The 109,275-nt window shown below is 57.4% G+C and overlaps 6 protein-coding genes, 1 long non-coding RNA gene and 2 other non-coding genes across 14 annotated transcripts; 6 read left to right on the forward strand and 3 right to left on the reverse strand.

Moving 5' to 3' along the window:
- Nucleotides 1-5,476: 5,476 nt before the first annotated feature.
- Nucleotides 5,477-15,309, forward strand: PPP1R26 (protein phosphatase 1 regulatory subunit 26). The gene is made up of 3 exons (XM_065695440.1): nucleotides 5,477-5,585; nucleotides 7,508-11,598; nucleotides 14,546-15,309. The coding sequence occupies exon 2, from the start codon at nucleotides 7,568-7,570 to the stop codon at nucleotides 11,582-11,584; it is 4,017 nt and encodes a 1,338-aa protein (XP_065551512.1). The 5' UTR covers nucleotides 5,477-5,585; nucleotides 7,508-7,567; the 3' UTR covers nucleotides 11,585-11,598; nucleotides 14,546-15,309.
- A 147-nt stretch (nucleotides 15,310-15,456) lies between these two features.
- Nucleotides 15,457-16,835, reverse strand: PIERCE1 (piercer of microtubule wall 1). Its single transcript, XM_065696006.1, has 4 exons — nucleotides 16,827-16,835; nucleotides 16,479-16,795; nucleotides 16,327-16,405; nucleotides 15,457-16,169 (listed from the first exon to the last, which is right to left on the reverse strand). Exons 1-4 carry the CDS (start codon nucleotides 16,833-16,835, stop codon nucleotides 15,984-15,986), a joined length of 591 nt encoding a protein of 196 aa, XP_065552078.1. The 3' UTR covers nucleotides 15,457-15,983.
- MRPS2 (mitochondrial ribosomal protein S2) lies at nucleotides 16,782-18,359 on the forward strand. Its single transcript, XM_065695441.1, has 3 exons — nucleotides 16,782-16,975; nucleotides 17,109-17,238; nucleotides 17,532-18,359. Exons 1-3 carry the CDS (start codon nucleotides 16,834-16,836, stop codon nucleotides 18,073-18,075), a joined length of 816 nt encoding a protein of 271 aa, XP_065551513.1. The 5' UTR covers nucleotides 16,782-16,833; the 3' UTR covers nucleotides 18,076-18,359.
- Nucleotides 18,360-18,809: 450 nt separating this feature from the next.
- LOC136022367 (uncharacterized) lies at nucleotides 18,810-23,531 on the forward strand. Its single transcript, XR_010616143.1, has 5 exons — nucleotides 18,810-18,949; nucleotides 19,399-19,455; nucleotides 20,036-20,178; nucleotides 21,236-21,285; nucleotides 23,126-23,531. It is a non-coding gene; the product is annotated as an uncharacterized LOC136022367 (long non-coding RNA).
- On the forward strand, nucleotides 19,621-19,756 carry LOC136022615 (small nucleolar RNA SNORA17). Its single transcript, XR_010616229.1, has one exon. It is a non-coding gene; the product is annotated as a small nucleolar RNA SNORA17 (small nucleolar RNA).
- LOC136022609 (small nucleolar RNA SNORA17) lies at nucleotides 20,219-20,352 on the forward strand. Its single transcript, XR_010616223.1, has one exon. It is a non-coding gene; the product is annotated as a small nucleolar RNA SNORA17 (small nucleolar RNA).
- A 1,798-nt stretch (nucleotides 23,532-25,329) lies between the features above and the next one.
- On the reverse strand, nucleotides 25,330-31,197 carry DIPK1B (divergent protein kinase domain 1B). The gene is made up of 5 exons (XM_065695541.1): nucleotides 31,063-31,197; nucleotides 28,813-28,947; nucleotides 27,619-27,726; nucleotides 27,270-27,446; nucleotides 25,330-26,569 (listed from the first exon to the last, which is right to left on the reverse strand). The coding sequence occupies exons 1-5, from the start codon at nucleotides 31,123-31,125 to the stop codon at nucleotides 25,757-25,759; spliced, it is 1,296 nt and encodes a 431-aa protein (XP_065551613.1). The 5' UTR covers nucleotides 31,126-31,197; the 3' UTR covers nucleotides 25,330-25,756.
- Nucleotides 31,198-40,747: 9,550 nt separating this feature from the next.
- AGPAT2 (1-acylglycerol-3-phosphate O-acyltransferase 2) lies at nucleotides 40,748-49,616 on the forward strand. Its single transcript, XM_065695987.1, has 7 exons — nucleotides 40,748-41,013; nucleotides 44,679-44,812; nucleotides 45,331-45,506; nucleotides 45,686-45,781; nucleotides 47,344-47,416; nucleotides 47,691-47,825; nucleotides 47,936-49,616. Exons 1-7 carry the CDS (start codon nucleotides 40,826-40,828, stop codon nucleotides 47,992-47,994), a joined length of 861 nt encoding a protein of 286 aa, XP_065552059.1. The 5' UTR covers nucleotides 40,748-40,825; the 3' UTR covers nucleotides 47,995-49,616.
- A 1,088-nt stretch (nucleotides 49,617-50,704) lies between these two features.
- EGFL7 (EGF like domain multiple 7) lies at nucleotides 50,705-66,713 on the reverse strand. 6 transcript variants are annotated; one of them, XM_065695984.1, is made up of 10 exons: nucleotides 66,551-66,569; nucleotides 62,360-62,428; nucleotides 57,369-57,552; nucleotides 55,800-55,919; nucleotides 55,545-55,657; nucleotides 54,613-54,708; nucleotides 53,600-53,764; nucleotides 52,751-52,815; nucleotides 52,321-52,483; nucleotides 50,705-50,991 (listed from the first exon to the last, which is right to left on the reverse strand). In XM_065695984.1, exons 3-10 carry the CDS (start codon nucleotides 57,446-57,448, stop codon nucleotides 50,969-50,971), a joined length of 825 nt encoding a protein of 274 aa, XP_065552056.1. In that variant the 5' UTR covers nucleotides 57,449-57,552; nucleotides 62,360-62,428; nucleotides 66,551-66,569; the 3' UTR covers nucleotides 50,705-50,968. The 6 variants fall into 6 exon arrangements, with proteins under 6 accessions (XP_065552056.1, XP_065552057.1, XP_065552055.1 ...); XM_065695985.1 differs by lacking the exon at nucleotides 66,551-66,569 and adding an exon at nucleotides 65,221-65,328; XM_065695983.1 differs by lacking the exon at nucleotides 57,369-57,552 and having other exon boundaries at nucleotides 66,551-66,713.
- Between the last annotated feature and the right edge of the window lie 42,562 nt (nucleotides 66,714-109,275).

The following is a 109,275-nucleotide window of genomic DNA, read 5'->3' on the forward strand; positions in this document are numbered from 1 at the left end:
CACAGGGAGAGTGGGATGAGGATGAGGGTAAGTAAATGCTCCAGGTAACAACCACCATGTTCGCCAAATGCCGCTTCAACCAGCCTGGAACCACCCCTGGCAGGTCCCTGTACCCAGGGAGGCTTTTGCTCTCGGTGGCTGCCCTGCTGACGGCGATCTGCTGGAGAACCCAAGTCAAAGGGCTGCACAGAGGCTCCGGCCCAGCACGTCCTTTCAGCCTGATGAAATTCAGAACAGTGTTGATCTTTGGTTTGATCCAAAACTCATTTCAGGAAGCATTTTGGCCACGGAACCAAACTGCGGTCGTTGCAGATCCTTAATCTGAGCCTGTCTGTGCAAAGTGCATCCTGCCATTGCAAAGGCACCGATGGCTGAGCCTCGCTGTGCGCTCCGGTCCCTGCCCTCCCCATTGCCCACCAGGGTGGCCGGGCAGGCAGTGTCCTGGGGTGGCAATGGGGACTCAACCCTCTGCCACGCTCCAGTCAGACTCTGAGCATCGCCAGCGGCCCCGCTGTGAGCTCCCCACAGAGGTTTCACTTGTTTGCAGCCAAGAGACTCCACAGGATGCTAAAAATAGAGAACTCCACGAAGGTGATCTGGAAAGCCCTCCTCCATCTGAAGATGCCTTTTGAAACACGGGCTTACAGCTAACAGGGGCTGGGACAGTGCTTGGGATGGGCCTGCTGGGAGTCAGGAATTGCTCCATGGAAGTTGCCCAGCGGTCCCCTGCCTCATGGGCAACTGCAGGGATGCTCCCGAGCAAGGAGCCGGTCAGCAAAGGTTCTCTGCAAATGCGAGATGTGATGGCTGCACACGGACAAGTCCATGGCTGTGCTGGGACTGCTCAGCAGAGGAGCTGGGGGAGCAGCAATGAAGGGAGCCTGTGAGTGCTGCAGCCCCAGGACCAGCTGGTAATGTCTCTTCAGGATCCACAGCTGGAAAAGCCTGGCCAAGGCCACCAGAAAGTCCTCATTTGGTGGCCCAGTGAACACCACATCACCCAGTCTGCCCTTCCTGGGTAGTCATAGCCCGCTCATAGGTGAGCATCCTTGACAAGCCACACCAGCTCCTCCTGCCTTCTCACACTCCTGGCTTCTCGCTTCTCCTCGAAGCCCCAGACACTGGAGACTGTGCCGATAACAGCCTGACACCTAATGGGCACAAGCAGAATTGTGACAAGAACAGAATCCAGCTGGAAATGTCCTGGTGGGAATTGCCTCGGAGCAGAGCCTATGGAGATGGACGGGAAGGGAGAGTTTCTTAAAGGAAACCCTTTAAGACAGCACATGAAAACATGAAAAAAAAAAAAATCTAATTTAGCACAGATAGAAATGAGCTGTATGGAACGACTGAAGTTTTCATACAATTTATGCACTTTTTAATAAGGTTCTAGGTACAGAATATGGGAGAGGTGCCATCATTTCCTTGGGAATTTTGGAGGTCTCTGCCATATGTAGCAAGGAAAGGTCAGGGCTGCAATCAAACCTGCTGGCTCTAAATTGTATTTCTCCAGTTGTATTCTTATGCCAGATACACTGGGATTTCCTACTGAAAAGGGGCATCCAAAAGTCATCTGTTGTGCCCCACAGAGACCTTCAGTTTTGCTTAATGGTCAGTAAGGAATGGGAAGTGCATCAGATTTGAGTCAAAGCGGTTAAACGTGTTCTGTACCCATGCTCTGTGCTATACTTTCCACTTGATGTGCTTCATGGAGCCAGTGGGTCTCTTTTCTTAAGCAAATCCAGCTTCCAAAGGTGATTTACAACAGAGTCTTCTAAGGCAAGACACAGCAGAGCTTCCCAGCACCGAGCTCCACGAAGAGCTGCCCTTGGACCTCCCTGCCCCAGATGCTGCTTCCCCAGGGAGCATCCATCCACTGCAGGGAAGCTCACACCACCTCTGCTCCATGTGGAGGGTAAACAGAACCATCCAATGCCCAGCCCTGTTTGCTGGCAGCTTTCACAGCCATCTCTCTTCCTAGTTTTCTAAATTAGATTTTTCTATTACAACTTCGAGGCCTCATGAGTCTCCTTGGCATTTATTAAATAACAACTAAGCTCTTCAATTTGCCACGTTACTACACGATCCACTTGTACTCCATCTAACACGCTGCCTGCGATCAGGCTGGAGGAGCAGAAGGGGTAGGAGGACGTGGAGCGGGGCCACCACTGTGACCTGCAGCTCACAGAGCCCTGCTGCAGCTCATAGCATGAGCAAGAGGGAAATAAGTGCTCAAGCCCCCCCTGAGCCCTGTTCTGAACCAGAGCTAAGAAACGCACTTGATTTCTTTCAAAGCCAATGCTGACACCACTTCTTTATACAGGCCCCAAATACTGACTGAGCTCAAGGCTCAGACTGGATTCCATCCACCTCTTTCCACCCGCCTCCTTTCCCCACTGCTTCTTCCTCCAAAATCTCAATGGTCACAGCAGGATTTCACTTCCGTGGACCGGTTTTGCCCCAAAACCCAAAGATGTGCTTGGGGAATGCAGAACTGCCACCAGCAGAGGAAAGGGCTTGCAGGACCTGGGGCTATCGACTTCCCTTGTGTCCTAGACCCATCCGCGCACTCACCCAGCGCCGGGTATGATTCACATTCCCAATGGAATGGCAGCGCAGCAGAAATGCCTGGTGCTTTAACACAGCTCCACGTAGGAACTGTAATTGGTCACGAAGCCGCAGGTTACCTGACAACAAGATCTGAGAGGTGAGCCTTTTTATTCTTACTATTTGGTTTTAATCTTGTCCAATAAAAGAGCCATCACCTGAGCTCAGCTTCCAGCCTCTGATAACCCAGAGCAGCTTCTGCCTCTGATGTACCCAGAGCCACCTATAATGAGCGCCTGTTCCTACCCCCTGCAATAAGCTGCAAATGGGATGAGCAGATCCCGAGGTCGAGGAAGATGTTTCATCCCGAGCACATGAATGTCTCCCTGCCATTCCGGTCATCCTAACAAGGGGTCCAATTAGTGCTGCTGAGTGTCATCCATCCAGCGGGGACACAGGGACCACTGCTCTCATTTCCACGAAAATCATGGATCAGAAAGACAAATCCTCCCTAATGGGACCTCAGGGAGAGGCTCTGCTGTTCTTTCAAGCTAAAGGGTGCACAGGGAGGTAACTCGCCCTGCAGAGCCGGAACATGCCACCTCCATGGGCAAGCACAGAGCAACCCAGCAGCAGGCAGCCCCCCCCCAAGCAATTCCATGTGCACAAAAACACTTATCAGGCTTCTGGCCACAGCTTTGACTTTAATTTGATTTTACAAGCACTTTCCTGTGTAAATTGACTTGGCCCAAGAGGATACACGAACACAGGAGCCCTTTCTTTCCTCTGGCGTGGCATTAGGAGCAATATGGTGAAAGGAGCAAAGTTGCCTCACCTCAGGGCTGCAGCTCTGCAGATAAGGAAACGCAAGCTCGTTGTTTCCTCCTGCACACTGATGCTGGCTGTGCTGTTTTCAGTAGGTTGTCCAAGCGAGCCACTTCATAACATAAAAGCCTATTACATATCCCAGGCACAAGAACACACAGGCCAGTGTTTTCTCGGCTCCGTTTTATCTATTGTAAGAGCAGGAGATAAACTGAGTCTATAACTGTGTCTGGTGGTTTGAGACATGGTCCTGTCCCATTCCCAGGGCCAGACCTGGTTTGGTAGGGGAAGGACTCCTGAGGGGAAAAATACTTTAGAACATGAGGTTGGAAACCGGGAAAGGGCACAAAAGGCATGAAAATACAGGTGCTCCCCAAAACAAGCATCTCTGGGGTAAAAGCAAGTGGAAATCTGTTCCGCAGCACCCAGCGTATGTCAGCCCCACATCGTGCGACGTGTTGCCACAGCGTGAGCACAAAAACTCAGCCCTTGGCAGCCGGCATCAACAGCAGGGACAGGGCAGGTTCAGCCCAGCTGCGTTGCCAGCTCCAGCAGCACCTTCCCTTTGCGTAAGGACAGAACAGATTCACCCCAGAGCCTGGCTAAATTCTCACCAGTGTCCAACACTGCCCCAGGAAACTGCCCTCAGAGTGCCGAGCTAACCTCAGCGCCTGTGGTGCTGGGATGCGCTGCCAAAGCTGCAGCGGAACCAGCAGCATCGGTCAAGTGTCTGGAGCTGTGGATGAAAAGTGACACCAAGAATGAGTAGTTGGATGTGATAACGGCTAGTAAAGCAAATGGGCCTGATTCTGACATCCACAGCATTCTGGTGCACGGTCCCATGTCTGCACTGCCACGAGCCGTCACCCTGTTTTCAGCCTGGAACCCATTAAACCCACTGTTCCCAACTGCTGTTCTCGTGGTATCTCCTCGCCCGAGCATTTCCCCTGTGATTTTGGAAACAAACGGCCAAAAGATGCGGTTTCCTCTGCAGCATCACGGGTGTTTAAGCACAATGGGGGAAAAAAATGCACTGGGAAAGGGAAAAGAGGCAGCACTTTGGGTTCTTGTTTGCTGGACATTGGTGTAATAGAATCAGCCAGGTTGGGAAAGCCCCTTAAGCTCACCCAGTCCAACCGTGCCCAGCACTGCCAAGGCCACCCCTGCCCCATGGCACTGAGGCCTCGTCCCCACAATGTGTGAACCCTTGCAGGGCCGGTGCCTGCAGCCCTGCCCTGGGCAGCCTGTTCCAATGCCTGAGCACCCTCTGGGGCAGGAATTGTTCCTCAGCTCCATCTAAACCTGCCCTGGGGCAGCTTGAGGCCGGTTCCTCTTGTCCCATCGCTTGTCCCTCGGGAGATGCCCCCTCGCTCAGGGCTGGCCATGCTGGTGAAGATTTACAACGCGGGAGCGGGGCTCGCTCTGTTTCCAGTGAACAAGCAGCTTGAAACGGGTGTCCTGGGAGGGCTCCGGCCCTCGGCTCAGCTCTGCGAGCACCGGACACGGCGGGCACTGCATCCCTGGGGAAAGCCTGCTCGCCAGCAGCGCGGGTTAGAAACAGAGCACTAAACCCTTGCTGCTTGCGCACGCCGAAGCTCGAACAGCGCTAGCTCCGGCAGCCAAAGCACCAACAGGGAGGCCGCGGCACCCTCAACCCCAGCTCCAGTTTTGCGTCCCCACCCAGGCTCGGAGCAGCCTGCGCTGCGCCCCGCGGACGCTTCCCTCCCTGCCCTCCAAGGGAGCGCGGAGAAGCGCGCTCCCCCCGCCTGCCCCCGGAGCGAACGGTGCGAGCGCCCGGCCCCGCCGCTGCGCCCCAGCCCCGCGGGCCCTGCCGCTGCCCACGGCCGAGCGGGCCCCGGGCTCCCCCCGCTCCGCGCCGGCTGCGGCGCCGCGGCCGCGCCCGCCTTTGTGCCCCGGCGGCGGGACCGCCCGGCCCGCCCCGGCCCGGCCCGCCCCGCCGCGCCCGCGGCAGAGCCGGCGGCCGCCGAGGCCCGGGCGCTCGCTCCCGCCTGGCCGGCGGGGCCGTGCGGCGCATGCCCCCCTCCGCCCGGGGGCCGGCAAGGAAGCGCCGCCCGCCCCTGCACCAGAGCGGCGGGCAGCGGCCGCGCCGGAGCTCGGCGGAGCGGGGAGCCCGGCCCGGGCACCGCCACCGCCACCGCCACGATCCGGCCCCGGGCCTCCCCCCGCGGCCGCAGCGGCCCCGGCCCCGGCAGGTGAGCGCCGGGGGGCGGGCGGGGCCGCGGCGAGGCCGAGGCCCAGGGCCGGGCCCGGCGAGGCCGGGGGAAGGCGGGAAGGGGCAGCCATGGCGGCGCGGGCAGGGCCTGGCTGGCGGCGGGCGGGGGGGCCCCGGAGCGCCGGGAGCGGGAGCCCCCGCGGACACCCCCGGGCGGCCCCGGTGCGCGGCCCCGCACCCCCGCTGCGGGTGCCCGCATGGCCCCCACACAGCCCCTGCGGGTCCCCCCCATGGCCCCCACACAGCCCCTGCGGGTCCCCCCCATGGCCCCCACACAGCCCCTGCGGGTCCCCCCCCATGGCCCCACACAGCCCCTGCGGGTCCCCCCCATGGCCCCCACACAGCCCCTGCGGGTCCCCCCCCCATGGCCCCCACACAGCCCCTGCGGGTCCCCCCCATGGCCCCCACACAGCCCCTGCGGGTCCCCCCCCCGTGACTGTTCCTGCCTGCCCCCGCGGGTGGTGCCCCTCGCCCCTGGGCTGAAGCGGTGCCGCGGGGGGAATCGCATCCCTGCTCCATGTAATCCTTCCCGGGCAGCCGCGGTCCATGTGTAGGGCAGCGAGGGCGCCTGCCCCTTCTCTGGGAGCTGTGGAAATAGGTCAACGGGAGCAGGGATCTTTAGGTGTTCAGTGGAGCTCAAGGGGGATAATGGCACGGGTCTGAGGTCACCAGGATTCTGATTCCTGCCTTTTTGATCCTCAGGTGCTTATTACAAGGAAAAACGTTCCCAATTTATGCGTGCCCGAGTGGCTGTGTTGGAGGGGCCTTTGGGCACAGGGTGCATTTGTGAAGGTCTGACCCACGCTGTGTCCGGAGGTGCCTCCCGGTTCACCCAGGGGTGGATACCCAGGGGCACTGTGCTGGATCCTAGGGCGGAAGTTGGTCTGAGCTACCTTCAGCTGCCTAAAAGGGAAGTTAGGGGAGTGCTGTGTTGCTGCAGGTACCCGCCAGTGGGGAGGGATGCTCTTGATCATGATACTTCCAAGTGTTCAATAACTCTCATCCTGCTCTTAAAAGCTCCTAAAGCTTTGTGTTTACCAAAAGCTTCCATCCGGCGCTGAGGCCGGGGTGGGTGATGGCTTGGAGTCATTGCTGTGTAGCGGGTTTCAGGAGGAAACAGGCTCCCTTCTCTTTGTGCAGCCCCAAGTCCCTGAGCTGTGTGTGTTTGATGCCAGAACTGGTAAAAGCTGTCTGGGGCTTGTGCGTGAGCCCAGGTGTGATGCAGATGTGGTTGCCCTGCTCTTTGAGTGGGAGCTGGTTTGTGTCCCACCACCTTGGATCACGAGCGAGCTCACCTCATACCCACCTGTTGAACCATATGGGCAGCGTTGCTTTCGCTGTAGAGCTGAAGCACTGCTCTGCACAGAGGGAGTGCTTTGGGAAGGGCAGTTTTGCCAAAGGAAACAGGAGCGGAATGTGTTGCAGGGTTCTCCGCTCCCACCAATCCCACTTTCAACGGGAAGAGCCCCTTAAATTTATGCTTTCTTGCACGAAATTCGCTGCAGGAATACTCAGACACCCATGAGTGAAGGAGGGGATCACACTGAGGTGCCATCAGAGCAGTTCTGTGTGGGGCTTGGCAACACGTGGTTGTTTAGGAACGTACAGAAAAGAGAGCACAACCTTCCATGGAAAGTGCAGGGAGACTTTTGGAGCTGAAGATATTCACCTGCTTGTGCCAGAAAATAATGGGAACCACAAAGGATGGGGGCTCTGTCTTAGCTTCAATGGCAGTAGTGACTGATTTACCCATTGAAGTGATGCTGAGGAGTAACTCCCGTGATTACCTGGCACAATAAGCCCCAGTGTTAATAATTGGCCATTTATGTTACCAGTATTATGACATGGAACTTTTAGAAGGTAAATGTGTAATAAAAACCCTTTTCCTCTTTTTTCTTGTAGGATGGAAGAGAGATCACTCTGAAAAACTGTTCCATCGTGGACCTGCTGTTGTCTGCTAGAATGTTCCTGATGAATGCTTCTCCTTTGGTAGCTCTTCAGACAAAGTGGGAGTCCTTTGGACCAGCGAGGAATTGTAGATACCCTGTTTGCTACCCTGAACCTGAAGAAGACATCAGTAGAACCTCTGTAAGTGCAAAAGTTCAGATGGTCATAAACAACCTGCAAAGTCAAGAGTCTCCCCTGGGTATGAACAATGAGTATGGTTGTATTATGCAGAAGAAACAACAGGGAGAAAAGGGCAGCAGTAACAGAGTCACATCTAGCACTGCGTTGCTGCAGAAGCATCCGCAGTACACCCAGTGTGGGAGCCCTGCTGACTCGGATGACACCGAGGAGGAAGAGGGTGTGGGGTTTCGGAGACTCCTGCTCGATTCTGATAGCGACGACTCAGTGGACCGAGGTATAGAGGAAGCCATTCAGGAGTACTTGAAAGCAAAGAGCCAGAGTGACCAGTCCTTGCAGAGGGGTGCAGAGTGTTCTGAAAACGTAAGCGGAGACAAAAGCTTGAAGAGAGAATTCTCACAGAACAAAGTGGCAAGTAACCTTCTCCCTGTGAAATTCAAAGCTGAGATGCTCTCTGAAGAGTACCTGTCTGACCACCTGGGCATCGGGAAAAGGCTGCAGCCTGCTTCCCCTCAGAGCGTCAGTAGCGACGACTCATTTGAACAGAGCATACACGCTGAAATAGTGCAGTTCTTGAATGAGAAGAAGCAGCAAGAAATTGGTAAATGTGTAACTGGGGAGGAGAAGAAAGATTCCCATGTGAGATCTGCCCTGAAATGCAGCAAAGAAGCGACAAACAAACCGAACTGTGGTGCTATGAAGCAAGGTTGTAGCACGCTGCTCTTGAGACACTGTGCCAAGCTGCGGAAACCCAGCACGCAGGCCAAGGGTTTGCAGTCTAAAACCCAACCAGAGCCCAGTGACTTCAGCCGGATGAACCCAGCCTATCTGGAAATGGCCACTGCCAGCCAGCCCTGGGGAGTGGAGCAAGATGAAGAGAGTGGAGCTAATTACTGGGAGACCAGGGGAGCACTTGTCAGTGAGAGTGTGCACACATCTGACTCGAGCAGCGATGATGGCATCGAAGAAGCCATTCAGCTTTATCAGCTGGAGAAAATCAGGAGAGAGGCAGGTCACGCAACAGACTGTGTCCCTTTGCAGAGGGAGGAACTTCCTACAAAGGGTCTGGCAGACATTTCTGCAAGCCTAACAATTAGCTCAACAACAAGTGCCTCACCAGAAATCCATAAAAGCCCTATAAGCAACAAGAGAAAAGAAACTGATTCCAGGTCAACAGAACTCGAAAACACCAGCAATGACTTTAACAAGCTGTTTAAACCACTGAAAAAAGCCAGACATTTTGCACTCCCAGAAAACAAGATTGCTGCTTGTGAGCTCACGCTGCAGGCCTCTTGCAGAGCGGACACATCTGCGGAGCTCATGTGTGCGGAAGCTATCCTTGATATTTCCAAAACAATCATGCCATCCCAAATGGGAAGTGACAGCAAATCGCTCGCTGCAGACTCCTTCTTCTCTCCCCAGCTCCTCTCATCCTCCCGCTGTGACAGCGACAGCAGCCTGGTGGACAGTGATGATAGCATCGAGCAAGAGATCAGGGCTTTTTTGGCTCTGAAAGCACAGTCAGAAAACCTTGGAACAAAGCCTCCCAGCCTGTCACACTCACTCCAGATGCCTTTGCCTTCGGATCAGAACAGCCTTGCCAGTACCCTAGAGCCTCCTCTTCCCAAATCACTGAAGCTATCACTGAATCGTAAAAAGAGACTCAAAAGGGAAGGCAGAATAGCAAAACAAGGTGCATCAAAACCACCTGAGCAGGTGGAGACAGGACTTTTCCAGCCAGGTAACTATCCAAAACTTGCTGTGCTGCAAGAGGAGCGTGCCCCGAGCAGCCTCACAGAGCTCTGTGATGCTCAAAGGCTTGGCAGCAAAGAGCCGAGGCAGCAGCAGCTGCTGGCTTCCAAACTGTCTGGATCAGATGGCAAATGTGTGGCCTTGGACTCCGTAAACCCTCTTATGCAGGTTCAGAGCAGCACAAGAAAGCCTGTGAAAAACTCCATCCAGACTCCAGAGAGGGATGGTTCGGATGATGAGAGCAGTTCTCTGGATAGTGATGAGGACCTGGATAGTGCCATCAAGGACCTTCTGCGGTCTAAAAGGAAGTTAAAGAAGAAGTCCAAGGAGCAGAAATCTCATTGCAAGAAGAGGGTGAGGTTCAGTGAGACAGAAGCTCAGCTGCTGGATGGATTTAGCAGCCTCCAGCAAGGCAGAAATCCTGTGCTGCTGAAGAGCTGCCTCTCCAAACCCAGAAAAGCCGCGAAAGAGAACGCGGCCCGACTTCCTCCTGACAACACAAATGTCAGACCTCCCAGTGAAAAACCAGAGACCGTGAAGAACTCAGACTTTAACCTGCAGCTTAGAAAAGGTTCCAAACCCAGACCAGTCACAAGCCAGAATAACCTGCAGGCAGCTAAAAATAGGCAGTGTACTTTCACAGCGCCGTCGGGCGCTGACGACAGCAGTTCAGTGGACAGCGATGACAGCATTGAGCAAGAAATTAGGAAGTTTTTGGCAGAAAAAGCTAAAGACTCTGCAAGCAACTCGGAGCTACAGAAAGATGATGGAGCTCTGGACCTATTGAGAGTGACCAGGCAAACTGCTACTAAAGGAAAAGCGAAGCCACAGCTGGCTGAAAGTGAGCTTGACCTTGTGCTGGGTCGGAGTGACAAGCCTGAGGTGTCTCAGCAGACTGAGGAGTTGAAGAAGTCTCTTGGGACAGAAGGGAAAGGTGCAATGTTACATGGCAGTGGGAAATGTGCTTCCTCAGCGGAGAATGTTCATACTACTGGTCGGTCAAAAGCTAAGCAAGGACTGGTGGGGGTTAAAGGTGCTGCTGCTGGTGAGGTATCTGGAAGCACAGCAGGTAAAAAGGCTGTCCCTAATCCGGAGCCCGTGCAGAAAACGCTTCCACCTAAAAGCAGCAAAACCAGAGGTGGTAAAGTACGAAAAGTAGTTGCTGCAAAGTCCAGGTCCAAGAGAAAGAATACCTTTCACCTCAAAATCTCAAGTAAATTTATTGCGGGTCTAAAGTGTGCTCGGGACAGGAAGAAATCCATGCTTCTGAGCAAAAGGCAGAAAGCAGAGAGCTTGCTCGCCCAGAGCAGTGCGTTAGGAACAGAGGCAGCTTCCCAGGATGCAGATGTGCTTAACCAGGGAAGAGGAGCCCCCTCGCCCAAAGATGAGTTTAGCGGGGAGAGCCCCACAGCAATAAAAGAATCCAGTTCTCAGAAGCTCACTGGGGAAGGGTCAAGTCCCCATGTAGCAGAAACCTGTGGAAGACTGGACGCTGCTCCTCTGCCTGTCAGGGAGGAAGCAGGGGGCTGTGAGCGGGCTGGTGCTGCAGCAGAGCAGTCAGGTTCACCTTCCAGTCTCCCTTTGCAGGAGCAGAGCGTGGCAGCAGTGAAGGTAGATAAGGTTTGCAGAGGAACATCCAAAGCTGAGAGCGCACAGATGTGGATCGAGGCAGGAGATATCCACAAAGACAGCTGGGCTGATCCAAATGTAGATGCTCCACGCCCTGCGCACAGCGTGGCAGTGCTACAAGCAGATAAAGTCAGCAGAGATGCAACTCAGCAGGGTATACCTGTGTGCAGCAAGGGAGGGAATAACCAGCAGGACAAGAGCCCAGCTCCAAGTTTAGCTTGCCCACCACAGGAGCTAAATGTGACAGTGGTAGCAGTGGATAAAACCGGTGGAGGAGCATGTACAGATAACAGCACGCAGATGTGCAATGAGAAGGGAAAAGCTGTCTGCCAGGACAGTGACAGGCAGGAAGGAATGCAGGTATCCAGCTCCAGTTTGGAAGGAAAAATACCTGTCCTGGAGAGCAGGGAAACCAGTTGCGAAGTGGACCAAGGGCAGGAAGTTGTAGACAAACCCTGTGCAAGAGTTCCTGAGCTCCCTGCAGGGATCTGCCCCGATTCCCTCTCTAAATGAAAGGTTTCACATCTGTAAGTACGCTTCTTTTTCCAGCAACAGTCTTTCTAGAGAACAAATGTAATTACCTTGCTCAAACTTGAGACCTGGGTGACAGTGGGGGAGGCTGATAACCTGTGTATCACAGACACCTGTATCACTGTATATCCTACACACACTAATGTGAAAGTGCTTCTGTTGAACAGGGATCTCATGGACAGACATCCATCGTTTTTGTAGAATTTTGTAAATTATTTAAAGTGCTCTAAGGAAATATTTTTTATAAGGATTTTTAGGGCTGCCGTTGCTGCAGGATGCTGTAGTCACTGTAGATAAGATACTGGCTCATCACGCTTTAAATGATGAGGCCTCTAATGGTATGTATAAATAGGAAACCTGTTTGTGCACGGAATACATTTGGCAATCTGCTCGGAGGAGGAGGACACGGCGTTTGATCGCGGTGCTCTGCCTCTGAAGCCCATTGTCTGACACCATTCCCGTTCGAGCTGCCTTAGGACAACCCCATGCCACGGGCCTATGCCAGGGTCCCGGTTCTCCCCCACCCGGGGGCTGTTGGGTGAGTTCCCTCAGCACAACTCCAGCAAAGCCGGTGCAGATGCAGGTGTGGGGCTCCAGCCTTGAAGATCCAAACGCGAATTCAGGTAAATCACGTGGATGGGTCTGTCTGCACGTCCTGGGTGGAGGCAGGAACCTTCTGAACCCCCCCAGCCGCCCGCCGGCGGGTGATGGTTCCATGCAGTCTGAGGAGCGTGTCTGTGCTGACACCAGGACCTCTGTGGATTGCTCTGGATTGATGCGCTGTCGGGCCTGTGAGGCTGAAACAATTCCTCGCTGTTCTCAAGTCTCACTTTGCTGCCCAGCAGTTACCCAGAGATGGATTTTGGTTTCCTGTGTGAACTTTGGAATCGAGTGCCCTTACTTGCCTTGTTCAAAGGGGCTTCTGAACTCTTACATCTCCGTGGACTCTGATTTTCACTTACAGTTTTTGTGCAATAGAACAAAGCTGGGTTTGCTCTAGGACATCCCTGATGTAAGCGCCAAGGATATTTCCAGCACTGTTCCTTCATACCAGTAGCTCTTTCTCTGCCTCCGTTTCCAGCAGCAGGAATAAAGCAATTTTTCACTACTCTCTTATTTGTACTGACTTGATACGGGACTGAAGTAGCACGTTCATATCACCAAACAAAAGTGCCCCCACTCTGCCTTCACTGGAAGATCCCAGAAGTGGGAATCTGAGCCTTTGGCTGGCTCTTCTCATTTGCGTGTCATGAAGTCCTTTGAGTTGTTTGTTCTCACGTCTTGTCCCTGTGGACTGATCCGATGCTCTCTTTATCCGGTCTTCTCTCAGCCAAACTTACTGTCCCTTGATGTCTGTGTCTTCCTGGAGGCTGGCCTTGATGTTGGAAAATGGAGCGAAAGCAGCCAGGAAGGGGTCCGGAGCCGCCCAGGATCCCCCCTGATGTGGTCACGTTTGTACAACAGTGGCAAACTAAAGCGTAGCATAGAGTAGAACAAGTAACCGTGGCATGTAGAGAAGTGAACAACAGCCTTGGTGTGTTTATCCTCTTGTGCAGTTACGTTTCAAACCTGTTTCTAGTGGTCGCTTGGCATTTCGTACTGTCCGGCCACCCTTTTGTAGCCCTCGGCTTGGTGGCCGGTTTGGTTAAAGCATCAATATCTCCTTTTGTGGTAGGATACCTTGGAAAAGCGGTTTCTTCCTTGGCTCCCGTGCCTGCAGCCCTGCTGCACAGGCGTGTTTTGGCTGCCTTGGTGCAGTCGCAGGATTTGAGCCTTTTGTTCGGCATAGGTAAATAGGCTGGTATTTTAAAAGAGAAGTTTTCGGAGTACCTGGCTTTCAAAGGATTAAACTGCATTAACAGGGGGGTGGACCCTTTCTGTACTCTCTGTGTAAATTAAGCTGGATGGGCCTCCTCAGAGTTGTCAGTAAATGGATGCTGAGCCTCACAAGGTGGTGTCTGGTGCCCCGTCGATGTGTCTGTGTTCTTGGTACTCCTCACGACCACATCCGGTTAAGAAGCAGTTCCCATGAGCCTGTGCTTTAAATAAAACCTGATTTCAAGCAGCACTTTTTTAAATTGAGAAACTTGATTTGTATATAGGAAATGGTGTACATGGATACGTTTATAATGGTTAATAAATGGGGTTCTGACCGTGGACCGTGAAACCAGAGTGCTCCTATGGTTTGTGTCATCGTCTCCAGTGAGCAGTGGGTCTCCCACACCGCCTGCAGTCCAGAGATGTGATTGCCTGGTGCCCGGAGCTGCAGTTTGCCTTGGTTTGCTGGTAAAGCCTCACCTGATTTTATCACCCATGACGATTTTGCTTTCAAAATGCAGAGTAGAAAGAGACTGAGGTCGATTCTCTGCAGTGAAATGCGTCATCTTGAGGGTGACAATTTGGATTGGTGCAGGTATTCCTTACAACAGAAGTGTTTAACAGCTGAACAAACAGGTCACTGTGTCTGAAGCCACTAAAACAGGGGAATGGAGGAAAGTGAACATAAGGAAACCAGTGTTTGACACACGGTAAGTGAAGCCTGGAGCAAACTGATGGGTACAGGCACATCTCTCAGGGCTGGCTGCACCTTGCGTGTTGCTCCCTTCCCAGCAAACCGCAGTGGAAGAGAGCTGGGTAACCGTAACACAGCGTATCCCTGGGAACGGTTAAGGTGAGGTGAGGTGAGCTGCACCCGCATCTCTTCAAAGGAGCTGGCTTCGCTTCCAGAATAAAACAGAGTTGAGATGAGGGAGGAGGTGGGGGTTCTGGATGGGGTATGAAGACTAGGGGGGAAATGGGTGACAAAAGCCACTGCATCTGTTTGCAAGAGGCCGTCTGATCCCTAAACTGTTCCACCTGCAGAAAAATCTGTGGCTAAAGATACATGTAAAGTGTCACAGCCGTGTGTGTTAATTCAGCACTTTGTGTTGATTTTCATTTCAGGAGAAGAAAGGGAAGCCCAAGGTATTGCCGACTCTGATAGGAGAGCAGTGAATGGCTGAGGGCTGCTTGTTCGTTTCCAGAAGTTAAAGGTTTTAAGAAGTTCAGTACTTTAAGAAGCGTTTCTGCTCAGTCCTTGTGCTGGTTCCGATGTGTTGGTGTGTTCTCAGCAGAGGTTCTTTAGCCAGCCCTTCTGTTTGAGGTAACCATATGCACTGCAGTGAAAACTGGAATCGTCTGGGAGGTGGCATTGAAACCTCGCTGGTGGGAATATGGCCCCACACTGGGGTTTCAGTGGTTGAAAAGGGACAAGTAAGGGCCTGGTGCTCTCTTCAGTTTTGGACCTCAGATTTGTGCTTAGTGCCAAGAACTAAAGAGGATTCCTCTGCCTTCCAAGGATGCTTAAATGCATCCTGCACCATCTGCAAGGCTATATAAAAATAACCCAAACAGGGAATATCCCTCACATGAAGAGTATCATTCGCAGTGGTGCTTGGACACACTAGTACACTCCTTGTTCCCTTTTTAGTTCTTCAGCAAACAGCTAGACCAGCGTTCTGCTCATGTTTGATGTCTGCTGTTCCCCCCGTGAGGCGGGACCGTTCCTCATCAGACACAGGCTGCACACTTTCTGTTCAAGACCGGTTTATGAGCCACACGTTCCAGGTTGTTCGTTCCAGTGCAGTTCCTGTGCAGGTGATGCAGTTCCACTCGCTGTGTAACCACCGTTGTTACAATAAACCTTGGGAAAGACGTTTTCTCTTGGATTAGGTGTCATTTGAGTTGGTTCTGCAATCCCTGTCGCTTTGAGAGGCGAGGAAGGTGAAGGAGCTTTCTACAAGAGACCCAAAGGCTTAACGGATACCTCTGGAAAACCTGCCCTTTGGTTATTCATTAAATAGCGCAGAAACAGGTTTAAGGTTTTAAATTTTAATGATGAGCCAAGAGCTTAAGGGATCATTGGTAGCAGAGAAAAGGTTAGGGGAATATAGGTATGTAATGTACATTGTTCTAGTATTTATGCTGCCCATAAACTAAGTAAATGGTTCATAGGCGCTATTTAGCATTTAATAACCGTAAATCTTCAATTGTTGTTCCTAATAACACTCGTTCTGTAGTGATTTCCCTCTGGTACCACAGAGGCTCATGTGTTTCTCCCAGCAAATTCCTGGGCTCGGTTGTAATAGCACTTTTAAACTGGTTTTCCCCAAAGCTTAGGCAGGCCTTAACCAGCCCTGGCTGAGGTGGTCACCGATGGGAAGCCTGCGGGTTAACCTGCTGCGAGTCGGGAGCACCGGAATTACTTTGCAGCGCAGCGCTGCTTGTCCGGCTTTCAAAGAGGCTTAGCAGGAGGTTGAGGGGCAGGTCAGTGCTGTTTGCTCGGGGGGCTCTGGGGCGGGGGTATTTAGCCGGCAGTGACCCTGTTGCTCCCACTGCAGCTCTAACAGTGGGACGGGCCATTGGGGTTGTAGCTGGGGTGGAAGTCGAGGTGGTCATGGGCGGTGATGAAGTTGTCGGGGCCCGTGACGTGGCTCTTCTCCAGGGCCGTGTTGAGCCCGCTGTTCCTGTACGGGCCGCCCATGCCTTGGATCCTGGTGAAGCCGTGTGGGGTGACGTGGAAGGAGGTCTGGAGAGCGAGCAGAGGGGAGAGGTTCTCAACGCCACCATCAGCAGAGCCTGGGCTCGGGTCCTGCTGACCCCCGAGTCCTCCCCCTCGGGGCTGCGCTCCCCCAGCATCCCTTTGTGCTCGGGGCTGCCCCAACGGCCGGCGGGCCCCAACCTACCGGCACCTCGTGCAGCGTGGGGGCCCTGCTGCCGTACGTCTGGTTCGTGGTGCGGTACCGCGGGTGAGGCTCCTGCTTCCTGCGGGGACAGAGCGGGGCTGCAGCGGGGCCGGGCGGGCCGGGGCCGAGCGGGGCCGGGCGCGGGGGCTCACCCGTGGCCGCAGAAGGGGTCTGGCTGCCGCTGGTGCGGGGCCCGGCGCCCGCCGGCCCGGACATGGCGCAGGGACGGGACCGGGACGCGACGCCGAGCGTTGCCCGGAGACGGGGCGCTGTGGGCGGGGCCGAGATCGCTCCGCGCCCCGCCCCGGGGGTCGCCCCGCCCCGGCCCGGGGATCGCCCCGCCCCGCCCCGGGGATCGCCCCGCCCCGCCCCGGGAAGCGGAAGGTGCCGCTTGACCTTCCTCCTCCTCCTCCTCCTCCTCCTCCTCCTCCTCCTCCTCCTCCTCCTCCTCCTCCTCCTCCTCCTCCTCCTCCTCCTCCTCCTCCGCCGTTGCTGCCGGCTCCGAGCATGGCGTTGCCGCGGCTCCTGCGGGCAGGTGAGCGGCTGCCGCCCGCCCGCCTCACCCCGCGTTCTGTCCCCGCAGCAGCCCCGCGGCTCTGCAGCAGCAGCGCGGCCCCGGCCCCGGCCCCGGCCCCGGCCCAGCCCCGCGGTGAGTGAGGCCGCGCCCCCGCGGGACCCTCGCTGGTGTCGCCAGGCCCCGGCGCCGTGCGCGCATCAGCGCCCCTCGCAGCCCTGCGAGCACAGCGCGGGCCGCGCCGCCACCGCGCTCTCCTGTCCCGCAGCCGCGGAGGAGGAGCTGCTCGCAGAGCCCCTGGCGCGCCCCGACTTCTTCAGCGTGAAGGAGCTCTTCTCCCTGAAAGACCTCTTCGATGCGCGGGTGCACCTGGGGCACAAAAAGGGATGTCGGCATCGGTGAGTGAAGCAGGCGGGCTCCCCGGGCGGCGGCCGCGCTGGGTGGGTCTGGAGCTGCCCGTGGGGACCTCATGTCCGCGTGGGCACGAACAGGGACCCTGCCCAGTGTGAGCCCTGCAGCCGCCGAGCCCTGCCGGGACGCGCAGTGCCCAGCTCCGCAGGGAGCTCCCCTGCTGGCACTGGGGTTGCAGGGTGGGAAGGGTTCGGCGGTGAGGCCGCCCCACAGCCAGGCTCCTCGGTGCCTGCATCACCCCGTCCCCGCACCCCCTTGCGTTGTCCTTGTGCCCCCGCAGGTTCATGGAGCCCTACATCTTCGGCTGCCGCCTGGACCAGGACATCATCGACCTGGACCAGACGATGGAGCACCTGCAGCTCGCCCTCAACTTCACCGCGCACATCGCCTACCGCAAGGGCATCATCCTCTTCGTCAGCCGCAAGCGCCAGTTCTGCCACTTGGTGGAGAGCACGGCGCGGGGCTGCGGGGAGTACGCGCACACGCGGTACTGGCAGGGCGGGCTGCTCACCAACGCGCACATCCAGTTCGGCGCCGGCGTGCGCCTGCCCGACCTCATCATCTTCCTCAGCAGCCTCAACAACGTCTTCGAGCCGCACGTGGCCATCCGGGACGCGGCCAAGATGAACATCCCCACGGTGGGGGTGGTGGACACGAACTGCAACCCCTGTTTGATCACGTACCCCATCCCGGGCAATGACGACAGCCCCAGCGCCATGGAGCTGTACTGCAAGCTCTTCAGGATGACCATCATCCGCGCCAAGGACAAGAGGCGGCACAGCGAGGCCGTGCATGAGCTGCGGCGCAAAGCGGGGGGCAATTAGAGCCTGGGGGGTGGTGCCCAGCGGGGCGGTGATGGGCGTCCTGCACACGCAGCACTGGCTTTTGGCAGGGCTCTGGTGCTGTGCAGAGACCCCGCGGTGGTCCCGGCTCAAAGAGGAGTGGTCCAGAGCGATGTGAGGGGATGGGAGCCGGACCAGAGCCAGCTCCTGTCCCTGTGTGTGTCCCCACTGCGCGGGGGCACCTCTGTGCTGTGGCCTCCCCATCCCTGCGCTTGTGATCCCTTGGATTTCTGGCTCCGTCCTGATGAATAAAGGGCTCCACGATCTTTCTTCTGTCTTCTTGTGAAACGGGCGCTCTGGCCAGTGCCTGTGGCCAGGGAAGGGGGGCGAAGGTTGCTCCCCCCCCGGTGCTCACAGCGGGGCGCAGGGGCAGCTGGCACACCCCGGGGCTGGAGGGTCCCTGCTTTATCCTGGGGCATCCCGGGGTCCAGCCACGGGGAGCGGGGCGGCTCCAGAGCGCGGCCGGGAAAGGGAGCTCCAGCCCTGACACCGGCGGGAGGCCCGCGGGTCCCGGGTCCCCGTCGCAGCCCGGGCCCCCCGCTCCGGTCCCGTTGTCTTCATCCGGGGCCTCGAACCTCCGCTGCCTGCTCCGAGTCATCCTGCCCAGCAGAGGGCGCTCACCGGAGCCCGCTGGCTGGGCGGGTCGTTTCCGCGGCCCTTCCGCCCTCGCCCTATATAAGCGGAAGGCGGGGGCGCTGCGGCCTTTCCGTCGGGTGCCCGCGATGGCGGCGGGGGCTGCGCTCCCCCGGGCCGGGCCGGGCCGGGCCCCTCCGGGCCCGAGGCGCTCCCCGCCGGCGGGCAGCGGGAGGCTGCGGCGCAGGGGATGGGGATGAGGAGGAGGAGGAGGATGGTGGTGGTGAGGATGATGGGATGGGGATGATGATGATGGTGATGATGGTGGTGATGGTGGTGAGGAAGGCGCGCCGGGGGCACCGGGGCGGTTCCTGCGCGCATCCGCGGCCCCGTGCGAGGCGCTGCCCGCTGAGACCCGGGGAGCTCGGCCCCTGCGCGCCCGCCCCGTTCCGGGGCGCGGAGCGGGCGAAACGTGCCCGGCCACGTGCGCGGGGAGAGCCGCGACGGGGCGGGTCCGAGCCGCGGGGCTGCCCCCGTTACCGGCCCTCCGGGAGGGGAAACTCAGGGACCCCCGGAACCGGTGCTGTTGTGGCTGCCGTTCAGTCTCGTGTTGCGTTAAGGGGTGCAGCTCACGGGGTTGTTACCCACTCAGCTGGGCTGTCAGCTGCTAAGCCATGATGAGCTGGTATTAACTAAGCCATTACTAACTTCCCCTTTCTTGTCCTTTTTCAGCCCGGCAGAAGGCAAAGGGTGAAGTGAGAAAGATTTGCGTGTCCTGAAAAGCCAAAGGTAAATGGTGCTTAACGCAAGACCTGCACCCATCTATTAACGCTCTGATCTGTTGCATCCGGTACCTCCACGTGCACCGGATCCCGCTGTAGCGCTCCCTCGTAGGTGATGCTGTTGGGACAAACCCGTGTATTTATCCCCTTTCAGTCCCTGTGGCTTTCCCGACCTGCCGCCAGAGGCGTTGCGAAGGTGGCTGCTGTGGCTCCTTTGTGTCATGAGGTGGCAGAGAGCGACAGGCTGTGTTCTACGCTCGTTTGCTCCCAGACCCGTGAGCATTCAGAGTGATTGATGGCCTGACATGGTTTATAAACGGGTTTTAATTACCTGAAATGCGAGAAGTTCCCTTAAAAGCGAGAGCTGGGTGTAGCAGGGTAGAAAACTGCTCTGTGTGGCCGGTAGTGGGTCTGCAGCAGAAGACGCACTGCGTGTGGCTTCTATTCAGCCTGTGTGGCTTCTATTTAGCCTTAAAATGGGTAGAATCCTGTTGCGTTATGAAATAACGAGTTGATGTGATGTGCCTAAACCCTGCCTGTGCTGTGCATTGGTTTCTTTAGCTTCCCTTTCCTGCTGTACCTTTCAGGCTTGTGTGATCAGTGAAACAGGGCCCATCTGACCAGGCTGTGCGGTGTGTCTGGGTACACCAAGTGAGCAGTGTGTGCATTCCCCTTCCCAGAGGAAGCTGCAGGACCTGGCACACGGAGGAGGTCTCCGGCCGGACCCGAGGTGAGCAGCACTGGGTGCCGTTAACGCGGTGGAGCAGCCGCATGCCCCAGCTCGTGTTGCAGACGTGGCTGTAGTGCCTTGTCTGTGTCATTAGGTGGCAGAGAGGAAAAGGCTGTGTCTGTGCTGGTGCTCTGCAACCTGTGAGCGCTGGGGAATGATGAGCAGCCTGACACTTGCTTCCTGGTGTTCCTGTGGTTTTTCCTTGAATGTTAAGTTTAAATGGTGAATAATGGACAGCTCTGGAGGGGCAGGGTGCAGAAGCTTTGCCTTCCACTGTGACAGTAATTCTCTTCGTGACTTAATGTCACATAATCTTATGTGACACATAAGGGTACCTTTTATGCTGTCATATTCTATGCTTTAGAAGTAAACCTGTTTTACTAACCTGCTGTGTTAAAATCTAATTCGGGTTTGTTGTGTATCATTTATTGTTACAGAGGAATAGCAGACTCCAGTGTTCTCTATTCTAATAGCCCTGAGTCCTTGGAGATTTGCTTTCCTGACATGTTGGTATCATTAGGAGTCAGAGATGAAGAGCTTTCCTGTGCCAGAAGCTTGTAACTACTCAGAGCTCAGTAGCTTGACATTGCTGCTGCATTTACCTCTTTCTCCAGAGAGCCAGCAGAATATGGAGCAAAATTCCTTAGAAAAGCAGTTAAAATGATGCCAATTTTAACTGCATCAGGGGAAGGTCCTTTTAGGTTTTGCGAGGACAAGCAGAAGTGACAGCTCTTGTCTTGAATTCTGGTTTTGCCTTCAGCAACCCCTTACGGCCTGCAAGACGCCCTTGCTTGCTGTCTGTTCTGATGGTGAAAAGACACCTGGAGTTCTGCAGGGTTTGGGGTTAACGTAGATACCAAGAATCACACCTGGGTGTGGAGGGAATGGGGGAAATGAGCTTTTGAGTTTGTTGTTTTCGAAGTATTGAGGTAGATGGAGAACCAGTTTGGTGTGGGTTTAGCAGGTGGTGGAAACCGTGCCCTGCTCCTAAGGCTGACTTACCAGCTCCTCGCTCCTTCCCCAAAACCCTAACTAAAGATGTTTTTCCTCCTCACAGTTATGGCCGAGAGCAGGGCTGAGTTCTGGAACTTGCTTCAACTGCTGCAGGTAGGTGTGGCATCCCTTGGAAATACACTGGGCCTCAGTGCGTGTCTGGTAGGATCCTTGGGTTGGTACATCCTGTACAGGGACAAATGAAACCAAGTTAAATAACGCTACCAGGGTGGACTTGGAGAAAGAGCTTAAACTCAGTAGTGTTGCATCTTTTTCTGTTGGAAAACCTCTGCTTTATGTGGAGCGCACTCAGGTTCCTCTGCTTTGCTGACGCAGCAATTTTTGTAAGCAATCTTTAACACTCCTCACGTTTCCATTTCACATAAACTGCCTTCCTCAGCTCCCCAAGAGCATCCCTTTAAAGGCAACTGTCAGTAGAACAAGACACTTCTGTTAAAAGCTTCCAGTTTTGTGTGTGTTGAAGTGCCTGAGATGATGAAGAGATGGGCTCTGGTGCTATTGTAGTCTGACACGAAACACTGCCGAAAACATGCTCATGTCTCATATGCAAGATAATGAGAGATTGTGTCTTAGGCACAATGAAAGAAAGAAAAAGCTTGATTTTAGTAATAAAGCAACAAATTGATGCTAAAACCTGAAGTCGTGTAAGTGGTGAGAACAGCTCTGGCCACGTGCGGTGCTGTAAAACTAAGAGGCTTTGCAGTGACTAATGGCTTGACAAAACCTGGCAGTGCTGGATGGTGGAAAATGTCCTCATTAAATGGGCATTAGAGGGCCAGAGGTGCCATTAACCAAGTGGGCTGCTGCTGGCAGCAGAATGAGCCATTTAATTGGGAAAAGTCAGGTGCCTACCAGCAGTGGCTTTGGGAAGAATGCTAATAAGGTGGTTGGGGATACGCTCTGCAAAGAGCCATGCCCCAAGATGGGATTCTGCTATTTAAATACCCTGACTTCTAACCCCGAAACACACATTTGGGTTATTTTTGCTCAGGCTTTGCTTGCATCAAGGGTCCTGTAGCAGTAGTGAGTGCCTAATGAGAGTCTCTCCAGAGCTTTACTGTGCGAGGCATAGGAGAGCTATTAAAATGCTCCTAACAGCATTTGCTGTGAGCCGTCTTCTCCAGCCGGAGCAGCAATCCCAGGCTATGAATATTGCTTTACTGAAAGAGCTGCCTGGCTCTCAGCTGTGGAAAAGGTGAGTATTTTGTATTAAAGAGGCATTGAGAGGAATGAAAAGGCTTTGCGCACATTAACTTAGCCCTGCATCATTAGAACTGGTTTACGCCCTGGCTTTGAAGGCTGGAATAAGCCCAGCTTTTCTCTCTCTGCACTATGAATGTTGCCTCTACAGCGAGATTGGCAAACTCCCCTCTGATTTTAGGGAGCCCAGGAGGGAAGGTAACCATGAGCAGGCTCTGGCTGTGCTGTTAAATTCCCCCTTCCTGGACTCGCCAGAGTGCGCTGCCAAGCCAGGAGATGCTTTTCAAAGCCTTTCTGTTCTAGTGGCAAAGAACTTGTCCTGCATGAGCCCCATTCGTTATCATCTGCCTCCTGTCACTGCTTCAGGTCCTGATCCACTCAGGTTTGCAGGCACTTGGCTTCCACCAACTGCAGTGTTAGGGTGTTCGGTGATGCTGGAGTAAGTTGCTTGCTGAAGCTTCCCTGTGAATCATGATAACCCAGCCCAGCTGTTGACTGCCCTCAGACTTGGTTTCATTTCATGAAGCTTTTATTGTTTCCTCTGGGATGTGAAAGTCTTTAGGTAGTGTCAAGACAAACCTGATGTAATGCTTCAATCAGCTGAATTAAAGCAATTCTGTGTCCTGAGGAGCTGCAGTGACCAGCAGGAGCCTGGATGCATTAATTAGCTGCTTGCTGTTAACTTTGCTGCAGTTGGAGTTGTCTCACACTCTGCGCCTTCTCTTGTTTGCAGATCATGCCTTGAGGTCGAACTCCAGCAGGACCCGGCTGCAGGAGAAACGGGCCATGGTGTCTGCAGCGAGGCTCTGTAGGGTGCTGAAACTTCATCTTTTCAACATGGGTTCAAGCTCACAGCAGCCAAAGTGTGTGGTGGTGCTGCTGGTTCCAAGTGCTTCCTGCAACCTGCGTGCTCGGATGGTGAAGAGAAATGAGTGTTCTGTTCCCAGTGTCCTTTCTGCCTTTGCTGTGCTGCTGTTGAATAGCTCCCGGAGCTGTAACCTTGCCCTTCTCCCACTCATCTCTCTCCTGAGCTGTTTTCACATCCTGAAGCACTCTGCTTTCAGTCTGTGTTTTCCCTGCATGGTAAGAAGGGTTATAAAAAACCCCGAACAACTAAATAAAGATGCCACCTCCAGTGAGCCTGGAATGTGTTTGTGTTTGTAGCACCTCAAGTAATACCTTCTTTTTAACCATTCTAGGAGAGAAGACTTGTTTGTGGCTGTGAGAACTGGGATGGCTTCTTTAAACAGTGACAGATAGAAGCCTTGCCGCTGACCTCCAGCCCCTTGTGGCTCAAATCTAAGCTCTAAAGCAGCTGAGATGGGATTGTCACGCTTCCAGTGTTCTGCTTTTCCTCTTTTTCCAGCTAATGTGGGAAAGCTGGAGCAGGCCCGAGTGTGAAATAGCTTTGCCTTTAGTCATTTCTCACCCGTATTGTGGTGTAGCTTGTAAACGATGAGCACATGTGTGAAAACACTCGTGCTTTGTATTAGTGATGAACTAAACCCTCTGTTCTTGGGGTGTGTGTTACGAGGGATTCCTGGGAGGGTGTCCACTGCTGTATGGATTAATCGCACAGGAATGTGGCAGCTCCCATTGGAGGTGTCTGAGTAAGCTGCCTTGGTGAGTTCTCCAAGCACAGGGGCTGTCTTTCTCCTCGAACTTCATACTTTTAAGAGATTCTGGAATCTAGGGTCGTGTAGGTAAAGGAGAACCATGGTGGTTTTCCTCTGCTTTTCTAGGTGCTCATGGGTTTTATCTACCCGTGCTTTTGGGGCAGGGAGAGATAAAGTGCAAACGGAGCAGGGGTGGTGAATTGCTTTCCCAAACACCTGAGGAGAGGTTTTGGAGTGGGTGTTGGGCTCCTTTTTGTAATAGAAGGAAATGATTTCTCTGGAGCTGGGAGTGCAGGACCAGAGATGAGGAGCTGGGGTGGCTATGGAGCCACATCACCCAATTCCAGTCCCCTCCTTCACCTTCCACCCAGTGCTCCTGCTCCACACAGGTGACACTGGGTGCCCTAGTGCCTGGAGGTGGGGCCTTGGTCACGTTTGTGTCCCTCCTGAGCTAACTGAGGAGTGAGGAACCCGCCACCCTTCAAACAAACCCAAGAGCTCATCCTGACCACAGCTGAGTGCTGCTGCCCAGCCGGCCCCTCTGGGAAGCCGCACCAGCACTGAGTGTGGCTGACACTGAAACGTTCCCTGCATAAATAACAGTGAGAGGGAAGGACGATCCTATGGAACGAACAGAAGGGAAAACTGGTGTATCTCCTCCAAAGGGCCCATAAATCTGCAGCTGTGATACCAGCACTTGCCTGCACAGGGGAGGTGCTGTCAGATGTACTTCCTTTGTGACTGTACTTCAGATAGATGCCCCACTTCACTAAGCAGTTGGTGAGAGCACTGCCATGTGGTATATGGCATATTCCTGTCAGCAGGAATATGATTGAGTGAGCTTGGGGTAGGTCGCACAAATTCCCCCTCTCTGCACCGAGGTTGCTATAATTCAGTGTTTAAAGGAAACACTATAGAGCCCTGGTAGCATCTACACAGGCAACCAAGTGTCTGGGAGCCTGCTGCAACCTCGCCTGCAGATTCATTTTAATGCTTTAAGCTATTGGCTTTAGATGCTTCCAAAGCCGGAACGTGTGAGAGGGAATGGCCCGTGCTGCCAATTCAGGCTGTGGGCAGGAGCTGGTGGGAGCCTGGCACAAGCCACCACATCCCTGTCTGGGGTCAGGCACTTCAGAGGGAATGATGGCACTGCCAGGCCTCTCTGCTGATCTGCTCCCTAAGCCACAGCTGGATCTGGAGGCAGATGACTCAGACACGCTAGGAGATGCTTTTGGATGGGGAAATCTATCTTTCCCTCCTTTCCAGCTCGTGGGCAGGCTGGTGCTGAGGCTGCTGCGTCGCTACTGATGTGCTGGTGCGATTCACGTAAAAGCCATTTATTTACATCAGAGACGTTCATCAAAAGATGATGTGACAAGAACAGCACGAATGATTCACTCTCATCTCGGCGCTGCTTTCCTGTTAATCAAGGAACAGTCTGATGCCTCCAGCTGGGCTCCGCTTCCTCCTCGCTTTCTGTCTCATCTTCTTCCCCCAAGCTCAGCCCGGCCCTGCTGTCCCGGCTCCGCAGCACGCTCCTGCTGGCTCGATGGATGATCCCGATGATCCTGCTGGCGGTGGAAGTCATGATGCTTGGTTTTGCGTGAGGGAGAAGGGGCTGCAGCTATGCTGAACTCCCTGCGCAGGGGGTATTTGCCTGTGGGAGAGAGGATGGAGAAACAGGCCTTCAGCCCTTGCACTCTACTCCGAGATCGCAGATTCTAAACTCCAGGGCCGTGCTCCCCCCGTTAGGAGTATTTGGTGTTGGAAATCTTCTTCCAGAGCAAGGTCTTGAGGTTGTTGAGCACAAGGGAGTGGTGCACCTCCATCTGGCTGGCCAGGCCACTGAGGGTCATGCACGTTCGGAGCTGCTTCTGCAGCTCCTCCTTCAGCTCCAGCGGTGCCCCGTACAGCAAATAGTCCTGCAGCAGCCCGCACACCTTGGCCAGGTTGGGCTGCACCACGTCGCTCTTGCACTGCTTCATGAGCTTGTCGCACGTGGCCGTGCAGTCCTTCCCGTAGGTGCAGTCCACGTTCTGCTCGCAGTGCCGGCCCTTGAGGAAGCCTCGGATCGTCATCTCCGTCGCCACCTTCCGCAGGTTGACCATCTTGAAGTCGTACTTGTCGTTGTAGCCCACGTTCCTCACGCTGGCCTCGCAGATGTAGAAGTTCCCGTAGGTGCCGTGGAAGATCTCCTCCACGAACTCCAGGAGGCCGATGGAGATCTTCGCCCGCCGGGGCCACGCTGGTGCGAACCACTGGTGGATGATCTGGTGCACGACCGAAGGCAGCAGCGGCTGGAGGAAGGGGGGAACGTCCACCCCATAGAGGGAGGTGTGGGGGATCTTCTCGGTGACATAGAGGTCCCCGCAGTGCCCCAGCAGTTTGGAAGTGTGCTCTTTCTCATGCAAGGAGAACATGAGAAGGAACTCATTGAGCTGAAGGAGAGCCCAGATGGATTTGGCCTCTGCTAAAGACACTTTCCCGTCCCGGTTCACATCCGCCATGCCGATGATCCGGCTCACCAGGGCTGCAAGAGAAGGCTGATCTCCCAGCTTGGACTGTGAACAGAACCAGACCAGAACAAGTGGCATCAGACCCCTGCAGCTCTCCATGTTCATGCTTCACATCACTAAATTGTTCTGAGGAGGCAAAGAACTGAGCTTGGGAGAGGAGGGAACAGCCACCCTGCTCATACAGCCTCGGTACCCCACCACTGGGTAGGGTTGGACCAATTCACCTCCAGCAGAATTTCACCAGCGTCAGGGCTGCACCAGACCCAGATGGGAAGAAGCTTCCAGGCTGAGAGAGCTGGGCTGGTTCTGCCTGGAGAAGAGAAGGCTCCTTAAGGGGAGACCTTAGAGCAGCTCCACTGCCTAAAGGAGCTACAAGAAATGTGGAGAGCGGCTTTGGACACGAGTTTGTAGGGAGAGGCCAAGGGGAATGGCTTGAACCTGCCCGAGGGGAGACTGAGATGAGCTCTTAGGCAGAAGCTCTTCCCTGTGAGGGTGCTTAGGTGCCGGCATAGGGTGCCCAGAGAAGCTCTGAATCAGACCCACTGTCTGTCGCTGTTCCCCCCACTGCCTACACTGGGGCCAGCCCATTCCTCAGGGAGCCCCATAGCTGCAGGACATGAAGAGGAGCCCTGCCTGGCCCCCAGCACCAGTGGGGAAGCATGGGCCTGAGGAGACCTCATTCAATGGGTACAAAAGACACTATGAGTCTTTCCAAATGGCATCCCAGACGGACTCGGGCACTGACCTTTAGGAAGTTGAGCAGCATTTCTTTGAACTCATCCATTGACGTCCCTCGTGTCGGCTTGTCAAAGAGGACCATGTCCCTCCTGGGCACAGAGTCCGGGTGCCCGTCTGCCTTCAAGGCTTCCTCGATGCCGCATTTGATGATCACCTCCGTCTCCCTCCAGAGCCCGCTGTAAACCTGCAGCAATGGCAAAGGGACACACTGTGATGGGAGAAAACAGTGAGCACAGAGAACTTGGTTCTGGTCCAGTCTGGGACCAGTACAGGGACTGGGTGAGGACATTCCCCAGCCTGAAGCTTGCTCCCATCCCCAGCCCTGTGGTGGGTTTCTTGGTGGGGCAGGCACCTACCTGCTGGGTGGGAGAGGAGGAGAGGCAGTGCTGGAAGAGGAGGCTGCGCTCCTCACACAGGTCCTTGCACGTGGAGCCAGAAATGATTCCTTTCTTGTACTGGTCACACTGGGGAGAGGAAGAGAGGAAGGCAAAGAAAGGAGCTCAGCAGGGGCAGATCCCTGTTCACCTGATGGGTCCAGGCCCATCCGCACAGCTTGTGATGCGCAGCACCCCAAGCACATGAACTGGGAGCGCATGAACCCCCCCCACCCTGTCACCAGCCCCGTGCCCATTGCCTGCCGTGCCCAAACCCCTCAGTGGCTCTGATCCGGTTGCTGGAGCTGCTGGAGGCAGCCCTGGGCAGGAGAGGCTGCAGCTCTGCAGCTTTCCAACAGCCTCGGGGCTGGAAGCGGGAGCTGCAGTAATTCACTGCATCTTCTCCTTTCACGTACCCCTGACATGACAGGAATTAACCCTTGGACCTGCTCACAGGGGACTCGGTGTCTGCAACCCGGAGCTCAGAGCAGGAATTAGAGCCCGAGACCCCGTGGTCAGAGTCAGGCAGGAAATCAAATCAAACGATCGTGGCTGTTGTTATGGTAATTCCTGCCTCCCTTCCCTGCGGAAGGACGGATGAGCCAGGCATTTTCACACAGAGCCATGGGCCTGGCTGGCTGTGTGACCTGCTCCCTGCCATGGGGCACACTCAGCACCCCGCTCCTGCACCCCACTGCAAAGCCCAGGCAGGGGCAAAATGCACCAAGCCAAGCTCCCTGCTCTTTGTGCAGCTCCTGCTTTCCTTAGGGCGCAACAGCAGTGCCAGGGGTACCCACAGACTGCCTGCTCCCCTTTCCTCCTGGCTCTGCTCCGAGGTCCAGCACGATGCTCTCCCTGCCTGGGGATCTACTCGCTGCCCTCACGTTGCAGCTTCCTCTCCACAGACATTAATCTGCCCATGGCTGCTTGGCCGACTTCCCTCCGACAGCTCATTAGATGCTTTCCCCATCGCCCTGGCAGGATAAGGTCACCTCTCCCCCTCTGAGCTCCGTGGGATGCCAGGGAAGCAGCTGCCAGGAGCACTCCTTGGCACAGCATTCCTGATGGATGCTGCAAGGCACCACATGGGGCTCGGAGGAGGCTGGATACAGGCTCCCGCAGCACCGCACAGCCCGCACCGGCCCCGGTACCCACGGGCACTGCCCCATCACTCACGATGATCACGCGGCAGACATGCCCACGGCACAGCTCCGAGTAGGACGCGTAGTGCATGTAGGCCACCCAGCTGCCCACGAAGATGCCCAGCCACACCACCAGCAGGTACTTCACCTTGATGCCCGGGAGGCGGCTCTGCAAGGAAAGGAAACGCTGGTGAAGGCCGGGTCGTTGTCAGCCAGACGAGGACAACAACTTCTGCACAACCCGACCTGAGCTCCGGTGAAACCTTCAGCCTATTTTGTACAGATGCACCAGGCTCTTATGCAACTCCTGCTGCAAGTAGGTCATTTAAAACTCCCTAAAAGCAGGGAGATTACAGTGGTGGGCTGCGGGGAGCTGGATGCTGTGCATCCCTATGGCAGGGAGCTGTGGCCGTGTGCTCCTGCTCCACTGCTGGTGTGAAAGCAGAGCCTGCTGCCTCTGCATCCTCGGGTGTGAGGGGCTCTGCTCCTTCTGCGGACCCTTCCCAGCAGATCCCCCTTTCCATGGGCACGGGAGGCAGCCACCAGCAGTGTGGGAGCAATGGGTGAGGAACCTCCAGCGCCTGGTGCTGCTTTGTGCAATGTGAGGCTCCCAGCGGGGTTCGGGTGCTGCCGTCTGCCCTCCTGCAGCATAGGGTGTTTACCTGACCTGTGTAGCATGGCACAGAGCCCTGGCAGTTCCTAAAGGCAGGGAATGAATCCTTGCATCAAGCACCCCATTCCCTCTGGTTTCCATGGCTAATTCCTGCTTCAAGAGAGCCCTTGGCCAGTGGCCATCTCCAAATCTCCTCTCTTCTTGCACCACATCAGCGGTGAGACCATGACCTGCTGCTGGGATAGGGCTGGATCCAACACTGTTGCAACCTGCCAGGGATCCCTCCTTGGTCTTGGAGCCCAAAACTGCTCCCACCTCCAAAATACCTCATCCCTGCCTCTTGCCAAGTGCTGCGAGGGCTCTGCTGCAGCAGTGCCCGGTGGTGGTGGAGCCTCCTGCTCTCCTGCCACACCAGCTGGGGGTGAAAGCAGGCAGATCTGCCCGTGATGGTGACATTATGCATGTTAATTGCAAGTGCATCTTAACTGGAAAGTGCGAAGCAGGCCACGATGCTCAGTTTGCCATTGAGCCGTGGCACTGGTAACAAAGGCCTGGTAAAGAGAACATCACCATGGCAAGGACTTGGCAAAGGATGGGTGGCTGCTCCTGTGAGCTGAAAACCAGCTCATGCGGTTTTCCAGAAGTCCTTGAAGTCGGACATAGAGCACTGCGGCCCACGAGACCGCCCCAGCACAGCAGCCCCCCTAAACCTGCCCAGTGGTGGGTACGTGACCCCCGGCTCTGGGAACAGGGGGCTGCTTCATGGTGGGTCCCACCAGTGGGGACCATGGTGGGGCTGCCACCCCCTGCCATGGGGACCCACACGGGTGACCTCTGCACAAGGGATGTCCCCAGGTCCCACCACCCTCACTCTGCACCCAGCTCTGCCCTTCCAGCCACATCCAAACCCAGCCCCTGCCCATCAATGTGGCCCCACACAACTAGTCCACAGCCCTTTTGGCTGGGAAGAGCAGAGCATGCAGGGGTGGCTCAGCACCCCAGGGCCCTGGGAGCAGAGCTGCAGCACTCATCCAGCAATCTGCTGTGCTGGGGACCCACAGAGCCTCCTCTAAACACTGCCTTCCCCATGCAGCCCTCTCTGCCCCTGGTGAGCCCAGGGCTCTGCCCCATCTCCTACCAGCTACCTGCTATCCCACCCCTGCTTTTCCCCACCACCGGGATAACCTCCCATCCACCGGGAAAACAGCTCTGGTCCAGGGCACTCGCCAGAGCCAGGATTTCTCATCCCATGGCTGCAGGGGAAAACGCCCAAGACAACATCCCGGCCCTGCATCCCCATCCCCGCATCCCCAGCCCCACGTCCCATCCCCGCATCCCCGGCGGCGCTGAGCCGGGTCCCACCCCCCGGCAGCTCGGGGATGGGAAGAAGGAGAGGGCAGGAGTGGCGGCTGCACCGGGTTCTCCCTCCGCCGCTGCGGGCTGGCGGATGGATGGGCTGGCCGGTGCTTCACGGCCGGTGCGGCTCCCCCAGCACGGCGGGGCTTGCGGCTGGCCCGGGCTATGCAACGCCCGCGGCCCCCGGTGCCGATGCCCGTCCCCGTACCCCTTGCACCAGACCGCGGCGGAGCATCCCTTTGTGCGCGGCCGCTGCCAGGATGCGCAGATGGGCACCGCATCCCCCGCCCCGGCCCTGCGCACCCCCCCCGGTACCTGCAGGCCCTTGGAGCTGGGGCAGAACAGCACCAGATGCACCAGCCGCCGGATCCTCCGCATGCTGCGGGCGCGCCGCGGCCGCGGGCCTCAGGCTCCGGGGGGCATGGCCGGGGCGGCCGCGGCCCCCGCCTCGCCGCCGGGGAGCCGGGGGGGCTCGCACCGACCGCCGCAGCCCGGCCCGGCGCGGCTCCGCCCGGCTCGGCGCGGCGAGGGGCGGTGCACGCAGCGCGGGGAGGCGGGGGGGGCTGCCGCGGGGCTCGGCCCGGCGCGGATCGGCTCGGATCGGCTCGGCCCGGCAAGGCTCGGCTCGGCTGAACTGGGCTCGGCTGAACTGGGCTGGGCTCGGCTCGGCTCGGCTCGGCCCGGCTCGGCTCGGCTCGGCTCGGCCCGGCTCGGCCCGGCTCGGCCCGGCCCGGCTCGGCTCGGCTCGGCTCGGCTCGGCTCGGCTCGGCCCGGCTCGGCTCGGCCCGGCCCGGCTCGGCTCGGCTCGGCTCGGCTCGGCCCGGCTCGGCCCGGCTCGGCTCGGCTCGGCTCGGCCCGGCTCGGCTCGGCCCGGCCCGGCTCGGCTCGGCTCGGCTCGGCCCGGCCCGGCTCTGCTCGGCACGGCTGAACTGGGCTGGGCTGAGCTCGGCTGAACTGGGCTGGGCTGGGCTGGGCTCGGCTGAACTGGGCTGGTTCGGCTTGGCTCGGCTTGGCTCGGCTCGGCTCTGCTCGGCTCCTCTCGGGCTCCCATGCCAGACTCACGCCACCAGCCGGGTCTCAGCCGGGCTCCGCAAGGCCGGTTGATGACCCTGGAGATGCTGAGCCAGCCCCAGCACCTCTGCAATGGGGAAGCCCCAGGGCGGAGCCGGGCATCACCCCCTCCTTCGCCTCCTCGCTGTCCCCTTCGCAGCGTTAAAGCCCAGCAGCAGCAGCACCAGCCCGAGCCTTCCTCCCTGCTTGCGCTGCGGCTGGGCAGGGAAACCTCAAGGCAAGGCAGCGGCTGCTTTGTGTCGGGCAGGCCAGGAGAAGCCTCATCCCAGGGGAGTGCAGCATACAGGGAAGGGAGAGAAAGGTGGAAAAGAGACAAAAATGTGCCATTTGGGGTGCCCTCTCTGTGCCCGTGGCCCTGGGGCTCAGCAGCACCCCAGGCTCCCCAGCTCACCCTCCTGCACCTGGAACCCTGATTTTTGAGGCTGAGCACAGAGCACAGAAGGAAACCCTCGCTGGAGATGGGAAACGCGACCCGTGGGCCCAAGCAGAGAGAGGCTGGAAGTGCCACGGAGCTGTCTGCAGGGCTCTGCCACATTCCGGGGTAGATTGTCCAGGGAATCTAATTAGGAGTGAGCAGGCCTTCCCCAGCTGTAATATGCCAAGTAATGAAGTGATCAGTATTGATCGCTGGAATGCCTAATGAGCACTTATCACTGAATGATTAATTAATCCAATCAAACGGTAATACAGATTCTGCAGGTGGGATTATCTCTCGCATCCCATGCGCGGGGGCAAGGAGACCTCTCCCCACGGAGTTCATCTCCGCTTTGTATTCCAGACACGTGGGGGACCTGGAACCAGAGATGCTGGTGTTACCACCCCACAGCCTGGGCTGTGACAGGGGTCTCTCCCCTCCCCAAAATCCCTGCAATGCATGATGGCATCCCAGTAGCAGGCAGCATCCTGAGCACCTCCAGGTTGCATGGAGGTGGGGAATGCGGTCCCGCAGGAGCTCTCACCATCCAGAAGATGCCGGAAGCAGGCAATGCTGATCTCCAAGCTGGGAATCTTTACCTGGATTAAGTCACTTCAGTTTCTCCTGAGTCACTCAGCCCACGAGAGCCCCACACTGGTCTCCACTGGCACACTCTCCTCTGATCACATCCCAGCTGTGCCAAGAGTACTGTGCCCTGAGGACACGGGACCTCATGGGTCACCCACTGCCCTGAAACAGTCATTTGCTGACCTCTAATATTTACCCAGTTATATTATAATGTTATTCAATACTGAATAATTTATCTTGCCAGCTCTAGTGCTAACAGCAAAGTACAGAGCAGTGCTGAGCACCGAGCAAGGACCTCCACTGTCCCCTCATCCCCACCGGAGCACCCTTGGCCTTCCCCTGGGTGGGATGTCGGTGGTGGGTGACACCAGCCCGATGCCATCACCCACAGTGCCCACTGCTGTTGCCTGGCTGGGGGTGCAGGACCCACAACCAAAAGAGCCACTCTGCTTACTCCTGCTTGTGCTCTCCCTTTCCAAGTGATGCCATCAGGATCAGCCCCATGGCCAGGAACCAGCGGGATTTCTGCCCCAGGGGCTGTGATGGCACCCGGTGTTCCAACAGGAGCTGATGGATCCAGGCTCCAATGCTCTTTCCTGTGCATCCTTTAAGGATTTGAGGCTGACGGCCTGCGCTTCCTGCACAGCACCACAGCTGGCTCTGCCCGCCAGGCCCGGATGGGGCTGAGCGCTGCAGTTATAATTAGAAATGCTAATCAGCTCTTGTGCTTCTGGCTTGACAGCACAGCCACCCCCAGCACCAGCTTCCCTCCAATCTGGCCTGTGCTCACCCCCTCCGCTTCCTCTCCAAAGCCCTGCTCCTTGTAATTAAGCACTATGGAATTCGGGGGGATCTGCTGAGGCTCCTTGTGTGCTTCAGGCCAGGGATACAGCTCTGCAGAGCTTGCGGGGGATGCTTTGGGGGTCTCACCCTCTGTTCGCCACCATTCCCCTGGGCTGGGAACACCCCAGGGATGTCCTTGCCCCTTGCTAAGAGCCCAGCACCAGACCATAGGGTAGAAGAGGGGCAGCACCAGGGGTAAAGGCAGAACATGGTGGCCGTGGCCAGGAGCCCTGGAAGGGGAACCACACTCCTTAGGATTTCTGTCATGTGCCAGCTATGGGCTCTTCCCAGCTGAGGGAGAAAAGGAATTTGCAAAGGAGCATGGACAAGGAGGCTGAGCAAGCAGACCCTGCACTGGCTTAGCTGGTTATGGAGTTATTCATCCCCAGGGCTTGCATTACGAGCTGCAACCCAGGGGATTCCTCCCTCGGGGGTGCCCCCAAACAGCCCTTGCAGCCTCCAGCCCCTACACAGGACCCACTCCTGTTGCTCCAAGAGCCAGGACATGATTTTCTCCATCAGGATATCACAGAAAGGGAGCCGGGAGGGACTGGGCTTGGTGGTTCCAGTGGTGATGGACTCCCAAAAGGCCCCAGCAGCACAGGGAGCTGACTGGGAAAGCCTGGGGACAAGCAGGATTGCATTTGTCATGAGGAACTGACTCCTTCCAACGCCCCGTGCAGGCTCCACAACCACATGAGCGGGGTCCTGAGCACCCAGGAATTAATGAGGGTCTGACCCTGTCTGCGCAGCCACTTGAGCTTTCCCAATGCAGACAGCTGGCTTAGGACGCCCCTTTATTCTTTACATCCCAGATCAATCGGGATAGTTGTAATCAAGTCCTTGTGAAAGCTCAGAGCGGGCTTTGCTGCCCAGCGAGCTCGGGGGTGTCGTGAAAGGCCAATCCTCCACACGGGGGGAGAGCAAGCAAGAGGGAGAGGTCATGCTGAGCTATTGATCGAGCAGCAGCGGCGCTGCTCCCAGGGCTGGCTGTGCACGGAGCTCCCTGGGACAGTTTGCCTCCGTATCTCTTGCTAATGCTGCTCCATTGATCTCCTGTGACAGGCAGCAACTACAAGAGGGTTTTTTAGCTGGAGTCATTTAGAGGCATTAATCAATAACAGGGGAAACAGAGAGAGAAACTGTTTCATGGAGACATATTCCTGTTGTGGATGTTCGCCAGTGTGGTTTGCTTCCAGCAGCCAAGGAGGCCTGCCAAGAAAGAATCCACCTCGTGCTGGACTCTGGCACCTCGAGTAGATCCTGAGCCAGCAACAAGCTGGCAATGAGAAGGGATCACCCAGGGAGCTCGTGGCATCTGATTCCAGGTATCCCAGCACCCCAAACCACCCCGAACCCTCTGTTCTTACACAAGGACCCCAGGAAGAGCCAATATGCCCGAAGTGTGCTCGGTACTGGTTTCATGCCATGCCTCTGCTATACACAGTTGCTGCCTGGCAGCAGTGCAATGGGTGCCAGCAGCTCCCTCAGGGATCCAGCCCTGTCCCAAGGCTCAGCCCGCAGTGCTGCTGCCATCGGCAAGACCGGGAGCTCATTCCTGTGGCAAGACTGGAGTTGTTTGCAAGAGAAACCGTCCTTGTGCTGGGAGCACCCGAGGCTGCCCCGCTCCCTCCCGCCCTGCCCAGCGGTGTCAGTACATTTCCATCGCTCCACGGCAGCAACACCCAGGTCATTTCCCCAAGCAGCTCCTGCGCTGAGCCCCAGGGAGTGTCTGCGAGGAGCTGGAGCCCATTTCCCCTGGGGAGCTGGAGCAGGCGGCTGGAGACGTGCTCAGGAGCAGGAGGATGGGATCGCCTTCAAAGGTGACTGCAAAGGGAGGCGATGGGACAGTGTGAGCCCCATGTGCTGCCGCAGGCAGTGGGACCATAGAGGTGCTGCGGGATCCCACCGGATGAGCTCAGCTTGAGGAACAGACCCAGGACACAGGATCTGAGCTGATGTTTAGTTGCACTTGCAGACTTAGCCCAAAGACCCTCTAGCTCTGCTGGTAAATCAGGAACATCACACTGCTGTGTGCTGGAGGGAGCGTGGGGAGAGCTAACAGGGCCTGCACCCAGCAGGTACCAAGCGATGCTTGAGAGTAAGGAAATGCCTGTTTGGAGGCAGCGACAGGGATCCCAGCGGATCTGAGCTTCCCTTTCCTCCGTGGGGCACATCACGATCAACTCCCAAGCTCCCGCTGCTCTCATGGGCCAGTGCGCTGTGGTAATTACAGCAGCTCCTGGGGGGAAACAGGATCTTCCTCTTCGCTGTAATTACAGCTACGCATCAGCAGCAAAGGGATGTGTGGCAGCAGGAGAGGAGCGATGGGGGCACTGCCATCGCAGCACATCCAGATGTCATGTCCAAGGCTGTGTCCTGTGCTGGGCTCACTCCCATTTCACCCCGAGCCTTCCCTGTGCGGGTGGTGCGATGCCTCGCACAGAGCGCTGGTGCAGGGGGATTTCCAGCCTGGGCGTGGGAATGGGAAGCAGCAGTGAGATCTGCTGCCGTGTGTTTTTGCTGCCTCCCGGTTTTGGCAGCGTCTGCCAGGAGAATAAAGTTAAACCCGGTGCTGGGGGTGTAGGGATCTGAGCAGAATCCGCGCCTGATGGTGCAAACGCATCTCCAGCCTCCCTGACAGCCAGCTTGTGTGGGGTTCCTCATGCAACCACACATGCTGCCAGATCAGCCTCATGTCTTCCATGGATTTAAATTGTTAGTTTTGCTTAAGGCAGAGAAAAGACAAGCTCAGAAGTAAGACACAGCATGGGTTTTGTGGGGCCTGAGAGCCACCAAGTGCTCCAGTCCCTGGCAATGGGACCATAAACCCCAGCTGAATGGAGCAAACAAAGCCGTTTCCTCCTCAAAAGAGCTCTCTGTAGGTGAGCAAAGGTTACAGGAAGGAAGGCTCTGACTATCTAATATACTTTTGCAATATAGCTTTTGCAATTCTCTCTTAATGGTGTGTTTCCAGAGTCAGACTCCCTCAGGCTCCTTCTCTTTCCAGTGACCACTGGAGGCTGTGTCTGCAGAACCACAGCACCAGAGAATCCCAGCCTGGTTTGGAAGGGACCTTAAAGCTCCTCCAGCTCCAACCCCTGCCTCGGGCAGGGACCCCTTCCACTGGAGCAGCTTGCTCCAAGCCCCTGTGTCCAACCTGGCCTTGAGCACTGCCAGGGATGGGGCAGCCACAGCTTCTCTGGGCACCCTGTGCCAGCGCCTCAGCACCCTCACAGGGAAGAGCTTCTGCCTAAGAGCTCAGCTCAGTCTCCCCTCAGGCAGGTTCAAGCCATTCCCCTTGGCCTGTCCCTACAGGCCCTTGTCCCAAGCCCCTCTCCAGGTTCCCTGCAGCCCCTTTAGGCACTGGAGCTGCTCTCAGGTCTCCCCTTCAGGAGCCTTCTCTTCTCCAGGCTGAGCCAGCCCAGCTCTCTCAGCCTGGCTCCAGAGCAGGGATGCTCCAGCCCTTGCAGCAGCCTCACCAGAGCAGTTTAGCAATCTCATGCTTCTGTTTTTTGCAGAGCCCTGTTGCTACACAGTCCTGTGGGTAACTGCAGCCCTCACTTCAGACCACACTGAGTCAAGAGCCCAGTTCCTCCCCAAGTGTTTACTCTGCTGTCACAAGAGCACTGACGTGTTGTTACTGACAAGCGCAGCCACGAAAGGAAGTGTGACCATGGGCACCCGGAGCCAACACAGCAGCTGGGGTCAGGCTGGAGCTCTGCCTGTGTGTGTGATGGCTCAGCCCTGGGTTTCCACACCACCAACACGAGGAGCAGTAGCAGGACTTCACCTCCATGCACTGGTGCCCTTTTAGGCTGAAACAAGTGAGAGGGAAATGGGATTCACCCACAGCCTTTACCCAAACTGCTCTCAGCCACCATCCTTGCCTTGCCAAGCAGCCTGCAGCTGTGGATACAGCACAGCCCAGCTCACTGTGTTTGCAGGGCAACACTTCCAGGAGATTCCAGTGATGCCATCCTAGTGGTGCCAGCCCTTAGGACAGCCTTGCTTACTGATGCAAAGATGGCCCAGGTTACCAGTAAGCCAATCTGGAGCAAGCTGTAGCAGCATAACTGCATCTGTGTCATGATGCTGGGCTGTCGTATGTACCCCGAGCTACGCAGAGGCGAGACTCAGTGACTCCAGGCTCCGAGATGTCTCTCAAAGCCAGCTGCTGGTGGAGACAGGTAAAGAGGGAAGAGGATGGACGGACAGATGGATGGATGGATGGATGGATGGATGGATGGATGGATGGATGGATGGATGGATGGATGGACTGACAGATCTGGAATAAGTTAGGTGTGTAGATCTTCCTAGTGTCCACAAGTCCCTGACATAGAGGCTGCTTTGCAGCACCCAGCAGCAGGGGTTGCTGCCTAGGAGCTTGAGCAAGCCATGGCTTTGTGCTGCCCTCCCTGGGAGGGCTCACAGCTACTCACATGCCTTGACATGGCCAAGAGCGAGGGGGCTTGGCTGGTGTTCCCTCCTTCCCCGGCTTTTAATGTCACCAAAGCCAGCTGCTGCTTTCAACACATGTCCCTTGGCAGGAGGTGAAGGGAAGCAGGCTGCTGGGTAGAGATGCCAAAGACACTGCGGGACGTCAAGGGCAGAGGCACGGGGAGGCAGTGGGGAGCAAGACACCGCTCTGCAGACAGAGGCTGAGCACCTCAGCCCCAAGCCTCCAACTGCTTCACAGCCCTGTGAGGTGATGCCAGGTGATGGGCACATCCCTCCTTCCGTCCCACCCCGCTGAGTGCTTTCCCTTCCCCACACACCTCCCTGCGTGGGAGATGTTCTCCCTGGCTCCCTTTCTGTTCCAGTCAGAAGCTAGCGACCCAAAGGGAGGTCACATGGTGTTTCCAAGGGAAGCAATACATTAAGACAAATAAAGATAAACCCCAGAGATGGATTATTATAAGACACCATAAAACTAGGGCCAAGGGTGGTAAAGCTCTTGGCTTTATTGACTTTTCACGGGCCCAGCCTCAGCAATCCCACCATCAGCAATGCCGCAGGGACCCTCCAGCTCTCCATGCTTTGCTGTTAATGCTCATGCCTGGTGTAGCTTCCTGAGGTCTCTGCTGAGGGTGCTGGGGGGCCCTGGGTGCCACAAACACCCTCAACAGGCAGTGCCTGACATGGAGAATTGACCGCTCAGCTCCTGCCTGTGTCTCTGGACCCCGCTCACACAGACTGCCTTGCACCGCATCTAAATTCAGTCACTGGTGTAAATATGCAAACCACACCTGCAACCTGGTGAGGTGGGGGGGTTAAAGGAATCTGGAACTGCTTCATTCCGGCTGCTGGAGCTTAGGAGGGCAGGAGGGGGTTGCCTTTGCCTCGGCCCAAACCCAGCCCCATTTCAGGGGGTGCCACGGTCCCTGTTGTGTTACACAGCCCGCAGAGGCTCACGGCCCGCTCCCATCAGGCTATTTGTTATGGTCATGTTGATGCACATTGATGGCTGCCATCATCTGGCAGCAGAACCGCTTTGCCTTACGAAACCACTCAGCGTGACAGCTCTGCTGCAAGCAGGCAGGCCCATGTCTGCCTTCTAATCTGGCATCAGAAATCCCTCCCTTTCCTTGAGCCGCAGACTGATATTAAACGTTTCATTTGCATCACTCCAGATAAGCTGCTGGGGAGAAGGGAACTGCAGCCAAGCTCCTTTCGGAGCCCATGTGCGGAGCCCTATCTGCCGCTGTCTGCCACGGGCGCCGCGGCCGCGCTGCCATTCCCATTTCAGGTTCCCAGCGCCAGCTGGGCAGACGGGCAGCGGTGACACAGCACCCTTTCTTCTCCTGTCAACAGGGGGGAAAGTCACGAGGATCACGCAGGATCGCTCCGGGCCCAGCATGTGCGCAGCCGGAAAGGTCTGGGTGACTTCCCAGGCATACGGTGGCTGGCGCGGGCGCTCGGAGCAGCCTGCAGCACGCAGGCCGGAGGATTAACCTAATGCTGCGTGGAGATGCTAATACAATCAGGGCTCTTTGTGGCATTAGCAGGAATCATGAGGCCAGCGCTGAGATGTCATTGCCTGGCAGCTGCGGGGAGCACAGCTCAGGGAAGGAGCTTGTCCTCTGCTTCAAGCGTTCAAGCTGCTGGGGAGCAGGGAAACGCAGTGAGGTCCCCTCTGCGTTGGTGACAGCTCGCCTGGGAGCAGCCCGCTGCCTCTGTCTAAGGAAAGCCGAGGGAACAAGTGTCCTTTGGAACAGGACAACCCCTTTGCCTTGAGTTTTCCGGGTGCTGGGGGTGCTGAGCGGGTGCTGGGGCTGCAGCCTCACCCCGGTGGGGTCCCCGCCGCCGATGGGACCGGGGTTTGGCTCCAAGCAGTGTTGCAAACCCTGTGTGAGTGCCAGCACGCGTGCTTCCATCTGCCCTGCCAGCCGGGCGCCCACAGAGCTGCTGGGCCTGATCCTGCCCTAACCCCAGCGCCAGCGGGGCGGCCCCGGCCCACTCAGCGTTGTTTGTGCCAGCATCGGGCGCCATGGAGAGTGCGGGCGAGGCGCGGGCAGGGAGGTGGGGAGATGGCGATGTGCCACAGCGGGGCCACGCTGACCTCTGCTAGGGAGAGCCGTCATGGGAGACCTGGGTACCACACAGGAGGACCCAGAACCCCCTCATGGCACCGTGAGGGGACCCCAAAGACCTTCCATGGTACCATGGACTGAAACCCCCCTCATGGCACCATGAAGGAACCCCAAAGACCTTCCATAGCACTGTTAAGGGACTGAAACCCCCCTCATGGCACCGTGAGGGGACCCCAAAGACCTTCCATGGTACCATGGACTGAAACCCCCCTCATGGCAGTGTGAGGGGATCCCGAGGACCTCCCATGGCACCACAGAGGGAGTGCAAGCCCTGACACGGCTCCATGAGGGGACTCAAACCCCCCCCGGGCTCCATGAGGGCACCAAACCCGGCCCCCACCGAGCCACGAGCGCAGCCGGGCGCGCACAGCACCGGGAGCGGACCCCAACCCGCACCCGGGCGGGACCCGGCCGAGGGGAGCGCCGGGGGGGGCCGGGCCGGGGCGGAGCGGAGCAGCCGGGGCCGGGCCGCCCACATAAGGCGGGGTCAGCGCCCCGCGCTCGGCTCGGCGGCGGAGGCGGCAGCGGCGGTTGCCGGGGCGGGGGGAGCGCGGCCGAGGCCGGCGGCATGGAGCCGGGGTGGCTGCTGTGGGGAGCGGCGGTGCTGCTGCTGCTCCACGTCCTGGCCGAGCTGAGCCCCGCCGTGGGCTTCGCCCTGCGCCTGGGCTGGTACTGCGTGCTGTGTGTGCTGGGCTCGCTGCTGGCCGCGCCCGCCTGCCTGCTGCTCAACGGCGGCCGCACCGTCCGCAACATGAGGTGAGCGCGGCCGTGCCGGCGGCGGCGGGGCCCGGCGGCGGAGCACGGCCCGGGGAGGTCGGCTTCGGGCCCAGCCGCGGTGCGGGGGGCCGCGGGGGGTGGCGGTGGCCTCCGGCACCTCGGGGTGTGCGGATGGAGGCCTCGGTGGTGCCCTCTGCGCTGCGGTGCGGGGCCGCGGTGGTGCGGGCCGTGCAGGGAGCCCCGTCGGGGATGGGTGTGATGGGGGGGGTCTGGGCTGCGAGGATGGCGGCCAGTGCCGTGTTGAGGGGCTGTGAGCTCCACGGCAGCGGTCCGGGGGGGTTGGTGCCCTCCCTGCTCGGCGGGCAGAGCTGTGCCGGCCGCGCTGCCGCTGCAGGGGTGCTCGGTGTGCTGCCCTCGGGACATGGAGGCTGTGCTTGTTGCTGGCAGGCCCCGCTCCGTGCGTGTCCTCTGTGGGCTGCTCGCGGCAGTGCTTGAGGAGCGCTGGGGAGCAGCGTTGTAAGGGCAGAGCTGGCACAGGAGAGCTTGGGCTCCTTGCTCTGCTCTCCCGCAGGCAGGTTCTTACCCGCTCCGACCATCCAAGTCCAGCTCGAGTTATACGAGTGCTGAGGAAAGTGGAGCCCCATTGCCTTAATACATCCTTTGGATCAAAGGTTGGGCAGCGTTTCAGCTGGTGGAGGTGGACTTTGCTTCGCAGTGTGGCTCTGGCAGGCAGGACTCGGGGTGGAGTGAGCGTGGCAGTGCACGATGCGCTGCCCTGTGGGCTCTGCCCTGCCCATGGGCTCTGGTCCGCCCTGGTGCCGTGGGCCCAGGCGCTGGCAGCAGCAATCTGCCCTGGGATCTCCAGCCTAGCTGTGTCTGCAGCCTCGGTTGCCTTGGCTTGCTCAGGAGCAGCTTTCCAGTGCACCACCAGCTTTGTGAGATTCTGTGATGGCAGTTAGAGACACCCCCCCCCTCCTTCCCCAGCCTTAAAGCTTGTAAAATTTGTGCAAACTTAAAGCAACTCTTTGGAAACAAGAGCTCTTTGCACTGAACAGCTCCTCATGTTGAAACTTGGGGCTGAATTTAGGCCAGAACCGCCCTTTTCCTGTAACTGAAGCCCGTCATTTCCATGTGCTGGCACTGGCTGATGATGCTGGCTGGGTATGCCAGCTGCTGGGAGGTCTGTGGCAGAGGTGATCCAGCGAGCTCCTCTTTCCTGCAGCATCCCAGTCTGCTTATTCCAGCTCGGGGAAGGGGCTGGAGCAGAGCATGTGCTGGCGGACAGGCAGTGGTAACAGCACGGCTGCCAGGTGCAGAACACCCCGTCCTTGCTGTGCTCCTGGCTCTGGTGCCAAGCTGCTGTGACTTGGGAGAGGTTGCCCTCGTGTCTGACAGAGATGGAGCGTTTATCTAGAGGTGAAACCTCTTGTAAGAGCTTCCTATCTGGTAAGCACACTTCACTGGTCCTGGAAAATCGGAGGATCCTGACGAGGCCTCTGTCGCAGGCTGTGAGGCAAAGCACATGGACTCAGGTGGTTTGGATGCACTGAAAAGGCACATTCCCTCGTTTTTCTACTCTTAAGTGCATCAGACTTGGAGCTCCCTGCAGCTGTGACTGCCCCAAGTCAGGATTGTTCATGCCAGCAGAGAAGCTGCTTGCAGTGTTGGAGGGGAGTGGGACCTGTCTGCTTAACCCTGTGGGTGGTGTGGCCCCTCAGCAGGGCTGCTGGTGGATCTCTGCTTGCTCTGAGCTCTGCCCCTTTCCCTCTTTCAGCTCACTCCACATCTTGTGCAAGGCAAGGCTGGCTCTACACTGGCAGGAGGAAGTTGGATGCTTGCTCTTGAGTAATGTGTAACCAGCCTCTCTCGGCAGCTCCCGAGCTGTGTGACTTCCAGAGCAGTGACCCCATTTTTGGTTGGCAGTTGGGAACCAGGAGAAGTGGGATTTAGGTCAGTCTGGTGTCACGGCATCCCTGTGACCCCACTGAGTCCTGTCACCCTGCCTCTCCTCACCTGGGCTGCACTGTGTAACCTCTCTGCAGGTCCTGGCCACCTCCTGTGTCCCTTCCCTTGGTGTGGCTCTAACCTTTGAGCATCTCTTAATGACGTGGAGTGACAGTGCTGTTACTGAGCTGTGTCACCTGCGGGCGCTGGCCTGAACTCCTGTGTCAAAGCTGGCACAGGCATCGTCTACGTGGCAGGGTGCCCCATGGCGATATGGACCCCACTGAGGGTAGGAGCAAGCTGGGGGAAGGTCGTGCTGGCGGAGGTGTGCGGTTGAAGATGTGGAGAATCTCAGGTGGGGATACTTTTGGAGAGCAGATGCTGGGAGCTGCTGCCAGGCCATGGTGAGGCGCTGGCTGAGTGCTCACCTCCTGCCCTGGGTGACAGGGGTGCTTCCCAGGCTGGGCCCTGGGGTGGGGGAGAAGCTGGCACTGGTCCCTCTGCCTTGTCCTGCAAGGAGGAAAGCTTCCCCCCCTGTTTGCCAGGGAGGAGGGCCCTAAGGCAGGACATCCAGATGCTTGCTGGAGGGCAGGTCAGCACCTGAGTCTGCCCTAGGGGAGAGCCGAGCCAAGCTGATGGCTGGGGGTTCATGTGCAAGCTCCTCTGCTTCCAGCCCTGGCAAATGGCTGTTCCCTGCCCAAAATAGCCCCTGTGTGCTGCCAGCTTCTGGCTGTGTCCTTTGGCCGACTTGGAGGCTCTCCAGCTCCCACCTGTCTGGGTGGTGTGGATGGGCCCTGCTCCATGGGCTGGTGACCAGTGCTGGGTGTGCTCAGCGAGGGCATGACTGGCGCCTCCTGCAAGCCCTTGGGCACAGAAGCTGGGAGCTCTGTGGACAGACCTGTAGATCCACTGGGGAAGTGAACTGACAGGCAGAAGGTGTTTGTGAAGATGGGTTTGCCGGGGGGCACCTTGCCTGTGCCAAGCTGTGGGGGAGCTTTGTTGCTTTCATCCTTCTGTCGTACAGGGAAGTATTTCTTACCTTCACTCTCTTCCCTTCTTGGACTTCCATGGCATGGTGGCACCTCATGTTTGTATGATTAAGCAGCATCTTCCAGCACTGTGAGGAGCAGAACTGGCAGAGCCTTTCTTGGATGATGGGTGTGCAGGTTAATGCCCATGTGCTGGGAGTGGCAGCTCCGAGGAGAACTGCTGGAACAACGTGTGGGGCTCTGCTGGTGGCAGGAGGAAAACATGGGAGGCATCAGAGCAGGCAACAGTCATGGCACAGGGGAAACAAACAGCACCAAATGGGTAGGACTGGCAGCAGCAGTTGTCTGTGATGCAGTGTGGAAACCAGCATCCCTCCCTCCCTCCTGGACTTTGGAGGGCTTCCAGCTTGCCCTGTGTGTAGGGCTCTTGCAGCTGTGCTGGGCTGGACTTGCCTCTGCCAAAGAGCCCATAGTGAGCCTGGTTGTGAGCTGATGCTGTCAGCTTGAAGGAGATGTGGGCTTGGCTGTACCAGCCTCAGTTACAATCAGCTTCCCCCAGGCTTCCAATAAAATTCCCGCACTGGGAGGGGACAGGACTTAAAATGCAACTGAAGCACCTTGAGCACATGGAATAGTGCAGAACACACCTGGGTGGACCACAGGGCAGGTGGGACTGGAGGTTATATGTCACAGGGGTCTCCTTCCACCCACCCTGTGTGTAGCACACCCTGTCGCCCCTGCCCTGCTGCTGACTGCTCTTCTCTTCTGCAGAATCATCAAAAATGTGGTCAAGACCTTCAAGTATTTCTTTGGCCTGAGGTTTGAGGTGAAGGGACTGGAAAACTTCGAGGTAGAGGGTCCTGCTATCATTGTGTCCAACCACCAGAGCATCCTCGACATGATGGGTGAGGAGTGGTGGGAGGGAGGGAGCAGTTGTCTTGCTCACCATTACAAATCCTATTCACATACCCTGGCCAAGCAGCCCCTGTCCAGCCACTCTGGGCTTCTGAGCCCACTGGGCCAGCTCTGTCTGTCAGTGCTGATGCAGGAAGGATCGCCTCTCACCCTAAGCAATCACACCCCATGCGGCACCCCAGGTACTCCTCAGCTTCGGGTATTTCTCAGCTCCCTCTTACACCCCTGCCCGATGACAGCCTGGCTGGCCAAGCATGTGTGTCAGTGTGCTGGAGGGACCCTGCCTCTTGAGGGTCTTGCTGTGACCTGCAGCCACCCTGCCCCTGTTATTCTGCTGCATGCCAAGTCTCCTTCTGCTCTGTTGATGGCAGCAGAAAGAAGCCAGTAGAGAAACAAGGCACTGCCCTGTCCCTCATGCTCCCCTCCACACCTCAGATCATGTCTCTCATTCTGTCCGGATGCGGGCAGACGGGTGACTGCTGGGTCTCATCCTCTGCCATCATGTTAGGGCTGATGGAGGTGCTGCCTGACAACTGTGTCCAGGTGGGCAAGAAGGAGCTGCTGTACACGGGCTTCGTGGGGCTCATCATGTACCTCGGTGGCGTCATCTTCATCAACAGGAAGAGCACCACCAGTGCCAAGATGGTGATGTCAGAGGTAGCCAAGACTATGGTGACTGAAAAAGTGAGTGTGACCATGGTGCTTGGAGGGGTGGCATGTGCTGGGCATCCCAGGTGGTATGGGGGCATGTGGCACTCCTGGTGCTGGCTCATCTGCAGCTCTTGGCAAGGCTGGCTGGTGGCTCGGCCGGCAGGAAGGAGCACTTCAAGCGGATTGCTGGAGCCTTATCTCTCCATGTGCAGGTGAAGGTGTGGGTGTACCCAGAGGGCACAAGGAACTGCACCGGGGACTTCCTGCCCTTCAAGAAAGGAGCGTTTCATCTCGCTATCCAGGCACAGGTAACGGTGCTGTGCCCCTGCTGGGGACCCTGGGTGTTCCACAGTGGGTGTTGCACACTGGTCATGCAGTGGTGTGGTTCATTTGCTCTCTAGCGAGTTGTTTCACAGCTGAGCTCCTTAGCTAAACCACCTTTGGGTGTCATAAGCACTGCCCAGCAGGAGCTGGGAACCTTTTCCGTCTCCTGCAAGAGTGACTTGGCCCCTGTGGATGGGTGGCTGCAGACAGTGGAGAAGCTGCCTTGTCCTCTCTGGGGACCACCCCAGCACTGCAGCCCTGGTGTCCCATCTGTAGGGCAGAGGTGGGGACAGGCACACTTGTCTCTCTGGCTCTAGGCTTTACAGGCAGCTGCCTGGCAGTGTAGGGTGCAGTGTCCATGCCCTGCTCCTGGGAGCACAGCACAGAGCTCCCTTCTGGCCAGGAGCCCAGCGAGCTCTTGGGGAACCCCAGAGCTGTTGATGCATTTCCCAATCCCCCAGGATGCAATAGTGTGGTGTTTGTTGATCCAGGATTGTTAATGCTGGTGGTTTAGAGCAACACCTGGGCTTGTTCTGTGTGGAAATAGCTGCTCCCTTCCAGACAGCCTGATGGTACTTCTTTATGTCTTAAATGCCTTCTCTAAGATGACAAGATCTTCTTAGTAGGCAAATTGCTCCTTGGCTGCTGGAGCTGTGGGTGCTCCTGGGGGTGGTGCTTGCCTGGGCAGAGCTCTAGGGCACTGTGCCAGGGATGCGGAAGGCCTGGTGGTGCTGCCTGGGCCACCCTGCTCAGTTCCCAGTGCTGGGAACTGGGTGCCAGCAGGGAGATGGAAGGGATGGGTGCTTTATCTTCCCATGGCCTTGTTTCTTGGGGCTGGGATGACCCCAGGCCTGGGGGGAAACTGCTTTCCCTAAGAGAGATGTTACGGCAGGATCCTGGAGAAAGGGGAGGAGGTGCCAGATCTGCTGGCTTCTATTGGCCCAGCCCAGGGTGTAGCCTGCATCGTGCCATTCCTGCTGGGGTGATGCAACCGGGGTAGGGGCTGGCACGAAGGGAGACAGTGGAAAAAGCACCCACCTCTGACACTCCCCCTGAGTCATGGGCTGTGGATTGTGTCTGTTATCAGCACTGAGTGACTGTGCCCTCCTGGTGTGTCTGTGCCTCGCTGAACCTTCCCTGAGAGCAACTGGTGACCCTTTGCTCAAAAGCTGCCTGCCCCACTCGTGTGCCTGCACAGCAGGGCAAGGCCTGTCAGAATGGGCACCTTCCGAAGTCTGCGGGTCAGAAAATACCTGGGTTTGAAGCCTGACTTGGAACTATTTGCTCAGAGAGCCAGTGCTGACCGGGGGCTGAAGTATAACTTGGTCCTAGTGCCCAAATGTCCCCGTGCCTTGAGTTGCTGGGAGTGGTTTGGATCCCATCTGATTTCTGACTGTCCCAGTCTTTGGAAGCGAGTCTTGTGTGTGGGACTGCGTGGTGCCCTCGGTGTCTGAGAGCTGGGCCAGGTCAGCTCTGCTGCTAATCTCTGGCCTGCCCTGGGCTGCTGCAGTGCAAATAACTCCTGTTTTTCCTCTTCTTCCCCAAGGTCCCAGTGATCCCTGTGGTGTATTCCTCCTTCACCAGCTTCTATAATCCAAAGGAGAAACTATTTACATCAGGTACCAGAGCCTGAGGGTCTTTACAGCCACTTGGGGACAGGGTTGAAGCCATGCCCAGAGAAACCTATGGGTGTGGGAGGGAAGCAGAGCTGGGGTGAGCAGGAGGAGTCCCTGTGGGACATGTGTGGAGCCAGTTCAAAGCTCTTGGCACCAGAACCTGGGCTGGGCTAACTCCAACTGTAATTAAACACTGGGGGATATTTTGATTTAAAATGGGGCACCACCTCTCCTCGTAACTGGTGTGCGCTCTCATAGGCTCTTCTCTTGTTCCTAGGCAAAATCAAGGTTGAGGTTCTGCCTCCAATCGAGACCAAAGGCCTGACATCAGATGATGTCTCTGACCTCACTGACAGATGTTACCACACCATGAGGGAGACCTTCTTCATTCTGTCAGGCCGTCCAAGTCCAAGTGAGGCAAAGGACTCATCTTAGATGCTTCTCCAGTGGTGTCACCGTGTGGTGGTGGCTGAAGGGACCTGTCTGTTGCCAAATCCCGAAGGAACTTCTCTTCCTCTGCAGTGACTTGTCACGCCGGGAACACCATGGACCAGCACACACGGGTGTCCAGCGAGCGCTGAGGTCCCCGTTGAGTGGATTTCTCTTATGAGTTCATTGTCTCCCAATGAAACGTCTCCTTTCTCTGAATTTCTCAGGCATCAAACTTGTGCTACCAAAGGGCTCAATGACCAGAGAGGTGAGTTCCCCAGCTCCTGTGGGCTGACAAGGAGAGCCTGGCTGGAGGCTCAGCCTGGTGCTGGCCTGGCTGTCCCACAGGCAGCCGTTTGTATCTGCACAACCTTGATGCTGCTCAACCAAGGCTGAGAATCAGGTGAAATTGCAGACTTTGGCTCTCAGCAGTGCAGGGAGCAGGTGTCCTCCCCGGGCAACCAGCACGGTGGAGCTCACAGGGTGTCCCTGGGACAGGGCCTGTCTCCCTGAGGATTGTCCTTGTGCCACAGCAGTGTTTAGTGCTGGGCCTTTGCATTACTCCTGAGCAGAGTCCTTCGCTTCTGAAGGAAGCACCAGGGCTGATATCCTCAGCTGGGGCTGCAGAGAGGATCATGTGGGGCTGCTCGATCTCACAGTGTGTCTTCAGGCTTGATTGCCTTGTCTGAACCAAGTGCCCTTGTGCAGCAGTGGCGACCTGAGCAGGCCAGATGTATGGTGTGGTACAGCCTCGCTGGCTTAGACCTCTTCTGAACGAAGCCCTATGCTTGTTTCTACCATTCAGAGCCACCAGCTTATATTTAAAACCTACAACTGTGTCAGCCCTGGGCAAACCTGTGCTCATGGTGACTTGTGCCATGCTGGTGGCTCAGCCTGATCACAGCGGGTGTCCTGGTGCTGTGGTACCTGCTGCAGATGCAAAGGGCTCTGTTCTGCTCAGTTTGCTGCTTGTCATGGTCAGCACTGGCCGAAAGATGGTGCCTGTCCCATGTCTTTGCTGATCTCGGTGGAGCTGCGGCTCTGCGAGGCTTGCAAAGCTCCTGCAGAGCCACGGGGAGGGTGAGCAGGAGCTGTGACCGGGTGCTGAAGGCTTCAGCTCTCCCTCTGGGGGAAAAGGATCCTTTCCCGTTCACATAAAGGGATTTTCCCTGTGCTTTGGGGTGATGGAGGCTGCATCCCTCGCTGGGAGCTGTGCAAGTGATGATGCCCTCTGCAAAGAGCAACGCTGGGTCAGGCCCGTGGTTCTGGGGTAACCTTCACCTCTAACGTGGGTTCAGGGAGGCTTTTGCTCTGCTGTTCGCAGTGCAGGGTGTAGAACTTTGAGACAAGCTGCCTGGTCTGCTCAGGTAACCAATGCAGATGGCTTTTGCAGCCTGCAGTGGTGGAATTGCAGTCATACGGCATTTGGGGGTTAAAGCCTCCACCGGGAAGGGCAGGGAATTCCTGTAACTGGGGGGGCTTTAGCGGAGGGGCCTTAACAAGTACAGACTCAGGGGTCAGACCCGCTGCAGCCGGGTCAGGGTGGGAGGATGGGAACTGAACCAGCACTTTGTAAGTGGCAGATAAGGGGCTGTCACGGAGGGTCCTGAGGGGAACAGTGCCCACTGAGGGACCTGCAGCCTCGTCCCCAGGAGGAGGGAGCAGTGCCTCTGGGTGCAGTTTCTGCTGTTCACTTTTAATTGGGGTGACAATGATTTTATGTGCTTTAAAGAGAAAAAAAATAACAAAGTACACCTTTGGTTATTTAAATAAAGGAGAGTCCTGGTCGTGTGTGGGAGCTGCGGGAGGAGGGCTGCTCGGGGAGGGGAGGGTGCCGACCTGCTGCTTTGTGCAGGGGGGTTTGGTGACTGAGGGTGGTGGCAGGGCCCTGTCCCAATGGGCAGAAGGGCTGAGCTGCTGCACCCCAGCCCCACACCAAGCCATGGACCAGGAGGGACCTCTCCTGAGAAGGGGGAAGGTGGTGCCTGTGTGGATGGAGCTCTCCTGCAAGCCAGGCCCTGGAGCAAGCACCTTCCCTGCCAGTCAGGATCCTGCAGCCTCAGTGCAGGCACAGGAGCCTGTATTTGGGTACAACCCCTGCAGCTCTGCTCCGGGCGCGTAGGGAAGTGTGGTACCAGGTTGGTCACGTCTGCTCTGCTGTACCAGTGTCCCTGGGCTTGAGCAAACAGTGCTGGGGAGCTCTGTGTGTGTGTGTATGTGCCATGGGGCTGACAGCCACTGTTGGCTCTGGGAGAGGCTGTCTCTGTCAACAGCCTGTGCTTGTGCCAGTGTAAACACCTCGGTCCCCTGTCCAGGCCTGCAGGGAGCTGTTCCTCTCTCCCTGTCCTCACCACGCATGGCACAGGCTTGTCCCTGTCTGCTCTGTGCTGGCAATGGGAGTGACACAGGGAAAGGTTATCTATTAAAACGGGTAAAACCAGCCTCTGTGCCTTCAGGTACAGGTAGAAGCATCGCCCTTGTGTCCCTTTAGGGCGGAAGGGAAGGTGCAGAGAGCAGGAGCAGGTAAGCAGAGGGCAAGCTGTTGCAGATACTGTGCCAAGAAGCGGTGATGAGGCCACCTCCAGTGCTTGAGGCTGGCCCCAGAGAGCAGAACGGAGGCCGCAGGGATGGGCTCCTACTCCCTGTACCCCACCAGTGATTGGATGCGCTCATCCCCTGCCGTGGGGCCTGGCTTGGGGCTGCCCCTCTGCACGACCATTTGTGGCCACAGTCCCCCAACCACAGGACCTGTCCCCAGCTGTGCAGGCAGGAGCAGCTCTGTGCAGCACAACCCACCCTGTGCCCAGCGTGGTGCTGAGTGAAGGGTGAAGCAGGGCACGGTGCAGTCTCGGGCACAGGCACTCATGGCACACAGGAAGGGGTTTATTTTTTGCTCTTGCACAGGAAGGGGTGAGATGCTGAGGGTGCAGAGTCCAGTTTGGCAGTAACTGCATGACCTCTGCTAAGGTGAGCTGGGAGAGAGAATGGAGATGCCGATGGGAAACCAGCCCTCTCCTGCCACCCTGTGCCTTCCTGCAGGTGATGTGGCTTCGTCCCCAGCCTGGGACTGGAGAGTGAGGTAAGAGCTGTGGATGCGCTCGGCTCACTCCGGTTCCTCGGTGCTCACTAGAGTTCATTCTTGCAGGAGCCTGGGAAGAGGGAAAGCAAGCAGCAGTGGTGTCAGCCGGGGTTGGGTTGGTCTCCTTCCCCACTGCTTCCCACTGCTGCGCTGGGATCATTCAGCCTCGGACAAGACCTGACCTTGTGCCTTTGCTGGTGCTTTAAAAGAGGAAATGGGTTTTATTCCTTACATGCATCCCCACTGGGCAGATAATGGGAGCGTGCAGTGGTGCCGCAGCTTCCCAAGGCACAGAAAGCGTGGTCCTGAGCTCCATGGGATGCCCTGCAGGCCCCAGTGCTCGCTGGAGCACTAAAGGACAGTCCTGTGTCCTCCAGGGACTTCCAAGGCCAGGAGAGGGACAAAACCAAGTTTCGCTTGCTGGGCCAGGCTTGGCAGAAGTTAATTCCAGGACCTGGGAGTCATCCCTTGGAATAAATCCATGTCACCCTGTGACAGTGCTCGCATTCCTCGGCTGTCACTAATGGTATGTGCAGGGCACTACTGGGAAGCTGGGGGTGCTGGAGCACTCACTGGTTCTGATGACTGCCCCTTCCTGAGGTGGTTGTTAAGTGTCTGCTTGCTGCCCCTTGCTCTTCAGACAGGTTCTTTGAAGTCTTTTCTAGCTAAGCCATTACCGCAGGCAGTGACCTGGGACGGCTCTGCCCTGAAACTGTTTCCCCTCGAGTCTTTGCGAGCACCGGGCCTGGTTTCTGGGCTTGTTTGACTGCAGTTAATGTGCAAAGCAGCTGCAGGGAGCTGCCCGTTGAAACAGTGGCCAAAGCAAAGCTACAGCGAGCTCTGCACACACCTCGGGGCCGTGCGGGGATGGGCAGGACCCCCTCTCCTCAGCCCTTTCACCCGTGACAGCTCTCACCAGGGTCTCTTCTTCAGAGTCTGCTACTTGGGGACCCCCCTGGTCCATGGACTTCAAAGGGAAATGTCTGAACCTTCCCAGGCTCGTAAATCTGCCTCCTCCTGCGCTCCCTGACCCCTCCTGATGGGCTTCGGGGGCTGTTCGTTTCCTCGGAGCTGGGGTTTCTCTTCTAAGGGCAGCACAGGAAGGGAGCAGCCGCCCAGTGCGGGACGCGACCACTCCTGCCCCAGAGCCGCCTTCCCATGTGCCAGCCTTAGGACTGTTGGCTGCTATGGGGGCAGTCAGATGGTGCAGCCACAGAACCAGCTCTGCAACGGAGCTAATGGGCTGCTTGTGTTCATCTGCTGTTAATTACAGGCTGCTGAGCTTAGGAAGGCAGAGATTAAGAGTGGCACATGTGTTCGTGATCCTGCTGGCCCACATCTGCTCCCCGGGGCCAGGGTGGGAGCAGTGAGATGCTCCAGCCCTGCTTCAGGCACTCACACGTCTCCAGGCGCTCCTCAAGGAAGGAGATCTGCTCGCTCAGGGACTCGATCCTGTCCAGCTGCTGCAGGGAGTGGGACAGGCGGCTGATGGGGTCTGCGCCGACGTCCTCGGGCACGGAAGGCATGAGGTTGTGGAAGGGGGCCAGCACCAACTGCAGCTTCTGCGGGGAGAAGGGGAGCGCTGAGCGTGTCCCTGTGGGGTGCAGCACCCACCAAACCACTCGGGGGCTTCGGTTGTGTTCAGAGGGCTGTAGGGCTGGAACCCCTGGAGCCCAGTGGGGATCCTGCAGCATCTGAGCCCAGGGGGAAGTTATAAATGAGCCAGGATGGAGGGAACCCCCGGCTGCAGCAGTGTGGGCTGAGTGTGGCCTCGAGCTGCTCCGGGGTAGTGAGGACACGGCAGGGAGGGTTTGTGCTGCAGGTTTTACCTGCTCCAGCGCTTCCACTCTGCTCCTCAGCTCTTTCACTTCTTCCTTCACTTCACTGGGGGGACCTGAGAAAGGGACCAGGAGAAGCTCAGTGAGTTAATGCCCTTTGCCTGAGGTGAAGGGGAAGGTGCTGGGCAGAGAACGTGCTGCAGGGCTCAGGCCAAGCTCTGGTGCCTTCCACTCCCCCCATAATGAGCCCCTGGCATCAGTCCCTGGAGCATCATTTGGATCCAACGCCTGCTCCAAGCACCGACCCAGGCCTGCTGCTCACAGGCACAAGCCTCTTCTTGCTGCTGGGTACCTGCAACAAAGCGGGAAGTTTTCAGGCAATGGGGCGATGCTTAAAGGACAAGATGTGGTGAATCCCGGCCTTCCGTGCCTGTGTCAGACCAGGCAGCACCAGGGTCTGCTCTGGGCAGGGGATGCAGGCGGGCGGCTCGTGGGACCCGTGCAGACGTGCCCTGCTCTCCAGGCGGGCGCTGCCTGTGCTGGCCCCGGCGCATTATTACTCACGGTACGAGTTTGAAGTGTCACAGCGCGTACCAAAAGTAATAATGGGCCGTCACCAGCGGCGCCGCTGCTCCTCGTGCTGCAGGCACCCTGCGGGAGGGATGGTGACGAAGATGGTGATGGAAGGAACAGCCACATCCGGGGTACCGCAACCCGTGGCCAGGCTCCGTCAGAGCCTTGCAGAGAGGCAGAGGCTGGATGTGTGCGCAGGGAGGTTGGTTGGGTGGCAGAGGTCACCAAGAATAAAGCTCAAGGGCTCTGGCTGCCGTCGCCTCTCCTGCTCCAGCCGCCCTGGGGTGCTGGGTGTTAATCCCAGCTCCCACTGAAGGGGGACGTTACCTGCGTGGCTGAAGGCTCCTGGCTCCGGCGCTGGCACCAGGGGCTGGCAGCTCTTGCGGTCGGCAGCGAGGCTGAAGCCTTCCCAGCAGGCGCAGTGGAAGCTCCCGGCTGTGTTGAGGCAGAGTTGGCTGCACCCATGGCTCTGCCCGGCGCATTCATCCACGTCTGAAACCAGAGGTGCGGCTCAGGGTGCTGCTGGGTGCCGTGGCTCAGCCATGCACAGGGCTGGGGACTCAGTGGGACCGGACTGAGCTGGTGCTGGGGGCCCCTCTGGGTGCTCTCAGCACTGCAGGGTCTGAGCACAGGAACCCCCGGCACCGGGGGCAGCCTTTCCCCCTGCCCCAGGCTGGAGTAAACCTGCACCAACCCCAGTGGGACCCTGTCCTCTCCCCTGCAAAGAGCCCAGCCCGGGCGCTGTACCCGAGGTCCCAGCTCTGCGCCGGCCGCGCCCGCAGAGCCCATCACCGCTGCCCACGCCCGCAGGAGCTGTTTTAGGCACTGGGGAAATGCTTCCCCCCCGCGCTGGAGCCGGCGCTGTCAGCGCTGAGCTCAGCCCAGCGCGGTCAATGCCACCCGCCCCGCTCTGCCTCAGGGAGGACTTGGGACCGGTTTGCACCACGCTGCCCCTTTCCCTGTCCTGGTGAGGGGCACGGGGCTCTCCGGAGCTGGGCGCCTGCCGCCCATCAGGCTCCCTTCCCCTCCCTCCCTGGGTGTTTTCAGTTCACAGGTTTGGTCTCTGCACACAGAGGGGTTTACAAAGCCTGGCTCGTTACAAGCACACGGTCTCAGGCCAGAGCTCCCCTGGGAGCTGAGCTTCCCTTCCGTCCCTTCCTGGCCGGAGCCCCCGGCACCGCTGCCCTGGGGCAGGATGTGGCCTGCGCAGGGGCAGGACCGCGGCTCCCGCTGTGCTCTGAGCACCAGGCATGTGCTGGTCCCTGTCCCACACCAAGGGCTGGGGGCTGAGGACCTCTGGAGCCCCACGGCCACCCTGGTGCCCCCGGCCCCGCCCGTACCTGTCTGGCAGGCTCGTCCCGTCCAGCCGGGGGGGCAGATGCATCTGTTGGGGAGGGCGCAGGTGCCGCCGTGCTGGCACGGCCCCGAGCACAGAGCTGGGGGATAGAAAACAACCACAGCATCACCAGCAGCGCCAGCCAGCCCCTGTGTCCAACCTGGCCTTGAGCACTGCAGGGATGGGGCAGCCACAGCTTCTCTGGGCACCCTGTGCCAGCGCCTCAGCACCCTCACAGGGAAGAGCTTCTGCCTAAGAGCTCAGCTCAGTCTCCCCTAGGGCAGGTTCAAGCCATTCCCCTTGGCCTGTCCCTACAGGCCCTTGTCCCAAGCCCTCTCCAGGTTTTCTGCAGCCCCTTTAGGCACTGGAGCTGCTCTCAGGTCTCCCCTTCAGGAGCCTTCTCTTCTCCAGGCTGCCCCAGCCCAGCTCTCTCAGCCTGGCTCCATAGGAGAGCAGAATAAACAGAATAGAATGAACAGGACCTTGGGATGCAGCCTGGAGAAGGGCCAAGGCACCTGCAGGCAGCAAGCACAGCAGGAGGGAGAATGGCTGATGGGCATGGGCTGGGGGTGGACTATCTGCTATTGCGTTCTGCATTTCATTTGTGCCTCCTGAAAGTGTTTCTCTTCCATTACTGCTGATTTGTATGGAAAGGACTTACTCATTTTATCTATCCTCTGGTAACTAGAAAGGTAATAAGTGATCCCAAAGGAAAAATGCCTGCGAGGCAGCGGGGGAAGGCTGGGAGTTAATCAGAAATTGAACAGCATCTGGTTGGGATGCCAGAAATGTGAATGCTTCCCTACAGGGAGGCTCTGCCTGCAGGGCAGTGCTGGTAACTGAGGGAGGGCCGCATCCAGGGCCAGGAGCTGCCTGGCCCGTGGGGCCTGGGGCAAGGATGAGCACAAGCACCAGGGTGGCACAGCAGCCTCTTACCTCTATTGCAGCCGAGTGCGTGTCCATCAGCCCTGCTCCAGCCGGGGCAGCACGAAGCCACGGGCTGGGGCAGCTGCCTGTACACCTGCCGGTAGGCAACCCTGTAGATGGTCCTGCAAGGCAAGGATGGGGCTGAGCATCACCCCCAAGCACCCATTCCCGGGGCTGGGAGCCCCTTCCCCACGGATGGAGGCAGGATTCCCCCCCTCCGCCCCGCAGCCAGGATGGGGTCCATGGTGCGGGCAGCGTCCTCACCTGTACGTGCTGCAGAGGTGGCCCTGGCAGGTGGTGAGGTAGGGCTGGTACACGGGCTGCACGTGGGACTCGGTGGAGGCAACGGCGCGGCTCCGTGGCCCCGCGGCACAGACCCTGCGGCTGAGCAGAGCGGATGGGTCAGACCCCGCTGGGCCCAGTGCACCCCTCCTGCGCTCACAGCATCCCCTCCCCGCTGAGCACCACGGGCACGGCAGTGCCCGATCCCCCAGGGACCAGGAGGGGACCTCAGGCTTCAACCCTTGGCGCTGCTCAGGCTCTTCCTCCCCTCGGACCCATCCTGGGGGAGCCACTGGAGCCAGGCTCTAGGGGGGATTTACCCAGAGCACTTCTTCCATCCATCGCCTCCCTGCCCCTGAAATCACTCACTTTAGGGGAGGACTTTTCCTTTCTGAGGCACTTGCATTCCACAAACGTGCTCACCGGAGATGAACGATTTCATAGGGAGGGGTCAGGTCCATTGAGGGAAAGTAGAGGCCAGAGGGAAGTCTCCCTGCGGCCTCCCTGAGGTAATGGTGATCTGCCCAAAACTGCCCCCAGGTTCACAGCCAAAGGGGTCTGGGTTAAAGATTCCCTTTTTCCAGCATTTTCCAGCCCCAGCAGCTCAGTCCCACTGAGCAGCTTCTCTGCTCGCCTCAGCATCCCAGCCCAATTAGAGACTCAAATAAAAGCCTGGGAATTAGCATGGCCATCAGATGGCTTCTATTAACTCCAGAGGCTCCCCTCAGCCTCGCTGTTGATGCTATAGAAGATGCAGGTTTTAATGGCAATTGTTTGTTTGCAGATGGAGGATAAAGCTCCAGCTCAGGCTGTGCTTCAGCCACCAGCAGAACGGAAAAGGTTTAACGCCAGAGGAGAGGGTTTCGGTGTAAAACCAAACCCTGCAGGCAATGAGCTGTGTCTGGGGTGGGTGTTGAGCTCCTGCTCCTTTTGGCCTGGGATGAAACCAAGCTCTGGGTTCCTTCTGACCCAGTGAGAATGGAGCTGGGCCTGCCCAGGCTGTGCTGGGATCCAGGGCACTGAATTGGACCCATGTTCTAGGAAGGGGAATCACTGGAGCTGCCAGCACCAGGCTCAAAGAACCATGGACCACAGTGAGCAACAACCCACCAGGGGCTTTCTGTGCCTGGACCGGGCATCCCCTGAGAGCTGGGATGCTGCATCCTTCCCTGATGGCTTGTTTGCAAGGCGACTGGTGTGACAACGAGATTGCAGGGGTATTTCTGTGCAAGGCTCTGCTTGAAAGAGACAATAACTACTCATGGACCGCTCAGGGCCGGATGAGGTTCGGTGTCTGTGCCCCCTGCGAGCAGCTAAACAGAGCCAGAGCATTTCCTCTGAGAGGCTTTTTCCCTCCAGTGGCAAAGCAGCCAAGGAGAGAAGGGCTGCGGAGCCCCGGCTGCCCCGGGAGGAACCACAGGGCCCTCTCCCAGCTCCACACCAGCCCGGAGCTCCGTGGGCTCAGCAGCGCCCGTGCCCCCCGGGGAGGCTGCCCCTCGCTGGGGCACGCAGATGGGCGCACACGGGAGGCGCAGCCAGCGCGGGGCTTACCCTGCCCGGGCCAGCGCGGCCGCGCCGGGCACGCTGAGGGCGAGGAGGAGTCCGAGGAGGAGGCAGCCGCCGCGGGGCATGTCCCGGCCCTGCCGCGGCGCTCCGGGCTGCGCCGCACGCCCCAGTCTGGCTCCGGTGGGAAGCGCTGGCTCCTACCGCATGTCGGGTCCGCCGGCGGGGATCCCTGCGGCGAGACAAGAGCAGGGTGAGCGCGCAGCATCCGTCCCACTGGGGACAGCCGGCGGGGATCCGCTCGGGGTCAGAGGGACGGCGCTGGACGGACACAGGAGGGCTGGGGCAGAAGCGTGCTTGCTGGCGTCCTGTGCCAAAGCACGGCGGGGCCATCGCCAAGTTGAACCCCAGTGGGTGCGTGCTCCCCCAGGGCAAACCCGCTTTGCCCCACGCGTTTGAGCCGTGGCAGTGATTCACCCTTGGGCACACCAGGCTCAGCACACAGGGGATGCTCTCATGGCACCAGGGGCCACGCTGCTGCTTGTCGGGTGGCCGGGAGGGGACCTGCGCCACATGAAACACGCTGCCAACTCCAGGCAGTGAGGGCAAAACAATGGCCCCTAATTTCTTAATCCATAGAGCATTGCAGAGCTGCATGTTCCCACCACATAACACTGAAATCTGATCTTCTCTTTAAAATACAAGCTCTCGCCAGAGAAAAGGGCTGTGAGGGGCGAATGTACCGTCTGCAGAGCCAGTACTGACCGAGTCACACATAAAGAGGCTTTGATTCTCTAGCAGAGGACACATGAAACAAGGCTGAGGAAGGCCACAAACAATATCCAATTTAAACACTATCCAGTTTAAACAATACCCAATTTAAACAGTATCTGACTTAAACAAAACGCTTGGCCTCCGGATGGCAGCAGTTACAGGAGGAAGAACTGAAGAACCCACCTTAAGGATACCCCAGTTAAAGAAAGAATCAATCTTTCTGATTAAACCTTGAGGAAGGAGCAGCTTTACAGGGAGGCCACACAAGACGCACCCTCTGCAACTGGAAATACGGAGAGCTGCACGTAAGCTGTATGAAATCCCTCAATGATATGAGGGGGATTAGACTGGAGAGCTGCAGGCTCATTCCCTACCTCATGTGGGACAATTCCTACCTCCAAAGCACGTCGTTAGGGATAACCATCCCAAACCTGCAGACCCAGCAGTTCCCAAAGCCCTTCTCCAGGGCGCTCAGAAGCATCTTTTCCTTCATGTAGGTGGGGAAACTGAGGCATGGAGAGATGCAGAGCCACACATGGAGAGATGCAGCCTTCCTGCCCCCTAACACCAAATGCTTTGGGCACGTGTCTGTGATGATGGTGCTGAGCGAGGGGGACACTGGCTGAGCTGCCCTTCCTCTCCGTGCTCCAGGCCTGAGTGGAGCACACGGCTCTGCCTGGCTGAGCAACAGGGCTCGTGTCACAGCAATTCAACTGGTTTGCTGTAAACCACCATCGGATCCTCATCCAGACCCTGAATTCAGCAGCACTGCAGAAGCCGAAGCTCTGGCTCCAGGACAGGAGGGACAACCACATCCCCACCCCTTCCTACAGCCCTGCGAGCTGTTCCCATGGAGCACAGCCCAGCAGGGAACTGCTGAAGCCCAGACCCACAGTAACCATCTTAACCTCAAGCCCAGCTTTGAGGCAGTGAGGAGGATTTTGGTGATCTAAAACCTCCATTCCCCTCCAAACACAGCAATAAATTCAATCTTTAGTGGCTGATCTATGGTACCTCCTCCATCGGGAGATCAAATCTTGGGTGAGCTGCAGGGAGCATAGAGTCATAGAATCATTAGGGTTGGAAAGGACTTCAAGATCATCCAGTCCCAACCCCCCTGCCATGGGCAGGGACACCTCACACTAAACCAGCCCACCCAAGGCTTCATCCAACCTGGCCTTGAGCACAGTGAAGAAACCTCCTTTCCCCTCAGTGTTCCCCAAGACACCGCAGGGCACCGGTGTGCTCCTCGCTGCTCGCTCAGCCTCTGTTCGAGGGCTACCCTGGGACGGTTCCCTCACAGCCCCGCAGCCCCAGGCCGGTGCTGCTGCGCCTCAAGCCAGTGCTGCCAACCATCTCCAGCCTCCCTCGGGATTCCCGCGGCTCCTGCCGGAGTTTCCCTGTGGGGAAGGCAAGAAACGAGGGGCACAAGCCTGAAACAGAGTTTGTTGTTTCACTCTGAAGCGGAGCAGCGCTGCCCCACCGCGAGCGGTCAGAGCATCCCTCCGGTCCCACAGCGAGGGCTGCTCCACAGCAGAAGTTGTTCCAAAAGCGGAAAATCTGATACTCTCCACTTGATTTGTAACGAGTTGATGAAAATCAGCCTCTTTAAAGCCGCTGAGGATGCTCCAGCCTCTTGCCACCACCTATTCTAATCCTCCTCTTTCAAAGCACAAAAGGAAAAGCTTTTCATGCTCAAGAAGGATAAAAGTAATAGAAGGTTTTGTCGTTTTGTCACTGCCTTTCTAAGTCTCTCGAATGAAGAGGTGAAGCCCCGTGCAAGTGAAGCCGTGTGGGTGCATCTGAGCTCCTGCTGTTTCAGGGGCACTGCCCCGCTGAGCCTGGGGTCCCTCTGTCACAGCCAGAAACATTCCCATAACTCTCCCAAGCCTTCACTTGCCACAGCAACCACGGGCAAATCCAGCCCCGCGAGTGGGTTTGTCCAGCTCTGCCCATGAAACCAAGGCTAAACCCCAGCTGATGCAGCAGCAGGAATCGGGGTCTGCCTGCAAAGTGGAGCAAGAGAACCCAGTCCCTCAGGAGCATGGAATCATCCCCATGGGAAGGCCACAGCTGCACCTTTTCAAGCCTCCTAGCCTGGTTCTGCAGGTGAAACCGCTGCTCCCAGCTGCGTGCGGACCTGCCCCGGCAGCCAAACCCTCCTGGAGGGGGATTTTCCCTGCTGCACGCCTCCCGCTGCTCTCTGTGCTGGCCGGGATGCGGGTGCAGGATGGAGCGGGGACGGGGACGCCGCAGCGGGGCGCAGGACACGGGTATCCCGGGGGCGCTGCAGGGATCGGGGTATCCCGGGGGGTGTGGAGAGTGCAGGGCGCGGGTGCCCGGGGGTGGATGCAGGGGTCGGGTACCCCGGGGCTCTACAGGAGCCGGGAGCCGCGGCCCCGTCGCGGGGCTGCTCCCCCCGGCCCGAGCAGACCGAGCCCGGTCCCCGGGCGCTGCCCCCCCCGCCGCCGGTCGGGCGGGCCCTTCCCGCAGCCCCGCCGCAGCCCCCCCCCTCCCGCCCGCGCTGCCGCAGCGAGTCCCGGTCCCGGTCCCGCTCCGCCAAACGCCGCCCCGCGCCCGTCCCGTCCCTGCCCGCCGGAGGACGCGGCCGCCGGGACTCACCGGAACCGGAGCCGGAGTCGCCGCCGCGCCGCGGCCCCCGCGCGTTTCCTCCCCCGGCCCGAGCCGGTCCCTCCGCCCCGGCCCAATGAGCTCAGGCGGGAGGAAAACGGAGCCTCCGGCCGGGGGGAAGCGCCGGGGCCCGGGGAGCCTCCGCCTGCCCCCGCCCCGCCGGCCCCGCCGGCCGCCACCTGCCCCCGGAGGGGGACACGGAGCCGGGGACGCGGCGGGACCCCCGGGAAGCTCGGTCCCTGGGGGGGGGACATGCAGGGACACGGCCGGATTCCCCCGGGGGAGCCTGGCGCTGCTGGGGACATCCTGGGGCTGTGCCCCGTGCGCTGCCGCTGGATCCCGCTGGAGATGGGGTTTATGGGGGATCCCGGTCCCTGCACTGATCCGGAGCCTCACCTGAGGAGTCCTTAGCGCAGGCTGAGCCCCACAGCCTCTGCCTGCCCCACACTGTGTGGACACCAGGCTCCTCTCCCCCCGAGCAGCTCGCTTGGGTGGGCTGGGGATTAACGGCAAGAGAGGGAGATCCCAGCACAGCCCCCGGCCCAGGGTGAAATGGTCCCGCACCAGTGGCCAGAGTGAAGTCATTTCACCTCGCTAAAAACCGCTATAGCTGGTTCTGCACCCCCAGGAGGACAGATAATTCCAAGAGGAGACATCACCCTTCCCTAGGTTAGAGACCTAACACCGCCCCGGTCCACACACAGCCCCCCGTGCCCCGTTAATCCCCCTGAGCTCATTACAACAGCAAAGTCCTCCGGGAGCAGGCGATGAAGCGCCAGGACAGGGAGGCTGGTTCCCAGCAAGCCCCCAAGGATGCTGAAAGGATTCCTCGGGCGTTATTTATCCAAGCAAACTGCGCAGCTCGGGTTGTGCCAAGCTGCCACTTGTTTCGTCTGCAGTTTGCTCTGGGAAATGAGAGCCAGAGGATTATTGTTTCTGCAATGGCTCGGGCGCCAAATTAAGCTTTGCAGTTGTATTTTGAAAGCACGTAGGCATGTAAAGGAAATATTTACCGGTTATACAATAATGGCCCCAAAAGAGCAACTGAGATCTGGCCCATCCCTCCTATTTCCTCATGGATACGCTGAGGCTGTTGATTGAGCTGGAGCTGCACCCTCCAGGGAAGCTGATGGGTGCTCGATGTGCTGGTGTGGGGTCCTGGATGGACCCGTGGACACAGAGCATAAACTGCTTTGGTGAGCTGCTCCCTGGGGAAGGGAGCGGGATCAGCTCTAGGATGCGCTGGAGAAGATGGAGCTCCAGGAGCACGTGGAGACGGGATCCCCCAGCAGCACAGGAAAGGCTCCCGGTGCTGGTGGAAGCGCAGCTCCACGTCCCACAGCATCTCAGAGGGCACAAGCAGGTTTGCTCCCTCTGTCTGGATCCAGCCCACCTCTGGGGAATGTTTTCAGCTCACTTAATCTCAGGAGCGCAAAGCCCAGGCAACTTTCCCCGGGAGCCTTGAGAGGTTGGTAAGGACCTCATTGCACAGTGTGACTGTGCTCTGTGCTGTACGGGGGAGATGATGCTCAACTGGCCCAATAACTGCAAAGTGCACTTGGAAAACAGCGGAAAGCTTTCCTGTCTGACCACACTGAAAGCACAGGATCGGATCCCACAGCCAAAGCACTCACCTTATCCACTGTGCTCCATCATTTGTCCTGGGCACGGGTCCTTTCCTTACGGAGCATCTTGGTTTCTTACTGTGAGAACAGAAAACGCTGTTACACTCCCCTGGTCATGCAGGCAGAGATCAGTGACCAGCCCCTGCCCACAGTGAGGGGTTCCCTGGATGCTCCCCAATGTCCTTGTGGGGTGGGGTGGAGGATGAAAGCAGGATCCTGGCCACAGGGTACTTGCGTCTGGCACTGAGCCCACTCCACGAATGTTCACTGGTGCGTGGGGAAGCACCGTAGTGCCGGTGCTAGGGCCCGGGGACGCCGTCCCTTCCCTGCTGCACAGGGCAGGATGCACAGCGGGTGTATAGGAGCATCCTCCCCTCGCTCAACACGAGCTTGCAATGGAGGTCACGCCAAGGCTGGGATTTTCCAAGAACCCAAGGAAACGGGATGCCCCATTCCTGCTGACACTGTCCTGGGGGTATGCAAGCTCCCCAGCTGCCCAGGTGACCCTTGCACGAGTGTCAAGTCGATGGTGAGAAGTGGGTGGACTCACTGACACCCAGCACCCCTCATGCACTCATCTTCCAGCTCCTTGTGGGACACTGACACCCATCACAGGACTAAGCACATCGCCTTTCAGGTCCCTCTGCATTAGAGCCTCCTCAGCCATCAGGCAATTGCTCCCCAGGTGCACTGCAAGCATCTGCACACTCTGCAAGTACTTTAATCACAAAATGCTTGCTTTTCAGTTCCGTTTCCTGGGTCAAGCCTTTGCTCAAGCAAGTGCCCGTGCCAGCTGCTTAAGGACTGCATATATCCCGTTAAAAGAGCATTTAATCCTCCTCTCTTAAGGAGGGTTCAGTGTCTTATATGCTAATATTCATGGAGGAAATCCCCCAGGACACAGCCTGGCAAAGCTCCCCTGGAAGCAGAGGGGTTGCACCAGTGCAGGGTGGGAGGATCAGGCCCGTTGGCTCTGTCAGTACCGGTGTGATGAGCGTCTGACAAGGGCAGTCACAGGCTCTGGCTCCTGCCAGTGAGTGTCTGAATGCGAAGTCCTCCCTGGGCTGGAGCCTTCCCATGTTTCCTGCAGCGCTCCCCCCTTGCACACCAGAAGCGTGCTCCCACGGTATCTCATATTAATGCTTGTCTCCAAGCCAAGAGTGAAATATTTCTGCCCATCCTCCCTCTTTGAGTTAGCGATGTCAAAAGCTCCTTGTCTCCCACTGCTTTTACCACCAGTGTGAGCTGTGAGGCTCACTGAGCGCTGGCCAAAGCACGGGGCTGGCTCTGGGTGAGGGTTTCACCCACCTCCCCATTCCCTAGAGCCCGTGAGGGGGCTGGAACTCAACTTTGCTCTGGTTCTGTAGGCATGAGAAAGGAACGATTAACAGAGGAGCATTAATGGGAGATGAGTGCTCAGGTCCCGCACCAGGAGCCCTCTCTTCAGGGAGGAGCGCTCACAGCCCAGGACAGCAAATGGGACGTGCCCGAGCACACGAGCGCTTCCCCAAGCTGAGGCCGTGTCTGCAGCGGTGGCAGATGGAGACAGACGGATGGGGACAGACAGAAGAGTGACACACATACAGATGCAAAACTGCGCCGCTGCTTCCAGCCGCGGCTGCCCCCATCCCTGCTGTGTACAATGGGCTCTCGCTGGCCTCCGCAGGAGGCTTGCGCAGAGCTGGAAGCACTTGCTAAAGCAATAGGAATTTGTGGTGCTTCTGAAGAGAGGGGGAATGGCTTTTCCCAGGCTAGGACAAACTCTCCTGCTCTTCAGAAGGCTCTTTGTAAACTTGATGCTTAAGCGTAGGCTTCGGAGCAGCCTGCTCTGCAGAGCTCCGGGAGGAAAATGACCTCCCACTACTCCGCTACGCCCCATATTGTTCTGGGTTGCGTCAGCTGCAGGCCAGTTATCTCAGTGGAAATCTAGAGGAGCCCATTGATGTCAGTGGGATCAAAGCAGGTCAAACCAAGAGGAGTACTTGGCCCATAGGGCTCGCTCTGTCGTCACCACTTGCCCAGAGCTATGCATATTGTGACCGAGATTTGATTCCCACAAAGGGACTCTTTTTGCCTGAGTAAGAACTTTGCAAGCATTAAGTGTCTTGGGGACATCATAACTTGAGGCGACCATAGAGACATAGATCTGCAGCTGTGCAACGCTGAATGTGTGAGCAGGGCAACGTCCTGTAGCCACGTTTATTCCCCCTTCTGTGCACACAGATGAGTTCTTATCTACATTTAGAGGAGGCAGCGATGGCTGCCGTGTGAGAGCTGGGAAATGATTCATCTCAGCCAGGAATAAACTGGATTTTGTGGCTTTCTGAGAAACCTCCCTGGCAAAAGTGGCGTTAGTCAGCAGGGAACGGTCCCCACACTGCTGCTCCCTGCGCATCCTCCCCGGGAACCGCCCCCTGAGGAGCATGGTGGGGATTGCAGGGGGTTGCATGCACGGCTCCATCCCTTCACCGCAGCCATGGCAGCGAGCAGCTCAGGAGAGCGTTGAGCACAGGGCTGGGTTTTGCTCTGATTCCCCTCCTCTATCAGGAGAAAGCTCCAGGAACCTGCACCAATTGGAGCTGCTCTGCAGCCACCTCCCCGGCTATGGCCAGGACAGGAACGCAAGCGAGGACAGAGTGAAACGCACTTGTGAGCACCCTCTTCTGCTGCAGAGACCCTTTCCTTAGTTCAAAGCTCACCCTCCCCCTGCGTTCCTCCCTTCTGCTGCTGCTGGGACTGAGTCAGGGTCGTGTGCTCTCATTTGCTGCAGTTTGTAAACCTGTCCCCCCGGAGCAGCCCCATCTGCAGCAGCAGAGCCTGGGGAACGGCTCAGACGAGCCCGCAGCCCGGGTTCAATTTCTCTTCCTTACCTCTCGGGAAGCTTGTGCCGAGCTGGTGGCTGCACAGCAGAGAGGGGACTGACTCGATGGGCAGAATGAACGCCGGGTCACAGGGAGTAGCATTCAGAGAGTGCCAGGGCAGACTCTGTGTTCGCTGCTGTTACTCAGCTCAGGGTCCAGCCACTGCATCTGGCCATCTGTCTCTCCCAGCTTCCCAATCTGTTTATAAATCACTTTTACTACTGACAAAGCCGTGTTATTTCTTATGTTTGATTCTCTGCCCAGGGAATTGAGTCGGTGGATGTTAGACCCTGGGAAGTACGCTGGGTTATTTCTACTGAGAGCCATACACCGCTGTGGTCCTGCTCTGTGCAGCCAGACAGCGCCTGGGCATCCCAGCTGCTGCTATCCATGGCCAGCCTTTTATCCCTCAAAAACCCAGATCCTGGACTGAAAGCCTCCCGCCTGCACCGTGCAATGACACAGACCAGCACGGCAGGACCCACAGGTGGCTGAAAGCAGAGAGAGGCAAACACCCAGCGCCATGGCTGTGAATCTGAGAGGCTTTGCCCAGCTCCTGGCACGCACCGGCACACTCTGGGCTCGGCCGTTAGCCAGGGCAAGCACAGGTCTGCGTGACAGCAGGGACGGTCCCTGCCCGCAGCACCATGTCCTGCACGCAGCACCGCATCCTGCCCGCATCCTGCCGGCATCCAGGGGCTGGACTCTGTTACAGAGCAACCTGAAAGCAGCAGCATCGTGGCTTGGGGTCCTGCTGTGCGGAGGGGAGAGCACAGGCAGGGGAGTGCAGGCAGGAGGGTGAACAATGCGGTGCTGTACCAGAGGTGTTCAGAGAGCAGACAGATGGAAAAAGAGAACGAGTTATGGAAAGAAAAGGGATTTGCTCAGAATTTCCAGCTATCTCACAGGCACTTTGCAAGTGTTTGCTGCTTTCCTCTACATGCACAGAGGTGAAATCGACCCTCCGAGTTCTCCGCTCCTGGAAAGCAGCCTGAGTGCCAGGGGGCTGAATTAGACCTAACAGTGCCGCAGGTTGGGCTCTGCTCTGAGCAAGCCACCGCTGGAGACGCTCCTCGGCTCAGCACGTGCGCGGCTCACACAGCCTCAGCCGAAGGATGCTTGAAAACCCCTTTTGCTTCAGCAGCCCTTTGCCAGTGCTGTGTGTTCAGCCAGCTCCCTGGGCTCCCAATGTTGCATCTGCCTGAGCAGGGGCAAAATCCCACTCAGAGCCCTGGTGAGGACACGCTCCCACTGCCCCCAGCCCTAGTCCCCCGTCCCATTCCATCCCGTCCCATCCACCCCGTCCCTGCTGCAGTGATGGCCGCAGCTCTTTGGGTACCTGCGGGGCGCTGCCATCGCCCGCTGTGCCGGGATCAGCCCCGCTGCCACTGCTGCGCTTCCCGGTGCCTCCCAGCAGCCATCCCTGCCCGGCTGCCCCGGGTCCGGCGGGCCTGGGCAGCTGCTTCGTGCCATGGCCACGCACAGGCAGGAGGTGGCTGCCGAGGTGGGAAAGGGAGGCTTTTTATGCTTTTCTTCCTGTATAAATCAGGCCGGGGATGGACAATCCCAGACAGGACTTCCTGTGTGTGTTGTGCTCTGATAACGGGCGCCGCGAGGAGAACAAACACGGCCGGAGGGGGAGAGGGGCCACGGGGCGGCTCCCCCACACCATGCCCATGGGGATGTCCACGGCATGGAGAGGAGGCAGCCGCGTGTCCCTGGGGACATGGGCACATCTCCCTCCAGGCCCCCCGCCCGCCTGCCCCACTGCCATGGGGCACATTCCACAGCCCCATCACAGGCGCTTCTCCTTCCATGTCAAGGGGTAGACAGGGGCCACTGGGGACCCTCAGTGCCAGGGCCAAGCACGGTAGGGCTGTAGGTATCTTCTCAAGAGGGGCCATGTTGATGTTAGGCACCAGATCTGGGGTATTTGTAACCCCCTGAAGTTTGGGTCACAGCACAGTGGTCAGCCAGCTTGCTGGGTGGCTTCTCACCCCCATCACACTGTCCTGCATTGGAAAAGAACAAGGTACATGCAGTTTGGGCCACTAAACCTGCGGAACATCACCCAGCAGAGGTGGCAGGACATCACCCAGCGCTGGGCAGCAGAGAGATGCGGAGACAACTGCCCCAGTACCCTGATTTTGAAGGCTATTCTGCTGCAAAGCTGACTGCACTCTCAGAGTTAATATATGTGTACATGTGCCCTTGGCTCTGGTTGGCCAGAGGAGGAATGGTACACTTCTTACTGGGAATGGGAAACTTCAATCCAACCATGCTAGGAAAGGGGACATTCTGGAACATGAGGGCTGTGGCGCCCACAATTATTTCTCTGTTCCCTCAGAAGGTGCAATCATAGGATCATGGAATCATCTAAGTTGGAAAAGACCTTTAAGATCAAGCGCAACCATTCCCCAGCACCGCCAAGACCAGCCCTAAACCATGTCCTCAGGCTGACGATCAAGCAGCCCTATGGCTGCCAGGCTGTCACCGCCTGCTGCTGCGGGCATTGGGACCCCGCAGCATCCCTGCCCAGGCAGCGTGCACGGTGTGGGCCTGGGACACGTCATCCAGGGCTGCCCTGCAGCACAGCTGCGTCCCCAGCCCATACCACGCGCTCCGGGGCGGTTGTGCGCAGGCTTACGGTGAGCAGAGGATTGCTCCCACCCTTATTCAGCAAAATATTACACGGGGCCATCCCCTGGGAGCTGCAGAATATTCCTGTGTTTATTTATATAAATGCATGGCTAAAGAAAGCCCCCCCCGTGTTTTCCTTGGCAGACAGGGTTTAAAGGCTGCTTTCTGCCGCCCATCGTTCTTCCCAGCAATAGGTGACCATGTGCTGTGAGCGCTGCTGGCTCCCTGGCAGTGAGACTGTCCAGGGGAGGCTCTTCCAGGCAAAAGAGTGTGTTTGTGCTCGGCTGTGCGTGAAACGCTGTGTGTGTCTGTGGGCCCAGGCTACGTTAACCTCTAGGGAGAGCCTATGTCTGGTTTTCAGCCCAAAGTTCTAAGCAGCAGCTCCCTATGCAAAGTTACGGGGCGTGCATGGACAGCACATAGAGAAGAGGCAGCAATGGGTGCTCCTTTCAGGTCAGAGGTGCTGGACACTGGAAACTCAGGTCCAGAGATGGGAGCTTTCACCATCAGCAGCAGACGCACAGGCTCATTCCTGCAATGTACAGAGCCTGCACGAAGGCTCCTAACGTGTCCCCCCCCTAAAACTGAAGCCTCCAGGCCCAGTTTACCAGTTGCAGCAACCACCACTTGGCCCTTTTGCTATCTCTGCCGTGTCCTCTGCCCAGGATGAACACAGGTCATGGTGCATGACTGGGACATCAGCCACCAGCAACGTGATGCTGAGCACGGAGCAGGACTGCTCTGGCCCCAGCAGCGGAGCTGCAGGAGTGAAATGGGATGTGTGGAAAACACTTCCTGTTTACCCAGTGCTTAGTACCTTTAGCAGCGGCTGCCGAGCGGGAAGCGGTCTATATGAATGGGTAGTTTTAAACCTGAAATCATGACACTTCATCCTGCAGAGCCGCTGCATGATCCTCCTGTGGACGTCCGTGTTGGGAATACTGGGGTACCAGCCAAGGCTTAGTTACGGTGTGACCACAGGCTTGGTGCCACACACCTCGCCATGCCTGGCCACACAGCCCTGCCTCTGCCTGTACCTCCCTGTGGTCCCCAACCCCCTGCTCCATCACTGCAGCATTCCAGGCCGGTCAGGCATGAATTGAGGAGGGGGATGGCAGCGAGGGGGCTTTAGCACCTCATTAGCACCAGCCAATTAGTGTGGCATCCTGCCCTCCTGTCAGCTGATGTGGCGGTGCTGAATTCCCCCTGCCCACACGGCTCCCTTTGAGGCCAGGCCTATTTTATGATCCGTTTTCCCCCTGATTTCCATGAGAATTAAAAAAAGCATTATTGTTAAAGCAAACCCTCACCACTGAAGCACCTGCGGCACACGATGGCTGGTTTGGGAAGGGGCTTTGGGATAGCTGCCTCTTCCAAGGTCTTCCTGTGTGTTTCAGCTTGCTCAAGGGGTTTTGTGTCTCCAGCTTTGTTATCTCACGGTTAAGTGCTTGTTTTATCTCCGACAGTAAGAGTCAGAGAGACTCCTGACTTTCAACACTTGGGAAGCACCGTGAACAGCATCCAGGGATGGCTGGATGGGCCATTAACACTGCCAGGAGCAAAGGCTGCCAATGCCACTGGAGAGAAGTCAGCTTGGGCCCACTTTGGGCAAAGACCTCCTCTTTGCTCAGGTCTCTTGTTTCTCAGGTGTCTCCACTTTAGCAATAAACCCACCGTTCAAGGTGTCCTGACCCCCACAGGGCCTCTCCTCCCTCCCATTGGTGCAAGAAGCTGCTCGTTAGCACCAAAGGCTGGTTGCTACCAGTTTGTTACTGAGATGCTCATCATCCTGTTGCACAAGGGGCTGGGGTTGCGATGACCGAAGGCTGGAGGCTGACCTCTATAATGCTGACTTTAAGTAGTGCTTCCTACAGAAGGCTGGTAGGTTCTTCCAGGCCGTTTTTAACATGGAAATAGGCCAAAGCAAAGGCTACGTGCGGGACACAGCCCCAGCCAGGGAAGTGCTTCTATTGCGGGCAATGCCTGAGTGCGTGCTTGAAGCCCGGCACGTGCTCCCGTGCTGTGTCTGTGGTGCAGGGAACCTCTCACGCTTGCTCTTGACCAAGGGTTCAAGCAAAGCCTGATAAGAAAGGAGGAGAAAGTGAGGGAGACAGGGAGCAGGCACTAAATATTGTGCAGGCCGGCATCTTGCACACAGGCAGCAAACCTGGGCTGGGGGACGAACTGCCCTGCTCTGCAGCCTGGGGTACCACTGGGACCCTGGTGCAGCCAAGGTTGGGGACGTGGCCCTGCTGCTGCTGTTGTGATAGCATCGGGGACACGGATGGGAGAAAGCCCAGAGCCTCTCTTCTGCGAAGCCAGCTTGGTAAAGGGCTGTTTTATCTCCCCTGTGCCGTGAGATAAGGTTCCAGCGCTGTCCTGCCGGGGCAGCTTTGTTTCCCTCACAGATACCTCTTGCTGCAGAAAGGTATCAGGCACTCAGAAAATATTTGAGCAAGACCGTATCTTTCTGCAAGCTGTGTGCAATGGAAAGACACACAGAGAGGGTCAGAGCCGCACTGCGGGGGGCTCGGTGCCTCCTTGTCCTTGCAAGGACAAAGCACGTCTCCTCCGCTTGCAGGGCTGAGCTGTGAGGGCCTCTCTCATTGCAATGCATTATCACAGGCTGAATAGGGACCTGAGTGCCTGGGCTCCTCATTGGGCTGAGAAAGCTGTATGGTCCCCCCAGTGCAAGGTATGAGGAGATGGGGTCCCAGCACATCCCTGGTGCCTCTCTTCCAGTACAGAGAGATGGGAAAACATTTTCCACTGCCAAAATGTCACTCAGTCAGTCCAGCTGCCTCCCTCCTGCACTGGGAGCATCGATACAGATGGACACATTTACCGTCATTCTGCTCTGTTTACTGTCCTTCAAGTGAGTTCAAACCCCGAACGCAGAACTTTCCTTCCAGCAAAGAACCAAGCTAGGCATTTTGAGTCAACCCCACAAAGTAACACTGAATGATGGAGTACGGACCACCGCAGACCTGCCTTCATGCTGAGGATGCGAAGACAGCTTCTCCCTGCTTCAAAGCTTAATGGGGGCTGCTTTGGTGCTACGGGAACATCTTGAGAGCTAATCAAGATTAGCATATGTTGTAAAGAGTCGGTGAGAACCGTCTCTTACTGCAACAAGCCACATACTTGACCATCCCTGGCATACGCGAGTGTTTGAAAAGGATGAGCTGGATTTCTCCGGGATGATTTATCACTATCTGAGAGTTCAGCTCCTCTCTTTGTTCCCTGCCCTGCCCTACAAGGGGTTTGGAAAACCTTCACTGACTGTTTGTTTCTATGAAATCCTTCTGCAGTACTTGGTGTGCTGGAAAACGCACTCAAAGGGCCAGTTCTGATCCCACTGCATGGGACTAACTCCAGAGGAGGTCTCCGTGGAGAAGACCAGAAGAATGGGCAGGATGTTACACTAACGGCGCTCTGCAGAAATGATTCAGACAAACACCATGCAGCTGGCCCGAGCTCGGTGCGTTTGTAACAAAGCTAAGGCGGCATGTAATAGCAAAGTGCCTCCCCATTCGTGGATCCTATACCCTGGCTTCAAAGTCCTACCCAGGAAACTTCCTCGGCTTTTCTGCTGACTTCACTGGGTTTCGGCAGCGTAACAGAGAAGTGGCATTGAGCCTGAAAGCCAGACAGCGAATGCAGAAGTCAGGGCTTAGGAAAAAGCCCCAAAAAAGGAACTGGTGCTGTGTCTCTCCTCCGACACGTCGCAGGGCATCAGAACGGCCCCTGCCTTTATTGCGTTATCACTTATCTCCACGCAGGGAAGAGGAAATTCCCAAGAACGCACGATCCTTAAAAATATTAGCCAGGGCCTGGTGATTATTTTTGGTAGCTGAAAACTTCCTGGCTGAAGGGTTTGGGTTTGCATTGGACTTCAGTAAATGTTTGAGTCCAGCTTTCATAAATACCCATTATCCTGCCGGCAGTGTCAGCTCACCATTGAGCGGGGAAGGGCGGGGAGGTGTTTCTCCTGCTTTGTTTTGCCGTGCAGCATGCTAAAGTGCAGAGAGGCCGGCTCTGAATTAGCAGTTAGCTATTTGCTTGTATCCTTAAATAAAGGAGCAGTTCACACAGGCAGAAATCTCTGTTTCCTTTCGGGCAGGAAAAAGGAAGTGAATGCGAGGGGCAGATTTGGAGTTTGCTTGCAAGAACAATTGAGCTCCCATCCAGAGGGGAAGGGGATCTGCGTCAAGAGGAATTCACTTTTTTTTTTTGCTCTCTCTCTCTTTTTTTTTTTTTTCTTTCTGGAAGGGAACAGAAAATGACCTTTAGTTTGAATCCTGAAAGAATAAAGGTCCGCGCGTTCGGGGCGCCTGCACAAATACAGCCATAAAGGCTTTGTCCGACCAAGGGCTCCCGCAGCCGCTCGTGCCATCCTTCAGCGCCAGGGCCCGACTGCAGGCACTGCTCCGTGTGCTCCCCTCTTACCTGTCCTGGGTGAAGGACGTCACCAAACCCCACCAGCAGTTCCTGGCTACCAGGGACAGTCCGGGGGGGGCTGCAAACTGGGCGCCCTTCCCTTTGTCCCTCCCCGGTGCTGCCGGGACAGCAGGGGTGGATGAGATTGGGTGCACGGGCATCAGTGATTTCTGCCCAGGGTCCTACAAGAAGGCAGGGCATCAGCACAGCCGGTGGCCAGGGCTTCACCCTGACCACGCCGTTTGAGGGCCCTTTCAGTCAACCACAAAATCCTCTCTCCAGGCTTCCCTGGGGTGAGGATACGAACTGAGGCCTCAGAGGCTTCACTAAATCAAAACGTTATCATCTGTGTGGTCTCCTCCGTGAGTCCTCGCCACTCGTCTCCATTTTAGCAGCCCTGAATATCCACAGAGCGGTTTTCTCTGTGTTTCTTCCTACCCCCATGTAAGCCAGATGCCCAGGAAAGCTCCAAAGCTGGGGAATACGGGCACTGGGACCTTAAGAGGGTGCTTAAGCATCCTATCTCAAAGGCAGTAAGTACTTTAGGACTCTTGAGGCCATGAGCCTCAGAGGCGAGCGCAGCAGCCTGGGACCTCCCATGGTACCCAGTGCTTCAGCAGAGCAAAGTGGGTAAAGAATTAGCTTATAACGTGCTGCAGCTGAGGGACTCATGGTCCTTCCCTCCTCTCACAGCATCAGTCAGAGCTCTGCTGAGCCCCAGCACACGCTGCACGCGGGGTTTCTGCCCTCAAAGCATCGCTCAGGCTAACAGCTCATCTCACGCACGCTGCAGCGAGAGCATCGCTTTCCCAGGCCTGCTTTCCTCCAGGGCCGCAGGTAATAAAGAGGGGCCAGAGGGAGCACGGGGGATCCAGCTCCAGGCTGGCTTCCCACATCCTCGGAGCAGTCTTCTTCCCATCCAAGCTAAATATTTGCTCAGAAGGTGAAGCCGTGGCTGGGCAATGTCAGCAGCAAATGTCAGCGGGAGAGGAGCTACTGATGAAATGGGCTGAACTGCTCCCGGGGGGAGCTGCTCTGCGACCACCGCAGGAAGGGTGAACGTGGCCTAATGGTTAAACAGATGCGCCTGTGCTCGCTCGTTGCCTCTATCCTGGTTTTATCCAGGCAGGCAGCCCCACCTGCCTCTGGTGACTTAACCCAGGGCAAAGCAGCCCGAGCAGGGAGCCCCTGACAGCCCATCACAGACACCTCACAGCTGAGCTGGGGTTAAGTCACCCCTTGATCCTAAAGCTGCAGTTCTGCAGATGTATTCTGGCAGGTTTCCGCTGTGCTCCTCCGAAGCCGTGCGGCCTCAGTGTGTGCAGCTGGAGGGATAAACCCGCAGCCCATAGAGAGCCAGGGGACAAACGCAACGGCTCGGAGCGGGTCGGGCATCGTCTCTGCTCAGGTCATGCGCCTGCAGAGCCTGGCGCTGGGTGAAGGTGCATCTGGAAGCGCTGTGGCCAAGATGACTCATGGGGAGGAAACGGTGTCACCTCCCGCTCTGAGCACGTCTGCCACCTCCGACACACGTTTACCCTGCACTGCCAAAAGCGTTGGACCAAGCTCTCCCAGCCTGAGGGAAACTTCAGGTTCTACTTATGGGTCTGTTGTCACCAAGGGAGCCAAGCTGGGTGACCCCCGTGTCCAGCCGGGATGTCGAGAGCAGTGTGAGTGGTGCTTGAACCCTGCAAGGGCTATGGCGCGGCACACGCAGGAATGCGCCAGCCCCATGGTTTTCTATTCTCACCCTGTTCCCCTTGAAGTCCCGGCCAGCTCCTTGGTGCATGAAGGTAACTCATTAACCTGCCACAGCGAGGGGGCCTCAACTTTCCGCCAGTCGCTGGGACGGCAGCAGCTCAGCCATGAGGACCCATCAGGGACCGGAGCAGCGCCAGAGCTGCAGGGGAGCTGTGCTCAGCTCCGCAGGAATGTGAAGTGCCAGAGGGCATCCCCAGGGCATGGTCAGGGAAAGGACAATGCAATTCCCAGCTCATCCTCCTCATTCCTGCTGGCTTGCCCCGTGGGGGAATCCCCATGGCCCAAGAGAAGGTGCTGTGCAGCAGTCAGGGTGATGACATGGAGGCACCACTGTTCGGAAGGGGTTATTTGAAGAGCAGAGCTGGAAGTGTAATAAGAGGACCCCTGAGCTGCACATCACCCGCAGGGCTTCCAAGTCCCCTGTGAAGCAAAGCTCATTCCTCCAGCCCTTGCTTTGCCCATCCCATGAGCAGACGTCAGGATTTCTACCCCACCCTGGGCACACAAGCGTGACCCAAGTGCCCCAGCACCGAGGATGCACCTTGTCCAGCAGAAGTGCTGGGCCCTGAGCAGCACAAGGGCCCTTCCCTCTGCTCCTGGGGCTCAGTGGGGCTGCCGGAGGCCATGCCAGCCCCACACACTGCAGGGAGCCTTCGGCTGCTTTATTCATGGAAACCATCCTGCAGACCAGCCCTGGGGCTGCTGCCTCCCCGGCACCAGCACAGAGAGGGTCTGTGCTCCAGCAAAGGCACCGTGGCCAATGCCACAGCGGGAGCGGTAGCATCCACAGCAGCCAGTTGGTAGCAGGGAAATCAAGGCATTGGAGCAGGAATCGTCACGTGCCCCGTGCCTCCTGCTGCACAAATGAGCACTTGGATCATGCATCTGATTTTCCACAAAGATACCAGATTTTCCATCCTGGATTTGCAGGACAGCGCTGCTGGGACGGTGCTTTGAGCTCAAGCACCAGCCCCAGACATGAGCTTTACTGAAACAAGTCCTAGGTACAAAGCCACCCACACTCAGCACAGATTGGCTGGCTCAGGATTCCTGTGGCACACAGTGAGCTGAAGTACTGCTCTGTTACTTCTCAGTTCCTTTTCTTTTGCTTTGTTTTGATTTGATTGATTTCTCTGCTATCGTAGGAAGCAGCCCTGAGATTGGTTGTGACATCCCCTGGGCTAATTCCATGGAAAGGCTGTTTTCAAAAGGAAACATTTCCCATCTTGCTCCCAGCTTTGATTTGCCCGTCCCCATTCGCTTGCCAGAGCTTACTCTGACACTTTAATGGGAAAGTTTCTTTGCATGGAGCCAAGCAGTTATTGTGCCCAAGTGGTTTCGTTCAAGGGATGAAAAGCACATTCACTTTGTGTTCAGAGAGGTGACATTTGTTTGATTGGTGTGTTTGAGGGCTCGGGGGGGAATACGGCCGAGAGAAACCATTCTGGTGAGGAGCTCTGTCAAAAGGAAAGAAGCAAGAATCCAGGAGAGATAAGAAAGGGAATGTTCGCCGATCTGGGAAAGCCTTGTGCAGAGGGACGGAGACAAAGTAGGAGAACACACTTTATTTGTGACAAGCTTTCCATCCTGGGCAGCCAAACAGGACATCCTGCTTCAGTTCTCCTTCCTCTCTTTAATTAGAGTTGCGTTCAGGACACTGCCATTAATGTCGTCTCAGCATTTCCATGACAAAGCCCTGTTTTTGCGGGACTTTAGGAACTTGGCCCTAGAAGGATCTGTTATTAGTGGAGAGCTGCTCAGCCCAGAGACCGTGGCAGGTCTGCAGCCGGTCGCTGTGATGTTTGATCACAGGGAGCAACAGCAGCTCAGAGCGAGGTGGCTCCATCCAGGATGCAGGAGCAGTGGAGGAGACCGAACCCCATCTCGGGATGTGGTGGGATTAGCCATAGGCTGTGCCCCCCACCCCATGCACAAGAAAACACCTCCATTCTGGATCTGAAGTCCGTAGTGTCCATAATCCCCATCCAGGGACACTGGCACAGCTTCCTGCGGCTCCCTGGCCTCTGTGGCTGCTGTATTTCATGCTGGGACACGGAGCAGCAGGGACAGAAATCCCTCGCTTTCCTGCTGGCTTCTTAACTGCCGCCCTTCCCCTCGGCTCAGGCTCCGCAGCTCAGCTCTCACGGGGCTGAGGCTGTCGCTGTGGCTCCTTATCAACCCCACGCGCTGGAGAAGCTGCCACAGACGGTGCCTCGACAAACCTGCTGCTTGCAACAGAAGCAAAGAACACCAGGCAGGGTTGAAAAAGCAATCAAAGGGGGGCGAAACCACAGCTCTGGGCCGGGGCAAAGACCCTGGCTGACAAGTGAGCTATGAGCAACCGGGTTCAGAAGATGCTGAAATGCACCTTCCCCACCAGGACAGCCTGGGTGCGTGTTTAAACCCCCGCTAGTGATAAATGTGATTCCCAGCCCATCTTGTTGTACGGTGTCAATTCCTTCCCTCAGGTCTCCATGCAGCACCTGGGGGATGTGTGCTGGCTCTGAGCACACGGGCAGGAGAAACCCTCGCTCCCGTCCCACCACTGGCACTGAGGGCCCCGCGACACCAGGCCAGGCAGGTTGTGCTCCACCGAAAGAGCAGCACACAAGAGCAGGGGAAGGCAGAGCTCGGTCCAGCAGCGCTGGGGCTGGTTTTGGCTCGAGAAGTGCTAAGTATTATTAGCAAAATGAAAACACGTTTTTTTCCCCCAGTGGAAAAACAATCCTTCCATTTGAAAATATTATTGTGACTCTTCCACTCCTAACGGGAGAGAAAACAGATTCCTGTGTTCCTGTGGAGCTCCCAGGTGCATCGCTGGCATCCAGGGCTCTGCAAGAGGCTGCAATGCAACGTTTCAGCACAGGATACTCCAAAGCAGACAGGGTTAAGCCAAACATCCTTTTACTGCTGCTCTTTCACTTCCCATTTGAGGGACGATGATACAATGGTCCTGCACCCTGCGCTAAGGGGGATCCCCTCCCTGTGCAGTCATCCCGGGTCCCCCAGGGCCGGCTCAGCTGCGGGAGCTGCCTTTCTCTCCCTCATCCCTGCCATGTGCCAGCTTCCTGAGCTCAGTGGCACGGCCGGGTTGGTTCATTCCCGATCCCAGGCTGCGGTCCTGGCATTGGGGCAGTGCCCTGCCCTTTTCTACCCTGCTCCGTGAGCTGCCAGCAGCGCTGCTATCAGCTTTACTCACTCGGGCTCTGTTGAGAAGCTAAGTCAGACACGATCTGATTTAAATGAACCAAACAGTGAGGAAACAGGGGAAAGCAGCTGGTTTGGGGCTTTTCAAGCTGACTGGAGCTGTTTGACCCCTTTCTCTCTTGCTGGAGCAAGCCAGCCTGGGTAAAAGGTGTTCTTACCATTCCCACCCTGGCTGATGAGCTGCCTCATCTATGAGAAGCCCGTCTGGATTTAGGGACCCCCAGGGCTCCCTCAGCAGTGCCCCCCAACAGCAGGCTCTGTCGCTGCCTGGGGCTGCTGAACCGCAGCGCGAGGTGAGGCAGGGCAGGAAGGGAGCCGGCGGAGATGAGTGTTTCCTGGCTCTCAGGAGCGAACCAGCAAAGCGCTGTCACTCGGCGGCCCCCGCAAGTGCAGCGGCAAGATAACTGCAGGCACAGCCGCCATCACTTCCCCCCTTTGTCCCGGGCTTTTTTCAGGCCTTCCTGAGCAGAAACGTCCCATCTCCGAAGGAATGTCATTGCCACCGGCCGCCCACGAGACACCGAGCGGCTCGCTGCGGGCTCAGCCGGGACATGGGTACCACAGGCACCCCAGTGTGGGGAGCAGCCAACATTCCCTGCCATGGAGCCTGAAGAGGACACGCGAGGCATCCCGATGTGATGGGAATGGGCCATGTCCCCTGTTTCCTGACCTGAGTCACTCCTCAGTGCAGGACATGAAAGGCAGTGGGGGCTCACGTTGAAAACACCACTCAGGAACCCAGAGCAGTCCCAGAGCAGTCCCAGCAGGCAGCCCCGGTGCTGGGTACTGTCCTACAGGTGCCTTACCCATCCAGGGACAGCGCGGGTCTCTGCCAGCCCCAGGCAATGCCCCAGCCCATGGCTGCAGGGTGCTCACAGGGTGTTCCATGGCTGAGCCAGCCCTGGGTAACCGCAGGGACTGCTGTCCTTGTCAGGGGACACACACCCCCTGCACGAACCCCAGAGGGACCCCTCTGATCTGAAAGCAGGGAGCACTCCCACCCCTTACGTTAGGCTCTACTTTCCCCCAGGCTGCTTCTCAAAAGAGGGCTCTGAGTTTGGCTCTTTGGATGTAGCTCAACCTACGACCACCTCCGTTTTGCTTCGGTGAAGACCTAAGTGAGCGCCCCTTCCTCCTGGCGCAGCACAACCCCTCTGCGTCGAGCGAGGATGTCCCTGCATCCCCGCCGTGCCCCAGGGAGGAAGAGGATACGGCGCTTCTGGGCGCCGCGGCCGTTTGAAGGCTGCGAAGGAAGCAGGCCGGGGGGTTATCCAATCTGCCCGAGCAGGCACATCCGCCCGGCCCTCGCCCGCCGCGCGTTAATAAATCACTGGTCCCGCCTGCTGCGGCCGCCCCGACAGGAAACGGGAGCTGGTGCGAGCGGGGCCGGGAGCGGGTGCGTGTGCATGTGCCCGCGCTGTGGGTGCACGGGGAGGGCGCAGGTCAGCACCGGGAGCCCCACAAGGGTCCTGGGAAGCAGAGCCCTTGCTCGGCTCCCCCAGGGCTGCCTGGGCACGTCCAAAGGATGCTAAGCCAGCACCGTGGCCATGGCTCCATGACCCAGGACCACAGGCATGTGTGACACAAGCTGGAGATGGGCAGAAACCTTCCTCCTACCAAGTGTCGCAAGCTCCATTCCCCCTTCCCAGATGCCTCTCTATATTTAGAGCAAGCCAGAGCTTTCCAAGGGCTCTCCAGGACACGATTTCATCCCTGAACAATGCGAGTAGCATTGTTTCCCCAGGAACACAAGCACGGTTTACACAAGGGCCACTTGGCAGCTTGGCCGGTTATCAGCGGGTGAGGGCGGTGGCTGCCGGCAGCCCTGGTGTAACCCTGCCCAAGGGCCTGGGCAGTTGCCGCAGTGGGCACCATGCTCCCGGATGCATCTTGCCAGGAGCCGAGCAGCCACCGGACAGGCTGATTCATCCGCTGGTAGAGCCAGGAGCCAGAATCCAGCCCTGGCACTTCCCACCGCAGTGTCCCAACAGCAGGGGGGATTTGAAGGCACCCTGGAGCAAGCCCTGGGGCTGCTGCAGCGTCTTTGCAGAGTAAACACTGGTGTAACAGCGCAGAGCAGATGCTTGAGCTCTGATAACATGGGGTGTCCCACTGGACCAGGCTGTGTGCTGCTCCCCACAAGTGGCCACATGAATGATCCCCATCCCTGTCCCTTTCTCCTCCGGCACACACCCCAGGGAGCCACTCCACACTGGGCAGGGGGTCTGCACTAGGAGAGTTTGCAGTCCCTCACCCCTGCGATGAGGCAGATGGGGGGCACAGCACAGGGCAAAGGCCCACATCATGTGCCCACCCTGGAGTCAGCACCAGCAGGACACATTTATATAGGAGCTGGAGGAGCAGCGTGTTCAATGGGCATCGCTCTCTGCTTGCATACATCCTAACCCATTCCCTGGTGCACTGACCCCAGTGCAGTTGGCACCCAGTCCCATACCTTATGTATGAAGGAGGACAAGGACTGCCCCATGTGTGGCTGCTCGAGATCCAGCCTCCAGCAGCGTGATGCAATGAGCCCCAGCCCCACACCTCCCGGGACGTGAAACACTAAATGAAACAAATTCCTGCCACCAGCGCTGTTTCCTGTTTTCCTGCTCCAAAGGATCACACTTCCCTCAGTCCTTGACCTGGGGACCATGCTAGAAAGGATGCAGCATCCCCTTATCCCGCGGCGTGCAGGGCCGGGCCGGGGTGCCCCACACACCCCTGGTTGTTTGTCCATCTGCGCAGACACAATAGCTGCCCCGAGCCTTCAGAGCACGCAGCTGCCGGCTTCCTCTGGGGAGAGGATCTGATAGCCCAGCAGGGACAGCAGAGGCACACAACAAAGCAAAGCCCAGCAGAGGAAAGCAAAGCTGAGCCTTTGATTCAGGCCCTCTCTGAGCAAGACAACAGCGCTGTCTGCTCACCTGCGCTGCCCCATGATTGCAGCTGTAAAGTATACAGGAATGATTCGTGACAGCAGCTTAGGAGTCCTCGTTGCCATTGCACTTTGTGTGGAATCGGACCCCCTTGTGATCATTGTACCATGTGTGGGATGTATAGGAATAATCATGCTTATGATAGATGCTCCTCTCAATACAATGATGAGAGAGAAGAAGAAACAAAGGAATAATTCCCCTTACTCAACCGCTTTGCTGCTCAAAGGGTGCTTTGTTTAACTGCTTGAATGCTTTAAGGGGGTTAGGTAACCAAGAGATACATCCTGTTACAGGATGTTGTGAAATTTATGTATTGAATAAGTAGCCATATAAGGAATGAAATTTATGGGACTAAGATGGTGGTTAGGCTTGTGATAGACATCTTCCCGTTAATACATTACCAAGTTGTTCAGTAACCTTTCTAAGATGTTTCCTCACCCGGACAGAAGACCCCAGCAACAGGAGGGGAACAACGGAAAGGAGCCACGTCGACATTTGGGTGAAGAAGACAAGAGGATTGGCTGAAACCCAAGACCGAGAAGTTTAAGAGACTATACCCCAGAGATCTCGGTGCGTGTCTTTGGTGGAGCGGAGACTCCCCTGCGCACCCAGCGCTGCTTGCTTATTGCCTCTTGATATTAATCAATTGTAATAAAATAATTGAATCCGACCATGGCTGAGATGGAATTTTTATTACAAAATTTGGTGACCCCGACGTGATCTCCGCGGCTGCTCGGGACTATAACTCTTACAAGGGACGCCCCTCAAATCGCGGCTCGGGAGTTGTAGTCCCGGACAGTCTCGAGAGATCAACGAACAGAGAGGCAATAACCAAGGAATTCGAGCTCCCGGAAAACTGCAGCATAAATCACCCGTGATTCTTGTGCACGACGATCCGGACGAGAACCACGGACTGTGAGTACCGTCCGGTTGGGTGGGAAGGCCGGTGTGTGCATGACTGAGACGCAACAACGTTGGGAAGCGAGTGTGGACCTCTTCTAAGCGCGTTTCCAATCTCCCGCGAGGGACTTGGCCGCTGGAGGAGGGAAGTGATAGTGGTCGATTGAAAGGAGACACACCCGTCGGGAAATGGGTCAGGGTAGGAGTCGTAACTCTAACCCAGGAAGGGGCCCCCGGAGAGGTCCCAGGACTAAGGCAGGGAGTGAATTACCAGCTATACCCCCAGACAGTCCCTTAGGGTTAATGCTTAAGTACCGGGGCTCTTGGCCGTCCCAGGAAGGAAAGGGTAAAGAAAAAATGGTCCATTACTGTACGGAAGTGTGGACTAAAGAGGAAATTCGGCCTGACCATTTATACTGGCCAATATTTGGGTCTTTTGATGATTGGATTTGTCAGGCTTTAGATTTGTATGTAAATGGCAAGGAACCTTTCAATCAAGAGGAGAGTGATTATGCTGCATTATGGAAAGGGTCATCTATAACGGTTTCATTATTTCCCTTGAAAGAAAAGAAAGGTAAATAAACCATCATGGGAGCCCTTACATAATTTACCACCCCTTTATCAAGGGCAGGACTCAGGAAGTAATCGAGAAGGTGTTTACCCTCTGATACCACCCGACCCTGCTCCGTGGGCTCCCCCATCCTCCCCTCCCTCCAGTCGTACCAGAAGTAAGATAAAAATACAGGAGGATGAAAATCCTCAGGAGAAAACAAAAGAAAAAGAAACTGTTTTCCCTCCGAGAAGTGCCGATGGGAGGAAATATAGGTGGGATTGGATTTCTATCAGTACCCCTGAATATGGGCGATGTAAGATACTTTAAAAAGGAGATGGGTTGGTTATTAGATGACCCTTTGGGGGTTTCTGAATGATTGGACCAGTTTTTAGGCCCTAATATTTATACATGGGAAGAGATGCAGTCAATATTGGGAATTGAAGAAAGAAGAAAGATCTATGATTAGGCAAGCTGGAATGCAAAACTGGGAGAGACATCAACAGGGTCCTCCCAGAGAGCAAAAATGGCCTAAGCAGAATCCCTATTGGAATAATCAGAATGGCCATGACAGGCAAAGCATGACAGACTTGAGAGAGATTATTATACAAGGAATTAGGGAAGCAGTCCCAAGGGGACAGAATATTAATACAGCTTTTAGTGAGCATCAGGAGAAGGATGAGTCTCTTACTGATTCGTTGGAGAGATGAAGGAAAACCTTACAAATGTATTCTGGAGAGGATCCGGCTTCCCCAGTAGGAGAAGAGCTTTTAAAAACTCAATTTGTGACACAATCTTTGGGGGGATATTAGGAGAAAGCTGGAGAAATTAGATGATTGGCAAGATCGCGGGCTACAGGAATTGTTAGGAGAAGCTCAGAAAGTCAACGTGCGGAGAGATGAGTTAAAACAGAAAGCAAAGGCAAAAATATTTGTGGCAGCGGTGGAGAAACTCAGAGACGAGAGCAGCCCAGACCGATACCCAAGGTTTCAGGACCGGGGTATTGAGGAAGGAAACAGACAGGACCAAAAGACAAGACTAAGACCCCATCTGGGGAGGTACCAGAATGCTACTATTGTGGAAAAAAGGGACATCTTAAAAGAAATTGCAGAAAGCAGGATGAGAAAATGTTTAGAGATGAGGAACAGGGGTGCCAGGGGCTATATATTCTGGGGATGAGAACAACATCAGAGCCCTTGATAAAGTTAAAGATAGGTCCCCAGGGAGAAGAAATAATGTTCTTAGTTGATACCGGAGCCGAAAGATCTACGGTCCGGCATATCCCTATGGGATGCCAAATAAGTAAAGACACAACTTTAGTAGTAGGAGCAAAAGGAGAACCTTTTAGGGTTCCCGTCATCAAAAATGTACAAAGTGAACCTGAAAAGAAAATTTGCATAGGAGGTTTTCTATTAGTGGAAGAGGCGGAGAACAACCTATTAGGACGAGATCTAATTATAAAGTTGGGAATACATTTGGAGGTGGAAAAAGGAGTTATTACGGTAAACTTGTATCAATTAGCGGAGAAGGATGAGGAGCGTATAAATTTGGAAGTCTGGTATAATAAAGGGGAAGTAGGAAAATTAAATATTGAACCATTGGAAGTAGAAATAACGAATCCAAAAGAGCCCATTAGGGTCAGACAATACCCGATTTCCTTGGGGGGAAGGAAAGGATTGAAACCGATAATCGAAGATTTGATACAGAAGGGAACTTTAGAACCCTGCATGTCACCACATAATACTCCACTCATCCCGGTCAGAAAACCAGACGGGAGTAACCGGTTAGTTCAAGGTTTAAGTTAATCAAAGAACTGTTACCCGGTGGTGGCACATCCATATACTTTATTGAATCAGGTACCACCAGAACACACCTGGTACAGTGTAATTAATTTAAAAGACGCCTTTTGGGCCTGTCCTTTAGCAGAAAAAAGTAGGGATTATTTTGCCTTTGAGTGGGAGGATCCGGAGACAGGTAGAAAACAGCAACTAAGATGGACAGTATTACCCCGGGGCTTTACAGAATCACCAAACTTGTTTTGACAGCCTCTGGAAAATGTATTAACGTCCTTCAAAACTGAGGGCAGTGTAAAACTCCTACAATATGTAGATGACTTACTGATAGCTGGAAAATCAGAGGATGAAGTCAGGGAAAACACTATAGGTCTATTGAATTTTCTTGGAGAAAAGGGATTAAAAGTTTCGAAATCTAAATTGCAATTTACAGAACCAGAGGTGAAGTATTTAGGACACTGGATTAGTAAAGGGGAAAAGAAATTAGACCCAGACCGAGTGGCAGGAATTATAGCTCTACCTGCCCCAAGAACAAAAAGGGAGGTTCGGCAGCTGTTAGGATTACTAGGGTATTGTCGACAATGGATAGACGGATTTAGTGAGGAAGTAAAATTTCTATATGAAAAACTCACACTAAATGTAATAAAGTGGTCCCCAGAAGATGAAGAGAAATTCCAACACATTAAAGATACTTTAATGAGAGCTCCTGTATTGAACCCTATGGATTTAAATAAACCATTTCAACTGTTTGTAGATACGAGTGATCATACTGCATATGGGGTATTAACCCAAGATTGGACAGGAAGTAAAAAGCCCGTTGGATACTTCTCCAAATTGTTGGACCCTGTAAGTAAAGGCTGGCCAACGTGTCTACAAGCAGTAGTAGCAGGGGCTTTATTAGTTCAAGAGGCTAGAAAAGTGACCTTTGGAGGATCCCTAGCGGTCTATACCCCACACGACATCCGAGGAATCCTCCAATAAAAAGCGGACAAATGGCTCACAGATAACAGAATATTGAAATATGAGACTATTTTAGTCCATTCTCCCGACTTGGAATTAAGATCCACAGTAGTTCAAAATCCAGCACAATTCTGATTTGGAGCATCGGGAGAAACACCCACTCACGATTGTATAGATGGGATAGAATTCCAAAGATTAGACCAGATTTAGAGGAAGAAGAGTTAGAAGAAGGAGAAAAGTTGTTTGTGGATGGATCCTCGCGGGTAGTTAATGGGAAAAGAAAGTCAGGGTAAGCAATTATAGATGGAAAAAAATGGGAAGTAATAGAGTCCGGCCCGTTGAGTGCAAGTTGGTCAGCACAAGCATGTGAATTATATGTCTTTTGTTAAGGTAAAACCTTAACCTCTTGATATTAATCAACTGTAATAAAATAATTGAATCCGATCATGGCTGAGATGGAATTTTTATAACACAGCTACAGCTCCTGCTTGCCTCTCGCACACCAGGTTGACCAAAGCTCAGGCCTTGTTGCCTTCCCTGCACACATGGAGGGGCTTTCTCCACTACTGGCTTCAAACTCCCCTTCTCGCTCCTATCCCCCTCATTGCTCAGACATGGAGACTTGGCTTCCCAAAACGCTGAGCAGAGGAAGGTGAGATTTCTGTGACAGCCGAGGAAGGCAGCTCTGCCCCGGCAGGGGGGTTGGAACTGGATGATCTTGAGGTCCTTTCCAACCCTAACTATTGTATGATTCTATGATTCTATGATTCTATCCGCAATCACAGCAGATGAAAGCCTCCCCCTTGCCCGCACTCCAGGCTCAGGGCTCCAGTTACAACACACTTAACCCTCGGGCCGGTTTGACACCGCAGCTCCATGCCGATGGTGTGACCCAGTGCACGGCGCGAGGCCCCGCGGAGCTCAGCAACGTGGAATTCGCTGTAATGGGACCCCCACGCCGTCACTTTTCTCTCAATGAAGAGGCCCCTGGAAGTGAGTTTTCCAGAGCATTCCCGAGCTGCGTGAGCACGGCTCGCTCCCAAACCACCCTGCACAAAAGAGCTGGAGGCTCTTCCCCTTCAGCCCATGGTGGCGGCGCTGCGGGGAGGTCTGTGTTGGCCACATCAATTGCAAAGAGAAGGAAAGCAAATCCACCCGTTCTTGGTTTATCCCAGAAGGAAATGGGAGTGGGGCTAAGATAAGGAGTGAACTCCCCGGGGAAGGGGGAAGAGCTGTGTACTCCTTGTTCCTGCTTTTGCTTTTTACTTCTCTGTACCTTTAACATCAAACATTCCATGCGATGATGCCCCTGTGCACCTCTGGTGAAGAGACACCCCACTGCAGCCCAGGAAGCCTCCACCCGTAACCTGCTCTGCCTTTAGGCAGGTTTAAGTGACCTGAAAACACACATCAACCGGCTGCTATTGAATATCACAGATGAGATACGCATTGTCCATCCCAGGGAATCAGTGCAAGAGGCTGCATGAGGCCAGCAAGGACACTGGTCCCTGCTGTGTGCCTTTGTGTCTCTGGCTGAACCATGATCTGCCTTTGGCCAGGGGCTTCTTGGGGCAGAGCTCTCTCCATGGCCATGGGGCAATGCTCCCATGTACCTTTTGATATAAAGAGTAGTGCTTCCCCCAGCTCTGAAAGCCTTTTGCTCTTTGCCAATGCAGGTGAATGCTCCTCTCGTAGCTGCCACCCTCTCTAGCTAGGGCAGAGCTGGAGGACAACAGCTCCAGGGGCCATAGGAAGCACCCAGCAGCAAGCAGACAAGCTCCAGGCAGGTTTCGGAGCTGATTGTTGAGGGCTGGGTCTCAGATTTGGCACCCATCTGCATAGAAACAGTTCTGATGCTCCTGAAAATCCCAGAGCATCTTCCCTGGGCTGTGAGCTGTGGAGAGCTCATGGCCCCGATGTGGCTGCTTGTCTCTGGCCATGGGAGGGGAGGACGTGTCCCAGGCCTAGGGTCAGCAGAGGGGGTGCCTTGATGTGACACACTGAGGCCCTCTGGGGAAGGAGATGCTGTTGTTGTTTGCCTTCCTTTGAAGTAAGAAGCCTTGGAGAGGAAGACACGCCGGAGCCTTCTCCAAATGCACTTCATTAATTCAACTTGTCACATTAACAACATCAACACAGGGCAACTGCAGCAGAGTCGGGGCCCCATCTCACACCCATGGAGCCAAGAGGGCTCTGCGGAGCCTCCCCTGGAGCTGAGCTGATGGGCGGCCGTGCAGAAACTTGGGCAGGATGCAAAGGACTCAAGGTGTGAGTTGTCACCGATGGCATCTGTGCAGCACCGTGGACAACGGGGCCGGGTCCCCACTGACCATGCTCGGAGCCCACCAGCAGCACAGACTGCACAGAGGATCCCAGAGAGCCCCAGCACCCCAGGCCCCTGCCTCTCGTCACCTTCCTCTTGTATCAGCGGCTGACCCCAGCTGATAACCTTGGGAAGCTCCCTCTGACCTGGAGGAGCTGGAGGGGGAAAGAGGTTGACTTTTAACTCCCTGCTATGCCTCATCCTCCTCCTGAATGTGCTGAATGCTCCCCTCCTACCTCCTTCCTACACCAAATCCATCCATCTCCTCCTGCTGGAGCTGGAGGTCCCCCAGGTCCCCTGTGAGCCCATCTTACAATGAGAACAAAAGAGCTTTGCTTACAATCACAACAGTGCCTGGACCTCACCCTCATCTGGACGTGGGGGCAGAGCAGTTAGGAATGGGCTGCAGGCAGCGCTGCTCAGTGCTTAAACCACAGACCTCAACCAAGCCACCGAGTGAGACAGACCCTGACCCCTTCCCCTCCCAGCCTGTCTCAAAGGAGCCAGCGAGCAGCTGCTGATAAACACACCGCTTTGATGTGCAGGGGAATGGGAGCCATCCCATGCAACCCCTTATCTGCCTTTTCTTCTGTCCCTGGTGTGAATGAGCGGTGTGGGAAAACACTTCCCAAAAGGCATCCCTGGAAAGGGCCGAGGGCTGGTACCTCAAAGCCAAAGGGTGAAGAGCAGTGGCTGCAGCCCAATCCCTCTGCAAGCTGTGCATGGGGACACACTGCGCGCCACACCAGGACGGCAGCATCCCCAGGGCCACGCAGGAGCTCCGGCACAGCGCTGGGACACACAGGCTGATCAGAGGAGGCCAAGCGGCTCGGTGGGGCCCTGATCCGCCTGCCTCCTCCTGCCCTCCTCTGGTGTCCGTGGGAGGTTTCCCTTGGATCATTCCCATCGGCTGTGCCAGCTAAAGCCTGCTTGTTCACGTGGAGGCAGCCCTTTAACGAAGCCCCCAGCGTGGTAGGGATAATGCTGCTGCGCTCCAGGCACTGCCCTCATTGTTTGTTATTAATACTGGACGGGGTGTTCCCAGCCCAAAGAATTACCATAAGAAATCCCAGCCCTGATCCTGCCAGGCGCTCCGTGGGAGTTGTGCAAAAGGGTTTGCAGCGTCTGGGACTAAATATAGCCATGATGTGAGGAGGAGGAGGAGGGAGCACGACCAAGAGCCGGGAAGGAGAAAGGCACACGCAGCTCCTTGGGCGGAGTGGGAGCTGCCTGTACGTGCTGCCTGTATCTGCCTGCACTGCTCTCTCCCAGCACGCTTAGGAAGGAAAAGCACACCCCACCGTGGCTGCTTGCGCGCTCGGTAGGGCAGTTTGCATCCAAGATCTGTCTCCCCGATGGAAAAGCACCCATCTCAACTGTAGATGCCATTCACCAAGGAAACAATGGGACATTCCAGCTGGAAAACGCTGAGTGATTGAATATAGGGGCCGTGAGCTGCCCTTCGTATGCCATCACTTTCCAAAGGCAGAGGAGGGAGGAAAGGACGGGGCTGCTGGGAGGGTGTTTTTGGAAGGGTGATAGTCTGGAAACGGGATGTGCTTTGGTGCAGAAAACTCAGCGTACCCCACTGCCCCCCTGGCACGCAGGACATGGCTCTCCAGGGAACATCCTGAGCTGCTGTGGGGCAGCTTGGCTCCTGCCACCACTTCACGTTGGGGTCCTCGGTGTCACCCACCACAGCACCGGGGCTGCACAAGGCAGCAGGGAGAGCACTGGGGGTCCAGAGGGTTTTTTCAACACTGTTTTAAACCTCAGGAACACATTTCAGGAAACTAGAGCAGAAACACACCAAGCAAGGAGGAGCAGCACCTGCGGGCGGCAGGAAGGTGGAGTGGGAGAGCCATGATAGGGAGAGCTGAGCTTTCCTCGGCTTTACAAAGAAGAGATTCAGAGCTCGGAAGTGAATCTCTCGGCTTGACAGGGTCAGATTGAGGCAGCGGCTTCACAGGCAAAGGGGAAGGAGGATGGGCGCAATGGAAACACTGAAATCCTTTGCACCAGGGCTTGCCAATGAGGAGTTTTAGTCCTGGAGCCGCTGTTTTGCTTCGTTGCTTTCAGATCTGAAACATGCTGCTGGGAAGCAGCGTTTTCCCTGAGAAATTGGTCCCAGCCTAAAAAGAAAAAGCCTTTAAAGGATGTTAAATGGCCCCCAAGAAAGAAAGGAAGGTTTTAATTTCATGTGGAACACAACACTCGAACACAATGAACCAGAAAAGGAAACTCGGCAGAGTCTTCTTGGGGCTGAGCCTGCCTGACTTTGTCCTTGCGGTTTCTGGTTCTGCTATAGATTAGAAACATCCGTTTCCCCCCCATTTCCCCCCCTGAGCCCTCAAGTGCAGCCCCGCTGCAGCCCGGGGCATGGGACCTCACAGCCTGGCAGTGCCCCTTGGAGCTGCACTTGGGTTTGATTAATTCACATTGGGTGCTGCTGGTTAAGAGCTTCCCAGTCCCCGCTCTCAGCTGAGGTTATTGCTCTTCCACGCTCAGCCATGTGTTCCTGCTTATCTGCTCCGTGTGCCAGCGGAGCTCCTGCATCCCCAGACATTATGTGTGCATACAAGCTGCAAATTTGAGTTTGATTTGGTGGGCTGGAGCGCTGGGGGGGCTCTTGGCTGCCTTTGAAATAGTCGCTGGGTCTGAAAGGTCTCTGATGCATGGGGCTGTGTGGTCCAGGAGAGGAGCTGGGGGGGTGTGGGAAGAAGACCAGGAGGAAAGAGAAAGGAAAAGCGTTGGGATGCACAGGCAGGGCCAGACGCCGTCTTCCCACTTCCTCCACTGCGGCAGCAGGGACAGCGCAGGCTCCGGCCACCCGCAAGGTCAAGGCAGTGCCCTCCTTGTCTCACCCTCCCGTGCGCACTGAGGCGCCTTTGGCAGAGCCCAGCGGCTCCATCCCTGTCCCCCTCCCCGCTCTCCCCCCCGGCCCGCAGGACCGCGGTGCCCTCGCATCCTCCCGCGCTCCCGTCTGAAGCCCCCAGCAGGAGGCTGGGAACGTTCGGCTGCTCTCCCAGGGCGATTTTCCTCCATAAGGCACGAGCAGGCGGGGGCTTTCACACGCAGCCCGCAGGGATGAATCCCTTTTCTCGGCAGCCAGCGGGAGGAAAGGGAGCGGGGACCCGAGGCGGGCCCGCTCGGGCCCCCTCCTGCAGCCAGCGGGACGGCAGCGCCTTTGTTCCGCTTTCGGAGGCAGAAAGGGGACGTTGTGGAGGGGGTTCGAGACATAACGGTGGTCCTGAAGGTGGGGAAGGAGCGGCGCGGTGCGGGGAGGCTGGGGTGAGGAGGGGCTTGGCTGGCACAAGGGCAGGGCTGAGCCCCTCGCTGCGGGCATCTGCAGGACGGGGTCTTCCTCCGGGCCCCTCCCGCTGCGCTCATGGGAGGGATTCGGGAGGAGGCAGGGCACGGAGCGGGGTCCCCATCAGTGGGGCATGGGGGTCCCCCCGCCCGCAGACACCCGGGAGCGCAATGGCCCCGCAGCCGTTCCTGCTGCCTGGTTCAGCACTCCGGGGAGGGGAGGGGTCCCCGCCAGCGCCGGGAGGAAGTGAGCTCCGTAACACACAGCTCAGTAACGAATAAACCCACACCGCCCTGTGCGCGGCTGCTTCCCCACCGCGCTCGGCACGGAGGGAGCCCGTTCCTGCTCCTGCTTTTCCCCCCTCAGCCCCTTGTTTTCACCCTGAGGAGCTGGAGGGCAGCGGCGGTAAGGACGAGGACAGGGATGAGGACAGGGATGAGGACAGGGACAAGGGCAGGCCCCCCCGGCGCTGCAGCCGCGGGCAGCCCGGCTCCATGTCACTAGATGGCAGCGGCACCTCAAGAATGGCAGCCGAAGGCTGGTGGGGGCCAGCGTGGGGGTCCCCTGCCCGCACAGGGTGTCCTGGGGGTCCCGCAGAGGCTGATGGAGGTGCTGGCACAGCCCCCGCGCTGCCACGGCACCTCGCGTGCCCACAGGCACCAGTGGAAGCCGCCATGGAGCCGGCTCACGTTCCTGCCATGGCAGGAAAGCCCTGTGGTAGAAGAGCCACCATGAGGCACCGGGTCCCGGTGAGGAGGAGCACACGCAGGGGGTGGAACTCGGTGATGTTCAGGTCCTTTCCGACCCAAACCATTCCATGATTCCATGGCTCTATCCTGCCCGCCCGGCCCCGCATTCCCAGCACAGCTTGGGGAGCACAAGCGATGCTGAAGAAGGATGCTTCCTGCCATGGTGGGGAGCTCACCACGGCAGTACCGTGGCGGGCGGCAGCATGGAGGGCAGCGCTCACCCTCCGCAGGCCCTGACGTTACCCCACTGCCACCCGGGCCAAGCCAGGAGCGAAGGGCTCCCGCTGACCTCTTGCCAGGGAGACAAAGGCGTGATCGTGGCTGTGCTGGGGCCTCCTTGGTCGCCGTTTCCTCCCTGAAGGGCTGGGGTGGGCACGGCTGCCCTTGCCCCGCAGGGATGAGGAGGGTCAGGATGGCGACCTCATGGTCCAGCACTGCTCATCCTCCAGTTCATCACCCATGGGTATTTACCCACGTACGGGGTGTTGAAGCCATCACCAAGGACAGCAGACGGCTCGTAGGGACAGGGATTGCCCGTGGTGCAATCACCCACGAGTACATAAGGACGTGGTAGCCCTCGCTGAGCCTCTGCTTGTGGAGCCATTTCTGCTGGTCAGGACCTCAGCCGTGTGCTGTCTTCAGAGAGCTCCTTGTGCCTGCACACCATCAGCTCCCTCCTGCCAGCCTGACTTCCTGCCCCTTTTCCCCCTCACATCGGAGCCCGTTGCAGCCTGGAGGGCTGCTGTTACTCGCAGGGAAGCAGCAGCACCGGTTCATTGGCTGAATTCCCTGGGATTCAGGGATCCGGCACAGGCCGCGCTCAGCTGCCAGCCGCTGCGCTGCCCGTGGTGTACATTAAAGTTGTGAGCGAAGTACACTCGATTGGAGAGAGACAGGAGAGGGGCTTTGAGGGAGAAGATGCACGGAGGATTTTCCTGCGGGAGCCCCGCTGCAGAAAGCCGGCATCTTCTGGGTCATGAGCAGCACGAAATACCCTTCCTTGCCACACTGATGTGTGTTGTAATTCTCTACGCCGAAAACAAGCCAAATGTGGAAACGAAGTCAGCCTGCACCAGAAAGCCAGTGGGTACGTGACACCCCTGCAGAGTGCATGGGGCTGTCCCACAGCTGCAGCCTGATCCCATAGGAGGCTGAACCCCCCTCTCCCTCGAGGTCTTCTTCCCATTTCACCGGCTGTGGAGCCAGCTCCTCTCCTCAGGCTTTCGCCCCCCAAACCAGTCACTAGGGCAGGTTTCCGATCTCTGCTGCTCCGCGTTTGCAAGCTGAGGCATTCCCTCCTGGATGAGAGGCAGGGTCCAGCATCCCCACCCATGCAAAGTCATCAGCCATGGCCTGGGAGGCACAAGAGCCTCAAAACTGGAAAGCAGACACCTCCGTCAGCAGCAGACACTGAATTCCTGCCCCACGGTCAGCCCCGAGCTGCGGGGTTCACGTTCCCAGTATGACCAGTTCCCTCCGGCACTGGGGCCCAGTACTGGGCAGAGCTGCGGCTTTAAGCACAGCCAGGCCGCAGAGCAGGTTGCTCTTCCCAGCCTCCAGTGACCTGCCAGAGCCAACTTAGCTCGAGTAATTAGTGTGGTTATCAAGGGAAGAGGTGGATTAATGTGGGAAAGTCATTGATGAAGGCAGAGAAGGGCAGATGCTTTCCTGGCGTCCCCAATCAATACAGACCTTGGAGGATGAATGAGGGCTTCAAAGAAAGGCATCAGTGAACAACTGAATGCTTTTAGCTCCCGGATGGCTGCTCTGCCTGAAGCGAAGAGAGAAATGCAGCACAGGGCACCCTGCACACTGACTTACCCCTCCCTTGTGCCTCTGACGGAGCCTTGCTCACTGCCTGTGCAAGGGAGGAGGATGCTGGTGGGGTGGGATGAAGATGGGCGCCAAGGATGTGGATCTGCCCCACACCTTCCTTTGCCAGGAGGGTGAGTGGGCACAAGCAACCTAAGCAGGGTTCAGGTAGGGCTAAGTCAGTGACTGCCAGCTGCCCACACAGAGCAGTGGGCAAGAGAAAACCATGCAGCCCAGGTCCTCTCCTGGAGCCTGAGCAGCACTCAGCACCACCCGCTCTCCTGCCCCATCACCATACCCTGCCCCATGCCTTCTCCATCTCCGAGGTGCAGTATTCATGTTTCTCATGGCACTGAAGGAGCAACTGAGGCGCAGAGTGGGGAAGCAGCCTGCCGGTCAGCAGCCTTGGTGGGAGGAGGACGTGCCCCTTGCAGACGGGTGCTGAGCCACGCGGGTGGCTCCTGGCACAGGGGTTATTGGCCATGGCCCTTAGCGCTGCCTGAGGAGTTTGGCCACACACGGTCAGCGGAGCCGGATCCCCATGCCCAGATTCCGGTCCCAAGGAGCACAGCTGAGGCACAGGAGGGACGGCAGAGCTGCCCTTGGCCCCGGTGCCAGCAGGGCAGCGCTGTGCCCAGCCGGGGTCAGCACCTCCCAGCTCCCGGCCGTGCCACTACCGGCAGCACCCAGCGGCTTTACTCGAAAGCCAGGCGGGGTGAGACACGGAGGGAGCAGAACCAAAACAAATCGGAGCACGTTTTCTGGTGCGCTCCCGGCGCAGCTCCCGGCCCCTCCTCTTGTCATCCCCGCTGGAATGCGCCTCCGAATTCCTCCCTGCCTCGCTGCGTGCTGCTGCCGGCTTTGCCTCTGATTGTTCGCAGCGATTGCGCTTTTCCCACACTCCAGATCATGGCTCGGGATCGCCCGTGGCTCCGTGCCGGCTCCGCGGCACCCCCAGCACCGTGTGCAAGCGCAGGCTTAGGCGCAGCAGCGACTGAAGGCAGCCGGCGGGGTGAAGTGGGTGCTGCGTGACTTGGCCCTGAGTCACCCTGCGCCAGCTCAGCTTCCCTCTGATCCCTGCTCAGCACCTGCCCCAAGCACAGGGCAGGATGCTGCCTCCTGCCCCTTCACCCCACGTCCAACACCGCTGCGGGGCTCTCATGGGCTTGACCAAGCGGGGTCTGGGCAGCTGCCGCAGGAGCGGGGCAGGAGGTGGAGGTGTGCAATGCTGCCCTTTCACGTACTCCTCATCACTTCGGCCTCCATCTCCATTCCAGAGTCCTGACGCAGCCCTAGAACAATGGTCACGCTTTTAGGAGTGCCCCTTCCCTGTGTGGAGGCTGCAAATGTTGGGATTTCTTCACTTGGTGAAACTTCGGGAACACTTCTCCATCTGAACACCTGGACTCCCGCTCTCTGCAGCCCTTGGAGAGGGAGCAGGGTGTTTGCAGGGACATGTTTGCCTCCTGCACTTTGTTTTTCCTGGCTGGGGCCGCATCCCCCTGCCTGGTGTCACTTCCCTGCTCCCTGCACGCACAGCAGCTGACATTTCCATCAGTGTGGATGTGCTGGGGAGGTATCCGTACTCCAGTGCTGGGACATAACAGCGGGCTGTGGTCAGGCAGATCCCACGTCCATCCCAACTCTGAACATCTGACACCTCTAAGCGTCCACCCACCGGCTCTCACCATTGCATCAGCTAGCACCTGGCAGCCATTCCTCCTTCCAGCACCCCAAAATGCCTTTATCTGCATCATCAAGTGGGGAAGAAGTCCTAAGGAGATGTGTTATCTCCAACGGACATACAGGAGGTCAGGAACAACCTGGGACTGAGTGGCCCAGATTGATGTGCTGAATCCAGGCTTCCCAAAGCTGGGACAGCCTCCATACACTCCCTTTAATGGACTGCATTTTACACAGGGACTCCATAAAGTAGTAAATCCTTATCTGCAGTTTATGAAAGGATAAACTGCACATGACTGAGAGCGAACAGTGCAAGGCCCCCAGCTCCAGCAAGCCAGCATCGCTCCCTGCAGCCCGCAGCAGCCAGCTTCCCAAGGGAGCCAGCACCCTCATCCCAGTCCCTTGAGCCCTCCAGGAGCAGGCGGCAGGGACTTCCCAGAGGTCTCCCACCCTCCCATCTCCCAGCCCAGCTCTAATCTCAGGGCTCAGGGCTCGGAGCATGGATAAACGCACCTGTTATTTGCAAACAATTCACCCACAAGTACTCGACAAACACAACCCTGTAATTAAGCAAGTAAGTCGAGCCCTCTCCCCCATCACAGGGTGCTGCACTCCGACTTCTGTTTGAATTGGTTTATTGCGAGAGGGGTTAAATCAGGCTTTTTGTTTGAGATGAGGCAAAGGCTAAAAACAAGGGGGAAAAAATCGCAGGGAAAGAAGGTTTGGATGGGCGGGCGCCAGGGCTGAGCCCTATCGCTGCCGTTCTCATCGGAAACCCCCATGAACCCGCTGAGAACGGGGCACCGGCAGCAGCGCCGGCTGCTCTGCTCCTATCGCAAACCAAACAGGGGGAAGGTGAACGTAAACAGGTTCTTTAGCCCGAGCAAATCACCAGATGTCAAATGAGCGCACTCAGTGGAGCCTCGGCACCGTTTGGCATGCCGGAGCACAGCACGCGGTGTCCCCCAGCCCTCGGGGGGGCAAGGGCTCCTCTGAACCGGCACTGCACCCTCAGGACCAGGGTGAGAGAAGCCCCCGGGGGGTGATTTGCACCCTGTCCTGCCCAGGCACCCCCAGTCTGGGGACAGGGAAGAGCAGCTGCAGCTCCCCAGGGCAGCATCCTCCATCGCCCAGCTCTCCGGTCCTGGTTCCTCCAGCGAGGTCTGTTTTCTTTGGGCACCACGTTCCAGGCACTTCCCTTCTCCTCCATCTCTTTTCCCTGCTGCAGTCCCGCTGGCTCCATCGCTGCCATTCCCAGCCGCAGGAACCCGTCGCTCCCCTGCTGCTGAGCACGGCCGAGCTCGCTGCACGCGCTGGCACGCGCGGCTCAGACCCAGTGCCGGTGCCGACCCTGGATGCTGCTGGCAATCCTTATCACGTTTTCTCAGGAGCTCCCTCCTTCCCCACACAATGAAGGTCAGGATGCAGAGGGACATTTGGTTTCTTGCCATCAAAACAGCCCAGGTTGGGGATAGTGGTTTTTTTCCTTCTTCCTGCCCATCAAATCCCAGCTCCCCATTTCCAGCAGCCCCAAGGCGAGGTGGCCAATGCAGTGTGTGGATGCTGGGTAAGGGCAGCCCTGAGCCAGCCCCACCAGCCACCACTTCACAGCAGAGCCCGTGATCTGCCCTGTGTGCATGGGATGCTGCTCACGCAAACTCCCACCCGGGTGAGCCAGGAAATGACCAAAACGGGAAATTAATGCAGTCAACAGAATTTGCAGCTTTGCTGGGTTTTTACTGCTTAGAGGGTGGGTTTTTTTTGCTAGGGCTCAGTTGTTTCCAAGGGTGGGAAACCCGTCCCGGAGCTAACGCAGCATCCAGGCCCAGGGGAGCAAGAGGATTGTGGTGGGTTTGAAATAAACCTCTTTTTTTCTGTTAGAAAAACAAGAACTTGGCTGGCCAAAGACAAGCATCCAGAGAGTTTGCTTTTAACGCTTTCAACACCAGCCTTCTGTGGCTTTGCATTTAACAAGAGCTTCTCACCTTGCAACACTTCTTAAAAGCAAGGTCGCCACTTTTCTAAATAACCTTTGAAATCAAAGCAGAAAAAATGGCTTTGTTGGTCCTGAAAGAGCGCATTTAAATGTTTGCCTTTGTGAAGAGAAGCTTCCTCTGCCTGTGTGGGTTCTGCACAAGCCAAACAAGCCTCCTCCTGCCCTCTCAGCCACAGCACCAGCCCTCGAGCTGCCCCTGCGCTGTGCCCAGTGCACCCCATCTGCGCAGGAGCATCCGCGGCCAAACCCAGCCTCCCCTGACCCAGAGTGACAGTCTCAAAGCTGTTTGCTGCCAGTAAGTTTTGTGCACGTAGGTGGTGGAATAAGAGCTCAGAGAGGTCCTATTGGTGTCACTGCTGGTGTCACCTCCCCGAAAGACAGCACAGGGAGCTCAGTCTTCTTATTAGACAGCAGAGCACCCCCACACGGGAAACTGTCTGAATGAGAAGTGCGTAGGAAACCGGGCTGGTTTCCTGTCGTGGCTCTGCTGCTCTTGGCTCTGCTTCATGCCTTGAGCCCCAGATGACCCCAGCTCCATCCATGCCAGCTCCCGTGCAGCATGGCATTGCTGTCCCAAGGGGCTCATGGCAGCTCTGCCCTCCCGTGGCACAGACACAGTGCCCACGGCTGGGCAGCTCCGCCAGGAATTGCTGTGGTATCACACAGTGCTTTGCTGAACTCTTGCTTCCCACACTGATAAGAGCGTGCTCTTGGCCAGTGCCCAGGCCTGGTTCCCTGTGAAAAGGGGATCCATCTGGCAGGGACCCCTGCCACTGAGCCACCAGACTCCAGACTCCAGGACGGAGGCACAAGCTTAATAAGGGATGGGACATCTCTTTGGCTTGGGAATAGTGGGGTAGGGGAAGGATCAGATTCATGGGGCTTGTGGTCCTGGTGGCAACGTGGCCCAGGCAGGGCACCAAATGCCTCAGCCTGGGCTGTGATGGGGAAGGCAAACCCAGAGCTGCACTGCCCCATCCCACACCATGGCTGGGTGGTGCAGTGCCACTCTGTGCCACCCCATGCCACGCCAAGCCATGCCACACCAAGCAGTGCCAAGGCACGCTGGCCAAGCCCCCAGAGCGAAGGGCTGGGGCTCTGCAGGCCGGCGCTCGCCGGGGCTGGGAGGAGGGATCTCATCTTTTGCTGTTCAAAGCCATGGCCGGTGGCCGGGGCCGGGAGCACGGCAGCGGCAGGAGGGTGCGGAGCAGCCAAACCCGTCGGATCCTGGAGGAGCCGGCGAGGGAGGGGCGAGGAGCAGCCTCCTAATTGTGTTAATTAACCAGGCTCGCTCCGAGCAGGATCCCACACTGAGCACACCGCGTCAGGGCTGTGCCATCCACGCCGAAGCAGGTGCCTCAGCGTCCCAGCCCAGGCAGCAGTGTCCCCATCCCCTCCTGCCCTCACTGTCCCAATGGAAGCATCCAGCCAGGCCTGCCCATGTCCTGCTCCAAAGGTGGCTCCCAACCAGCTTCCCATTCCTGTCAGACAGCAAGAGTCACATCTGGGGTCCCTCCGGGAGTGCAGCCCTTGGACACGAGGAGCTTTGGGAGAGGCACAGAGCACTCACACTGGTTTCTTGCAGGCTGTTGGCAAGGGAGGGCTCTCAGGGATGCTCAGGGGTATCGCCAGGGTCCCTGTGTCCTGTCAATCAGCAGGTAGCTGCCAGGACGCTGCTGTGCTCTGCAGGACCAGGCAGGGTGCTGTGTGTGGGATCTGCCCCTCGGGCGCTCGCTCAGCCCGTGTCGAAGTGACGCAATGGAAAGCGGCAAGCAGGAGCGTGCCTTGCCCCTACTTGCAGCTCTTCCAGCTCTAGGGCTCGATGGTGGAGATAAACGGCCTGGATGGGACGGCAGGACAAGTTCCAACGCTGCTTCCCAATGCCTGCTGCCAGCTTCAGAGCGTGAGAAAATACCAGGCGGGGAGGGAGGATCAGCAGCGCACGGATGTTTGGAGATGATTGATACTTTTATGGTGGAGTTGGGATTTTTGGGTTCTCCATCCCTCCACGTGGCAGGTTCCTAGGCTCAGGCTTGCACACACGTGCTCGGCACAGCGCTGCCCACGGGTGCTCAGCGACATGCCCGGGGCAGGGCTGCACCCCGACTTCTCCCCCATGCACAGCTCCATGCATGGCTCCGCAGCCCCAGTCCCTGGCTGAGCCGCAGGTTGGTGAGGATGGACCCTCAAAACTAGGGAGTTTGAAAGTAAATCAGGCAACGCACTGAAGTCACGAGCTACCCATCGGTCCCTATCCACCTCGTTGCAGGGACCCCCAGAAAGCTTCCCTGCTGGCTCTGGGGACCAGCCACGGGAAAGGGCTCTCATTAAAGAAGCAGTAGAGACAGCTTGTTGCTTCCTTAGGCAGTGAAATAACCTTTCCACTCAGCTCTGAGTAACGATGCTGTGGGGACCAGAGGGTCGCAGGGCAGCCCAAGTTCCCCCCTCCCTTTGGCTGCCTGCGTTTACAGCAGCTCCAGCACTGGCTGAGAGGTCAGTCCTGGGGAATGGTATCTCCCAGCTGGCTGGGGAGAACCAGACCCTACTTGGGATGCTCTAGGACATGTCATTTGGCTCTTTTCATACTGCTAAGAAGATAGAAACCAGCGCAGGGAGCGCAGCCCTCATCTCCTAGCAGGTTGTGGGACATGTCCGGGCATAAGCCAGCTCCTGCTGCAGCCCATGAGCCACTGTGTGCTCCAGAGATGCTGCCCCAATGCAGTGGGTTCGGTGGGAGCAGGAGCTGCAGAACAGGACCCCAGCAGGGCCCTGTGCCCCTGCAGCTCCCTCAGGAGAGGGAAGAACACAAAAAGCAAGCTGGGCACTCTGGGAAATCTCCCTGCCTGCTATTCAGTGCCGCATCCCTTGAGGTTGTCCTCAGGAATTCAGCCTGATTATCATTAGAATAAAGGCCAAAGGAGCCCAGCTCTCTCCCTGCTCTCAGCTTTCCGGGGGTCCCCCAATAGAGTTCAACCCAGCCGCCACTGCCTAGACACCCTGGGCATCCTGCTTCCACTGGGACACGGGTCAGGAGCTGATGTAGCCGATTGGAGGGGGATTCGATCCTTCCCAGACCTCTGTGTCTGCCTCAAGTGAGGCTGGAATTGCAAAAAGGGAGTTTTCCCTAAATGAAATTGAAGCTGAGCCACGGACAGGAGGAATTGAATGAAAAGGCACAGCCTGCTTCGAAATCAGCATCCTTGCAGAGCCAGCACGGGGGACAAGGAGACCTTCCGCCAGGCAGCCCAACCCTGCAGCGCCTCCGGCTGCAATTCCTTGGGTGGCAGCGGATGCTCCAGGAACAGGGGAGGCAAATCTACCTGGTAATCGGATGCTCTATCAATTCATTGGGAGCCTACGTGTGGTTCCTATCGTTATTTATATCTGAGCACATGCAAAGTGACAACCACGCATCCTGGAAGCAGGACACGCACTTCTTGCCCCTGGCGCTCCCACAAGTGTGCGTTTCCGCCCGGGCCCGGAGGTTTGCTCTCGCCTCCGTATCGGAGCCGGGACACGTGTGGGTTTGGATGCGGAATTGTGCCCGCGGGCACTCCACCTGCCAGCTCCCTGCGCCGCTCCCCTGGGAGGAGGAGGCTCCGCACCGTGGGATTTCTCATCCTCCGGAGCAGCGGCGCAGGGAAGCGGCTGTGCCCGGGCACGTCCGGCAGCAGCAGCGCTCGGCTCCCCCGGGGATGTGCGTGCACCTCCGTGGCCGTGCGCTCACCCCAGCCTCATCCCAGCTCTCGTCCTCCCTCCTCAAGCCAGGGTTTTGTGGGGCGGGGGTGGAGGGGAGCCCGGATAGGTGGGCTCTGCCCAGAGGTGAGGCTCCAAGTCCCAGGCAGGGCAGGCCAGTCCCTTACACTGCCCTCAAGCACCTGCGCAGCCATGGTTTAACCCTGCTCTGGTCCCTCTCCAGCCCTCAGGCTGTTTCCTTGCAGATCCAAAAGCTGTCCGTGAGGGATATGATTCTGCAAAGGCACGCAGCAGGGCTGGACCAGAGGAAATACCTATACCCAGCCTTTAAACCACTCGGTTTTCAGAGAACTGATCTGCAGACGCATGAGCGCAACCGCCTGTCCACATCCTCCTCATGAGCAGGCAGTGCTCAGCCCCATGGCTGGAGGGGTTGGCAGGTCCCCCCTGTCCCTGCCACTGCTGCACTGACCCAGCGGGAGGGAGCCCATCAGGCAGCACCTGAAATGATTTCACCCAGAAAGCCCCAGCCCGTTGTGCCAGGACAGAGGGGGCACCGAGCTGTCCTCGTGTGCTCACATCCCACCCAGCCATTGCCTGCGCTGCTCTGCACAGGGCTCGATGCGCCCTGGCTGAAATGGGGAGCTGGGGCTGGGGATGCTGTACCCAAACCAGGGCGATGCCTTGGAACAAAAGGTTGGGAGTTTAATATTACACCAGGAAAACAACTCGCTGGAAACCTGCCACCGTTCATAAATAAACAGGGGACGAGCCCTGACAAGTCTGGCTCATAGCTCCGGTGACACACAGCTCTCGCTTCCCTGTGCCCTTTAAAAAGCCCTGGAAATATGGACAGAGCATCCTCCCTCCCGCGCTCTCCAGGGTCAGGGATCAGCCTGGCAGGCAGCGGCTGCACTGGCCAGGAATGGAGGCTTTTCCCCAGGGAATAGCTATGGCTAATCCCAGCAAAGCCACAAGAATGCGGCCTGACCCCCTGGCATAGCCACTTCACCCATCCTGCATCCCCCTGTACCGGGCACTAAGCGCATTGAGATAGGGAATGGTACCTGGGAATGGTATGGGGTGACCCTTCCTGATGGAATATCCTTACTAAAGCCACCAGGAAGCTCAGGGAAGGGAGAAATCTGGTCTCTAGAGCATGCACAGCCCCTACAAGGGGTGACTGACAACTGTCAATCAACAGATGACACAAAGAGGGCTGGAAATGGCACTTTGGATGTACCTGGCCTCTGATGGGGACCTGGGCCAAACCTCTGCCTGCCAGGCTACTGATAAAAATGGTGTTTTCATAGGCCCGAGATTTGGGGGAGGCTGCGTGGGGGTGACATTTCCAACAAACCTCTGCTCTGGTGCCGGAACAGCAATCATTTTTATCACTTTTTGGCAGCCAACCAGATCTACAACGGCCTTTCAGTGAAGAAACAGAGCTTCTGTTTGTTTTCGGGACATCCACATTCCCGGGGCTTGACAGAAATGACTGTTTTCCCCCCTTTTCTTCCAAATGTTGACACAGGAGTGAAGTGCTGCCGGCGCTGCCAGGGCGCTGGCCGAGCGGAGGAAGGGAAATGTGCTGCTTTGCCGGAGGAGAGACCGCGACGTGCCTGGGTTTGCCTGTGCCCCCAGGATGCTCCACCCGGATGGGATGGCTCCGAGCTTGGAGTGGCTGCTGGAGCCCAGAGCAGGGATCCTGATCGTGGCTTTGCAGGGATCCCGACTGTGGCTTTGCAGGGATCCCCATGGTGGTCACAGGTTTGGAGGGACCACAAAGCGGTCATGGCTTTGCAGAGACTCCTGCAGCCATCTCAGTCCCCATGTCCAGGGGCACCACCAGTGCCCAGCCTGGCACAGGCCACTCTGCAAAGGTGTTCCCCATGGGACAGAGGATGAGGAAGGCATGAACCAGTCTGAGGAGCCCAAGCATGGAGCTCAGAGCCATTTCTGCCCTAGAGCAGGTGTCAATCCGCAGACACCTTCAGCAAGACCCATGGGTGAAAGGCTCAACTTTGAGTTTTAATGAGCCCACTTTAAGCAGGGAGCCCCAGTTTCTCCCGCAGCCTCTTTGCCCCTTCAGCAGCCTCTTTGCAAGGAGGCTTTGGGGCTGCTCATGGCCCTGACACACGATCTCCAGCCCGTGTTACCCCCCCAGGAGCAGGCTGGGGGAGCAGCATCTTCTGCCTGGAAGGAGGAGGCTGGAGCAAGGACAACCTGAGGAAGAGACCCCAGGAGCTCATCTCTTGGTCCTTGGGCCAGGGCTATGTGGAGGATGGGTCGCTGAGCTCCCATCCAGCACCATCCCTGCACCGAGGCTGAATCCTGCGAGGAGACAGGTGCCGTGGGGAGGCCCTGGCGTGTTCCCACATGCCTGCCTGCGCCGGTGTCTCCTTCTGCAAGAGACTGGGAGCTGCAGCAGCCTCCTGCCCGCTGGTGCTTGCCTCTCTAGGGACCGGGAAGCACCCATCCTGCTGCCTGCTTCCATCTCGATTCCTGACGGCTGCTCTCCGCAGGCACAGCACACCCAGGCCAGAGCATCGGGGAGCTCCCAGCTCTCTGCTCACCCTGGCAAAGCCTTGGGAAGCTGGAAGCACCCTTCCTCTGTGTAAAACCAGTGCCAGATTCCCAGGGAACTTGAAACAAAGCAAATCCAGTCCAAGACACGCATCTCCCAGCTCCGTAGCTGGAGGGCACTGGGGGGAGCTCAGGGGGAGGGAAGATGAGGGGAATCAAAACGTCTTTTTGCAGCCAAGTGCACGTTTTCCCAAATCCTTTGCAGCTCCTGCATCAGAGGCTGCAATTACCAAGACCTGGCCTCTCTCTGCACCAGGCTGCTGTGCTGGATGCTTCCCCAGCACTTTGAAGTCGCTCTTTGCAGCGGGGTAAAGGCTCATTAACTCTTTCGTGATGCTGAGGGCAGCCTCCAGCATCTCCTGGCTCATGAGCCATCTGGGTTAGGGTTAGGGTTAGGGTTAGGGGTTAGCCTCCTCCAGGAGGAGGCTGGAGCAAGGACAACCTGAGGAAGAGACCCCAAGAGCTCATCTCTTGGTCCTTGGGCCAGGGCTATGTGGAGGATACCTGCAGCACCACGGTCGGAGCTCAGACTTTGAGATAGGGAACCGTGCCCAGGCTGTTGCGGCCGGTGACCAGCAGCAGGGCAGGGTCCGAGGCTGCGTGCCCGGACGTGTCAGCAGATGGCAATGTTTCAGTGCTCTGCGTATCTCCTCTTCAGCCCGCAGTCCACCAACAGCACCCAGCAGCATCAGCAGGACCCTCTGTGAACTCCAACCAGGACCCAACCCCGCAAGTCGAGAGCATCGAGGTCCCATGATGCCCAAGCATCTCCATCACCCTGAAAGCAGGTTCTCCCAACATTTCTCCTCCATCCATGCCCAGGTCTCATCCTCTCTGCTGTGGCATTACTGTTTCGGGTCTCAGCCCCGGCCAGGAAGGGAAGAGGCAATGACAAAAATAGCCAACAAGCTGTTCAATGAAGCCTTTCCAGATGCCTGGGTGTGGTGCTGCTCTTGGGCAAGAGATCAGGGGTTGGCTTTTTCCATCCGGCTCCCCTGCACCAGCTTGGCTTGGCTGGGCTGCACCAGGGAGCCTGGGAACAGAGGAGGAGGTGGAGGAAGGCTGTGCTGGTGGTGGCCTTGGTGATGTTTTAGTGTTTCAGCCACAACATCCCTGTGGGAGCTCTGAAGTGCCAGGTCTGAACGGCAGCGAGTTCGGGCTCGATGCTTCCCATCCTGCGGCAGAAGCCGACCCTGCGTGCGGTGCCGCCGGAGCCTGGCCGCGGCTCAGCAGCAGCACAGTTCTACTTCCCAGACTTCCTCTTTCGGGTGAGATTTATGAAGGTCTGATCACAGCAATTAGGAACCGGGAATGACCCAGCGAGCCTGCCCCAGGGGGTAAAAATAGCCCTGGAGTGACTCAACGCTTGTGGTGTGCCGAGCCCAGGGCGGTGGACGTGCTCCAGGCTGGTGATGCTGCCACAGCATCACCAGCACTGCCTGCTCCTGTCCTGCAGCGTGTCAGGAACCCGCTCCATGCACCCAGTGCCATGCAGGAAGGTGCTGGGGGTATCGAGTCGTTCTGGGCTGGGGCAGTTTGCATCAGGGGGTGCTCCGGCTCTCGTGAGCTGATGCCCCATTGCAGGTTTCCGCTTGCCCGGAGGGAGCTGGAGCGGGTGCTCAGTCCTGAGCACAGCCACGATGCTGTGTTGGGCTTTTGACAGCGCCTGTCCAGGGGCACCCATGGGATGGGGGCTGCTTTCCAATGGCATCACATCCTGCACTGAGTGCCTGGGGGAAGCCAGGTGGGACATTGGGAATGTTTAGGGATTCCGTTTTGCCTTCCAGTGTAAAAGCCTGCCCCCCAGCAGCCCTGTCCCTCCCTGCCCGCTGACTAGCGCTGGAAGGGGACCAGACCCTTCATGCCAGCAGCACCAGAGCACATCCCTGCCGTGTCCCCATGCCATTCCCTTGCTCTGATCCCATCAGGTACCAGCCCTCGACGGCGCGAAGCCCGGAGCAGTGGAACACCTTCAGCAGAGTCGGGTGTGAGCTGCACTGAGCAGCAGCGCCTGCGGAGGGTGGGGGTGACCGCAGGGCAGCGCATGCTTCCTCCGTGCCAGCCAGAAAGAGACATCAGAGCGCAAAGGCACAAGGTGCTGGGTGCTCCTCTGCAGGCACAGGGCACGGGCGAAGGCGGATCCCGGCACGGCTTCTGGGGCGATGTTGCAAGAGCAGCTTCATTCAAAGCACCTTGTGCTCCAGTTTCGGGACTGCTTTTTGTTTTCACAGGCGATTTGCACTTGAAAAGCCACTGTCAAATTTGCATGCACAAACATGTACATAGTCCAGAAACAGAAATGATGCCTTCTGGTTTCCAGGGCAATCCCTGCTTCCTGTTGCATACCTGGCTGGTCTCTGGCGAAAGCAGCACGGCAAAGCCCCATCAGCACATACCCCATCCCTGAGCCCGCAGCTCTGCCCTGCCTGGTGATTAATGACCCACTGCTGAGATTTCCCAGCAAAACCCCAGCGTTTTTCCAATGGAAAGAGCTCGTTTCTAGTGACAGCTTACACCACCCACTGCAAAAGGGGCTTTGACCGTGAACTCTGGAGGCTGACTTTGCATTCCTGGATCAGGAAAAGCAGCGATACCCCTGTGAGCCAGTTCCTGCAGCCACCAGGGCAGGCAGAGGAGCAGGTCCTGGGGGTGGGAGCAGCTCGGTGCCCATCGCCTGGCGCAGAGCAGAGCTGATCCTGGCACAGGGCTTCTCTGCCGTGGCACCCGCAGCCCTCCCACCCTGCCCGCTCTTCCCTCGAGTGGCAACACGGCCCCAGCAGAGCTGCCGGGCGCACGCAGCAGCAGCAGCACCGGTGCCAAGTCGCCGTTAAAGCCGAATCCTCAGCGGCTTAAGGGACCTGTGTGGTCTGAGCATCGCTCGGATCCATCACAGCAGGGGCTCGATCCTGGCACATGCAGCAGGGAGCCTGCATGGGGCAAGTGGTGCCAGAGCCCAGGGGAGCATCGCTGGATGGGCTGGAGGTGGTAAAGGGGAACCAGCCTTAGGGCCCTTTGCCTGGCCAGGGTCTCCCCACACAGGGATAGAGAAACACAGCTGGCATTCCTGCTGCATGGAGCTGCAGAGCAAGGCCGGCTCCCTGTCATCCCAGCAGCTTGCCGGAGGGGGAACGGGGGAAACCACAACCCTGGCCAGCCATGAAACATCCCACTGCCGGCCACATCCCGCCTCATGCACAGGGAGCATTTGCTCCTTGTCCTTTTGGTCAAAGCAAGCACAGGAACTTGGCCAAAGCCAGAGAGGATTCGTGCCAAAAGCTGATCCTCTCCCATTCACCACTGGAAGGGTTATCAGGACAGGAGTGAAATCTGGAGCAGGGCCGAGGTGGGAGAGGTGTGGGAACGCAGACAAGGCAGGGTTATTTCCCCTGCGCCGCAGAGAAGTGAGGCAGGAAAGACACACAAATAGACATAATTGAGGCTAAATGTCTTGGGTTTTGAATCAACATGCACCACCGAGAGCACAATCAAAGGCTCTTCAGTAATTTATTGACTTACCCTGAAGTAAAATTATCTGCCGCGTATTTATCACACCCACACCCACTCCCACCCCTTCCTATTCGGTAACTGAGTCCTTCCAGACCGCTCAGCTCCCCAGTGCCGTGCTCCAGCGGGAGGAGGAGGATGGGATGCAGGCAGCTCACACCAGCGAGGTGCCCATCAGCGCCCATTGGGGTGCACATCTGCTGCCTCCCACCACTGCAGGTCAGAGGACGTGGCCACATCCTGCTGCTCTGAAATGCAAACCAGAGCCAGCCCCGGCTCCAGAGACATCCCCAGCGGGGTTGGTGGTTTTGCACGAGCCATGGCCATAGGGGATGGGGAGATTCCTGGCTCCGGCTGTGAGACAGGAAGGTTTGGATGGGTCAGCAGCACTGTTGCACCCATCACACCCTCCCTGCCCAGCCCAGGAGCAGAAGGAGGCTCCTGTAGAGTAAAGGGAGATGGGGCAAAGCACTGAGGAGCTGGGACATCCCAGCTCCCTGTCATGGTGCTCCCAAGTGGGTGCATTTCCCCCTCCTGCCTGAGCCCCAGCAAACTCATGGCAGGGGTGGCCCTTCCCACCTCCAGCCCAGCCTCAGTGATGCTTCATAGAATCATAGAACGGTTTGGGTTGGAAAGGACCTTAAGATCATCCAGTTCCAGTGCCCTGCCATGGGCAGGGACTCCTCACACTAAACCAGGCCACCCAAGGCTCTGTCCAGCCCGGCCTTGAGCACTGCCAGGGATGGGGCATTCACCGCTTCCGCTGCTTCAGCCTCAGCTTGCCCAGCAGAAAGGGGAAGGCAGCAGTGAAAGGCGCAGCCGCCGGGCCCCGAGGTCAGGCTGAGGCTCGAGAGGCACGTGCAGGTTTTCTGCGCTTGCAAAACTTCCCCCTCCCTGCTCTTACGAAAGCCTCTGAGCCTGCAAACAGCGCAAAACACACTCTGAAAAGGAAAAACCCCGCTTGAGCCATCAGGGCTGCAGTGGGGTGAGCACCTGCCTCTCATTTCACAGCCCCTGCCTCAGTTTCCCCTCCTGAGCAGCAGTGCCACAGGCTCCCCCAGGCCGGCTCCCAGCCGTGCTCCCCATCCCACCCTGGTGCTCGGATAAACCTGGTGCCCATCCCCTGGCCTGGGGCTCGGATAAACCTCCCTCCCTCCCTCCCTCCCTCCCCACCCTGTGCTGCAGCTTCAAAACACTCATTCTCATCCCTGACAAGTGGGTACCAGGTTGGAGGAGGCCAATCCCAGCCCCGCTTCCTTAGTAAGCAGCAAGCTGGGAGCATCCTTGGCTCCCTCCAGATGCACATGAGCCCATCGCCCCGGCACAGCTCAGTGGGTCCATCCCAGCCTTTTCAGGCTGACTAACCCATTACCTTGGTACAGCCACAGCCCTGCTCCCTGAGGATCCCCAAAACTATAGGAAAAGCCTGGCTGTGGTCCCTGTGAGCCCAACACGGCGCAGCAGGGGTGGAGAGGGGCTGCCCAGCCTATGCCACCTCACACTGAGCTGCAGCCTCAGGGAGCCAGGAGAACCCTGCTCGTAATCATGATTAGAGGGGAAGCACACTCGACCATGCAATCCCGTGCAGAGCAGACAGGGGAAAAAGCTCCTATGCAAAGCCTCATGATTGTCATGATTCCTCATGGACACAGCTCAGCAGTGCCCATCCCACACCAGAGAGCAGCCGGGGGCACTCATCAGTCCCCGCTCAGACACCTCCACCATGTGCTGGGGCCAGCCTGGGCTGCCCTGGCTGCTCAAAACGGACCTGAGCTCTTCTGTTCCCACCAAGGAGCAGTTGTCACTATGGGGAAGGGCAAACAATTGGAGGTTTGGCCCCAGCAGCGGGTCCCCCGGCCGCTCACCCAGCCCATCTTCCAGAACAGGCATCCTCTGGGAGGGGAAGAGCCCTTCTGCAGAGAAAACAGCGAGGAGAACCAAAGCCACAACCAAACAGGAACACATGCGACCAGACTGGGCCCAGCTCCCACATGGGGGAAGATGAATCATCAGGAGATGAATCTCCTGCAGTGGCAGACCCACGCACCGTTGCTGCACCCCAGGATGCTTATGGGGGAACAGCAGCCAGCAGAGGGGGATGGAGGAGGTTTTACAGCCCAAGGACTCATCCCTGGGCACCAAGGACAAAATGCGGGGCAGAGCTGAGCCAAGAGGAGCTCAGAGGCCACACTGGATGGGTGCTTCCAAGCACGGGGAGAGGCCCAGGGGGTACCATGCTTGCACAAAGCCCCCGGGCTGAGAAATGGGGTGGTTTTCCCCTGGGTTGCCCCAGCCCTATCACACCAAGCAGCTGCTCTGTGCATGGGAAACTGAGCCCAGGAGGCACAGATAGTGGCCAAGGGGAGCTATCGGCCTCGCTTCCTGTGCATTGAGCACAGCCCCACACCGGCTGCTGGCCCCAGAGCCCCCCTGGCCCACAGCTCACCTCCTTGCCTGGCAGCCATCAGCCTGATGAGCACCAGGGCTTTGGGGTGCGACAGATGAGCAGAGCCCAGCCCGTGGAGCAAAGCCATGGCCAAGACAAGGGGATGCTGCACCCAGGCTGGCATTAGCCCTTGGAAAGGAGGAGCGCGGGTGTGCAGGAAGGGCCAGTGTGTGTGTGTGTGCAGGGACACAGCTCCTAGGAGGGCAGAGCCTGGGTCCATCCTGCCTTGTGCACGTTGTGAAGTTGGGGGGACGGGAAGGGGCAAGGGACGGATGCTGGACTGGTCCCCAGCGACGAGCCCAGCTCTGGGAACAGCCGCCAGCAGCTCGGGTCGGGCTGTGGTGAGTTACGGACACCTCCCCGCAGCAGAAGGCACCGCTTGGGTTCAGCCCCTGCATCTGCCTCCCTGGGGCTCCCCGGGGATGGGCAGCCCTGGGAACCGGCACTTGACAGGGAGCAGAGCCATCCGGGATGGGACCGCATCCCTGCCCTGCCCAGCAGCCCCTCTCCCGTGCTCTGCAGTGAGGCGCAGCGGCCGTGCTGCGCAGCGGAGCCACCCCGGAGCTGCGCGTCTCCCAGCGGAGCCCTCAGGAGTCCTGCAGCTGGGAAAGGGCCATCTGCTCCATAAATCCATCAGCCTTTCCCTCTCCACCAGGAAAATGCCTGGAAAGGGGATGTCGTTATTAAAGTCACCCAAATGCTGCGCTCAAGTGTGGGATTGTGGGGTGAGGTGAAACACAGCTGCGTGCACCGGCGGCTCAGCCCCATC

Source organism: Lathamus discolor, chromosome 15, assembly GCF_037157495.1.
Source record: "Lathamus discolor isolate bLatDis1 chromosome 15, bLatDis1.hap1, whole genome shotgun sequence".
Lineage (NCBI taxonomy): Eukaryota > Metazoa > Chordata > Aves > Psittaciformes > Psittacidae > Lathamus > Lathamus discolor.

Coding starts and splice junctions, on each gene's coding strand:
- PPP1R26 (XM_065695440.1), top strand. CDS start 7,568: ATGTTCCTGATGAATGCTTCTCCTTTGGTAGCTCTTCAGACAAAGTGG.
- MRPS2 (XM_065695441.1), top strand. CDS start 16,834: ATGGCGTTGCCGCGGCTCCTGCGGGCAGGTGAGCGGCTGCCGCCCGCC. Junction 16,976..17,108: donor GGCCCCGGCCCAGCCCCGCG/GTGAGTGAGGCC, acceptor CCTGTCCCGCAG/CCGCGGAGGAGGAGCTGCTC. Junction 17,239..17,531: donor AAAAAGGGATGTCGGCATCG/GTGAGTGAAGCA, acceptor GTGCCCCCGCAG/GTTCATGGAGCCCTACATCT.
- PIERCE1 (XM_065696006.1), bottom strand. Junction 16,406..16,478: donor GACCCCTTCTGCGGCCACGG/GTGAGCCCCCGC, acceptor CTGTCCCCGCAG/GAAGCAGGAGCCTCACCCGC. Junction 16,170..16,326: donor CCACGCTGCACGAGGTGCCG/GTAGGTTGGGGC, acceptor CTCGCTCTCCAG/ACCTCCTTCCACGTCACCCC.
- DIPK1B (XM_065695541.1), bottom strand. CDS start 31,125: ATGCGGAGGATCCGGCGGCTGGTGCATCTGGTGCTGTTCTGCCCCAGC. Junction 27,447..27,618: donor CCTCCTCTCCCACCCAGCAG/GTAGGTGCCTGC, acceptor CCATTGCTGCAG/GTTTACAGCGGGCTCTGGAG. Junction 26,570..27,269: donor TGCTGCTCAACTTCCTAAAG/GTCAGTGCCCGA, acceptor TTCTGTTCACAG/TCCAAGCTGGGAGATCAGCC.
- AGPAT2 (XM_065695987.1), top strand. CDS start 40,826: ATGGAGCCGGGGTGGCTGCTGTGGGGAGCGGCGGTGCTGCTGCTGCTC. Junction 41,014..44,678: donor CGCACCGTCCGCAACATGAG/GTGAGCGCGGCC, acceptor TCTCTTCTGCAG/AATCATCAAAAATGTGGTCA. Junction 47,417..47,690: donor GGAGAAACTATTTACATCAG/GTACCAGAGCCT, acceptor TCTTGTTCCTAG/GCAAAATCAAGGTTGAGGTT.
- EGFL7 (XM_065695980.1), bottom strand. CDS start 61,310: ATGACTTCACTCTGGCCACTGGTGCGGGACCATTTCACCCTGGGCCGG. Junction 55,920..57,368: donor GCCGCGCTGGCCCGGGCAGG/GTAAGCCCCGCG, acceptor CGCTCTGCTCAG/CCGCAGGGTCTGTGCCGCGG. Junction 54,709..55,544: donor CGCACTCGGCTGCAATAGAG/GTAAGAGGCTGC, acceptor TCTATCCCCCAG/CTCTGTGCTCGGGGCCGTGC.